At 49.8% G+C, this 130,494-nt stretch overlaps 2 protein-coding genes across 2 annotated transcripts; both read right to left on the bottom strand.

Moving 5' to 3' along the window:
* Positions 1 to 16,077: 16,077 nt before the first annotated feature.
* Positions 16,078 to 27,461, bottom strand: LOC139239041 (potassium channel subfamily K member 13-like). The gene is made up of 2 exons (XM_070867546.1): positions 26,900 to 27,461; positions 16,078 to 16,985 (listed from the first exon to the last, which is right to left on the bottom strand). Exons 1-2 carry the CDS (start codon positions 27,459 to 27,461, stop codon positions 16,078 to 16,080), a joined length of 1,470 nt encoding a protein of 489 aa, XP_070723647.1.
* Positions 27,462 to 70,155: 42,694 nt separating this feature from the next.
* Positions 70,156 to 129,226, bottom strand: clptm1 (CLPTM1 regulator of GABA type A receptor forward trafficking). The gene is made up of 14 exons (XM_070867824.1): positions 129,122 to 129,226; positions 117,776 to 117,900; positions 113,487 to 113,610; positions 109,180 to 109,338; positions 101,917 to 102,034; positions 100,671 to 100,756; positions 99,836 to 99,956; positions 91,339 to 91,583; positions 84,913 to 85,006; positions 82,902 to 83,092; positions 80,448 to 80,543; positions 75,797 to 75,932; positions 73,639 to 73,806; positions 70,156 to 70,677 (listed from the first exon to the last, which is right to left on the bottom strand). The coding sequence occupies exons 1-14, from the start codon at positions 129,161 to 129,163 to the stop codon at positions 70,511 to 70,513; spliced, it is 1,872 nt and encodes a 623-aa protein (XP_070723925.1). The 5' UTR covers positions 129,164 to 129,226; the 3' UTR covers positions 70,156 to 70,510.
* Positions 129,227 to 130,494: the final 1,268 nt, after the last annotated feature.

Raw genomic sequence — 130,494 nt, 5'->3', positions numbered from 1 at the left:
CTGCTCTGCTGCACGGACCGAGTGCGCGCCCATATCGCACAGTGTGGGCTGGGCCCGTGCTGCCCCTGGGCCCTCGGCTCTTCTGGGCCCCAAACTCTCATTCGCTGCACCTCCGCCACGATCTCTCGCCGCTCCTCTGCCACAAAAACACTCGCTGCACCTCCGCCACGATCTCCCTCCGCACCAAACATTCGCAGAACCTCCGTCACGATCGCCTACCGAATCTCAGCCACGATCCCTCATCGCTCCTCCGAAGTATTTCTTTGGTTGAAGTGTGGAGTTCCCACCACTTAAAACAGGTCCCTCATATCAGCCAAAAAGCAAAAGCCATTAACCATTTGCATTATCAATTTAGTTGTGTGTCAACAGAAAGCTATACCTGTGTGAGAACATCTCCGCAGGTCGGGGCTATAAATAGAGCTGGAGGGCCGGGCCCTTCACCAGGTGCATCCATCCAGGGTCTCGCACTCAGCACTCCAGCTTTGTGCAAGGTGTCAACACTGCCAGAGAGGTCTTCTACCCACAGGGGCCAGGAGGCCCTCCAGAAAGAGGGATGTGGGACCAGATCACCGAGGCTGTCACTGCCAGCAATGTCGCCCCACCACCACCTGGCTCCAGTGCCCAAAGGAGCTTCATGGCCTCAGACTGGTCAAGGTCAGTGAATGCACCTTCAAAAGCCGTCTCCTACCAACTGCACCTCTAGCCTCACACACTGCTCAATGTAAACTCCCCCCCCCACCCCCCCCCCCAAATCGCTCACCTACCAACAATCTGTACAAAACACAAAGCACCAACTTCCATTCCTAGCCCCAACATCCCCTCGGAGGAGACAATGTTGGCCGTTCTTGACAAAGGCATTGCAGAGCCCTTGGCCACGGGCGGGGCTGAAAGGGTCCAAGATGCTGGTATCCTCATGCGTTATCCTCCTTCTCGCATGCACCTCTTGCTTTCCCGCCCTCCCGTCACCATAACTCCACCTTTGTGCCTTCCTCATTTCACACACCCAAGAAATGCAGCCTGCCCGGCCAGTGTCTGACCAAGAAGAGGGAGAGGAGAGTGAAGAAGAACAAGAAACAGTGTCACTCTCAGCCACCAACTCCTCAGGGTCGACCAGCAAGATTATCTGCAGTGTCCCCCTCGAAAGTCAGCAGCCTTGCTGCAGCCACTGTGGGAGCACTGCATGACATCAGTAGGATAGGTAAAGGCACACACAAGACAGTCACTAAGGGAACGACTAAGGGTGATGACTGATGAGTTGATGTCATATTGGATGGATAGATGTATAAAGTTAGATCGGAAAGTTTGCTTTGTGATGGCTTTTATTTCAGCATCGTGGCCAAGAGGACGCTGTGATGGTCAGTTACAGAGGGAAGGTAAGGTGTGGGACAAATTGGTTGTTGTGGTCACTGGTACCGCAGACGGATAATTCCATCCCGGATATCCCGGCCAGAAAGGGGTTGCCTGGGTTGTATCCTTCCTTCTGCTTTCCCCTCTTCTGCGTCTTCCTCTTCCCTCTGCGAGCGGATGCTGGAAATCTGAAATAAAAACTGGAAATGCTGAAGCTGCATCTTGACCTGAGACGTTAACTCTGTTTCTCTCTCTATGCTGCAAATACTCAACAGGATGTTGCCTGACCTATTGAGTTATTGCAGCATTTTCTGTCTTCTCAGAGGTCTTCCTTTACCATCCGAGGCCTTGCAGGCGTCCAGCAGCACTCCCTTAAAAAAACACTTGCAACACGTATTTCAGCAAGCCACTACTTAAATAAAATTTTTAAAATCCTTAAAAAGCTTAAATGCAAACTTACCTGAAAGATTCGGATGTCTCTTTAAGAAGTGCTGACAGCGTCTCTGTCCGGCTGCTACACACTTGCTTTTCAAAGCGAGATTGGGATCCAGCGCTAAACTAAGTCCAAGTTTACAGAGCGTGATGTTAAGTCGGCGTGAGCGCTGACTGACGTCACACTCTCCACGTTTGCATCTCCAGGGGCTTGGCGCTGTGGCCGCCAAAGCCCGCGCCAGAGAAGGGCACGAGATTGGCGGCCGCCATTTTATGCTAGGGTTGTGGCGCTAACTCATGGCAGTAAGATAGGAAATTTCTGGGCAAAGATGTTTAACCAGTGGCTAGGGCTGAAGTAACCACCAGGTGTCAGGAGAGAGCCTGAAATCAACAGCTCCGTCACAAACTTCTAAAGGAGTTTGCCTGTGATGCCCCATGCAGCTGAATAGCCCGTCGACCCAGACGTTTGTAACAGCCGGGGCTCATTTGCATAAATCTCGCCAGACTCCCGCTAGTGTCAGCCGTGGCTCAGTGGGTAGCACCCTCGCCTCCGAGTTGGAAAGCCGTGGGTTCAAGTCCCACGCCAGGAACTTGAGCACAAACATCCAGGCCGACACCCCAGTGCAGTGCTGAGGGAGTGCCGCACTGTCGGAGGTGCTGTCTTTTGGAAGAGACGTTAAACCGAGGCCCCGTCTGCTCGCTCTCAGGTGGATGTAAAAGATTCCTTGGTGCTATTTCAAAGAAGAGCAGGGGAGTTATCCCCAGTGTCCTGGGCCAGTATTTATTCCTCAATCAACATAACAAATGAACAGATGATCTGGTCATTATCTCATTGCTGTTTGTGAGAGCTTGCAGTGTGCAAATTCGCTGCTGCATTTCCCACATTACAACAGTGACTACACTCTAGATGTTCTTCATTGGCTGCAAAGCGCTTTGAGACATCCGGTGGTCGTGAAAGGCGCTATATAAATGCAAGACTTTCTTTCTGCTGCAGGCTGGCCCTAAAAAACAGATGATCCGATTTAGGGCCATATCCTGTCCTCAGGATCTTCAAATATGCTTCAAACCCTATGAATTATTATTGAATTGTTCTCAGCAGTGGGGACCAAATTCAGTAAGTAAATTGTGCACAGCAAGATCACAAACATCACTGCGAGACGAGTGACGTACGACTGCTTCTGTCGCTGGTTTCGGGATGAGTGTTGGCGAGGACCCCAGGAGAACTCACTGCCCCTGGAAGTTTCACCTGAGTTGCTCGTGTGCAAGCTCCTCTTAAAGTGCCACCCCTGCCCCGTGAAAAGAAAGTAAGGCTTGCATTTCTATAGCACCTTTTTGTTATTAAGGGAGATGGGCTGAAGGCGGGTAGATGGAGTTACGTCGCAGATCAGCCATTGAATGGTGGAACAGGCTCGAGGGGCTGAATGGCCTCCTGTGGAATCGGTATGGGTGGAGCTACGGAATACCAAGGGGCAGAAAATGCTAGTGGGAGTTGTGTACAGACCTTCAAATAGTAGTAGTGATGTTGGGGAGGGCATCAAACAGGAAATTAGGGGTGCATGCAATAAAGGTGCAGCAGTTATCATGGGTGACTTTAATATGCATATAGATTGGGCGAACCAAACTGGAAACAATACGGTGGAGGAGGATTTCCTGAAGTGCATAAGGGATGGTTTTCTAGTCCAATATGTCGAGGAACCAACTAGGGGGGAGGCCATCTTAGACTGGATGTTGTGTAATGAGAGAGGATTAATTAGCAATCTCGTTGTGCGAGGCCCCTTGGGGAAGAGTGACCATAATATGGTGGAATTCTACATTAGGATGAAGAATGAAACAGTTAATTCAGAGACCATGGTCCAAAACTTAAAGAAGGGTAATTTTGAAGGTATGAGACATGAATTGGCTAGGATAGATTGGCGATACTTAAGGGGTTGACAGTGGATGGGCAATGGCAGACATTTAGAGACCGCATGGATGAACTACAACAATTGTACATCCCTGTACAATTGTAAAAATAAAAAAGGGAAGGTGGCTCAACCATGGCTATCAAGGGAAATCAGGGATAGTATTAAAGCCAAGGAAATGGCATACAAATTGGCCAGAAATAGCAGTGAACCCGGGGACTGGGACAAATTTAGAACTCAGCAGAGGAGGACAAAGGGTTTGATTAGGGCAGGAAAAATAGAGTACAAGAGAAAGCTTGCAGGGAACATTAAAATGGACTGCAAAAGCTTCTATAGCTATGTAAAGAGAAAAAGGTTAGTAAAGACAAACGTAGGTCCCCTGCAGTCAGAATCAGGGGAAGTCATAACTGGGAACAAAAAAATGGCAGACCAATTGAACAAGTACTTTGGTTCGGTATTCACTAAGGAGGACACAAACAAACTTCTGGATATAAAAGGGGTCAGAGGGTCTAGTAAGGAGGAGGAACTGAGGGAAATCCTTATTAGACGGGAAATTGTGTTGGGGAAATTGATGGGATTGAAGGCTGATAAATCCCCAGGGCCTGATGGTCTGCATCCCAGAGTACTTAAGGAGGTGGCCTTGGAAATAGCGAATGCATTGACAGTCATTTTCCAACATTCCATAGACTTTGGATCGGTTACTATGGAGTGGAGGGTAGCCAATGTAACTCCACTTTTTAAAAAAGGAGGGAGAGAGAAAACAGGGTATTATAGACCGGTCAGCCTGACATCGGTAGTGGGTAAAATAATGGAATCAATTATTAAGGATGTCATAGAGGCGCATTTGGAAAGAGGTGACATGATAGGTCCAAGTCAGCATGGATTTGTGAAAGGGAAATCATGCTTGACAAATCTTCTGGAATTCTTTGAGGATGTTTCCAGTAGAGTGGACAAGGGAGAACCAGTTGATATGGTGTATTTGGACTTTCAGAAGGCTTTCGACAAGGTCCCACACAAGAGATTAATGTGCAAAGTTAAAACACATGGGATTGGGGGTAGTGTGCTGACATGGATTGAGAACTAGTTGGCAGACAGGAAGCAAAGAGTAGGAGTAAATGGGCACTTTTCAGAATGGCAGGCAGTGACTAGTGGGGTACAGCAAGGTTCTGTGCTGGGGCCCCAGCTGTTTACATTGTACATTAATGATTTAGACAAGGGGATTAAATGTACTATCTCCAAATTTGCGGATAACACTAAGTTGGGTGGCAGTGTTAGCTGCGAGGAGGATGCTATGAGGCTGCAGAGTGACTTGGATAGGTTAGGTGAGTGGGCAAATGCATGACAGATGAAGTATAATGTGGATAAATGTGAGGTTATCCACTTTGGTGGTAAAAACAGAGAGATAGACTATTATCTGAATGGTGACAGATTAGGAAAAGGGGAGGTGCAACGAGACCTGGGTGTCATGGTACATCAGTCATTGAAGGTTGGCATGCAGGTACAGCAGGCGGTTAAGAAAGCAAACGGCATGTTGGCCTTCATAGCGAGGGGATTTGAGTACAGGGGCAGGGAGGTGTTACTACAGTTGTACAGGGCCTTGGTGAGGCCACACCTGGAGTATTGTGTACAGTTTTGGTCTCCTAACTTGAGGAAGGACATTCTTGCTATTGAGGGAGTGCAGCGAAGGTTCACCAGACTAATTCCCGGGATGGCAGGACTGACATATCAAGAAAGACTGGATCAACTGGGCTTGTATTCACTGGAGTTCTGAAGAATGAGAGGGGATCTCATAGAAACGTTTAAAATTCTGACGGGTTTAGACAGGTTAGATGCAGGAAGAATGTTCCCAATGTTGGGGAAGTCCAGAACCAGGGGTCACAATCTAAGGATAAGGGGTAAGCCATTTAGGACCGAGATGAGGAGAAACTTCTTCACCCAGAGAGTGGTGAACCTGTGGAATTCTCTACCACAGAAAGTTGTTGAGGCCAATTCACTAAATATATTCAAAAAGGAGTTAGATGTAGTCCTTACTACTCGGGGGATCAAGGGGTATGGTGAGAAAGCAGGAATGGGGTACTGAAGTTGCATGTTCAGCCATGAACTCATTGAATGGTGGTGCAGGCTCGAAGGCCGAATGGCCTACTCCTGCACCTATTTTCTATGTTTCGATGTTCCTATATTCCTAAACTTTAATGACCTCAGCACGCCCCAAAGCGCTTTACAACAACAACTTGTTTTGATATAGCGCCTTTAAAGTAATGAAACGTCCTAAGCAGCTTCACTGGAGTATTATGAAACAAAAAATTTGACACCGAGCCACATAAGGAGAAATTAGGACAGGTGACCAAAAGCTTCCTCAAAGAGGTAGGTTTTAAGGAACGTCTTAAAGGAGGAGAGAGAGGCGGAGAGGTTTCGGGAGGGAGTTCCAGAGCTTGGGGCCCAGGCAACAGAAGGCACGGCCACCAATGGTTGAGTGATTATAATCGTGTTTGCTCAATAGAGCAGAATTAGAGGAGCGCAGACACCTCGGGGGGGGGGGGGGGGTTGTGGGGCTGGAGGAGATTAATGAAGTATCTTTTGAAGTGTAGTCACTGTTGTAATGTAGGAAACAGAGCGGCCAATTTGTGCACAGCAAGCTCCCACAAACAGCAATGTGATAATGACCAGATAATATGTTTTTTTTAAAGAGATGTTGACCCCTGCTCTTCTCGAAGTAGTGCCGTGGGATCTTTTACGTCCACCTGAGAGAGCAGACGGGGCCTCGGTTTAAAGTCTCATCCGAAAGATGGCACCTCTGACAGTACAGCACTCCCTCAGCACTGCACTGGGAGTGCCAGCCGAGATTATCTGCTCAAGTCTCTGGAGAGTGGGACTCAAAATGAATGCTACCTGCTGAGCCAAGGATGACAGGCATAAGAACATAAGAAACAGGAGCAAGAGTCAGCCATTTGGCCCCTCGAGCCTGCTCCACCATTTAATAAGATCATGGCTGATCTGATCTTGGCCTCAACTCCACTTCCCTGCCCGCTCCTCATAACCCTTCACTCCCTTATCGTTTAAACATCTGTCTATCTCCACCTTAAATTTATTCAATGACCCAGCCTCCACAGCTCTTTGGGACAGAGTATTGCACAGATTTACAACCCTCTGAAAGAAGAAATTCCTCCTCATCTCTGTTCTAAATGGGCGACCCCTTATTCTGAAACTATGTCCCCTAGTTCTAGATTCCCCCACGAGGGGAAACATTCTCTCCGCATCTACCTTGTCAAGCCCCCTCAGAGTCTTATATGTTTCAATAAGATCACCTCTCAGTCTTCTAAACTCTAATGAGTACAGGCCCAACTTGCTCAACTTTTCTTCATATGACAAACCCCCCTCATCTCAGGAATCAACCGAGTGAACCTTCTCTGAACTGCCTCCAATGCAAGTATATCCCTCCTTAAATACGGAGACCAAAACTGCACGCAGTACTCCAGGTGTGGCCTCACCAACGCCCTGTTCATTTGTAGCTTTTATACTCCATCCCCCCTTGCAGCAAAATTCGCAAAAAGAAAGCGATTAAGACAAAAACTGAAGTTCCTGTCCCAAAGTGATCTGAATACATTGCACGCACCGGACTTCTGTCACTGAGCTGAAACCCGGGCAGCTGGGAGGAAGATCGAATAATCAAACCCATCACTTTCAAGCAGCAGTCCGTGCAAGAAACTCCTGATTGTAATAGCGACGGAAAAGCTTGAGATTTAATACAAGCAGCTGAGGCAGACAGAAGGCAATTATCATCGCTGGGCCTCTGACACTTGGAAGCCCCTTGTAGGGGGTGAGGGGAGAGGAGGATAATGCCACCGGCATTAAACCAGTCTGACAGGAGCCAGCTTTGATTACTCAAGACTTGGATGAGATACGAGGGATATAATTTGCGTAAGAATGCCTGAATAAATCACTATTGATTCACGATTAGCTTCCCAATCAGCTCCTCGCCTCGATTCACCCCCCTCGACTTTGTGCTCTTGTGCAGGAGCCCAGTGATTGCCGATCCCGGCCTACTGATTTCTGGTCTTGGGCCTGAGGTCAGTCCGCTCCGGGGTGGGTTTGGTCCAGAGACCGGTATGGAACCAACGCAATGTGACATCCTCTCTCAAACTCTGACCTCTTCAGTCACAATGTGGGGATTGTAATATATTTGCGCCATGGGTTGTTTGCTTAAGAATTCATAGCAACACATTAAGAACTAATTGGTTTATTAGCAAAAGGTTTAACAATCACACTACACATTACCAGTTCATCCACCAGGCTCACAACCGCCTGCCTCGTCGTGGATCCCCCGAACCCAACTGGCTGGGGTTTTATTGAGTCTTGTGAACATCATGTGACTGGTTTGAGCCACTCACAATGCAGCAGCTGGACAACAGTTTTGTGTAAAACAATAAATTAAGTGCCCCCTACTAGAGGGGCACTAAAACTGACAAATTGAACAAATTCACTTTTACATTAGTGGTTCAAATTAAAATTTGGTTGCCGGGGGTGATGATGCACTCCAGTCCCTCTGGCGCTCACCTCTCGCGGAAGGCCGCGAGCGTACAAACCTGTGAGCATACTCACGGGTGTGTACATTACACTCGGAGACCGGTATTATTGTGTATGTAGGCACTTTGTTAATGATCCCACCAGGCAGGGGTATGGTACTTAAACTGAACAGACTCTAGTCCTTTATTGCAGCTCCTAGAGTGAGGACACCAAGAGGTGAGCTCCCTTTTATACTGGGTTACTTGCAGTGTACAGGTGACCCTTAGGTCTCTAGCAGCAGCACCCTCTGGTGTACAGGTAAGGGTACATTCAGTGTCACAGAACATCATAACAAGCATGCATACATAACAGGTATGGAGTCAAAGCAATGTGAGATCTCTCAAATGCTGACCTCTTCAGTCACACTGGAGGGATTTTAACCGCGCCCCCAGGGCGGAAGAGCATTGGCAGGGTGGGGTGAGTTAACATAGAAACATAGAAATTAGGTGCAGGAGTAGGCCATTCGACCCTTTGAGCCTGCACCACCATTCAATAAGATCATGGCTGATCACTCAACCTCAGTACCCCTTTCCTGCTTTCTCTCCATACCCCTTGATCCCTTTGGCCGTAAGGGCCATATCTAACTCCTTTTTGAATATATCTAACGAACTGGCCTCAACAACTTTCTGCGGTAGAGAATTCCACAGGTTAACGACTCTCTGAGTGAAGAAGTTTCTCCTCATCTCGGTCCTAAATAGCTTACCCCTTATTCTTAGACTGTGACCCCTGGTTCTGCAACTCCCCAGCAACGGGAACATTCTTCCTGCCTCCAACCTGTCCAATCCCGTCAGAATGTTGTATGTTTCTATGAGATCCCCTCTCATTCTTCTAAACTCCAGTGGATACAAGCCCAGTCTCTCCTCATATGTCAGTCCTGCCATCTCTGGAATCAGTCTGGTGAACCTTCGCTGTACTCCCTCAATAGCAAGAATGTCCTTCCTCAGATTAGGAGACCAAAACGGAACACAATATTCCAGGTGTGGCCTCACCAAGGCCCTATACAACTGTAGTAAGACCTCCCTGCTCCTATACTCAGATCCCCTAGCTACGAAGGCCAACATGCCATTTGCCTTCTTCACTGCCTGCTGTACCTGCATGCCAAACTTCAACTTAAATTGGTAAATATGTGAAATCGCTGGTGGGTTTGGGGGTGACCCAGTAAAAATATAATAGTTAAATGAGGCCACGTATTTTGGGAGCCATTTGAATTTAACGGATGCGAGACGGATTTCCCGCAGCTCGGGAAACTTGGAAAGGCGACCAGGACCCGCCGAATTCAGCAACTACATTTCCCTCACTGCTGGTGGGCCCTGGGGGAGCAGGAGTTCTTCCCACCCCGGTCTCTCAAACAAACCTACTGTTGTGATCCTGATCTCCCCTTCCCCCCGATGGTCCATGGCTGAGGCCTTCTACTGCAGGCTTTCCCACCCAGCGGATGCCTGCCTTCAATCTGACCGGCTACTGGGCAGGAAACAGAGAAATAATATTCCATCGAGGTCGGGCTGTTAAACCCCAGTACTCCCGGGCTTCCTATCCGCAGACACTCCGCCCAGTAAATATCGGGCCCATGTTTCTCTTCTTGAGTCAAAGGTTGTGGGTTCAAGTCCCACTCCAGAAACTTTGACACCAAATGCAAGCCGACATAAGAACATAGAAATTTATAGCGCAGAAGGAACCATTCCGGCACATCGTGTCCGCGCCGGCCGACAAAGAGCCGCACGACCCTCAGTCAGCAGCCATGAAGGTTACATATAAACCTATGAACAATGAACAATGGCGGAAAGGCAAAGAGCACCCAGCCCCAACCAGTCCGCCCCACACAACTGTGACACCCCTTACACTGAAACAGTCTACACTCCGCTCCAACCGGAGCCATGAGAGGCAAAAACCAGATAAAAACCCATTTAGGGAGAAAAAAATCTGGGAAATTCCTCTCCGACCCAGCCAGGCATAAGAAATAGGAGCAGGAGTAGGCCATACAGCCCCTTGAGCCTGCTCCGCCATTCAATAAGATCATGGCAGATTCGATCATGGACTCAGCTCCACTTCCCCGCCCGCTCCTCATAACCCTTTACTCCCTTGTCGCTCAAAACTCTATCTCCCAGTGCAGTGCTGAGGGAGTACTGGACTGTCGGAGGTGCCACCTGTCGGATGAGACGTTTAACCCAGGCTCCCCCCCCACCCCCCGTCTTCTCCCTCAGGTGGGCGTAAAAGATCCCATGGCCACTATTCGAAGAGGAGCAGGGGAAGTTCTCCCCGGTGTCCTGAGGCCAATATTTATCCCTCAACCAACATCACTAAAACAGATTATCGGGGTCATTATCATATTGCTGTTTGTGGGAGCTTGCTGTGCACAAATTGGCTGGCGCGTTGCTTACATTACAACAGTCAAGAAAGTACTTCAGTGGCTGCAAAGCACTTTGGGACGTACTGAGATCGTGAAAGGCGCTATATAAATGCAAGGTTTATCTTCTTTGAACTGTAGAAGAGATTAAATGGGATATTGTTTATTCCAGTGGGATTCTGTATGGCAAGAGTTATGGGAAGTGGGGGGGGCGGTGTTTAATTAAGTAAGATGTCAAACAATGGAAACGACGAGATAGTCTCGTCAATGGGAACTGGAGAGATTAGAAAGCGTTCGGATGTCGCGGGTGACATATTTCTTTGTAATGGCCTGTATTTTCAGAATGCTGTCTGTCACGCTCAAATATAAATATTTATTAGTATTTTCGGGTGATTATGTTTTTTGCAATGTTTTTAAATTTCCTCTCTGATTGAGACTCTGGGGAGGAAAATGGTGCTTTCAGCTTCGGGTAGCGTTGTTTTAACATTTCAAATATGAAAAATGAGAACGCTTGAGAGGCAATTGCTCCTGTTGACAAGGTGACTGCAAGTGTCCTCGACAAATCACTGCTCACTTCTGACGCCCAGACTATAATCACAGTGACCTGTCACCACTCAAGACATCTTCATCCAGAGGACTCCAGCCCAGTCGGCAAATTGCTTTCCTGATGAAAAAAAAAATGCGTTTGTAAATAATCTCCAGGTATAATCTCCGCACGGTGCAGGCGAGCCTTGGCTGCGAAGCATTTAATAGGTTGGGCGGAGAGGTGGCTATTTAACCGTGTAAGGGACCTCTGCACTTGTCATCAAAATCGGACAGCGCTGAAGGAGTCCCTCTTTGAAAAGAGTTATCCCATTCCCCCACACCCCCACCCTCCTCTCCTCTTTCCCCACAGCCCTGAACTATTTTGTCCCTTTCCTGGCGAAATATCTCATTTCCTTTTGCCAGAGTGATCTCTCCTGGGCTAGTTTCCAGCACCTAGATGGGACGGAGAGGAATTTCACAGATTTCTTTCCCCAAATTGGCCAGAGTTTTTTTAAATCTGCTTTTTTTTTGCCTCTCCCAGGAGCTCACTTGGTTTCGGATGGGGTGGAGTGCAAGATGTACACAAGGTATCGCAATTGTGTGGGACCAGCTGGTCTTTACCTGTCCGCCATAGTTCGTATGTTCTGATGAAAGTTACTACTGAATGTGCTCATCTCCCATGCCCTCTAGATTCGACTATTCCATCGCTCTCCATTGGCTGGTCTCCCACCTTGACCCGAACGAAACTTGAGCTCATCCAAAACTCTGCTGCCCCGTGTCCTAACTCGCAGCAAGTCCCGTTCACCCCATCACCCATCCTGAGCTCGCTGACCTACATTGGCTACCGGTCTGGCAACGCCGCAAATTTAAAATCCTCGTCCTGGTTTTCAAACCCCTCCGTGGCCTCGCTCCCTTCCTACCTCTGTAACCGCCTCCAGACCCACAATTATTTTTGTAGACACAATAATCAAGTGCCCCCTGATTCAAGGGGGTGGGGGGCTCACACTCCAAAAACCTTTCAAGTGCCCCTTTCTTTTGAGGGCACCAAAAACACTAATTATACAAGTGCCCCCTGGCTAAAATGGGGGGGGGGGGGGGGGGGGGCACAAACTTAGACAAATTAAACTTTAGACATGTGGTTCAAATTAAAATTTGGTTGCCGGGAGTGATGATGCACTCCATTCCCTCCGGCGCTCACCTCTCGTGGAAGGCTGCGAGCATCCTCCAGCCCCCGAGATCTCTGTGCTCTTCCAATTCTGGCCTGATTTTCATCGTTCCACCATTGGCAGCCGTGCCTTCAGCTGTCTGGGCCCCAAACTCTAGCACTCCCTCCCTAAACCTCTCCGCCTCTCTACCTCTGTCTCCTCCTTTCAGACGCTCCTGAAAACCAACCTCTTTGACCAAGCTTTTGGTCACCTGTCCTAATATCTCCTTATTGTGCTACCACCACCCTTTCAGGCTGCGCATTCCATTAGTTTGGGCTCCAGGCAGGATGTAATATTTGCTGCACACACATGCACATTTATTTAATACGGTGCAACCTGTAGCCTGGTTCAATATTAGGATGTACAGCAGTGTGTTGGGTCAGAGTTTAGATTTGCAATTTCAGTTCCAACTCCATCATAAAGAAAAACTTACATTTATATAGTGCTTATCACAACCACCAGATGTCTCAAAGCGCTTTACAGCCAATGAAGTACTTTTGAAGTGTAGTCATTGTTGTAGGAAACGCGGCAGCCAATTTGCGAGCAAGCTCCCACAAACAGCAATAATGACTAGATAATCAGTTTTTGTTGTGTTGATTGAGGGATAAACATTGTTCCCAGGACACCGGGGAGAACTCCCCTGCTCTTCTTCGAAATAGTGCCGTGGGATCTTTTACGTGCACCTGAGAGAGCAGACGGGGCCTCGGTTTAAACGTCGCATCTGAAAAACAGCCCCCTCGACAGTGCAGCACTCCCTCAGCACTGCAGCGGGAGCGTCAGCCTAGATTTTTTTGTGCTCAAATCCCTGGAGTGGGATTTGAACAGCCTTCTGACTCAGAGGCGAGAGTGCTTCCCACTGAGCCACAGCTAACACTGCAGTAGGCAAAATCTACTCATTTCCTTTCATCAGGTACAGCAAATAATCAAAACATCTAACAGAATGCTGGCCTTTATATCTTGAGGACTAGAATACAAGGGGGTAGAAGTTATGCTGCAGCTGTACAAAGCCCTGGTTAGACCCCACCTGGAGCACTGTGAGCCATTCTGGGCACCACATCTGAGGGAGGGTATATTGGCCTTGGAGGGAGTGCAGTGTGGGTTTACCAGAATGATACCCGGACTCCAGGGTTAAGTTACGAGGAGAGATTACACAAACTAGGGTTGTATTCCCTGGAATTTAGAAGGTTAAGGGGATGATTTGATCGAAGTTTTCAGGATATTAAGGGGAACAGAGAGGGTAGATAGTTTCTCTCGATGTCCGCTGGTTGGGGATTGTAGGACGAGGGGGTAGAGTTGAGAAATTAGAGCCAGACCTTTCAGGAGTGAAATTAGGAAACACTTCTACACACAAAGGGTGGAAGAAGTTTGGAACTTTCTTCTGCAAACGGCAATTGATGCTCAATTGTTAATTTTAAATCAGAGATTGATAGCTTTTTGTTAATCAAAGGTATTAAGGGTTATGGGCCCCAAGGCGGGTAGATGGAGTTAGATCACAGATCAGCCATGATCTCTTTGAATGGCGGAACAGGCTCGAGGGGCTGAATGGCCTCCTACTGTTCCTATTTTCCTATATCAGGGTAGGGTCTCCTACATTAGGGGAGCACCTTCACCACTAGGACTGCAGCGGTTCAAGAAGAGGACCAACCACTCCTCGGTGACCTGGTCAATATTTATCCCTCAACCAACACCGAAAACAGACAATCTGGTCATTAATTTCATTGCTGTTTGTGGGAGCTTGCTGTGCACAAATTGGCTTCCGGGCTTCCCTACATTACAACAGTGACTGCACCTCATTGGCTTGAAAGCATTTTGGAACGTCCTGAGGTCGTGAAAGGCACTATATAAATGCGATCCTTCTTTCTATTATCTTAACGTTATGCCTTGATATTTGCAGTATGAGAACCCTATTGTATATTCTTACAAGCGTCACATTATTTCACAAGAAAATATTTCCCTTGATAATAAAAGCTGACATTTCAATTGCTAAATATATACAATATTAATGCCGTGTTTTTGAAGATATGTTTTATTTACAGTAGTAAAAACATTTACAGATACCTTCTTCAATTTTGTAATAGATTTTACACGACCTTATAGATTGGGCAAGACTTGTACAAGCCATCTCCCAGTGTAATTCAAGTGGTTCCCAGAATACACAACAAGCTCCACATAATACTGTCTGTATCAAGTACATTATCTCCGCACTCCTCCAATTCTGGCTACTTGAGCATCCCCCAATTTCCATCGTTCCACCATCGGCGGCCGTGCCTTCAGCTGCTGAGGCCCCAAGCTCTGGAACTCCCTCCCTAAACCTCCCCACCTCCTTTAAGAAGCTCCTTTAAACCTACCTCTTCGACCAAGTTTTTGGTCATCTGCCCTAATAAATTCTCATCCTGGTTTACAAATCCTTCCATGGCCCTCGCCCCTCCCTATCGCTGTAATCTCCTCCAGCCCCACAACCCCCCCCCCCACACCGAGATGTCTGCGCTCCTCTAATTCTGCCCTCTTGAGCATCGCTGATTATAACCGCTCCACCATTGGTGGCCGTGCCTTCTGTTGCCTGGGCCCCAAGCTCTGGCACTCCCTCGCTAAACCTCCCCGGCGTTCTCTCCTCCTTTGTGAAGCTCCTTAAAACCAATCTCTGTGACCCTGCCCGTCCCAATTTCTCCTCCATGTGGCACGCCGTTTGATTTGGCTTCCTGCGAAAGCGCCTTGGGATGTTTTAATATATTAAAGGCGCTATGTCACTGCGAGTTGTTGTTGTTGGGGAGAAAGCCCAGTTATCCCCCCCCTCCTTTCCTGAAGGTGCCGATGGCCCACCGAGCCATTTCGACTGGCCGGCCGATGCTGTCGAGTGCGAGCTCTGGCGGTGCCCGATTGGTGTGGAGGCCATCTCCGGAGAGACTGACAACGAAATCCACGGCCGTACTGAACAGCGGATCGGAGGCGCGGGGATTCAACCCGCAGCTGGGGCTCTTGGCACAATTGTCCAGTCCTTGGGCCCGTTCGCGAAGCACCTCCCTCCCACTCCACCCACCGATACCGCCCCGGTTTGAGATCAACCACCTCAGCGCCAAAGCGGGCAACCAAATCTTGGACCGTCCTGGCAGCACCCTGCGCCGGTCGGCACTGGTGAGGAGCAGAGACCAAGAGTCGATCAGCTGCGCCGTCAAGCTAGCCCTGCCCCCCCCCCCCCACCATTTCCTTCGACAACCGACATCATCATCATCATAGGCAGTCCCTCGGAATCGAGGAAGACTTGCTTCCACTCCTGAAGTGAGTTCTTTGGTGGCTGAACAGTCCAATACGAGAACCACAGACCCTGTCACAGGTGGGACAGATAGCCGTTGAGGGAAGGGGAGGGTGGGACTGGTTTGCCGCACGCTCTATTTCTACACGCTCCCGGCGACGAGACTCGAGGTGCTCAGTGCCCTCCCGGATGCTCTTCCTCCACTTAGGGCGGACTTTGGCCAGGGACTCCCAGGTGGGGATGTTGCATTTTATCAGGGAGGCTTTGAGGGTGTCCTCGTAACTTTTCCTCCGCCCACCTTGGGCTCATTTACCGTGAAGGAGTTCCGAGTAGAGCGCTTGCTTTGGGAGTCTCGTGTCTGGCATGCGGACAATGTGGCCCGCCCAGCGGAGCTGGTCGAGTGTGGTCAGTGCTTCGATGCTGGGGATGTTGGGATGCGACCTTCCCCCCCACCCCCAACCAGACACGGGACAACCGGCTCCCCCTATCCCACAGGGTGGGGGGGGGGGTCTACCTATCCACACTGGTCTCCGCCAACCGGTTGTTCATGATGGCCAAGGCCCCCACGCCGCCGGAGAAGCCGCTGCACCGGGGGTGGCTCTGCCGGGGACCCCCGTTGGCCGTCTCGGACAGCTGCTTCTGCATGATGGCCAGCGAGACCTTGTTGGAGGCCAGGAAGTCTTTGACGGAGATCATCTCGCCCGACAGCCGGCGCCCGCCCGCCACAGCCGCCTCGCTGTCGCACACCGTCTCCACGGAGACGTTGGGCCGGCCGGCCTGGCTGCCCGCCGGGTGCACGGCGTTCCAGGGCGTCCTGGCCGCCCGCCGGCCCCGGCACAGCCGGCCCCGGCACGGCCACCTGCGGCACTCGGCCCGGCGCAGGACCCAGTTGAGCAGCTGCTTGATGACGATGGACGAGACGTTGAAGAGGGAGTAGAGGCAGCACACGCCCGACAGGAGCAGCAGGAAGTTGGCGGCCCGGTACAGGCCCTGGTGCGGGTAGACCTCCCGCTGGCTGCTGACCAGGTCGCCGAAGCCAATGGTGCTGAAGGCCACGAAGCAGAAGTAGAGCGACTCGCCGAAGGCCCAGCCCTCCGCCGCCGCGTACAGGGCCGAGGCGGCGCACGAGACGGCTGCGGAGGCTGCGCCCAGGATCAGCATCACGTAGTAGACCGACGGCTTCCAGCTAGCCAGGCTGTCGGCCCCCCGGCTGGAGCGCCGGCCGGAGACCCAGGGCTCCTGCCTGCCCCGCCGCCGCTCCTCCCGCTCGTGCAGCCAGCGCAGGACGTAGGCCAGCAGCGTGATGGCCCGCTCCAGGAACAGGTTGAAGAACAAGATGGTGGCCGCGCAGCCCACCAGGCCGTAGAAGACGAGGAAGATCCGGCCGCCGGGGGTCGCGGGCGTGGTCATCCCAAACCCTGCAGGGGTGGGGGAAAAACAGACGTTAAAGAGGGACTTGCATTTCTATAGCGCCTTTCACGGCCACCGCACGTCTCACAGCACTTGCACGGTCAATGAAGTACTTTGGAGTGTCGTCACCGTTATAATCTCTGTTGTAATGCAGGGAGCAGCGTGCGGTGGCCCGGCCCGGAAATCGGCGCGATCCCGGCCAGCAAGACCATCAGCAGGCCGGGGCCATCGGAGGGAGCAGTGTACAGCGGCATACCACTGCAGGGAGCAGCGCGTGCTACTGCAGGAGGGTGACGGCTACGAAGCCAGGTCGCTGATTGCAGTGCGGGCAGGCACAGCAGGAGGGGCGAAGGAGCGGCGAGAGTTTGTAGAGGGAAGTGACCGGGGCCCAGGGGCAGCACGGGCCCAGCCCACACTGTGCGATATGTGCGCGCACTAGGTCCGTGCAGTAGAGCTGGTCCCCAGTCGTCCTGGTTAACCCTTGCCACTGGACCAAGACCTAGCTCTGTCAAGCCCCGTGTGGTGGCTGGTGTGCAACGGCCACCCCACGTTAAAAAAATCCACGCACAGGTATCTTCCACCCTTCAACATGTAGTTCAGGATCTGGAGCATTGAAACACCTGTGAACTCATCCCTTATTGGCACGGAAGCAAGTCATCCTCGTTTCGAGGGACTGCCTATGATGATGATGAATCTCCTACAGCCCCGCAATTCCCCCCCCCCCAGAGATGTCTGCGCTCCCATTAAACCTCTCTGCCTCTCTCTCCTCCTTTTAAGACCCTCCTTAAAACCTGCCTCTTTGACCAAGGCAATTTGCACACAGCAAGCTCCCACAAACAGCAATGTGATCATGAACCAGATCATCTAGTTTCTTTTTGTTATGTTGATTAAGGGGTACGAGCCCCAAGGTGGGCAGAGGAAACATTTCAGGGACACCCTCAAAGATAAAGTGCAACATCCCACCGACACCTGGGAGTCCCTGGCCAAAGATCGTCCTAATTGGAGGAAGTGCATCCGGGAGAACATAAGAACATAAGAATTAGGAACAGTAGGAGGCCATCTAGCCCCTCGAGCCTGCTCCGTCACTCAACAAGATCATGGCTGATCTGGCCGTGGACTCAGCTCCACTTACCTGCCCGCTCCCCATAACCCTTAATTCCCTTATTGGTTAAAAATCTATCTGTGATTTGAATACATTCACTGAGCTAGCCTCAACTGCTTCCCTGGGCAGAGAATTCCACAGATTCACAACCCTCTGGGAGAAGAAATTCCTTCTCAACTCGGTTTTAAATTCGCTCCCCCGTATTTTGAGGTTGTGCCCTCTAGTTCTAGTCTCCCCGACCAGTGGAAACAACCTCTCTGCCTCTATCTTGTCTATCCCTTTCATTATTTTAAATGTTTCTATAAGATCACCCCTCATCCTTCTGAACTCCAACGAGTAAAGACCCAGTCTACTCAATCTATCAACATAAGGTAACCCTCTCATCTCCGGAATCAGCCTAGTGAATGGTCTCTGTACCCCCTCCAAAGCTAGTATATCCTTCCTTAAGTAAGGTGACCAAAACTGCACGCAGTACTCCAGGTGCGGCCTCACCAATACCCTGTACAGTTGCAGCAGGACCTCCCTGCTTTTGTACTCCATCCCTCTCGCAATGAAGGCCAACATTCCATTCGCCTTCCTGATTACCTGCTGCACATGCAAACTAACTTTTTGGGATTCATGCACAAGGACCCCCAGGTCCCTCTGCACCGCAGCAGGTTGTAATTTCTCCCCATTCAAATAATATTCCCTTTTACTGTTTTTTTTCCCCAAGGTGGATGACCTCACATTTTCCGACATTGGATTCCATCTGCCAAACCTTTGCCCATTCGCTTAACCTATCTAAATCTCTTTGCAGCCTCTCTGTGTCCTCTACACAACCCGCTTTCCCACTAATCTTTGTGTCACCTGCAAATTTTGTTACACTACACTCTGTCCCTTCTTCCAGGTCATCTATGTATATTGTAAACAGTTGTGGTCCCAGCACCGATCCCTGTGGCACACTACTAACCACCGATTTCCAACCCGAAAAGGACCCATTTATCCCGACTCTCTGCTTTCTGTTAGCCAGCCAATTCTCGATCCATCTTAATACATTTCCTCTGACTCCGCGTACCTTTATCTTCTGCAGTAACCTTTTGTGTGGTACCTTATCGAATGCCTTTTGGAAATCTAAATACACCTCTATCCACCATGCTCGTTATATCCTCAAAGAATTCCAGTAAATTAGTTAAACATGATTTCCCCTTCGTGAATCCATGTTGCGTCTGCTTGATTGCACTATTCCTATCTAGATGTCCCGCTATTTCTTCCTTAATGATAGCTTCAAGCATTTTCCCCACTACAGATGTTAAACTAACCAGCCTATAGTTACCTGCCTTTTGTCTGCCCCCTTTTTTAAACAGAGGCGTTACATTAGCTGCTTTCCAATCCGATGGTACCTCCCCAGAGTCCAGAGAATTTTGGTAGATTATAACGAATGCATCTGCTATAACTTCCGCCATCTCTTTTAATACCCTGGGATGCATTTCATCAGGACCAGGGGACTTGTCTACCTTGAGATCCATTAGCCTGTCCAGCACTACCCCCCTAGTGATAGTGATTGTCTCAAGGTCCTCCCTTCCCACATTCCCGTGACCAGCAATTTTTGCCATGGTTTTTGTGTCTTCCACTGTGAAGACCGAAGGGAGGGCACTGAGCTCCTGGAGTCTCGTCGCTGAGAGCATGCAGAAATCAAACGCAGGCAGCGGAAGGAGCGTGCGGCAAACCAGTCCCACCCTCCCCTTCCCTCAACGACTATCTGTCCCACGTGTGACAGAGACTGTGGCTCTCGTATTGGACTGTTCAGTCACCTAAGAACTCATTTTTGGAGTGGAAGCAAGTCTTCCTCGATTCCGAGGAACTGCCTATGATGATGAACTATTGGCCCCAGGACACTGCCGTGGACACCTGCAGAATGTCAACATACATAAAGGGCTTTTTTTGGTGAGCAGTCGACTGCACATTGAACCATCAGTGGCTCAGGAAAAGAGTGATCGAACACTGGAAGGAGAAAACCCAGGGAACGCTTGCTGTAGAGTGCAGCAACCACAACTTGCATTTATATAGCGCCTTTAACATAGTAAAACACCCCAAAGCATGTCACCGGAGCGATTATCAAACAAATTTTGACTCCGAGCCACATAAGGAGATATTAGGACAGGCTTGGTCACAGAGGCAGGTTTTAAGGAGGGTCTTAAAAAGGAGGAGAGGGAGGCGGAGGGAATTCCCGAGCTTTGGGGCCCAGGCAGCAATTAAAGTCAAGAGGCCAGAATTTGAGGAGCGCAGACATCTCGGGGGGTTGTGGGGCTCGAGGAGGTTGCAGAGATAGGGAGGAGCGAGGGCCATGGAAGGGATTTGAAAACAAGGATGAGAGTTTTCAATTTGAGGCGTTGCCGGACCGGGAGCCAATTTCGGTCAGCGAGCACAGTGGTGATGGGTGAGCGGGACTCGGTGCGAGTTAGGACACGGGGCAGCCGAGTTTTGGATGAGCTGAAGTTTATGGAGGGTGGGAGGTGGGAGGCCGGCCAGGAGAGTGTGGGAATGGTCGAGTGTGTAGGTGACAAAAGGCACGGATGAGGGTTTCTGCAGTGGATTAGCTGAGGCAGGGGCGAAGAGGTTTGTGGTCACAGATTGAACAAGGGTGTATTTTCCAAAGTGCCCCGACAGTTGTGTAAGTATTCACACCGCATATTCTCATATTAATCAGCATTAAGAGCTGGGTCTCCATTTGCAGAAACTATTATGTCGAAATGCTAATTAATGACGTTCGATATAACCTTTCGCTTTATGGCACCAGCTGTCAATTTGTTTGAATTCCGCGCACCATGGCACTTGGATATCACTAATGGACCGTATTCTAATCCTGCCCTGCTATTAATGCAACATTTGATGATATTGTGGAATATATGAGTGCTGCAGAAACGGTAGATTGCCAGAACTGGAGTTAATTATTCACTTCCATTACCGACCCAAGGTTCTGATAAGTAACAGAAAATATCAAACGGCATGTTTCCTGCCCACACCTCCTCGAGATGTTGCAGTTTAAATAAATACATATTCTGGCCCAGTGGGAAGGGCCTGCCCGGGGGTGTACTGCCCCCTCATGGCTGTATGGGTAACTGCACCACCCCGTGTGCTACTGAGGCACACAGTAACAGCAAGGAGCCAGGTTCAATCTCCGGTCTGCGTTAACTGTAAATGTCTTCAGAGCCCCTGGAATAGGGAGGGGGAAATCAGCCAGGACTGCATCCAATGACACCCCTGGAGGGGGGTGGAAGAAAGAGAGAGAGAGAGAGAGAGAGGGGGAGGGGGAGGAGGAGGAGAGAGAGAGAGAGAGAATCTGTGCATGTGTGTGCGTGTGCGTGCGTGTGCGTGCGTGTGCGTGCGTGTGCGTGCGTGTGCGTGCGTGTGCGTGCGTGTGTGTGCGTGTGTTGCGTGTGATGCGTGTGATGCGTGTGATGCGTGTGTGTATTGATAAAGTGCGACATCCCCACCGACACCTGGGAATCCCTGGCTCAAGACCGCCCTAAGTGCAGGAAGAGCATCCGGGAGGGCACTGAGCACCTCGAGTCTTGTCGCTGAGAGCATGCAGAAATCAAGCGCAGGCAGCGGAAGGAGCGTGCGGCGAACCAGTCCCACCCACCCTTTCCTTCAACCACTGTCTGTCCCACTTGTGACAGAGACTGTAATTCCCGTATTGGACTGTTCAGTCACCGGAGAACTCACTTTGAGAGAGGAAACAAGTCTTCCTCGATTTCGAGGGATTGGCTATGATGATGCTATCTGTGTGTGTGTGTGTCACTGTGTGTGTATCTATATTTGAAGACCAGGTCCTCAAAACTGTCACCAAGCTCATGGTCTACAGAGCCGTAGTAATATCCGCCCTCCTGTATGGCTCAGAGACGTGGACCATGTACAGTAGACACCTCAAGTCGCTGGAGAAATACCACCAGCGATGTCACCGCAAGATCCTGCAAATCCCCTGGGAGGACAGGCACACAAACATTAGTGTCCTCAACCAGGCCAACATCCCCAGCATTGAAGCACTGACCACACTTGATCAGCTCCGCTGGGCAGGCCACATTGTTCGCATGCCAGACACGAGACTCCCAAAGCAAGCGCTCTACTCGGAACTCGTCCACGGCAAACGAGCCAGAGGAAACGTTACAGGGACACCCTCAAAGCCTCCCTGATAAAGTGCGACATCCCCACCGACACCTGGGAGTCCCTGGCCAAAGACCGCCCTAAGTGGAGGAAGTGCATCCGGGAGGGCGCTGAGCACGAGTCTCATCGCCGAGAGCGTGCAGAAACCAAGCGCAGGCAGCGGAAGGAGCGTGCGGCAAACCAGTCCCACCCACCCCTTCCCTCAACCACTGTCTGTCCCACCTGTGACAGGGACTGTGGTTCTCGTATTGGACTGTACAGTCACCTAAGGACTCATTTCTAAGAGTGGAAGCAAGTCTTCCTCGATTCCGAGGGACTGCCTATGATGATGATGATGATGATCTGTATCTGTATGTATGTGTGTGTGTGTGTGTGTGTGTGTGTGTGTGTGTGTGTATGTGCGCGGGCGCACGCACGTGTGTGTCTCTGTCTGTGTCGAGAAGATGTTTCCACTTGTAGAGGAGACTAGAATTAGGGGCCATAAATATGATAGTCACTAATAGCCTCTCCTTCCTCCTACAATCTAGACTTTTAAAACTCAAGCTGAGCATCAGGACAGCCCAGATTTGTCGTGTCTGCACGCTATGTGCCAGTTGTGGCTCAGTGGGTAGCACGCTTGCCTTTGAGTCAGAAGGTTGTGGGTTCAAGTCCCACTCGAGACTTGTACACATAAATCCAGGCTGACACTCCAGGGCAGTGCTGAGGGAGTGCCGCAGTGTCAGAGGTGCCGTCTTTCAGATGAGATGTTAACCCGAGGCCCCGTCTGCTCTCTCAAGTGGACGTAGAAGATCCCATCGTCACTATTTCGAAGAACAGCAGGGGAGTTATCCCCGGTGTCCAATGTTCCTCTTAATCCGTGCAGCATGTGTTCAATGTTAAATAGATTGCCTACCCCTCAAAAATGGGGGATGGGGGATGGGGGAGGAAAGAAACATTGCTGATGTCCTGACCAACATTTATCCCTCAATCAACATCACTGAAACAGATTATCTGTTCATGTTCACATTGCTGTTTGTGGGAGCTTGCTGTGCGCAAATTGGCTGCCGTGTTTCCCACATTACAACAGTGACTACACTTCAAAAGTACTTCATTGGCTGTGAAGCACTTTGGGACGTCCGGAGGTTGTGAAAGGCGCTGTATAAATCCTCCGACATTCTGTGTATTTGCGGTATTGTTTCAAGTTGGAGATGCTGCAAAAACTCACACTCTGCTGTACCCCGAGTGCCACCCTGCATTGTGAGCAAGGTTTACCATTAAAACAAATAAGCTCACATAGTTAGGCTGAAATGTTTGCACACATTAATGGCCTCGCCACTCCCTATCTCTGTAATCTCTCCCCCCCCCCCCCCCCAAGATTTCTGCCCTCTTGAGCATCCCTGAGTCTCATCGGTTGCCATACCTTCTGTCGCCTGGGCCCCAAGTTCTGGAACTTCCTGCCTAAACCTCTCCTCCTTTAAATTCTACCTCTTTGAGCAAGCTTTTGGTCACCTGCCCTAATTCCTGCTCGTGTCAAATTTTGTTTTATAACGCTCCTGATCAGCCATGATCTTATTGAATGGTGGTGCAGGCTCGAGGGACCGAATGACCTACTCCTGCACCTATTTTCTATGTTTCTATGTTTCTATGTGAAGCGCCTTGGGGCACTATGTAACTGCAAGTGGTTGTTATTGTTGTTGTTCTTGAAAAGGTGGCAAAACCATTTTGTCCGAATGTAATCAGCCTTTGTCCACTAGTATCAGGGATTGCCATCTCACCCTGCCCGTGTGCCCCGCTTACCCTGGGCTGCCTTGGGATAGAGGGAAGGGAGGCAAAGAGTCAAGTTAGCAAGGTGGTAAGGGGAGTGGACTGGACAGAAGGGTCCCGGAGCAGAGCGTCAGCCGAGAAAAGGATGTGTGCGACGGAGAGGGGGAAGGCAAGGAGTACAGACCAAATAAAATGGCGTACATCCTTCAGTGAGGGTTCCACCTGGTCAGTCTATTGGCTATTAGTCCCTGATAGAAATAACGGCAAGTATTTTGAAAGCTGCAGTTTTCCCTCACTCGATGACTTGGTTGCTAAATGCACCGCCCGCCGTGGTCCAGGCCATGTTCGAGTGTCTGTTGGCTATTCAACCTGGGGAGGTGGTACCGGTGGTCCAATTGGTCTTTGTGTCCCTGGGAGAAATGGGGGTTGAGAGGGGGGGGCAGTGTGGGTCGAGGGGGGGAGAGTGGGGGTCCGGGGGGGGAGAGTGGGGGTCCGGGGGGGGGGAGTGGGGGTCCGAGGGGGGGAGTGGGGGTCGAGGGGGGGAGTGGGGGTCGAGGGGGGGAGTGGGGGTCGAGGGGGGGAGTGGGGGTCGAGGGGGGGGAGTGGGGGTCGAGGGGGGGGAGTGGGGGTCGAGGGGGGGGAGTGGGGGTCGAGGGGGGGGAGTGGGGGTCGAGGGGGGGGAGTGGGGGTCGAGGGGGGGAGTGGGGGTCGAGGGGGGGGAGTGGGGGTCGAGGGGGGGAGTGGGGGTCGAGGGGGGGGAGTGAGGGTCGAGGGGGGGTGTGGGGGTCGAGGTGGCGAGTGGGGGTCGGGGAGGGGCCTGGGGGTCGAGGGGGGGAGTGGGGGTTGAGGGGGGGGAGTGGGGGTCGAGGGGGGGGAGTGAGGGTCGAGGGGGGGTGTGGGGGTCGAGGTGGCGAGTGGGGGTCGGGGAGGGGCCTGGGGGTCAAGGGGGGGGCCTGGGGGTCGAGGAGTGGCGGGGGGAGTGGGGGTCGAGAGAAAATGGGGAGAAAATGGGTGGGTGAGGGAGAGAAATGGGGTGTGAAGGCGGTAAGTGAGGGGAGTGGGTGGATGGGGGAGGCTCTGTTCCTGCTCAGTATATAGTAACTCCCGGAAAAAAATTGTCAGAGCTATGAGGCAAGGGCAGGGGAGTGGGACTACTTACGTAGCTCGTTCAAAGAGCAGCCACAGGCGCGATGGGGCCAAATGGCCTCATTCTGTGCCGCATTGTTCGATGATTCTGACTCCGAGTGGAAGGTGGACACATGTGAATGTTGTGTGATGAGGCTGGGGCAGACTTTGGTGTGATGCCTCCCATTGTTGAACAGCTCCCCCCACCCACACACACACACACACACAATCTATGAATAATGCCCACTGGAGATTTCCAGAGAGCAGTGGGGTCTTGTTGAAACACAAACGTACACCCAACCCAAGCCAGTGACTTCAGGAGAGATGGAGAACAAGACTTATCGGAGGAATAGAAATGGAGGAGGAAAGGGTTAAAAAAAAAGTAGAGGGACAGCAAAACAAATCAGGAATGAAAATTCAGAATTGAGAGTGTTAATCTTCCTCGTGTTTGTGCTGTGAAGCAGTTCAGGAAATTGTAGGGTGACATAAGTTTGGAAAATTCAATTCAGAAATTGTCTCGCTTTCCCGTCAATTAAAAGGATCTTTGTTCCGGTGGAAACAACTGCCAATTCGATTTTCATTTGGAGAACATGCTGCCGGCCGGGGTTATTAAAATCAACACCAACCTTGTAAATCATTTCAGCTAAACATTCGTTCAGGGAAATAACCTGGGAATCAAATGTGTTTAGCACAGAACACAGTGTGTGCCCTTTATATGTTTCGATGGGCAGCACTCTCGCCTCCGAGTCAGAAGGTTGTGGGTTCGAGTCCCACTCCACAAACAAAAATTCAGGCCTACGCTCCCAGTGCAGTGCTGAGGGAGTGCCGCACTGTCAGAGGTGGCGTCTATCAGGGCAAGACGTTAAACCGAGGCCCTGTCTGCTCTCTCAGGTGGATGTAAAAGATCCCATAGCACTATTTCGAAGAGGAGCAGGGGAGTTATCCCCGGTGTCCTGGGGCCAATATTTATCCCTCAACCAACATCAAAACATAACAATATAAGAATTAGGAGCAGGAGTCGGCCATTCGGCCCCTCGAGCCTGCTCCACCATTCAATGAGATCATGGTTGATCTTCGACCTCAGCTCCACTTTCCTGCACTATCCCCATATCCCTCGATTCCCTTAATATCCAAAAATCTATCGATCTGAGTCTTGAATATAAATGACTGAGCCTCCACAGCCCTCTGGGGTAGAGAATTCCAAAGATTCACCACCCTCTGAGTGAAGAAATTTCTCCTCATCTCAGTCCGAAATAGCCGACCCCTCATTCTGAGACTGTGACCCCCTGGTTCTAGACTCCCCAGCCAGGGGGTGGGGTGTAACATCCTCCCTGTCCAACCGTGTAAGAATTTTGAATGATCTGGGTCATTATCACATTGCTGTGTGTGGGAGCTTGCTGTGCACAAATTGGCTGCCGCGTTTCCCCCATTACAACTCCAAAAGTACTTCGTTGGCTGTAAAGCACATTGAGACGTCCGGTGGTCGTGAAAGGCGCTATACAGATGCAAGTATTTATCACACTGGTGTTTGTGGGAGCTTGCTGTGCGCAGATTGGCGTGAAAGGCGCTATATAAATACAAGTCTATCACACTGCTGTTTGTGGGAGCTTGCTGTGCGCAAATTGGCGTGAAAGGCGCTATATAAATGAAAGTCTGTCTTTCTTTACATGACCACACTTGCAACTCCCCCCCGCCCCCCACAAAAAAAAAGTTTGGAAAGTGGTGTGGAAATTATTGGGAGTGTTTGGAGTCCAGTTGTGGCAGGGCTGAGAGAGAGAGAGAGACACAGAGACACAGACACAGACTGACCTATTGTCGACACCACAGTCCCCACAAAGTAAAAAGCTCCCGTGAAGTCCCAGCGGGGTCTCAGCGGCTCTGCCCGGATGCCGGCCGCGTTGGCTCGCTCGTAGTCCCGCAGGAAGGCGCCCAGCTCGCCGCGGCTCAGGTTGTGGCTGCGGCCGAAGGTGTGCAGCCGCCGGCTCCACGCCCGCTGCGCCCTCACCTCGCCCGGCCGCTCCACGGCCGAGAAAACGGCCGCCCCGCACACCAGGTACAGCAGGATGCACAGGGCGAGCAGCGCGAAGCGGGCGTTGTCCTCGTTGTAGCGGGGCACTGGGCAGCAGTAGCAATAGCAGCAGTCCCCTCCTCTATCTCCATCTCCAACCCTCCTCCCGGCCATGGCACAGGCTGCCTCCTCTCTACCCAACACATTGGCTTCTGGCCGCCGCTGCTGCTCCTCGCTTTCCACTGAGCTGAGCACCAGCACTTGATCACAGCATGCTCTCTTGTGCTTCCATATTTGGAGCAAAGGGATCTCCCCCCTCCCACCCACTTCGGCTGTCTTAAAGCTGGAAAGAGAGACTTGCATTTCTATAGCGCCTTTCAAGCCAATTTGCGCACAGCAAGCTCCCATAAACAGCCATATGATAAAGACTTGCATTTCGATAGCGCCCTTCACGACCACCAGACGTCCTCAAAAGCGCTTTACAGCCAATGAAGTACGTTTTCAAGCCTAGCTACTGTTATCATGTAGGAAACGCTAATTTGCGCACAGCAAAGTGATTAACTTGCGTTTATATAGCGCCTTTCACAACCACCGGATATCCTCAAAGCACTTTACAGCCAATGAAGTACTTTTGGAGTGTAGTCACTGTTGTAATGTGGGAAACGCGGCAGCCAATTTGTGCACAGCAAGCTCCCCCAAACAGCAATGTGATAATGACCCACATAATCTGTTTTTGTGATGTTGATTGAGGGATAAATATTGATCCCAGGACACCGGGAAGAACTCCCCTGCTCTTCTTTGAAATAGTGGCCATGGGATCTTTTACGTCCAACTGAGAGAGCAGATGGAGCCTCGGTTTAATGTCTCATCCGAAAGATGGCACCTCTGACAGTGCAGCACTCCCTCAGCACTGCACTGGGAGTGTCAGCCTGGATTTTTGTGCTCTAATCGCTGAAGTGGGACTTGAACCCACAACCTTCTGACTCAGAGGGCAAGGGTGCTGCCCACTGAGCCACAGCTGACACTAAAGCTGGAAAGAAAGACTTACATTTATATAGCGGCCTTCATGATCAGCGGACCTCTCAAAGCGCTTTACAGCCAATGAAGTACTTTTGGAGTGTAGTCACTGTTGTAATGTGGGAAATGCGGCAGCCAATTTTCGTACAGCAAGCTCCCACAAACAGCAATGTGATAAGAAATGATATTACATTTATATAGCGCCTTTCACAACCACCGGATCTCCCAAAGAGCTTTACAGCCAATGAAGTACATGATAATGACCAGATTACCTGTTTTTATTTTGTTATGTTCATTTGAGAGACAAATATTGGTCAGGACAAGTTCAGCTTGGCTGACAACCTGTTTGGCAGCAACTGCATCAGAAAGGATGAACCCACATTCAACAACAACAACAACTTGTATTTAGATAGCGCCTTTAACGTCCCAAGGGGCTTCTCAGGAGTGTTATGAGATAAAAATTTGACACCGAGCTGCATAAGAAGAAATTAGTGCAGGTGGTCAAAGAAATAAGTTTTAAGGAGTTTTAAGGAGCTTGAAGGAGGAAAGAGAGGTAGAGAGGTGGCGAGGTTTATGGAGGGAGTTCCAGAGCTTAGGACCCAGGCAGCAGAAGGCACGGCCACCGATGGTGGAGCGATTATAATCAGGGAGGTGCAAGAGGGCAGAATTAGAGGTGCGCAGACATCTTGCGGGGTTGCGGGGCTGGAGCAGATTACAGAGATAGGGAGGTGTGAGGCCATGAAGGGATTGACCTGCCCTGTACCTGCCCTATGAGTGTTTGATGGGACAGTGTAGAGGGAGCTTTACTCTGTATCTAACCCGTGCTGTACCTGCCCTGGGAGTGTTTGATGGGACAGTGTAGAGGGAGCTTTACTCTATATCTAACTCCGTGCTGTACCTGCCCTGGGAGTGTTTGATGGGACAGTGTAGAGGGAGCTTTACTCTGTGTCGAACCGCGTGTTGTACTTGCCCTGGGAGTGTTTGATGACACAGTGGAGAGGGAGCTTTACTCTGTATCTAACCCCGTGCTGTACCTGCCCCTGGGAGTGTTTGATGGGACAGTGTAGAGGGAGCTTTACTCTGTATCTAACCCCGTGCTGTACCTGCCCCTGGGAGTGTTTGATGGGACAGTGCAGAGGGAGCTTTACTCTGTGTCTAACCCTGTGCTGTACCTGCCATGGGAGTGTTTGATGGGACAGTGTAGAGGGAGTTTTACTCTGTATCTAACCCCATGCTGCATCTGCCATGGGAGTGTTTGATGGGACAGTCTAGAGGGAGCTTTACTCTGTATCTAACCCGTGCTGTACCTGCCCTGGGAGTGTTTGATGGGACAGTGTAGAGGGAGCTTTACTCTATATCTAACTCCGTGCTGTACCTGCCCTGGGAGTGTTTGATGGGACAGTGTAGAGGGAGCTTTACTCTGTGTCGAACCGCGTGTTGTACTTGCCCTGGGAGTGTTTGATGACACAGTGGAGAGGGAGCTTTACTCTGTATCTAACCCCGTGCTGTACCTGCCCCTGGGAGTGTTTGATGGGACAGTGTAGAGGGAGCTTTACTCTGTATCTAACCCCGTGCTGTACCTGCCCCTGGGAGTGTTTGATGGGACAGTGCAGAGGGAGCTTTACTCTGTGTCTAACCCTGTGCTGTACCTGCCATGGGAGTGTTTGATGGGACAGTGTAGAGGGAGTTTTACTCTGTATCTAACCCCATGCTGCATCTGCCATGGGAGTGTTTGATGGGACAGTCTAGAGGGAGCTTTACTCTGTATCTAACCTGTCCTGTACCTACCCTGGGAGTGTTTGATGGGGTAGTGTGGATGGACCTTTACTCTGTATCTAACCCCGTGCTGTACCTGCCCTGGGAGTGTTTGATGGGACAGTGTAGAGGGAGCTTTACTCTGTGTCGAACCGCGTGTTGTACTTGCCCTGGGAGTGTTTGATGGGACAGTGGAGAGGGAGTTTTACTCTGTATCTAACCCGTACTATAGCTACTGTGGGACTGTTTGATGGGACAGTGTAGAGGGAGCTTTACTCTGTATCTAACCGCCTGTACCTGCCCTGGGTGTGTTTGATGGGACAGTGTAGAGGGAGCTTTACTCTGTGTCGAACCGCGTGTTGTACTTGCCCTGGGAGTGTTTGATGGGACAGTGGAGAGGGAGCTTTACTCTGTATCTAACCCGTACTATAGCTACTGTGGGACTGTTTGATGGGACAGTGTAGAGGGAGCTTTACTCTGTATCTAACTCCCTGTACCTACCCTGGTAGTGTTTGATGGGACATTGTAGAAAGAGCTTTACTCTGTATCTAACCCATGTTGTACCTGCCTGGGACTGTTTGATGGGACAGTGTAGAGGGAGCTTTACTCTGTATCTAACCCCGTGCTGTATCTGCCCTTGGAGTGTTTGATGGAGACAGTATAGAGAGAGCTTTACTCTGTGTTTAACCATGTGCTGTACTTGCTCTGGGAATGTTTGATGGAGACAGTGTAGAGAGAACTTTATGTCATGTATTCAACCAGCATTGTAACCCATGTATAAACTGACCTAAGTTGTACACTGTGAGAACAATGACCACTAGGTGGTGAACTTGTGGGAGACACACCTAACCTGGACTTTCAGGTATAAAAGGGGAAGCTCCACCCATATTCTCCACTTCAGTGCTGGCTAATAAAGGTTACTGGTCACAGAGTGACCTTCTCTCTAGTATGGGCCTTGTGTGCATTTGTACTGTCTAGTAAGGACATATTATTGGCGACGAGAAACTGGGATTTAAACCACGCGAGCATGGCCACTAGCAGCACAGTCGAGAGGTACTGTGTTGGTGATGATTGGGATGATTTTATTGAGAGACTACAGCAAAGTTTCATCACCAAGGAATGGTTGGGACAGGAGTCGGCCGACAAACGCAGGGCTCATCTCCTGACAGTTTGTGGATCCAGGACGTACTCCCTAATGAAGGACCTTCTAGCGCCAGAGAAGCCGGCGGACAAGACGTTTGAAGAGCTCAGTAAGTTGATCGGGGAACACTTTAAACCGGCGAGCAGCATGCACATGGCGAGACACCGGTTTTACACACACCGGCGGCGAGAAGGGCAAAGCGTTCCAGACTTCGTGGCAGACCTCCAGCGACTGGCGAGCCTATGTAAGTTCCCAGATGCATGCAGAGCGGACATGCTGCGAAACTTTTTTATTGAGGGCATCGGGCACGCTGGGGATTTCAGGAAACTGATTGAGACCAAAGACTTGACCCTGGAAACGGTGGCCTTGATGGCCCAGACTTTTATCAGACGGGAGGAAGATACCAGAATGATGTTTGACAAAAATCTGGGCTCAAATGCAGCAAATGGACAGGGAGTCAACATTGTTAACGAGGCACACAGTTCGCTAGGCAGACAATGGCAATCGGACATGCCCCAGCATGTAGTCAAACCCAGAGGGGGAATTCAACAGAGACAATGGCTAGCTGAACGGCGATTCACGCCATCGCAAGGGATCAATGAGGCCAGTAATGGGCCCATCAACACCTGTTAAATGTGCACTTAAGGACAGTCACAGAGACAGTCAGAGACGATCGACTGGTAATGGACCTTTTGTTTCCAACAACGGCTAATGTTGGAGATGTGGAGGCACACACACAGCCAGAGTTTGCAGGTATCAGCAATATACCTGCAGAAACTGCAACCGTCAGCGGTCACTTGGCGCGTGTGTGCAGGAAGCCTGCAGCCAGGCTGATGTACGAGGAGGACGGGCCCGATGTAAGCCCTACGAGGCCAAATGAACACTGGGGGAAATCGCTGGAAGCTGAAGTTCAGCGAGTTCATGTGGAGCACATATACAGTTCATATACCAGAACGCCACCGATAATGATGAAAGTGCTCCTCAATGGCATCCCAGTATCAATGGAGCTAGACACAGGGGCCAGCCAGTTCCTGATGAGTATCAAACAGTTAAAAAGTTTTGGGTGTCCAAGGCCAGGAGGCTAAAATTATTGCCGATTGACACACAGCTACGGACATACACAAAGGGGATCATTCCGGTGCTAGGCAGCGCCACGGTAGTCTTGACCCACAAAGATTAGGAGAACAGGTTGCCACTCTGGATTGTCCCAGGGGACGGTCCCGCACTACTGGGGAGGAGTTGGCTTGCTGTCATGAACTGGAAATGGGGCGATGTCAATGCAATTTCCTCTGTGGAGCGAGTATCATGCTCACAGATCCTGGACAAATTTGACTCACTATTTCAACCCGGCATTGGCACTTTCATGGGGGCGAAGGTAGTGATTCACATAAACCCGGACGCCAGGCCAGTACACCACAAGGCCAGAGTGGTGCTGTACGTGATACGGGAAAAGATAGAAGGCAAATTGGACCGCCTGCTGAGGGAAGGCATCATCTCGCCAGTCGAATTCAGTGACTGGGCGAGCCCGATTGTGCCGGTGTTCAAGGCGGATGGGTCGGTCAGGATATGTGGTGATTACAAGGCCACCATCAATCGGGTGTCACTCCAAGACCAGTACCCGCTACCGAGAGCGGAGGACCTCTTTGCAACGCTATCTGGTGGTAAACCTTTTTCAAAATTTGACCTGACCTCAGCCAGGAGCTGGCGAGTGAGTCGAAGAAGCTGACCACCATCACGACACACAAGGGGTTGTTTGAGTATAACAGATGTCCGTTCGGGATTCGCTCGGCCGCCGCGATCTTTCAAGGAAATATGGAAAGCCTCCTCAAGTCGATTCCAGGGACGGTGGTTTTTTAAGATGACATCCTCATCACGGGTCGCGATACTGAAGAACACCTCCACAACCTGGAGGAGGTGCTACGCAGACTGGACCGGGTAGGGCTGCGACTGAAAAAGGAGAAGTGTGTCTTCCTAGCTCCAGAGGTAGAATTCCTGGGGATGAGGGTAGCAGCAGACGCGATCAGACCTACTGTGTCCAAGACAGAAGCGATCCAGAGAGCACCCAGACCCCGTAACACGACGGAACTGCATTCGTTCTGGGGCTCCTGAACTATTTTGGTAACTTTCTTCCCAAATTGAGCACGCTGTTAGAGCCGCTACACGTGCTCCTACGCAAAGGTCACGAATGGGTCTGGGGGGGACAGCCAGGAAAGGGCTTTTGATAGAGCACGCAATTTGTTATGCTCCAACAATCTGTTAATGCTATATGACTCATGTAAGAAACTTGTGTTAACGTGTGATGCGTCGTCCTATGGTGTTGGGTGTGTGTTGCAGCATGTTAATGCCAAGGGTCAGTTACAGCTGGTAGATTATGCCTCCAGAAGTCTGTCCCAGGCAGAAAGGGGCTACGGGATGGTAGAAAAGGAGGCGCTCGCATGTGTATATGCAGTAAAAAAAATGCACCAGTACCTGTTTGGCAGGAAATTTGAGCTGGAGACAGATCACAAACCCCTAACATCCCTTTTGGCGGACAACAAGGCCATAAATGCAAACGCATCGGCCCACATACAGAGGTGGGCACTCACGTTAGCCGCCTATGACTTTACAATTCGGCACAGACCGGGCACCGATGCACTCAGCAGGCTCCCACTAGGCACCACTGAAGGGGCTACCGAGCATGCTGCTGAGATGGTCATGGCTCTTGAAGTTTTCAAAAGCGAAGGCTCACCCGTGACAGCCCGTCAGATTAAAGTCTGGACAAATAGAGACCCGCTATTGTCTCTAGTCAAGAAATGTGTCCTGAATGGGGACTGGGCAGCCACGTACAGGGCATGCCCTGAGGAATTTAAACCATTTCACAGACGCAGGGATGAACTCTCGATTCTGGCCGATTGTCTACTGTGGGGAAACTGTGTAGTCATGCCCCAGATGGGCAGAGAGGTGTTCATCAGAGAACTCCACAATGAGCACCCGGGCATTGTCGTGATGAAGGCAGTTGCCAGGTCACACGTTTAGTGGCCAGGGATAGACGCAGATCTGGAACTTTGTGTTCGCAAGTGCAACACGTGACATTTTAAATTCAAGCACACCCTCTGCCACGGTAGAAAGTCTACAAGCAATGTTCGCCGCCCATGGTCTACCGGACGTCTTGGTCAGCGACAATGGCCCGTGCTTCACAAGCACTGAATTCCAGGACTTCATGGCAGGCAATGGAATTAACCATGTCAGAACGGCACCGTTCAAGCCAGCCTCAAACGGCCAGGCGGAACGAGCAGTGCAGATAATCAAATAAGGGATGCTCAGAACCCAAGGGAGTTCCCTACAAAGCCGCTTATCACGTCTCCTGTTGGCCTACAGATCCCGACCACACTCGCTCACAGGGGTTCCACCCGCAGAGCTGATAATGAAAAGGACGCTCAAAACCAGGTTATCCCTTATACACCCCACCATGAAAGAAATTGTCGAGAGCAGGCATCAGTCACAATATCACTACCATGACAGGAATGCGAGGGCGCGAGTTATCGATGTCAATGACCCTGTCTTTGTCCTCAACTACGCTGCAGGGCCCAAATGGCTCGCAGGCACTGTGATTGCCAAAAAGGGGAATAGGATTCTGGTAGTTAAACTTACCAGTGGACAAATCTGCCGCAAATATGTGGATCAAACAAAAAGGAGGTTCAGCAACCCCATAGAAGAAGCAGAGGAAGAACACGATATAGAGTTCACTCCACCACAGGTGACCGAACACCGGAACCCAGTGGAGGAGAGCCCAGTCACTGTGGGCAGTCCGGACAGGCCTGAGGCACCGCAAACAGCAGACACTCAGGCCAGCGCCCAACAACCGGAGCCCCAACTCAGGCGCTCTACAAGGGAGCGTAAACCACCAGAGAGACTTAACCTGTGATCCCAATAAGACTTTGAGGGGGAGGTGATGTCATGTATTCAACCATCATCGTAACCCATTGTAGAATTTACCAATATCTCGCAAAGATTCCAGGTACCTTTCCCCTGCAAAGGAGAAGAATCCCTTTCTGGGCTTTTAAAATGAGTTTAAAGGGGCAGACGAAGCCTGCGGGGGATAAAAGGGGATGCATTCAAGGAGCCCCCCCCCCAGTGTTTGGACTCATAGGAAAGGGAATTCAAAATGGACCTAAATTACAGAAGCTTGAGATCCCCTAAACATCTATGGGAAGGAGCATATCAATTTTAAGATTCTACAACATTTTGGCTGCGAAAAAGAGTTACCAAATACAGGAGGTGGGGCCAACCTCTGAAGCAAATTCGTGTATTAAAGACCCCAGACCATTCACCCCCTAAGAGATAATCGAATTACCCAATCAAGCACAATGGAAATCATGGTCAGGAAATTGGACAATCCTAAAACAATGCAAAACCAGTGATAGCACATTCTCACACCCTAATCGAGTTACTGCTGACAAAGGAGACATTTAAAAATCAATGGACAGAACAGTTTAAACAGAGCCCAAGAGATTTGATGGGAGATAACGGAGCCTTTTTTGGGATATATCTATCCCCCAGTTTTACAAGAAAAGACTAGCAGAACACAGAAACTAGCAGAAGACAGGAGTGAAGCAGAGCACAGACTGGAACACTGACACAGACACAAGCAGCCTGCTTGCTCTACAGTGAAGAAATGGAATAGTGAAGGAAACTACCAGAACTGATCAGGAACTGACCGAGCACGAGGCCCACGAAACGGAAGGTTGTCAGCAACCAAATTGACAACCGCTCTACAATCTACTTCTGAACGGCCAACGGGTGAGAAATTGCATAAAAGGACTAACTAAAACCAAAGAAAGTGGGTACTTACCCCATACATCTGAAACACAACTTACCTCATCAACGGACGCACCCCAACCGAAGACTACGCAGTCCGAAGTCCTCTCCTCCGTCCGGGGTGCGGCTCGCTTAGAAGGCCAAGTGCAGCGCACCCCGAAACCGTGATTCACCGGCAACTGTCTAAAGGGATTGGTGAGCATAGCCCCTGAACCCTCAGAGCTATAACTTAGTTAGTCAGGGGAATTGGGAGGGGGAGGCTGGGATAACTTGTGTAAATGTATCTGCATTCTTCTCTTTACCCCATTTAGAGTTTAAGCTGTATTCTTTTCTCCACAGGCTGTAATTTGACACTTTATTCAATGTGTTGTACACCTCAGTATGTATTGTTCTGTGTGTGTTATTAAAGATGTGCCTTTTACTTCTTTTTAAACACAATAAAGCCATACCTGCTTCCTACCTTGAAACCGATTGTCTGTCCAAGTCTGTCACAGTCCCTTCATAATTCCAGTGTCTAGAACCAAGGGTGTGGGAGCGATTCGGAACCGCTCATATAAGGTCAGAAGGGAAAGCTGACCCTCTGCAAACCACCCCTTACACCATGTGTAAACTGATCTAAGTTGTACACTGTGAGAACAATGACCACTAGGTGGTGAACTTGTGGGAGACACTCCTAACCTGGACTTTCAGGTATAAAAGGGGAAGCTCCACCCACCTTCATCCCTTGAGTGCTGGCTAATAAAGGTTAGAGTCACACAGTGACCTTCTCTCAAGCATGGGTCTCGTGTGCATTTATACTGTATAGTAAGGACATATCACTTTAACCCGTGCTGTACCTACCCTGGGAGTGTGTGTTGGGGCAGTGTAGAGGGAGCTTTACTCTGTATCTAACCCATGCTGTACCTGCCCTGGGAGTGTTACATGGAGACAGTGTAGAGGGAGCTTTACTCTGTATCTAACCCATGCTGTAGCTACCCAGAGAGTGTTACATGGAGACAGTATAGAGGGGGCTTTACTCTGTATCTAACCCCGTTCTGTACCTGCCCTGAGAGTGTTTGATGGAACAGTGTAGAGGGAGCTTTACTCTGTATCTAACCCGTGCTGTACCTGCCCTGGGAGTGTTTGATGGCACAGTGTAGAGGGAGCTTTACTCTGTATCTAACCCCGTGCTGTACCTGCCCTGGGAGTGTTTGATGGGACATAGAAGAAGCTTTACTCTGTATCTTACCCGGGCCTCACCTTTAAAACTCTGAATAGAAAAGTAGAATCAAGTGTATTTATGATGCAAATGAGGAATAACTCATAGTTAATTATTTTAATATCTCCCATAATTAATGAGAAATGATTTGGATCCAGACTTGTTACTATATTACTTCCAGTATTGAACTGTAAGAGCATGATCACAGGTTGAAAAGTCTGATCCAGAATGTTAACGTGGATTTAAAGACTTGCATTTATATAGCACCTCAGTACGTCCCAAATCAGGTTACAGCCAATGCAGTACATCTTGGAGTGTAATTGCTGTTGTAATTTAGAGAATGCGGCAGCCAATTTGTGCACAGCAAGCTCCCACAAACAGTAATTAGATAATGACCGCATAATCATTTTTTAAATGATTTAAGTTTATATATGGGATAAATATTGGGCAAAACATGAAGAAGAACTCCCCTGCTCTTCTTTGAAATAATGCCGCGATCTTTCACACGAGAGGTCAGATGGTGTCCTTAGTTCAACATCTCAGCCAAAAGACGGCACCTCCGACAGTGCAGTGCTCCTTCAGTACTGCCCCTCCGACAGTGCAGCGCTCCCTCAGTACTGCATCTCTGACAGTGCAGCGTTCCTTCAGTACTGTCTCTCTGACAGTGCAGCACTCCCTCAGTACTGCCTCTCAGACAGTGGGGTGCTCCCTCAGCACTGTCTCTCTGACAGTACAGCTCTCCCTCAGGCCTGCCCCTCCGACAGTACAGCTCTCCCTCAGGCCTGCCCCTCCGACAGTGCAGCACTCTCTCAGTACTGCCCCTCCGACAGTGCAGCACTCTCTCAGTACTGCCCCTCCGACAGTGCAGCACTCTCTCAGTACTGCCCCTCCAACAGTGCGGCTCTCCCTCAGCACTGTCTCTCTGACAGTACAGCTCTCCCTCAGGCCTGCCCCTCCAACAGTACAGCTCTCCCTCAGGTCTGCCCCTCCGACAGTGCAGCACTCTCTCAGTACTGCCCCTCCGACAGTGCAGCGCTCCTTCAGTACTGTCTCTCTGACAGTACAGCTCTCCCTCAGGCCTGCCCCTCCGACAGTACAGCTCTCCCACAGGCCTGCCCCTCCGACAGTGCAGCACTCTCTCAGTACTGCCCCTCCGACAGTGCAGCACTCTCTCAGTACTGCCCCTCCAACAGTGCGGCTCTCCCTCATTACTGCCCCTCCGACAGTGCAGCGCTCCCTCACTACTGCCCCTCCTATAGTGCAGCACTCCCTGAGCACTGCCCCTCCGACAGTGCAGCGCTCCCTCAAAACTGCCCCTCCGACAGTGCAGCACTCCCTCGGCATTGCACTGGGAGTGTCGGCCTAGATTTTGTGCTCAAGTCTCTGGAGTGGGACTTGAACTCATGACCTTCTGACTCAGAGTTGAGAGTGCAACCAATTTAGCCACGGTTGACACTAAGGCAGTTTTAGCGACAGAGGAGATGGGGTGAGGGGCGGCATTGAACTTGAGATCAGAAAAGATAGGCCAAGAATCTTCATCGGGTACAAAAGCAAGGAAGCTATGCTAAACCTTTATAAAACACTGGTTAGGCCTCAGCTAGAGTGTTGTGACCCATTCTGGGCACCATACTTTAAGAAGGATGTCAAGGCCTTGGAGAGGATGCGGAGAGTATTTATTAGAATGGTTCCAGGGACGAGGTATGTGGCTGTTATGTCTTTAGATGCTCTGATAATAACTCCATGAGACAATGTATTGCACTTGAACTGTAGTGACCTTCGTCCATTTAATGTAACTCCAGAGTGAGGATCACACATGGTGGCCTGTCTTTTATACTAGGCCTGGCCCACCTGTACAGGTAACCTACAAGTCTCCCACTGCAGTGACCTCTGGTGGCACACCTTAGTAACCATACAGCTGGTGTACAAGTTTTCCATAGTAGCGCCCTCTGGTGGCACATCATATGTAATAGTACAAGCAGTAAACATGTCTGGATACATGACATCACTCTCCCCCAAGTCCTTAGTGCAAATCGCCTTCATGCATTGACTGTGCTCTGGGCTTAGCTCGATCTGGTTGACCCTTGGAGGGTCGTTTCCATCTTGGGTGAGTAGGTGGTGTTTCGTTGGCAGTAGAGGTGCTGGTGGTTTCTGTTTGTGAGTTCATGACCACTCCATTCTCATCCCCCCCCCGCACATATAGATTGTGCCGGTGGCTCATTACGTTCAAGTCCAGAAAAAAAATTTGCATTTACATCATTACATTTGTGGTACAGTTGTGAGGCAAGTACATTTGACTGGTGAGGTACATTCTTGATACATATTTGAATTCAGTGCTGGTGTTAGCACCGGTGCGTGAGGACAAACTAGTTCCAGAACTGCTGGATGGTGTCCAGGTAGTCTGGTGGCAGCGCGGTGCCCGGTGCTGGCAGTGGGAACCCGGTTGGCTCAAGTTGCCTGCTCTTGGGGCCTTTGCCGTTGCTCCTAGCGTCGGGCAGGTTCACAGATGCCTGTGACCTCCCTGTCCTCTCCTTGTGCCCTAGGTCGCTGCTGCTCCCTGAGGGGCAGTCGTCTGGCAGTGCGCAGGGAACTGCTAACTCGCTTGCCTGGGCGTTATTTGGTTTGGGATCCTGGCTGGACCCGGTCCCATTTGGGAGAACCGTTGCGGGTGACCCTTCGTCCCCGGGTGTGGCCTTGGTGGCGATGGGGTCTGGGGGCTGCGCCTTAGCGCGCGGTTTGCTCTTTCAGGCTCATGGCGGTTGGTGCCATCGGGTGCCTGAGAGGTGGAGCCGATCAGGGGCAGGGTATCGATACCGGTGCCAATGCCCTCCTGAGATCGTTTGCTCTGCAGCTCATGTGTATTGGCTGCTTGTGGCCACACTCCATGGTGCATAACACTGGTCCCAGGGACGCAGGCTACAGCATTGGGTAGCCCGCTGGACCTGTGTGCTCCCGATGGGTGTTTGTCCACTACATTAACTGAATGCAGTTGAAATCCTACATTGTACAACGTTACATTACTCATTGTAGATAAACTGTAGCTCTGATTGCAATCGCACGTCTTTTCTTTGCTTATTACATGTATAAAACTCTGATCATCAATTACAAGCTTTATATTTAGCTCACAGTCGCTATTACATTGATTGAGAACGTGGAATTGTCCCTTTAAGTGTGGTGGGTTGCTGGACTCTTTTAAGAGAGCCTTGCTATCTTTACCCCAACCATCTTCTTCGCTTGGTATCACGTGTTGCTCCATCAGCGCTGCACCTCGTGGTCTGGCCGCCGCCATCTTTTTCTTCAGCGCTTCACCTCGTGGTTTGGGCGCCATCTTTCCTCCATCCACGATGTCGGCTGCGGTGATCCTCTTCTCCCCGGGTTCTGACACCGAAGCTGGAAAGTCGCCTTTGGATCCGGTTTTCTTCCTCCGGAGTCCTGCCACTGGAGCCTGGAAGGTGCGTTCTGGCCGTCTCAGCTGGATCATCTCCGCGCAGTCGTGCTGAGCGGTCTGTGCCTCGGGCGCTGTGCTGGTCTGCTCTCTGGTGCCGGATCCAACCTCAGGTGAGGGCTTGCTTTGCCTCTGAGCGCGGGGGACGTCGCTCGCTGGAGGGATGAAATCTTCCCAGCTCCATCCACCGAGTAGAGTTGGTCGATCACCTGCAACAATCCACAGGGGTAACTCACGCCATCATGGAGTACCTTTACATCCACACTACCAACGACTGGGATAAGTTCATTGGTGTAGGTGCGCAGCTTTGCCAACTTGGGTCGTTCAGCTTGATTGTCCCATAGCCTCTCAAAGGCTTCTTGATTCATTACTGAATGAATAGCCCCCGTGTCCACTTCCATAAAGACTGGAATGCCGTTTATCTCGACTTCCATCCTCAACAGGGAACATTCTGTGGTGCAGGTACACATGCCGTACACCTCATCGTGGGGCTGAGCTGCCTCTCTGACTATCGCTTGATAATCCGCGCTGGATTCCTGGCCATCTGCAGACTCTTCATCAACACAGTGAGTCATGTTTCTTTTACACATTCGCTGAAGGTGGCCCTTTGTGCTGCAGCCTTTCCACACATAGTCACTGGTGAGCCCTCCACAACGCCAGCATGGAGCTACTCGATTAGCCCCCCTCAGCGGACTCGGGGGTCTGTTCTCTCTCCCCTGAGGAGATTCACGTTCTCTAAAAGGCACCAGTCTGCGTACGGTACTTGCCGGGTTTGAGTCCTGAAGGATGAGTCATCCGCCTAGAACCGCAGGTCGAGGTCATGAATGCCTGGCTCATGCTGATGGCCTTCTGCAGTGTGACTGTGGTATCCGCCGATAGTAGCCTGTGAAGAAGGCCCTCGTGGCCGATTCCGATGACAAAGATATCCTGCAGCACTTCGGTGAGGTGTTCGCTGAAATCACACGGTGCCTCCAGCCTCCTGAGGTCTGCAGCATATTTCGTGATTTCCTGGCCTTCGGGCCGTCGGTGGGTATAAAACCGATGGCTGGCTGTGAGGACACTCTCTTTGGGCTTGAGTTGTTCTTGGATCAGCAGTACAAGCTCCTCGTACGTCTTGGCCGTTGTCTTCGCTGGTGCCAGCAAGTCCCTGACGAGGCCATAGACGGTGGGCCCACAATTGGTTAGCAGGATAGCTCTGCGCTTATCAGCCAATGTGGCCGGATTATCGCCTGCCAGGTCGTTTGTTGTGAAGAAATGTTCGAGCCTCTCCAATCATCACCATCGGCGAACTGCTGCAACGTACCAAGGTTAGCCATTTTCGTGTGAAAGTCCGTAATCTCGTCGCCAATTGTTATGTCTTTGGATGCTCTGATAATGACTCCACGAGGCAATGTATTGCACTTGAACTGTAGTGACCTTAGTCCATTTAATATAACTCCAGAGTGAGGATCACACATGGTGGCCTGCCTTTTATACTAGGCCTGGCCCACCTGTACAGGTAACCTATGAGTCTCCCACTGCAGTGCCCTCTGGTGGCACATCATAGGTAATAGTACCAGCGGTAAACATGTCTGGATACATGACAGTGGCGAGACTGGAGAAGCTGGGATTGTTCTGCTTAGAGCAGAGTATATTAAAGGGGCGATTTAATCGAGGTGTTGATAGAGTAGATCAGGATAAACTATTCCCTCTGGCAAAGGGCCTTTACCAGAGGCCACAGATTGAAGATAATTGGCAAAAGGCACGATGGGCCGAATGGCCTCTTTCTGTGCTGTAAGATTCTATGGGGCGGACTTTCGGGTTTTCTGCGCTACGTTTTTCGCCCCAGAGCGGCGGCAATGGCGGCGGTGAGGTGTTCTGGGCGGGCGGTCACCCTCCAGCGCCCCGCGGCGATCCTCGGGGTGCGGTTTTGCGGGGGCGCGGAGCAGCACCGCCCGGGAGAGCTGCGCCCGGTGTGCGACGCCCCCTAGTCGCGACACCGGCGCGAGTTGTGACTTCGCCCCGAGACATCCGGCGTGCCCCGCAGCGCCCGCCTGGGAAATCGGGCAGTCCAACGATACCGACAGCGGAGAGATAAGTAATGCCGTCCTCAGGTAAGCGCGATTGTTTTTTCTTTTAATTTTTTTTTGGCAATTTACGTTGTGGTGGCGTGGGCTATTGGAAATGTTTCTGTCGGGTTTTTTTTGTTGTTTTTTTCTCCCCAGCTGTCTCTCGGAGTGCTCCTGGCCCAGCTCTTTAGCTTGGGATCTTCCCATGCGCGCGCCCTAAGAGAGGTGTACAACGCTTCCCCAACGCTGCACCCCACGTTCAGGGCCCCAGAGGCCCAATTTTGCTGACTGAGGCGCTAACTGTTCCCGGGCGCTAACTTTACTGCCCTGCCGCCATTACCGCCCTATGGTAAACCCAGCCCTCTGATTCTAAGTTGCGGAAGGACTAAGAGTGCGGGCATCAAATTAGTAGGGGACTCTACAACCAGCCTCAGGGTCACCTGGGTCAGGGAGGGGTTATAAATCAGTTAGAATTCCCATTCCTCGCCTCTGTGCCGTTGCCTGTGCGGGAACGTTTGACCGAAGGTGCCTTCCATGTTAAAATAGTCAGCCAACACTTTTGGCCCGAGTTTAACTCCGGGCGGATTTCCCCGCTCAGGCCTGAGTTAAACTTGCAGTCGGGTCTGAATGATGTCATCAGGCCGCGACACGCATGTGTAAAGAAGGACCCCGTTGGCTCCGGCCGCCTGACTTTGCTGCCTGCTCAGGACAGAGGGTTAAAATTGCAGATATTACGAACATGGCGGCTTTTGGACAAGGAAGAGCCAGGGTGATTGTAACCGCCTGCCCGTCAGGTTTCTGCTGAGCGAGCAGGGTTAAAACCGCCCCCAGTGTACGCTTACACATGAAAAATGACCACTTGGTCAAGTTTTTAAAATTCATTTCCGGGATGTGGGCATCGCTGGCAGGGCCGGCATTTATTGCCCGTCCCTAATTGCCCCTTGAGAAGGTGGTGGTGAGACGCCTTCTTGAACCGCTGCAGTCCGTGTGGTGAAGGTGCTCCCACAGTGCTGTGAGCGAGGGAGTTCCAGGATTGTGACCCAGCGACGATGAAGGAACGGCCGATATATTTCCAAGTCAGGATGGTGTGTGACTGGGAGGGGAGCGTGGAGGTGGTGGTGTTCCCATGCGCCTGCTGCCCTTGTCCTTCTAGGGGGTAGAGGTCGTGGGTTTGGGAGGTGCTGCCGAAGAAGCCTTGGCGAGTTGCTGCAGTGCATCTTGTAGATGGGGCACACTGCAGCCACGGTGCGCCGGTGGTGGAGGGAGTGAATGTTGAAGGTGGTGGGTAGCGTGCCGATCAAGCAGCTGCTTTGTGCTGGATGGTGTCGAGCTTCTTGGAGTGTTCCAAGGCTGCCAACGTCACAGCAAGAAGAGGAGGATACTGTAAAGTCCTTACTCTACAGCATGAAACCACACGAGGCACATTCCAGGGACTAGGCCACTCTGTGACCTTCACTCTTTATTACAGGACTCCAGAAGTGATGACCCTGCGTGGGACCTCCCTTTATATACCTGAGTGATCAGGTAAAGAGTGTCTCCCACAAGTTCACCCCCTGTGGTCAAGGTGCGCATCTAAGTTGAGTGTATACAGTAATACAGTGGTGTTACATTGTAGTTACAAACATGACATCACCTTCCCCACCCCCCCCCCCACCCCCAAAGTCTTATTGGGATCATAGGTTTAGTCTTTCAGGTGGTCTACGCTCCCTCGTGGAGCACCGCAGTTGGGGCTCTGGTTGTTGGACACTGATGTGAGTGTCTGTCCCCTGTGGTGATTCCGGCCTGTCCGGACTGACCTCAGGGACTGTGCATCCCTCTGATTGCTCTTGTTGCTCGTTCACTGGCGGTAGTGTGAGCTCCATCTCATGGTCTTCTTCAGGTTCCTCCGTGTCCATGCTGAACCTTTTTTTTACTTGGTCCAGATGCTTATGGCATATCTGGCCATTGTTGAGTTTTACCACGATGACCCTATTCCCCTCTTTGTCAATTACAGTATCCTCAAGCCATTTGGGCCCCATGGCGTGATTGAGGACGAACACAGGATCATTTATTTCTATACATCTCCCCCTTGAATTACGGTCATGGTACTCGTTTTGTGACTTGCGCTTGCCATCAACTTGTGTAATGAGAGAGGATAATTAGCAATCTCATTGTGTGAGGCCCCTTGGGGAAGAGTGACCATAATATGGTGGAATTCTACATTAGGATGGAGAATGAAACAGTTAATTCAGAGACCACGGTCCAGAACTTAAAGAAGGGTAACTTTGAAGGTATGAGGCGTGAATTGGCTAGGATAGATTGGCGAATGATACTTAAGGGGTTGACTGTGGATGGGCAATGGCAGACATTTAGTGACCGCATGGATGAACTACAACATTTGTACATCCCTGTCTGGCGTAAAAATAAAAAAGGGAAGGTGGCTCAACCGTGGCCATCAAGGGAAATCAGGGATAGTATTAAAGCCAAGGAAGTGGCATAAAAATTGACCAGAAATAGCAGCGAACCCAGGGACTGGAAGAAATTTAGAACTCAGCAGAGGAGGACAAAGGGCTTGATTAGGGCAGGGAAAATAGAGTACGAGAGGAAGCTTTTAGGGACCATTAAAACGGACTGCAAAAGCTTCTATAGATATGTAAAGAGAAAAAGGTTAGTAAAGACAAATGTAGGTCTCCTGCAGTCAGAATCAGGGGAAGTCATAAATGGGAACAAAGAAATGGCAGACCAATTGAACAAGTACTTTGGTTCAGTATTCACGAAGGAGGACACAAACAACCTTCCGGATATAAAAGGGGTCAGAGGGTCGAGTAAGAAGGAGGAACTGAGGGAAATCCTTATTAGTCAGGAAATTATGTTGGGGACATTCATGGGATTTAAGGCTGATAAATCCCCAGGGCCTGATGGTCTGCATCCCAGAGTACTTAAGGAGGTGGCCTTGGAAATAGCGGATGCATTGACAGTCATTTTCCAACATTCCATAGACTCTGGATCAGTTCCTATCGAGTGGAGGGTAGCCAATGTAACCCCACTTTTTAAAAAAGGAGGGAGAGAGAAAACAGGGAATTATAGACCGGTCAGCCTGACATCGGTAGTGGATAAAATGATGGAATCAATTATTAAGGATGTCATAGCAGCGCATTTGGAAAGAGGTGACATGATAGGTCCAAGTCAGCATGGATTTGTGAAAGGGAAATCATGCTTGACAAATCTTCTGGAATTTTTTGAGGATGTTTCCAGTAGAGTGGACAAGGGAGAACCAGTTGATGTGGTGTATTTGGACTTTCAGAAGGCTTTCGACAAGGTCCCACACAAGAGATTAATGTGCAAAGTTAAAGCACATGGGATTGGGGGTAGTGTGCTGACGTGGATTGAGAACTGGTTGGCAGACAAGAAGCAAAGAGTAGGAGTAAATGGGTACTTTGCAGAATGGCAGGCAGTGACTAGTGGGGTACCGCAAGGTTCTGTGCTGGGGCCCCAGCTGTTTACATTGTACATTAATGATTTAGATGAGGGGATTAAATGTAGTATCTCCAAATTTGCGGATGACACTAAGTTGGGTGGCAGTGTGAGCTGCGAGGAGGATGCTATGAGGCTGCAGAGTGACTTGGATAGGTTAGGTGAGTGGGCAAATGCATGGCAGATGAAGTACAATGTGGATAAATGTGAGGTTATCCACTTTGGTGGTAAAAACAGAGAGACAGACTATTATCTGAATGGTGACAGATTAGGAAAAGGGGAAGTGCAACGAGACCTGGGTGTTGAATGTTGGCATGCAGGTACAGCGGGCGGTGAAGAAAGCAAATGGCATGTTGGCCCTCAAAGCGAGGGGATTTGAGTACAGGGGCAGGGAGGTGTTACTACAGTTATACAGGGCCTTGGTGAGGCCACAGCTGGAGTATTGTGTACAGTTTTGGTCTCCTAACTTGAGGAAGGACATTCTTGCTATCGAGGGAGTGCAGCGAAGGTTCACCAGACTGATTCCCGGGATGGCGGGACTGACATATCAAGAAAGACTGGATCAACTGGGCTTGTATTCACTGGAGTTCAGAAGAATGAGAGGGGATCTCATAGAAACATTTAAAATTCTGACGGGTTTAGACAGGTTAGATGCAGGAAGAATGTTCCCAATGTTGGGGAAGTCCAGAACCAGGGGTCACAGTCTAAGGATAAGGGGTAAGCCATTTAGGACCGAGATGAGGAGAAACTTCTTCACCCAGAGAGTGGTGAACCTGTGGAATTCTCTACCACAGAAAGTTGTTGAGGCCAATTCACTAAATATATTCAAAAAGGAGTTAGATGTAGTCCTTACTACTCGGGGAATCAAGAGGTATGGCGAGAAAGCAGGAATGGAGTATTGAAGTTGCATGTTTAGCCATGAACTCATTCAATGGCGGTGCAGGCTCGAAGGGCCGAATGGCCTACTCCTGCACCTATTTTCTATGTCTATGTCTATGTCTATGTCGGTCAGGACTGGGTGGATGAGGGCCAACCGAGTTTTGAATGTCCGTTTCATGAGTAGCTCTGCGGGCGGGACCCCCGTGAACGAGTGCGGGCGGGATCTGTAGGCCAGCAGGAGGCGTGATAGGCGGCATTGTAGAGAGGGTACTTGAATCCTGAGCATACCTTGCTTAATGATTTGGACTGCACATTCCGCCTGGCCATTGGAGGCCGGCTTGAACGGTGCAGTCCTGACATGGTTGATGCCATTGCCGGACATAAACTGGCGAAATTCATAGTTCGTGAAACACGGGTCATTATCACTAACCAGGATGTCCGGCAAGCCATGGGTTACGAAGATCGCACAGAGGCTTTCCACGATGGTGGATGACGTACATGAATTCAGGATGATGCACTCGATCCATTTCGAGTACGCATCTACTACAATGAGGAACATCTTTCCCATGAACGGGCCCGCGTAGTCAACGTGAATGCGTGACCATGGCTTGGTGGGCCAAGGCCACGGGCTGAGCAGGGCCTCCCTGGGGGCATTACCCAGCTGGGCACAGGTCGTGCACCTGCGAACACAGGTCTGAATCAATTCCAGGCCACCAAACGTGTGACCGGGCAATGTCTTCATCATCACAATACCTGGGTGCTCGCTGTGGAGTTCCCTGATGAATGCCTCCCTGCCCTTCTGGGGCATGACTAGCCGGCTGCCCAATAATAGGCAGTCGGCTTGGATGGAGAGCTCATCCAGCCGCCTGTGGAACGGTCTGACCTCCTCAGGGCATGCTCCATGTGCGGGCGCCCAATCCCCAGTCAGGACACATTTCTTAATCAAGGATAGGAGGGGATCTCTGTTTGTCCAGAGTTTGATCTGGCGGGCTGTGATGGGGGAGCCTGCACCGTCAAAGGCATCGCCGGCCATGACCATCTCAGCGCTTTGCTCAGCTGCCCCCTCGGTGGTGGCCAGTGGGAGCCTGCTGAGCGCGTCAGCGCAGTTTTCAGTGCCGGGTCGGTGCCGGATGGAGTAGTCATAAGCAGCTAGCGTGAGAGCCCACCGCTGTATGCGAGCTGATGCGTTGGCATTGACAGCCTTGCTGTCTGACAACAGGGATGTTAATGGCTTGTGGTCAGTCTCTAATTCAAACTTCCTACCGAAGAGGTACTGATGCATTTTTTTTACACCATAGACATATGCAAGCGCTTCCTTCTCGACCATCCCATATCCCTGTTCTGCTTGAGAGAGCGACCTGGAGGCATAAGCCACAGGTTGAAGTTGACCCTCAGCATTGCCCTGCTGCAACACGCACCCAACCCTATAGGACGATGCATCACATGTCAGAACTAAACGTTTACAGGGGTCGTACAGGGTCAACAACCTGTTTGAACAAAGTAGGTTTCGTGCCCGATCAAAAGCCCGTTCCTGACTGAGCCCCCAAAACCAATCGCAACCCTTACACAGGAGCACGTGTAGTGGCTCCAACAACGTGCTCAAGTTTGGCAGAAAGTTCCCGAAATAGTTCAACAGTCACAGGAATGAACGCAGCTCCGATGTGTTGCAGGGCCTGGCTGCTCATCGAATCGCCTCTGTTTTGGATTCGGTGGGCCGAATCCCATCTGCAGCAACCCTCCTGCCCAGAAACTCAACCTCAGGAGCTAAGAACACACATTTAGACTTCTTGAGTCGCAGGCCTACCTGGTCCAGTCAGCGTAGCACCTCCTCCAGGTTGTGGAGGTGTTCCTCGGTGTCTCGACCCGTGATGAGGATGTCGTCCTGGAATACGATCGTTCCCGGAATGGATTTAAGCAGGCTTTCCATGTTTCTTTGAAAAATCGCGGCCGCTGATCGAATGCCAAATGGGCACCTGTTATAAACGAACAGTCCCTTGTGTGTGGTGATGGTGGTCAGTAGTTTGGATTCGTCGGCCAGTTCCTGGGTCATATAGGCTGAAGTGAGGTCCAACTTGGTGAACAGCTTGCCGCCTGCCAGCGTGGCGAAGAGGTCCTCCACTCTCGGGAGCGGGTATTGATCTTGTAGAGACACCCGATTGATGGTGGTCTTGTAGCCGCCACAGATCCTGACAGAGCCATCCACTTTTAGGACGGGAACGATGGGGCTCGCCCAGTCACTGAATTCAACAGGCGAGATGATGCCCTCTCTCAACAGCCAGTCCAATTCGCTCTCGATCTTTTCCCGCATCACATACGGCACCGCTCTGGCTTTGTGGTTCACTGGCCTGGCGTCCAGGGTGATGTGTATCACTACTTTAGTGCCTTTGAAAGTTCTGACACCCGGTTGGAATAGTGAATCGAATTGTTGTAGGACTTGTGAGCACGAACTTCGCTCCACCAAGGACATTGCGTGAACATTCCCCCATTTCCAGTCCATCTCGGCTAACCAGCTCCTCCCCAACAGTGCGGGACCATTGCCCGGGACAATCCAGAGTGGCAGCTGGTTCACTAACCCATTGTGTGTGACAGCCATCATTGCACTGCCTAGCACCGGAATGATTTATTTGGTGTAAGTCCGTAATTGTGTCTCAATACGTTCTAATTTGGGTCTACTGGCTTTGAGTGGCCATAGCTTCTCAAATTGCTGAACGCCCATGAGTGACTGGCTGGCCCCAGTATCCAGCTCCATTCGTACTGGGATACCGTTTAATAAAACCCTCATCATCATTGGTGGAGTTTTGGTGTATGAACTGTGAGTATTCGCCACATGGACCCACTGAACCTCGGCGTCCATCGATTTGCCCCAAAGGTCATCCTGCCTCACAGAACCCTGTTCTGGTCCATGTGCCTCATATATTAGTCTGATTGCAGGTTTTCTGCACATTCGAGCTAAATGGCCACTGAGATTGCAGTTTCTGCAGACAAACTGTTGGAATCTGCAAGATCTGGCCGAGTGTTTTCCCCCACACCTCCAGCATGAGTTAAAGTTTCCATTGTTGGGAACAAAGGGACTATGGCCAGGAATTCCGCGCTGACTGTCCCTTTGACTGCTCTTAAGTACCCTATTAGTGGGTGTCAATGGCCCCATCCCGGGCCGCATTGTCCACTGTGATGGCGTGAACGTCCGTTCAGCCTGCCATTGTCTCTGTTGAGGTCCTGCTCTGGGGTCTATTGCTGCCTGGTAAATGTCGGACTGCCCCTGCCTGCCTGCGGGGCTCTGAGTAGCATTGATGATGTTGACTCCCTGATCCATCGCCGCGTTAGAGGCAGAATTGCGCGCGTAAATCATTTTAGTCTCTTCCTCCCCCGCCATGAAAGCTTGAGCTATCAACGCCACCGCTTCCAAGGTCAAGTCCTTGGTGTCAATTAACTTGCAAAAAATTCCCACATGACCGATACCCTCGATAAAGAAGTCCCTTAGCATCTCCCCCCTGCAGGCGTCTGTGAACTTACAGAGGCTGGCCAAATGCCAGAGGTCCGTTACAAAGTCCGGTATGCTCTGTCCTTCACAACGTTGGTGGGCGTAGAATCTGTGTCAAGCCATGTGTATGCTGCTCGCCGGTTTGAGGTGCTCCCCGATTAATTTGCTAAGCTCTTCAAAGGTTTTGTCCGCCGGCTTTTCGGGTGCTGGTAAGTCCTTGATGAGCGCGTAAGTCTTTGGTCCACAGCTGGTTAAAAGATGAGCCCTTCGCTTGTCGGCCGCTGCATCCCCCAGCCATTCTTTCGTAACGAAGCTTTGCTGAAGCCTCTCGACAAAATCGTCCCAGTCTTCCCCAACACAGTACCGTTCCTCTGTGCTACCGGTGGCCATTCTCGTGGGTGGTGAATTCCCGTTTCTCATCGCCAATGTAAAGTCCTTACTCTACAGTATGAAACCACACGAGGCACATTCCAGGGACAAGGCCACTCTGTGACCTTCACTCTTTATTACAGGACTCCAGAAGTGATGACCTTGCGTGGGACCTCCCTTTTTATACCTGTGTGATCAGGTAAGGAGTGTCTCCCACAAGTTCACTCCCTTGTGGTCAAGGTGTGCATCTGTGTTGAGTGTATACAGTAATACAGTGGTGTTACATTGTAGTTACAAACACGACAGATAATGTCCAAAACGGAAACATCTATCACACTGAAAGACACCCTTCTCTCAACCCTTCTGGTAAACAACTTGACGCAGAGACCAATCATGACTGTCTCACCGCAGTTACAAGCACGCACTCGTTATAACATGAATACACCGATTGAGGATGTCCTGTACTGTATCGCTGAACAAGTGTCCCTGTGAAAATAAATAGTGTGAATGATAGAGAACGGGACAATATGTAATCATTACTGGTAACCTTGGCCAGCAGAATAGAAGGTCAGTGAGGATGATTCCGCGAGCTCGCAATTGTTAGTCTCCGATATAATGGACATTGTTGGTGGCTTGCTCACAAACAGAGACACCACTCAATCTGCCATCGGTACAGCAAGCTGCTCTCCATGACATGCACGGGATGGGAATCAATCTTAACTGTTGGCATCTCAGCATCCAGATCGACAACAGCGCCAGTCTGGATTCGTGCAGCTTTTTCAACAGGGAGGTATGCTGAGAAACGGACACCGCCCCAGAGAGAGATGTTAGGAGGAGTTTGCAAAGGCTTTGGCAAAAGAGCCGTTTTTTTAAGGAGGAAGGGGTACGGGGTTTGGGCGGGGTGTTCCAGAGTCTATAGCCCAGGCAATAGCCACCAAAGGAGTGGTGGGGGGGCGGGGTGAGGGGCTAGGAATGCACAAAAAAAGACTTGCATTTATATAGCGCCTTTCACGACTTCATGGACCTATCAAATACTTTTGGAGTGCAGTCACTGTTGTAATGTAGGAAACAGTCAATTTGCGCACATCAAGCTCCCACAAACAGCAATGTGATAATGACCAGATCATCTGGTTTAGTGATGATGATTGAGGGATAAATATTGTCCCCAGGACACTGGGGAGAACTCCCCTGCTCTTCTTCAAAATAGCGGCCACCTGAGAGAGCAGTTTACCGTATAACGTCTCATCCAAAAGATAGCACCTCCGACAGTGCGGCGCTCCCTCAGCACTGCATTGGGAGTGTCAGCCTGGATTTTTGTGTTCCTGTCTCTGGAGTGGGATTTGAACCCACAACCTTCTGACTCAGAGTTACCCACTGAGCCACAGTTGACTAGAGGCTGTTTTTGTAGAATCATAGAATGGTTACAGCACGGAAGGCGGCCATTCAGCCCATCGAACCCGTGTTAACTCTCAGCCAGTCCCACTCCCCCCCGCCCTTTCCCCGTAGCCCAGCAAATTTTTTTCCTTCAGGTACTTATCCAACTCCCTTTTAAAAGCCGCGATTGAGTCTGCCTCCACCACCCTCTCAGGCAGCGCATTCCAGATCCTAACCACTCGCTGCGTAAAAACGTTTTGCCTCGTGTCGCCTTTGGTTCTTTTGCCAATCGCCTTAAATCTGTGTCCTCCGGTTCTCGAGGAACCAGAGAAATGTAGAGCTTGGAAGGGTGCATTTGGGCAGGAGGAGGTCACAAACTACCGAGTTGGCCATGGAGGAACTAGGCCAAAGTCAAGAATGATAGATTTGAGATGTTGGTGGATTGGGAATCAGTGAAACACCGATGACTGCGGGAACGGTAGCGTAGTGGTTGTGTTACTGGATTCGGAATAATGATCCGGTAGCCCGAGTTCAAATCCCACCACGGCAGCTGGGGAATTAAAAAAATTAAATTAATTAAATAAATCTGGAATAAAAAATTAGTATCAGTAATGGATTGTTGTAAAAACACATCTGGTTCACTAATGTCCTTTATGGAAGGAAATCTGCCGTCCTTACCCGGTCTGGCCTATCATCATTGTAGGCAGTCCCTTGAAATCGAGGAAGACTTGCTTCCACTCGAAAAGTGAGTTCTCAGGTGTATATGGGAACCACAGTCTCTGTCACAGGTGGGACAGATAGTTGTTGAAGGAAAGGGTGGGGAGTCTGGTTTGCCGCACGCTCTTTCCGCTGCCTGCGCTTGCTTTCTGCATGCTCTCGGTGACGAGACTCGAGGTGCTCAGCGCCCTCCCGGATGCACTTCCTCCACTTAGGGCGGTCTTTGGCCAGGGACTCCCAGGTGTCGGTGGGGATGTTGTACTTTATCAGGGAGGCTTTGAGGGTGTCCTTGAAACGTTTCCTCTGCCCACCTTTGGCTCGCTTGCCGTGTAGGAATTCCGAGTAGAGCGCTTGCTTTGGGAGTCTCGTGTCTGACATGCGGACTATGTGGCCTGCCCAGTGGAGCTGATCGAGTGTGGTCAGTGCTTCGATGCTGGGGATGTTGGCCTGAATGAAGACGTTAATGTTGGTGCGTCTGTCCTCCCAGGGGATTTGTAGGATCTTGCAGAGACATCGTTGGTGATATTTTTCCAGCAACTTGAGGTGACTACTGTACACGGTCCATGTCTTTGAGCCATACAGGAGGGCGGGTATCACTACAGCCCTGTAGACCATGAGCTTGGCGGCAGTTACCATACGGACTGCAGTGGTTGAAGGAGACAGCTCACCACCACCATCACCTTCTTAACGGCAATTGGGGATGGGCAATAAATGCTGGCCTTTCCATCGATGACCGCATCCTAAAGAACAAAACAAAAATGTGCAATAAATGCATTTCCTGGAATGGAATCAAGGCACATCAGGGGATGAGGGAAGTGGCTTATTTACGTACACGCAGTGGTTCAGGGAAGTATGATCTGGAATTTGCTTGAGTGCCTCCGGGAGTTGGGGAAGAAAGGCTACTGCATCAATTATGGAGCCCGGTGTTACCGTTAGAGAGAGAAAACACTCTTGCATTTACATAGCGCCTTTCATGACCTCAGGGCATCCCAAAGCGCCCCACATCCAATGAAGTACTTTTGAAGAGTAGTCACTCTTGTAATGTAGGGAAATACGGATATCAATTTGCGCACAGCAAGCTCCCACAAACAGCAACGTGATAAATGATCGGATAATCAGTTTTGTTGATATTGGTTGAGGGATAAATGCTGGCCAGGACTCTCAGTGTGAGGGGTGTAATGTGTGCCCCGGTGTGCTCACAGGCTTGTGGAGCTGTTGAGTTGTGAGTGGCTTAGCCAGTCACGTGATGTTCACAGGACTCAATAAAACCCCGGCCAGTTGGGTTCGGGGGATCCACGATGGGACAGGTGGTTGTGAGCCTGGTAATGTGTAGTGTGATTGTTAAACCTTTGTTAATAAACCAACTCGTTCTCAACAGCAATGTGTTGCTATAAATTCTTAAGCAAAGAACCCATGAAGCAAATACATTACAGAGGGTTATTGGCTTCATTACCCACAGAGACCGGAGCTGTCTTTCTGTTACTGTTTGTTTCCTTATTCTGGCCCAAACTCTCGAGCCGTTGAACGCTTTGAACAACCAACGTGGTTAAAATTTCCATGGAGGGAAGGGTTTGCAGGTGGGGGTTGGAGGGGGGGGAGGTGGCTGGAGCAGGGGGAAGGGGGTTTGGAGCTAGGGGGGGAGGGTTTGGAGTGCTGCGGTGGGGTGAAGCTGGTGGGGAGGGGGTTGGAGCAGGGGGGTGTTGGGGTGGTAGGGGGGGGTTGGAGCGGGGGGGTGTTGGGGCGGGGGGGGTGGGTTTGGAGTGGGGGGTTGGAACGGGGGGGGGGTTTGGAGTGGGGGTGGAGGGTTGGAGCGGGGGGAAGGGGAGGGGTAGATTGGAACGGGGGAGGGGTTTGGAGTGGGGGTGGGGGGTTGAAGCAGGGGGAAGGGGAGGGGGAGGTTGGAACCGGGGTGAGGGAGGTTGGAACGGGGGAGGGGTTTGGAGTGGGGGTGGGGGATTGGAGCGGGGGGAAGGGGAGTGGGGGTGGGGGGTTGGAGCGGGGGGAAGGGGAGGGGGAGGTTGGAACCGGGGTGAGGGAGGTTGGAACGGGGGAGGGGTTTGGAGCAAGGGGGGGGGGGGTTGGAGCGGGGGGGGGGTTTTGGAGTGGGGGTGGGGGATTGGAGCGGGGGGAAGGGGAGTGGGGGTGGGAGATTGGAGCGGGGGATGGGGTTTGGAGCGGGGGGGGGTGTTGGAGTGAGGAGGGGTGGTTTGGAGTGGGGGTGGGGGATTGGAGCGGGGGGGGGGGTTGGAGCGGGGGAGAGGGGGAAGTTGGAACGGGGGAGGGGTTTGGAGTGGGGGTGGGGGGTTGGAGCGGGGGGAAGGGGAGGGGGAGGTTGGAACCGGGGTGAGGGAGGTTGGAACGGGGGAGGGGTTTGGAGTGGGGGTGGGGGATTGGAGCGGGGGGAAGGGGAGTGGGGGTGGGGGATTGGAGTGGGGGGAAGGGGAGTGGGGGTGGGGGGTTGGAGCGGGGGGAAGAGGAGTGGGGGTGGGGGATTGGAGTGGGGGGAAGGGGAGTGGGGGTGGGGGGTTGGAGCGGGGGTGGGGGGGGAGGTTGGAACGGGGGGCTCGTTACTACGAGGATCACAATAGGATCAAGTAGCCTTAAAAAAAACGCCGAGTTTCTTTTCTTCCAGTTGGCATAGCAACGCTTTCACAGCCCGAAGGCTTGTCAGCAGCTTTTGCAGGAGTTCAATAATTCCACGAACAGCGAAGCGTTCTCCTGTGAAACGAGCGATTGGGGTTCGGCGGGGTTCAGCTGGTCGCGCACGCCCTCTACTCGGGATAAAAGCCGGAGAGACTCCGGGGTAAAAAGAACCAACCAACACAGGTGAAAACATAAGAACATGAGAAATAGGAGCAGGAGTCGGCCATTCGGCCCCTCGAGCCTGCTCCGCCATTCAATACGATCATGGCTGATCATCGACCTCAACTCCACTTTCCCGCCCCATCCCCATATCCCTCGATCCCCCTCGAGTCCAAAAATCTATCGATCTCAGCCTTGAATATATTCAGAGACTCAGCATCTACAGCCCTCTGGGACAGAGATTCCCAAAGATTCACCACCCTCTGAGTGAAGAAATTCCTCCTCATCGCGGCCTTAAATGGCCGACCCCTTATCCTGAGACTGTGACCCCAGGTTCTAGACTCTCCAGCCCGGGGGGGGATACACCCTCTCAGCATCTACCCTGTCAATCCCCCTCAGAATCTTGTATATTTCAATCAGATCACCTCTCATTCTTCTAAACTCCAGAGAGTATCGGCCCATTCTACACACTCTCTCATCATAGGACAACCCTCTCATTCCGGGAATCAATCTTGTGAACCTTCGTGACATCGTCTCCAAGGCAAGTATATCCTTCCTCAGATAAGGAGACCGACACTGTGCGCAGTACTCCAGGTGTGGTCTCACCAGGGCCCTGTACAATTGTAGCAAGACTTCCTTACTCTTAGGGGAAAAGGGGAAACTCCAGCCGACTAGGACCCCGACAACATGTTGGGGGGGGGGCGGGGTGCGGGGGAGGTTTAACGGGAACCCCAGCAACTAGGGGATGAAGAGACAATTCCAAAGACGGGGTAAAAGGGGCAAAACCCCAGCGACACACAGTAAATTCCCCCGATGATGATGATGTTATTTATTTTTAACTCGTGCATGGGATGTGGGCATCGTTGGTAAGACCAGCATTTATTGCCCATCCCTAATCGCCCCGGAGAAGGTGGTGGCGAGCCACCTTCTTGGCAACTGAGTGTCTCGCTGGGCCACTTCCGAGGGCAGGTAAAAATCAACCACATTGCTGTGGGTCTGGAGTCACATATAGGCCCAGACCTGGGTAAGGACGGCAGATTTCCTTCCCTCAAGGACATTTGTGAACCAATTGCATTTCTTATGACAACCCAGTAGTTTTATGGTCACCATTACTGATACCAGCTTTTTATTCTAGACTTATTTAATTAACTGAATTTAAATTCCCCAGCTGCCTTGGTGGGATTTGAACTCGGGCCTACTGGATCATTAGGCCTCTGGATTACTAGTTCGGTAACGCAACCACGATGCCACCATCCCCAAATTAAAGGGCGGTGGGAGCAGATTTAATGCTAACTTTCAAAAGGGAATTGGACAACTACTTAAAGGAGGAAAAAAAAATGCAGGGCTGTGGGGAAAGAGCGGCGGGAGTGGGATTGATCCGAGAGCTCTTTCAAAGAGCCGGTACAGGCACGATGGGCCGAATGGCCCCCTCCTCTGCTGTATCGTTCTCTGTTTGTATCATGCCACGAACTTCTAGTTAGCAAAATGATTGGAAAAGAAGTCACGGTGTCTGGTCAAATTCTTCTTTCCAACAGTTGAGGGGCAGAGTGAGCAGTGCCGACAATGCCTGAGTCACTCTCAATGATCATGATTCAGTTTGACCGCAGTCTTGTTTCGAATTCACTCAAGCAAATCACACAACCTAAATTACTAACGCAAAGTTTTAAAGTCCAACTTTTCCGTTCAAATGGGAGGTTGATGTCTTCTCCATCACCACGGCTGCCTTTGGGAAGCCTGCTTTCTTCTCCTATGTCAAACATTTCACCACCCAATGAAGTACTTTTTGGAGTGTGGTCACTGTTGTAATGTGGGAAACGCGGCAGCCACTTTGCGCACAGCAAGCTCCCACACACAGCAATGTGACAATGACCCAGATAATCTGTTTCTGTTCTGTTGGATTGAGGGATAAATATTGGCCTCAGGACACCGGGGAGAACTCTTCTTCGAAATAGTGGCCGTGGGATCTTTTACGTCCACCTGAGAGGGCAGACGGGGCCTCGGTTTAACGTCTCATCCGAAAGACGGCTCCTCCGACAGTGCGGCGCTCCCTCGGTCTTGGGAGTGTCAACCTAGATTTTTGTGCTCAAGTCCCTGGAGTGGGTCTTGAACCCACAACCTACCCACTGAGCCATAGAATTTTACAGAGTAAAGAACACATAATTTTCTTTTAATGCTGTGTTGATATTGTTCTCCCGGGGTGCTGCTCACAGCAGTATATGCTCACACGCAGGCAGAATATTATCTGAATGGCGGCAGATTAGGAAAAGGGGAGGTGCAACGAGACCTGGGTGCCATGGTACATCAGTCATTGAAAGTTGGCATGCAGGTACAGCAGGCGGTGAAGAAGGCAAATGGTATGTTTGCCTTCATAGCTAGGGGATCTGAGTATAGGAGCAGGGAGGTCTTACTGCAGTTGTACAGGGCCTTGGTGAGGCCACACCTGGAATATTGTGTTCAGTTTTGGTCTCCTAATCTGAGGAAGGATGTTCTTGCTATTGAGGGAGTGCAGCGAAGGTTCACCAGACTGAGTCCTGGGATGGCAGGACTGACACATGAGGAGAGACTGGATCGACTAGGCCTGTATTCACTGGAGTTTAGAAGGATGAGAGGGGATCTCATAGAAACATATAAAATTCTGACGGGACTGGACAGGTTAGATGCAGGAAGAATGTTTCCGATGTTGGGGAAGTCCAGAACCAGGGGACACAGTCTACGGATAAGGGGTAAGCCATTTAGGACTGAGATGAGGAGAAACTTCTTCACTCGGAGAGTTGTTAACCTGTGGAATTCCCTACCGCAGAGAGATGTTGATGCCAGTTCATTGTATATTTTCAAGAGGGAGTTAGATATGGCTCTTACGGCTAAAGGGATCAAGGGGTATGGAGAGAAAGCAGGAAAGGGGTACTGAGGGAATGATCAGCCATGATCTTATTGAATGGTGGTGCAGGCTCGAAGGGCCGAATGGCCTATTCCTGACCTATTTTCTATGTTTCTATGCAGGAGATTAATCTTTCATTCCTGGGGACTCCAGGGGAGTCCTAGATGGTTGGCCACCCTGCCTATCTCTGGGGAGGTTCTTCCCAGAACTCTTTCTCGCACTGAGGGACTTCAGTGACGGGGATAGACTGGAGAAGCTGGGGTTGTTCTCTTTAGAGCAGAGAAGGTTGAGAGGAGATTTGATCGAGGGGGTGTTCAAAATCATGAGGGGGTCTGGACAGAGTAGAGAGAGAGAACCTGTTCCCATTGGTGGAAGGGTGGAGAACCAGAGGACACAGATTTAAGGCGATTGGCAGAAGAAACAAAGGCGACACGAGGAAAAACGTTTCTCACACAGCGAGTGGTTAGGATCTGGAGCGATGCGAGTTCGGGCACGGGGCAGCCGAGTTTTGTATCACCTCTAGTTTACGTAGGGTGGTAGGTGGGAGGCCAGCCAGGAGTGCGTTGGAATGGTCAAGTCTCGAGGTAACACAGGCAGGGTTGAGGGCTTCAGATGTTGGGGAGCGGGATGGAGGCAGTGACTGATGTAACCTGGCGCACCGCCCTCCCCCACCGCCGATAACACCAACACTCGCGCGGCGCGGGAATAAAGGGAGGAAACGACCCCGCGGCCAATGTCAGGAAAACCTCTGGCGACTTGAAAGTCCGAAGCTGAGGGGTGGCCTGATAGAGGTCTTTGAAAACGATGTAGGGGTTCGATAGGGTAGACGTGGAGAAGATATTTCCACTTGTGGGGCGAGACCATAACCGGGGGCCATAAATATAAGATGGTCACTCATAAACCCAATGGGGAATTCAGGAGAAACATCTTTCCCCAGAGAGTGGTGGGAATGTGGAACTCGCTGCCACAGGGAGTGGTTGAGGCAAAGAGTATAGATGCAAAGGGAAACTAGATAAACACACGTGGAAGAAAGGAATGGAAGGATATGGTGATAGGATGAGATGAAATAGAGCGAGAGGCGGCTCGAGTGGAGCATAAACACCGGCACGGACCAGTTGGGCCGAAATGGCCTGTTTCTAGGCTGTATATACTATGTAAATTCCTCCTGGACTTCCTAAGCAAGGTCTCCATTGGGGAGACCAAGCGTAGATTGGGGTGACCGCTTGGCGGAACACCTCCGTTCAGTCCGTAAGCGTGACCCCGAGCTTCCGGTGGCCTGTCACTTTAATTCCCTGTCCCACTCGCACTCTGACCTCTCCACCCTCGGCCTCCTGCACTGTTCCAACGAAGCTCATCGCAAGCTCGAGGGACAGCACCTCATCTTTCGTTTAGGTACTTTACAGCCTTCTGGACTCAACATGGAGTTCAACAATTTCAGACCTGAATCTCTGCCCATATTTTATTCCCTCCTTTCCTCCTTTTTTTTACAACCCTGCCCCATTTTTATTTGTATTTTTTTCTGTTTCCCGTGGCAGCGGGTAATTATCCCGCCATTCACATCCTATCTAGACTCATCTTTTGTTTCCTAACTTGTCCCATTACCATCTCAATTCGGCCCATCATCCCCCTTTGTCTCTCAAATCTCTCCTGCCTTCCACCCTATCACAGACCTTCCCTTTTGTTCTTTCCTCCCCTCCCCCTCTTGCCCTGCCCCCTGCACTTCCTCAAGAATCTGTGACATCTCGCACTATTGCCAGTTCTGACGACACGAAGCGCTAACTCTGTTTCTCTCTCCACAGACGCTGCCCGACCCGCTCAGTATTGCCAGCATTTATTTCAGAGGGTCGCTGTTCCCCCTTGGCGTAGAGACGGGGAAGAATTCGTAGGACGACAGAGCAAGCAAGGGAAGTGATCTGTTGGGCGAGACTCCCACCCAATGTGGGGGGCTGCTGGTGGTGGGTGGGTGGGGAGACTTTCCTTTAGTTCCACTACTTTAATATGCAACTACTGGCCAGGTTCACTGGGCTGCAGCTCTGGGTTGACAAGAAGCGGTTGCTCAGACACTCGACTGAACGAGGATCTCAAGTGGGAAAGAAATCTTGCTTCTAATCCACTTCAGTCACCTTCTCTGTAAATAGGACGCTGATCAAAGTTTGCTCCGTGACACAGATGTACTCCCACCTGCGGCCGTGTGCGCACACAAACATATTAAAGAGGCCCCCCTCCCTGCAACGGTTGCTTTGAAGCCCGCGCGAGACCCAGGAACACTCCAATGTTCCTTTCTCCGAGCCAGGCCTGTCGGAGCTCTGATCTAAAATTCAAGGTGTCTTTGAGTGGTGCTACAGGGCTCCGGGTAAAGCTTTCATATCCTGTCATTTCCACATCACACGATCGACAGCTTGGAAATCCTCTTCACAATCAGCCTTTGCCCCACACACGGCGGCGCTGGGAGAGGAGACGGGGCCTCGAGTCACACAACGGTCACAGCGCGGAAGGAGGCCATTCGGCCCGTCGTGTCCGCACCGGCCGACAAAGAGCCGCCCAGCCGAATCCCACTTTCCAGCTCTCGGTCCGTAGCCCTGCGGGTTACGGCACTTCAAGCGCACATCCAAGTACTTTTTAAATGTGGTGAGGGTTTCTGCCTCTACCCCCCTTTCAGGCAGCGAGTTCCCCCCCCAGACCCCCACCACCCTCTGGTCAACTCGCCTCTAAACCTACCAATTACTTTCAAGCTATGCCCCCTGATTGTTGGCCTCTCTGCTAAGGGGGTGTGGTGAGTGTGTGCGGGGGCAGATACAGAGGCAGTTGGAGCAACTCTGGAACTCGCTAAGTTATTCGTGCATTTTACACTGGTCAAGGCAATGGATGTCAGTGCAGCACTCTCCGCTTTCAGGCGCCCCAGACCCCGAATTGAATTTAATGCCTCCCCCCCCCCACCGCCAACTCAACACCCCGCCTGGTGAAAACCATGCGTTGGCCGTGTTCCCAGAGGTGTCATCACACGACCTCCCGCCATGGGTCGCCCGACACGACCATCCTCGCTGTGCCCCGCCCCCGCACTCCCACCATTGGTCACCGACACATCCATCCTCGTTGTGCCCCACCCCCACACTCCCGCCATGGGTCGCCCGACACGACCATCCTCGCTGTGCCCCGCCCCCAAGCTCCGGCCATTGGTCACCGACACATCCATCCTCGCTGTGCCCCACCCCCGCACTCCCACCATTGGACGCCCCCTCCCCTCAGACAATCGGAAAGCGAGCATACACTCCGTTACCCGATTGGATGATTCGTGACTGTCAGTCAAACAGCCATTTTTTCCCCCCCGAATGTCCAATATTTTAATGGCCGCCCACAGCAAGCTCACACAAACAGCAATATGATAGCGACCAGATAATCTGTTTTTTTGATGTTGATTGAGGGATGAACATTGGCCCCGGGACACCTCCCCTGCTCTTCTTTGAAATAGTGACCGTGGGATCTTTTACGTCCACCCGAGAGCGCAGACGGGGCCTCGGTTTAACGTCTCATCTGAAAGACGGCATCTCCGACAGTGCGGCACTCCCCCAGCACTGCACTGGGAGTGTCAGCCTGGATTTATGTGCTAAGTCTCTGGAGTGGGGCTTGAAGCCACAACCTTCTGACTCAAAGGCGAGAGTGCTGCCCACTGAGCCACAGCTGACAGCGCGATGCAAAGATGTGATTAGGACTTGGTCTGCTATTTTAACTGGAGGCGGGAATGTGGTGGGGCGGGGGGAATGTGGTGGGGCGGGGGGAATGTGGTGGGGCGGGGGGAATGTGGTGGGGCGGGGGGAATGTGGTGGGGCGGGGGGAATATGGTGGGGTGGGGGAGGGGGTGTTGGGGAGCACTGACGGTGTCCCTGACAGGAAAAACTTGCCGGGATGGGGGATTGTGGGCCAGAGGAGGCTGAGGCAGTGGATCAGGCCAAGTTGGGGGGCTTCCTCGTCCTTGGTGCTCGTGGGCACCGTAACTCCCCCCCCCTCCCCCCCACCACACCTTGTAAAATCGGGACCCTAGTGTCAACATCAATCACTCGCAAGTCAGGCACTTCATCCTTAGTGAGAGCACCTTCACCACACGGACTGTAGCGGTTCAAGAAGGCGGCTCACCACCATCTTCTCGAGGGGCAATTAGGGATGGGCAATAAATGCTGGCCTTGTCAGTCCACAACCCGAGAACGAATTAAATAAAAGGTAAAGCTCCCTCTACACTGTCCCATCAAACACTCCCAGGGTGGGTACTCTACATGTCTGTGAATTTGGCTTGACGCCCATTTTTGTCCAGTTCTGCCTTAGGATGTTTTCCCATGTTTTAGGCGCTGTATAAATGCAAGTTGTTGGTGCAAAATGGGGGAGGGGGCGAGACGATTGAGGAATGTGCGACGGAGGGTGGGGTGGGGGAGGGGGGAGGGGGGAGGGGGGAGGGGGGAGGGGGGAGTAGAGGTGCAGTCGACCAGAGTCAGAGATGCAGAGTGGGGGGCACAGGGCTCGAGGGGGTCCCAATGGCAGGGAGAGGCGCGGCCTTGAAAGGGTTTGACGACAAGGGGGGTCAAAATTGGTTACGGCCAATTTTTGAGGCGGTGTCACTGCCTGAGTGATGATTTTACCGGCAGGCGTGGGCCTGGGCTCAAATTGCCAAATTGAGTTTTTACGGCCAAAGATGGGAGAACAGCACTACAAGTGGCATTGCACACTCAACCCCGGCTCCCAAACGGGGCGGGAGCTCGGGAGGCCCACTCAATTTCACAACGGGAGGCTGGAAAATAGGAAGGAAAAAAAACAAACTTCTCCGACCCCCACACACACACGCTTCCCCACTGAGACAACTAGTAAATAAATATTGAAATAAATAAAGAGAAAAACTTACCTTATCTCTGGGCGATTCCGCTCAGGGCAAAGGGCAGTCCTATGAGGACAGATTGAGTGAGAAAGAAAGTCTTGCATTTATATAGCGCCTTTCACGACCACCGGACGTCTCAATTTTACAGCCAATGAAGTACTTTTGGAGTGTAGTCACTGTTGTAATGTAGGAAACACTCCCAGGGCAGGTACAGCACGGGGTTAGATACAGAGTAAAGCTCCCTCTACACTGTCCCATCACACACTCCCAGGGCAGGTACAGCACGGGGTTAGATACAGAGTAAAGCTTCCTCTACATTGTCCCATCAAAAACTCCCAGGGCAGGTACAGCACGGGGTTAGATACAGAGTAAAGCTCCCTCTACACTGTCCCATCAAACACTCCCAGGGCAGGTACAGCACGGGGTTAGATACAGAGTAAAGCTCCCTCTACACTGTCCAATCAAATACTCCCAGGGCAGGTACAGCACGGGTTAGATACAGAGCAGGTAACGTTAGATATAGAATACACCTATATTCTCAGGAGTTTAGAAGAAAGGTGATCACATTGAAATGTATAAAATGCTTAGCGGGCTTAACAGGATAGATGCTGAGAGGTTGTTTCCCTGGGCTGGAGAGTCTAGAACCAGGGGTCACAGTCTCAGGACAAGGGGTTGCCATTTAGGACTGAGATGAGGAGGATTTTCTTGGATACTTTGTAATTCTCTACTGTGGGTGCAAAATCTCTGAGTATATTCAAGGCCGAGATCGACAGATTTTTGGACTCGAGGGGAATCGAGGGATTTGGGGATAGTGCAGGAGAGTGGAGTTGAGGTCGAAGATCTGCCATGATCTTACTGAATGGCAGAGCAGGCTCGAGGGGCCGAATGGCTTACTCCTGCTTCTCATGTTCTTAGAGTGAGATAACGGGAGGGGATGGGGAACAGAACAGTGATGGCCAGCGCTTGGCCATAGTTGCTCCTCTCAGTCTTTACTCCTGTATCAGTAGCAGGCCCCAGTACCACGACAGTCAGAGAACCAGAGATGGAATCTGCAGGCTTGGTCGTCCTGAGTAAAATAGTGGTGCCGTGCTCCATCTACTGTTCACGGTGGGTACTACGGGCGCTGGCGGAAATGCTCAGGCCTCGGTCCCGAGCCTGAATGGACAGGCCCGAAGCGTGGAATGGTGTGAATTGTCACGTGGAGGCAAAAAGTTGTTAGTTTGTCAGAGTATTTGGGTTAGTAAAGGTCTACAGTATTGATAAGACTAAGATAAGTTGCTGGCACAGACACGATGGGCCAAATAGCCTCCATCTGTGTTGTACAATTCTACATTGAGCTCAGAAGTGCAATTCTTTTGAATTTACAGCCATTGGGCCCAACTGCCAGTGTTTATGCTCCACACAAGCCCCCTCCCACCCCTCTTCATCTCACCCCATCAACATATCCTTCTATTCCTTTCTCCCTCATGTGTTTATCTAGTTCCTTTATTTCATTAACTGAATTTAAATTCCCCAGCTGCCATGGTGGGATGTGAACTCATCCTCATAGGATCATTAGTCCAGGCCTCTGGATTACTGTTCCAGTGACATAACCGCTATGCTACCATTCTCGTGCAGGTATAATGCTTTGAAAGCGCCCCAAGGGTTAAGTAAATGTCTCCCTGCCAATTCATGACAAAACTACAACATGCACACACTGAAAAAAGGGTCCTATTAAGTATAGAAACTCACTGGGTTCCAGATTGCCTTAATGAGGAAATTCTGGTCGCCATATTACCAAAAGGATATGGAGGCACTGGGGAGGGTGCAGAGAAGATTTACAAGGATGACACCAGAAATGCGAGGGTAAACAGATCAGGAAATGTGAAGGCTGAGGGTGACCTAATAGAGGACTTTAAAATGATGAAAGGTTTTGATGGATACAGAGAGAATGTTTCCACTTGTGGGGAAGAGCATAACTAGAGGCCATCAATATAAGATAGTCACCAAGAAATCCAACGGGGAATTCAGGAGAAACTTCTTTACCCAGAGAGCGGTGAGAATGTGGAACTTGCTGCCACAGGGAGTGGTTGAAGCGAATAGTATCGATGCATTTAAGGGGAGGCTGGACAGGCATATGGGGGAGAAGGGAATAGAGGGTTATGCTGTTGGATTTAGATGAGGAAAGACGGGAGGAGGCTCGATTGGAGCATAAACGCCAGCATGGACTGGTTGGACCGAATGGCCTGTTTCTGTGCCCTCCCACCCCCCCTCACACTCACCCTCACCACCCCCACCCTCCCACTCACCCCCCACCCCCCTCCCCACTCACCCCCCATCCCCCCACTCACCCCCCATCCACCTCCACTCACCCTCATTCACTCCCCACACCCTCTCCCACTCACCCTCCCACCCGCTCACACTCACCCCCCCACTCATCCTCATCCTCCCACTCACCCCCCACACCTCTGCCACTCACCCTCATTCACCCCCCACACTCACCCCGCCACTCACCCTCATCCTTCCACTCACCCTCCCAACCCCCCTCAACCTCACCACCCCCACCCTCCCACTCCCCCTCCCACTCTCCCCCACACCCCCTCCCACTCACCCCCACACTCAGCTCCAGAACTCATTACAGCCTTGAACCAAATGTAGACTAAAGAGCTGAATTCGAGGGGAGGTGAGAGTGACTGCCTGAGACATCAAGGCAGCATTTGACCGAGTGTGGCATCAAGGAGCCCTGGTAAAACTGAAGTCAATGGGAATCAAGGGGAAACTCTCCACAGGCTGGAGTCATACCCAGCACAAAGGAAGATGGTTGTGCTGGTTGGAGGTCAATTATCTCAGCCCCAGGACATCGCTGTAGAAGTTCCTCAGGGCAGTGTCCTAGGCCCAACCATCTTCAGCTGTTTCATTAATGACTTTCCCTCCATCCTAAGGTCAGAAGTGGGGATGTTCGCTGATGACTGCATAGTGTTCAGTTCCATTCACAACTCCTCAGATAATGGAGCAGTCCGTGTCCACCTGTAGCAAGACCTGGACAACATTCAGGCTTGGGCTGATAAGTGGCAAGTGACATTCGCACCAAGTGACAGCCAAGAGAGAGTCTAACCACTGCCCCTTGACATCCAACAGCCATTACCATCGCTGAATCCCCCACCATCAACATCCTGGGGGGGTCATCATTGACCAGAAACTTAACTGGACCAGCCACGTAAATACAAGAGCTGGGTATTCTGTGGTGAGTGTCTCACCTCCCGATTCCCCAAAGCCTTTCCACCACCTACAAGGCACAAGTCAGGAGTGCGATGGAACACTCTCCACTTGCCTGGATGAATTGCAGCTCCAATAACACTCAAGAAGCTCGACACCATCCAGGACAAAGCAGTCCGTTTGATCGGCACGCTACCCACCACCTTCAACATTCACTCCCTCCACCACCGGCGCACCGTGGCTGCAGTGTGCCCCATCTACAAGATGCACTGCAGCAACTCGCCAAGTCTTCTTCGGCAGCACCTCCCAAACCCGCGACCTCTACCCCCTGGAAGGTCAAGGGCAGCAGGCGCATGGGAACACCACCACCTCCACGTTCCCCTCCGAGTCACACACCATCCCGACTTGGAAATATATCGGCCGTTCCTTCGTCGTCGCTGGGTCACAATCCTGGAACTCCCTCCCTAACAGCACTGTGGGAGCACCTTCACCACACGGACTGCAGCGGTTCAAGAAGGCGGCTCACCACCACCTTCTCAAGGGGCAATTAGGGATGGGCAATAAATGCCAGTCTTGCCAGCGACGCCCACATCCCAGGAATGAATTAACATGTTAAGGATCAGTAGGTAGAAGCATGTAGGCATTTAGGTAGGCACTGACAGCGGGTAAGGATTAACTTAGATTATAATCACGCACAGACACACAAAGATACTGGACCAAGTCGTTAGTAGGAGGGCTGGGGATGGAATGTTAATTGCTGGACTGGTGCCAGAACATCTGCTGAACAGCAGGAGTGAGGATGAAGAATAGACCGCTCTGCAGTAAACATTGAGAGAAATAAAGGAGTTAAGATTCTACAGGATTACCGTGGCCATTCATGTGTGGGGAATGGCTGGAGAATAAACATGAGCACGTGCGAGGGGGGGGCGGGGGGTGGGGGGCAGCGATCTGTGCGATCAATAACGTGAGTATTAACCTGGAGTACTCGCGCATTCACTGCACATCAGGAATGTGCTGACATAGACATCATGCTGACCGTATGTAATTAACCATAAAAACTCCTGCACTTTAGGAACTCCCGAGTAGTTTTGACAGGACGACTGCAAGAAGGCGATTCCGATGCCTGGCGAGTTCTTGGTTCGTGAGCAGATTTGACCTCGATCTCAAACACTGCATGTCGTGGCTTGTGTTGGTTGGTTTATCAATAAAGATGTTTCTGCCTCGAGTCCACAAGGCTGTATTGAAGGTGAAGGATAAAGATAATCCACAACCCAGCATACAGAATGGGATGTTCGAACACCCCCAGGGACAGGATGGGGGTGGTCCTGCACTCAGCCGGGGGAGGGGGGGCAGAAGAGGAGGAGGGTGGGGGCAATGGTCCCATGCTTTGGGGGGGGGGGGGGTGTTAAACAGGTGGTGGCCCCTCACTCAGGTAAGGGGGGGGTAGAAAGTGAGTGATAGTCCCTCGCTCAGGGTGGGTGGGGAGCCCCGTCTGTGCTCAGGGTGGGGCGAGTTCCCAAGCATAGGTTTGAGGGACGGGGGTCCCTCACTCCGAGGGGGAACAAAGAGAAAAATGAGGGGCCTGATCGCATGCGGCTCCAAAGCGCATCTCAAATAAAACATAGAACATAAGAAATAGGAGCAGGAGTCGGCCATTCAGTAAGATCATGGCTGATCTGATCATGGACTCAACTCCACTTCCCCGCCCGCTCCCCATAACCCTTCACTCCCTTATCGCTCAAAAACCGGTCTCTCTCCACCTTGAATACATTCAATGACCCAGCCTCCACAGCTCTCGGAGGTAGAGCATGCCACAGATTCACAACCCTGAGAGAAGAAATTCATAGTTTTAAATGGGCGACCCCTTATTCTGAAACTATGCCCCCTAGTTCTAGATTCCCCCACGAGGGGAAACATCCTCTCTCTGCATCTACCTTGTCGAGTCCCCCTCGTAATCTTATACGTTTCAATAAGATCACCTCTCCGTCTTCTAAACTTCAATGTGTATAGGCCCAACCTATCTTCATAAGGTTGATGCCGGGGATGAGGGGGTTGACATGAGGAAAGGTTGAGCAGGTTGGGCCTATACTTATTGGTGTTCAGAAGAATGAGAGAGGTGATCTTATCGAAATATATAAGATGAGGGGGCTTGACAAGGTGGATGCAGAGAGGATGTTTCCACTCATCGGGGAAACTAAAATTAGAGGGCATTGTCTCAGAATGAGGGGCCACCCATTTAAAACTGAGATGAACAGGAATTTCTTTGAGGGTTGTAAATCTGTGGAATTCACTGCCCCAGAGAGCTGTGTCATTGAACATATTTAAGATGGACAGATTTTTGAGCGTTAGGGGAATAAGGGATTAAGGGGAGCGGGCAGGGAAGTGGAGCTGAGTCCATGATCAGATCAGGCATGATTTTATTAAATGGCAGAGCAGGCTCGAAGGGCCAAATGGCCTACTCCTGCTCCTATTTCTTATGTAACCCCTTCATCTCAGGAATCTACCTAGTGAACCTTCTCTGAACAGCCTCCAATGCAAGTATAACCTTCCTTAAATTAGAGCAAAACTGTACGCAGTACTCCAGGTGTGGTCTTACCAACGCCCTATACAGTTGTACCAGGACTTCTGCTTTTATACTCCATCCCCTTTGCAATAAAGGCCAACATTGCATTTGCTTTCCGTATTACTTGCTGTACCTGCATACTAACTTTGTATTTCATGTACAATGACCCCCAGATCCCTCTGTACTGCAGCATTTAAATAATAATTTGCTTTTTTAATTTTTCCTACCAAAATGGATAACCTCACATTTTCCAACATTATACTCCATCTGCCAAATTTTTGCCCACTCACTTCGCCTGTCTATATCCCTTTGTAGATTCTTTGCATCCTCCTCACAACTTGCTTTCCCACACATCTTTGTATCATCAGCAAATTTGGCTACATTACACTCGGTCCCTTCATCCAAGTCATTAATATAGATTGCAAATAGTTGAGGCCCCAGCGCTGATCCCTGTGGCACTCCACTCGTTACAGTTTGCCAACCGGAAAATGACCCATTTATCCCGATACACTGCTTTCTGTTAGTTGGTCAATCCGCTATCCACACTAATATATTACCCCCACCAAGTGAGCTCTTATCTTGTGCAGTAACCTTATCGAATGCATCTGGAAATGCAAATACATGACACCTACTGGTTCCCCCTTTATCCACCCTGCTCGTCACATCCTCAAAGAACGCGAGCACATTTGTCAAACAAAAAAGCAGCAAGAGGCGGGAAATGTTTTTAAATCAACTAACCTCTACGTTTATTATGGTGCTGCAATTTGGGCACAAGTAAATATCGAAGGGTGAGTATTGGCCGAGTAGCTTTTCACAAACATGTTTTTTTTTTAATGGATTCTAGTATTAGAAATAAACACTATATTCACAGCGGGGCTCTCTGCACAGAGAGGCCCTCCCGTCAGCAGGAGCAACAGCTGCTACTTGGCCTTTGATGAAACACTTTGCCGAAAAACTTTTGTTAAATGCAATTGGATGAAACCATCAACAAATATTCACCGGCGAGTCTAACACATATCCTGCTTCAAAATTAGTTGCACAGCTAATAAATTAACGCACGCGTGTTTATTGAAACAGGAATCGGAAGTTTGGATGAATGGAATAGAATCTTTATTTCTAGAATCTGTTAAGCTTTCCCCCCCCCTAAGTGAACGGAACTGCCTTTCGACAAATGGCTGCAATTTAAACGTTATTAGCGGTTTCATGTACCAAATATTCCACAATGGAATACAATGATTACAAAGTTATTACACTTAAATACAGATATGTTTCAGAACAAATACAGTACAGCACGTTAACCTGGACTCCAAATTCACTTATCTTCAACAGGATTATATCAATACAAAAATCAGGAAGTTGATTATTACAGTCCATGGTCTCACTTCTGTCTCGTCAGTGAAACATTAAAATGATGATAATACAAAGATATTTTTTTTTTTCGTTTAATCATTTTTTTTCTCTTCTTCTGGTTTCTCCATGAGCGCCTTCGGGGAACTATTCTCGTTTGACACCTTCGCAGATCCTTCGCCGCTTGTCCCAAATTCATTCATTCTGGTGGGATCCACTCGATAGATCCAGCGCTGGTACAAGTAGATAAAGAACACCACGTCTAATTTCAAAGGGAAAAGGGGAAATGCGTGTATTATTTCGGACGCTCGTGAACTCACAAAAAGCCATCGTGGGACGTTCTGACTAAGGGTCACAGACCTGAAACGTTAACTCGGTTTCTCTCACCGCAGATGCTGCCTGACCCGCTGAGATTTCCAGCATTTTTTGTTTTTATTCTGGGATTTGATCCGTTTTCGGATGAGACGTTAAACCGAGGCCCCTCACGGGTGGGCATAAAAGATCCCACTGCACAATTCATGGATTTGAATTTTTTTTTTTTTAAATATAGCGCTTTTCACAACCACCGGACATCCCAAAGCCCTTTACAGCCAATGAAGTACTTTTGGAGTGTAGTCACTGTTGTAATGTGGGAAACGCAGCAACCAATTTGCACACAGCAAGCTCCCACACACAGCAGCAGTGTGATAATGACCAGATCATCTTGTTTTTGTTATGTTGGTGGAGGGATAAATATTGGCCCCAGGACACCAGGAGTAACTCCCCTGCTCTTCTTCAAAATAGTGGCCGTGGGATCTTTTACATCCACCTGAGAGGGATGATGAGGCCTCGGTTTAACGTCTCGTCCAAAAGACGGCATCTCCGACAGTGCGGTGCTCCCTCAGCACTCATCATCATCATAATCATAGGCAGTCCCTCGAAGCGAGGATGACTTGCTTCCACGCCAGAAAGGGATGAGTTCACAGGTGTTTTAATGAAGGACCTAATACTCCCGATCCCGAACTCCATCCTGAAGGGTGGAAGATGCCTGTGGGTGGATTTTTTTAACGTTGCACACCAGCCACCACGCGGGGCTTGACAGAGCTAGGCCTCGGTCCAGTGGCAAGGGTTAACCAGGACGACTGGAGACCAGCTCTGCTGCACAGACCGAGCACACCACGCACACATATCGCACAGTGTGGGCTGGGCCCGTGCTGCCCCTGGGAGCACTGCACTGGGTGCGTCAGCCTGGATTTTTGTGCGAGTCCCTGGAGTGGGACTTGAACCCACGACCTTCTGACTGAGAGGCGAGGGTGCTGCCCACTGAGCCACGGGCTGACTAACAGTTGAAAGACTGGAGTGCAGGAAGGAGAAGAGGTCAACAGAAACTATTCCGTGACTTCCTCACTCTGGGATTGGAGGCAGGTGGAGGGCTGGGGTCAAAACGGGGTTCGAGGAAGCGGGGTTCATCATGGAGACAAGTCTAGTGTTGCCCTTCCGCTCCAGGATAATTTTGGAGCAGTAGGTGGTTTAAGCAGAAAGATATGTGGCACAGTTTATAAAGCTTGATTTGATCGATCGGATCTCGGGATCAATATGGCGAGTTATACACCAGCTATGCTTCAGTTTGCTCCCTTCGGATTGAAGGGAGTCGAGATACTGGATGTACCGAGGGGAGCAATGGGAGATGGGGAGTGTTCTGCAGGTGAAGGGTAAGCGAATGGTTCAACTAGGTCAACAGCAACAGAGGGGTCATGGCGGGTGGAGGGTCAAACGAGAGGGAGTTGGAAGTTCGAGAGAAGTCTGAAAGATCATCTTGACAATCGGGCTGGACAGTGTTATTTTCAGAATGAACGGCACAGTTCACTTGCGCTGTCGTGTGATCTGCTCCTGTATCTTTTGACGTGCTTTTAAAATGGTTCAAAATTTATGTTACGCGTCATTCTGAGCCACATTTTGAATTCCCCCATCTTAAAATTACTGTCAGAAGTAGTAGGAGCAGGAGTCGGCCATTCGGCCCCTCGAGCCTGCTCCACCATTCAATGAGATCACGGCTGACCTTCGACCTCAACTCCACTTTCCCGCACTATCCCCATATCCCTCGATTCCCGTAGAGTTGCAATATCTATCGATCTCAGCCTTGAATATACTCAACGACTGAGCCTCCACAGCCCTCTGGGGCAGAGAATTCCAAAGATTCACCACCCTCAGTGAAGAAATTCCTCCTCATCTCAGTCGACAATGGCCGACCCCTTATCCTGGGACTGTGTGACCCCTGGTTCTAGACTCTCCAGCCCGGGGGAAACATCCTCTCCACATCTACCCTGTCAATCCCCCTCAGAATGTTATATATTTCAATGAGATCAGCTCTCATTCTTCTAAACTCCAGAGAGTTATAGGCCTAGTCTACTCAATCTCTCCTCATAGGACAACCCTCGAATCCCAGGAATCAATCTAGTGACCCCCCTTTAAATACTTGGCACCCAGACCCATGCATTAGTACAGTAAGGCTCTAAAGTCTGAACTCTCCAGAGCAGAAATGCATCCTTGTTCTCACTCAGCAAACCTGCACAAGCTCGAGTCACCAACATTTTAAAGGACACTGTACATCACATCACTGATATACCTCGCTCCTCCAGTATTCGAACATCAAACAGTAGATCAGCAGCAGCCTGTACATTTCCTCAACTCAACTGCTCCAAGTCACAGAGCGGGGGTCCCAATCCCACCTTCTGATAAACCACAAGGAACGTTTGACTTCACATTGAAAATAGGGACTGACTATTTGTACTGCCCTCTTTCTGCGCCTGTGTGCTCTCAAGTCTCCGCCCCCGATGCTTTCTGCCCGAAACCGGAAGAGGGGCCCCGAACACGTTCATTCTGAAGACTCCCGCTGGGCCGCAGCGGTGGTTATGGCGCTGCGGGGGGGAAGGGGGGGGGGGGGGGGTAGAGGAGAGAGCCTGGGGGTGGGGGGGGAACTTCAGGGTGTGGCTTATCCTCCAATTGGGTCAATCAGCAATAGGTCAAGTGATATTGGAGAGCCAATCAGAGACAAGGCGGCTATTTTGGCAGTACAAATAGATGCATCCTGAAAATAATGCCACACAAGTGACACTTGCATGAATGTCCACTAGTTGGGGCAGCACGGGCCTTTCTCTGTATGTGTGCGTGCGTGTGGGGGAGGGGGTGTAAGAGGGTCGGCCACTCAATAAATTCATTTGCAGATTTTAATTCAACCACTTACCATCTCTCAAGCATCCTATTCTGTACATCATTGGCATTTTGATAACAAATGCAAAGAGATCATCGATAAAGGTATTTAGTGCTTTGTATGTGAGCATCCGCCACGGGAGATGGGCGACTGACTTCAGCTTATAATTAATAAATAGCTGTGGTGTCATCGTTATGAACCCTGGTGGAAGGAAACACAAAATAGATACTTATGACCGTTAGAATCGCAGATACACCATGGAAGGAGGCCATTCGGCCCATCGTGTCCGTGCCGGCCGACAAAGAGCTATCCAGCCATTTTCGAGCTCTTGGTCCGTAGCCCTGTAGGTTACGGCACTTTGAGTGCACATCCGAAATGTGGGGAGGGTTTCTGCCTCTACCACCCTTTCAGGCAGTGAGTTCCAGACCCCCACCACCCTCTGGGCGAAAAGAATTCTCAACTCCCCTCTAATCCTTCAGCCAATTACTTTAACCCTGTGCCCCCTGGTTGCTCGCCCCTCTGCTAAGGGAAATAGGTCCGTCCTATCCACTCTATCCAGGCCCCTCAATTTTATACACCTCAATAAGGTCTCCCCTCAGCCTCCTTTGTTTCAAAGAAAACAACCGCAGCCTATCCAATCTTTCCTCATAGCTAAAATTCTCCAGTCCAGGGCAACGCCACTGCACTCCAGGAATTTGCCATCAACATACCCAAACTCAAGCTGGGCTCAGATTGTGAATGAACAAACTGGACACATTGAACAAGCCTTTTGACGGCCGTGAATACAAAGAACCTCTTTAGTGACAGTCTGTAAAATGCTCCAGCATTTCATTCAGGGTTCCGTGATCTTTCCCTCCATCCATATCTCTCTCTCTCTCTCTCTATGCTTAAATGCCCCTTGTAGCCTTTGAAAATGGCTGGATACATTAATGGTTGAAAGTATTTGGAATCTGATGCCCAGGTTCTGCGACCCACAGCAGGGTGCTGTTTAAATCGTCCAGACTAGGTGTCCCCGACATAAATTATCATATTAAAGTTGAATAGAAGGTGAAAATAAATGCCACACACTGCTCTTAGACCGGGCCCAGCCTCAGCTCTACATTTACACAGAGGGCAAGGAATACATATTTGAACACACAGCTATTGCCGCTGGTCTGCTTCATACAAGTAACATTCACGCTACACAAGTGCCAGGCAATGACTTTCTCCAACAAGTCTAACCACCGCCCCTTGACATTCAACGGCATTACCATCGCTGAATCCCCACCATCAACATCCTGGGGGTCACCATTGACCAGAAACTTAACTGGACCAGCCACATAAATACTGTGGCTACAAAAGCGGGTCAGAGGCTGGGTATTCTGCGGCGAGTGTCTCACCTGACTCCCCAAAGCCTTTCCACCATCTACAACCCACAAGTCAGGAGTGCGATGGAATACTCTCCACTTGCCTGGATGAGCGCAGCTCCAACAACACTCGATTCCAGCACCTGGGCAACACAAGACTCTACTGAAACTAATTGAAATAAGCGGCTTCTCTCCATATATTGTGTGTAATTATGAGTTCTTTCTCTGCCCACCCCTCAATCCTCCCCTAGACGCACCATTAAACACTTTAAAGTGGTTTATAAATGATAACCCTTATGTGGGATTCAGCACTAGATGTCAGTCACAGAATTAACTCACCAATTATGATTGGATGATAGAATGGAGTCGAAATCAGTAATTCAGGTTAACTTGTTTTAAATGATCATAAGAAATAGGAGCAGGAGTCAGTCATTCGGCCCCTCGAGCCTGCTCCGCCATTCAATAAGATCATGGCTGATCTTTGATCTTAACTCCACTTTCCCGCCCGATCCCCATATCCCTCGGGTTCCCTAGAGTCCAGAAATCTATCGATCCCAGCCTTGGATATATGCAGCGACTGAGCCTCCACAGTCCACTGGGGCAGAGAATTCCAAAGATTCACCACCCTCGGAGTGAAGAAATTTCTCCTCATCTCAGTCCCAAATGGCCGACCCCTTATCCTGAGACTGTGACCCCTGGTTCTAGACCCTCCAGCCCAGGGGAAACATCCTCTCAGCATCTACCCTGTTAATCCCCCTCAGAATCCAATATATTTCAATGAGATCAGAGATTTCCGACAGTCTATTACAGCTACGAGAAAGTTTTTGCAAGTCATGTATACTCACCAAACGTCAGTAAGAACCCATAGAGCATACTCAATACCCAGGAATACCAGCTTTTGTGCTCCATATACAATAGGCTATAGACAGCATAGCAGCCCAACAGTGGGAATAGGATCCAGGACAAATATTTAAATGCCATCTGAAAAGAACATTAAAGTATCCACTGTTAATTGGGTAGGGCAGTTTTGCAAGCTATCAGTGGCACAACAACTTGTATTTATATAGCACCTTTAACGTAGTGAAACGTCCCAAGGTGCTTCACAGGAGTGTTCCAAGTTCAAACAAATTTGACACCGAGCCACATAAGAAATTAGGGCAGGTGACCAAAAGCTGGGTCAAAGAGGTCAGTTTTAAGGAGCATCTTAAAGGAGGAGAGAGAGATGGAGAGGTTTAGGCAGGGAGTTCCAGAGCTTGGGGCCCAGGCAACAGAAGGCACGGCCACCGATGGTTGAGCATTAGCAGAGTGTAGACATCTCTGGGGGGGGGGGGAGGAGAGAGATGGAAGAGATTACAGAGATAGGGAGGGATTTGAAAACTAGGATGAGAATTTGTGAAATCGAGGCGTTGCTTAACCGGGAACCAATGTCGGTCAGCGAGCACAGGGGGTGATGGGTGAGCGGGACTTGGTGCGAGTTAGCCGAGTTTTGGATCACCTCTAATTTACGTAAGGTAGCATGTGGGAGGCCGGCCAGGAGTGCGTTGGAATAGTCAAGTCTAGAGGTAACAAAGGCTTGGATGAGGGCTTCAGCAGCGGATGAGCTGAGGCAAGGGGCGGAGACGGGCGACGGGTGGAAATAGGCGGACTTAGTTATGCTGCAGATATGTGGTTGGAAGCTCACTTCAGGGTCAAATATGATGCCAAGGTTGTGAACAGTGTGGTTCAGCCTCAGACAGAAGTTGGGGAGAGGGATGGAGTCGGGGGCTGGGGAACGGAGTTTGTGGCGGGGACCGAAAACAATGGCAAGTTGAAAGTGATGCATTATCTGGACCAGGTGTGCCCTTCAGGAAAGAGACAGGGTGCTCTGCAGCATCCTGTGGTTCTCTCATGTTCCCCGATGGCGAGAGAGGGGTCAGGTTGCAATCCTATTTGAAGCAGTGACATTTTGTCCCAACGCCTCAAACGGCTGATTTGAAGCTCTGACAGTTGTGGCTATTTCTGCCTCGACGACTTCAGAAGTGGCTTTCACCAGTTTGTGCCAAACGAGATCCGGCAAACTCCGTTTCCAGGGCTCTGTTCAATCCTCCCGCTCTACCTCACCAATAAATCCAATAGGGAATTGAGAAAAAGCTTTCTTATTCAGAGTGGTTAGAATTGCAGGGAGTGGTTCAACCGAATAGAACAGATGCATTTAAAGAAAAGAAAGACTTGCATTTATATAGCGTCTTTCACGATCACCGGACGTCTCAAAGCGCTTTGCAGCCAATGAAGTACTTTTGGAGTGTAGTCACTGTTAGGTGGGAAACATGGCAGCCAATTTGCGCACAGCAAGCTCCCACAAACAGCAATGGGATAATGAGCAGATAATCTGTTTTTTATGTTATGTTGATTGAGGGATAAATATTGGCCCCAGGACACCAGCGGTAACGCCCCTGCTCTTCTTCAAAATAGTGGCATGGGATCTTTTACGTCCACCTGAGGGGGCAGACGGGGCCTTGGTTTAACATCTCATCCGAAAGATGGCACCTCCGACAGTGCGGCGCTCGCTCAGCACTGCACTAGAGTATCAGCCGAGATTTTTGTGCTCAAGTCCCTGGAGCGGGACTGGAACCCACAACCTTCTGACTCAGAGGCGAGAGTGCTGCCCACTGAGCCACTGTGGAGAAGCTAGATCAGGAACAACAATAATAATAACTTTTATTTATATGGCGCCTTTAACGTAGTAAAAGGTCCCAAGGCATTTCACAACGGTGTTACAGACAAACAGATAAATTTGACACCGAGCCACAGAAGGAATTAAGGCAGGTGACCAAAAGCTTGGTCAAAGAGGTCGGTTTTAAGGAGCGTCTTAAAGGAGGAGAGAGCGCTAGAGAGGCGGAGAGGTTTAGGGAGGGAGTTCCAGAGCTTGGGGCCCAGGCAGCTGAAGGCACGGCCACCGATAGTTGAGCGATTATAATCAGGGGTGTTCAAGAGGTCAGAATTTGAGGAGGGCAGACATCTTGTGGGATTGTGAGGCTGTAAAAGATTACAGGGATAGGGAGGGGCGAGGCCATGGAGTGATTTGTAAACAAGGATGAGAATTTTGAAATCGAGGCGTTGTTTGACTGGGAGCCAATGTAGGTCAGCGAGCACAGTACATAAGGATATGTTGATAGGGTGCGGTGAAGTAAATCAAGTATAAACACCGTTATGGCCTGTGTCTGTGCTGTACGTTCTATGTGCCCCTGCCCACCCAGTTAGTGTTGTAAATGGAACTTGCGAGAATGTAGATCTTTCATTTCCACGAGATGACTTGATAAGGTGAAGAGAAATTTATTGTGAACAAGCAGCATACATTTTTGAACCATGCCATGGATTTTTAGTGATTTTCCACGCCAAGAGGAAGCTTGGCAAATTTTCTATTCGTATCTCCTTTTTATATTAAAAAACATCCAGAAGTCTGGAGAGAGAGATTTCTATCATTTAAAAGAGACTTTTTTTGTGCCCGTTTGGGATTTATAGAATCATTGAATAGTACAGCGCAGGAGGCCATTTGGCCCATCGAGACACCGGCTCTTTCGAAGGGCAATCCAGTCAGTCCTTTCCCTATATCCTGCAATATTTTCTCTTTCAAGTATTTATCCATTTCCTTTTTGAAGGCTGCTATCAAGTCAGTATCCACCGCCCTATCAGGCAGCTCCGCTGGGCAGGCCACATTGTTCGCATGCCAGACACGAGACTCCCAAAGCAAGCGCTGTACTCGGAACCCCTTCACAGCAAACGAGCCAAAGGTGGGCAGAGGAAACGTTACAAGGACACCTTCAAAGTCTCCCTGATAAAGTGCAACATTCCCCACTGACACCTGGGAGTCCCTGGCCAAAGATCAGTCCGCCCTAAGTGGAGGAAGTGCATCCGGGAGGGCGCTGAGCACCTCGAGTCTCGTCGCCGAGAGCATGCAGAAACCAAGCACAGGCAGCGGAAGGAGCGTGCGGCAAACCAGTCCCACCCTTCCTTTCCCTCAACAACTATTTGTCCCACCTGCGAGAGACTGTGGATCTCGTATTGGACTGTTCAGCCACCTGGGAACTCATGTTAAGAGTGGAAGCAAGTCTTCCTCGATTCAGGCAGTGCATTCCAAATCCTAACCACTCGTTGCATAAAAAGGTATTTCCTTGTGTTGCTTCCAGTTCTTTTGCCAATCACCTTCAATCTGCACCCTCTCGTTATCGACCCATTGGAAACAATTTATTTTTATTTACACTTGGCTAAATCCTTCACGATTTTCAATACCTCTATCAAATCTCCTCTTCGCCTTCGAAGATTCAACACAGATCCACAATTCTTTAAAGTTACACCAGTTATTGTCACCAATTATAATTGGTTATAATTATAATTTCAAAATTCTCATCCTGGTTTACAAATCCCTCCATGGTCTCGCCCCTCCCTATCTCTGTAATCTCCTCCAGCCCCACAACCACCCCCACTCCCCCGAGATGTCTGCGCTCCTCTAATTCTGCCCTCTTGAGCATCCTTGATTATAATTACTCCACCATCGATGGCCGTGCCTTCTGTTGCCTGGGCCCCAAGCTCTGGAACTCTCTCCCTAAACCTCCCAGCCTCTCTTTCTTCCTTCAAGACGCTCCTTAAAACCTACCTCTTTGACCAAGCTTTTGGTCACCTGCCCTAATTTTTACTCATGCGGATCAGTGTCAAATTTTAAATCTCATAACACTCCTGTGAAGCGCCGTGGGACATTTCACTATGTTAAAGGTGCTATATAAATACAAGTTGTTGTTGCCTAGATGAGGTGCGATATATATTTTGACATTGACATTCCCGGTTACTGTGACTTCCACTTCCCAGGCCACATGGCACCAAGATTCAGCAGGAGAAGGTTGTTTGGGCCTGGGGGGATCTCCACATTCCCCTTCCCCCAACTCCGGCAGTTTATCGGCAAAGCAAACGTGTTTAGCAATTTCAACAAGCAACAGTCATCAGACCAAACTAATGCTCTCCACTTAATTCTCGATCTGACCCAGAGCTCTTGCTTCTGCAAACTGGACTTATAAGAACTAGGAGCACACAGCCCCTCGAGCCTGCTCCGCCATTCAATAAGATCTTGGCTGATCTTCGACCTCAACTCTGCATATCCCTCGATTCCCCGAGAGTCCAGAAATCTATCGATCTCAGCCTTGACTATACTCCACAGCTCTTTAGGGTAGAGAATACCAAAGATTCACATCCCTCTGAGTGAAGAAATTCCTCATCCCAGTCTTAAATGCCCCGTGTATCCGGAGAATGTGACCCCCTAATTCTAGACTCTCCAGCCGGGGGGAGCATCGACCAAGCATCCCCAAGAATCCGCACTTCCTTCCAAGATGACTCTCAGGCTTTTAAAACAAGCTAGCGGGGAGAGAGTTGGGAACAGATTGCCAAGGAAAGAATGTAAATGGCCTTACTTCACTCTGTATATTGCTAAATGACATTCAACAGCTTCAAGCCCTGCTTCATGCTTACATCGTCGTAGTTCTTAGTCGAGGACTGTACATACGTCGATTTATCCTTTAATGTCAAGCGTGGGAAGATTCCTGCGATTTTATTTTCTCGGTCAAGCTGTAAAAAGAAAAGTTGGATCACATTACCGACAATAACTTCAAAAGGTTACAAGAGCCTTAAAGAGGAGAAAGAAAGCTAGGGCTAGGCATGGTTATGTTCTCACCAATCCTCGTGTTCAGACTTCTAGGACCGCGTAGAACTACAACCTGCTTCTACAGGCGCGAGAAAGAACCAGCAACCGTTTGACCCACTGCTCTGAATAGGAGCACCAGTTGACCCCCGAGCGCGCGCTCGCTCTCTCTCTCTCACACAACTGGGGAACACGAGGGAGCCAGAACACCGGGCCCACTCCGGGATGTCACAGAGCACTCGTTTCACTCATTTGCTGGCACTTTCACCGCCTCGTAATACTCCTGTGAAACACCTTGGGACGTTAAAGGTGTTACATAAATACAAGTTGTTGTTGCCTTGGAGAGTTAATTAGATGGGGGGATGGTGTCAGTTCATTGCAATATCTGTACCGCGTCTGAGGATAAGGGCAGGGGAGTGGGGACGAGCTGAGAGTCAGCACGGGCTCAACGAGCCAATGGCCTCCTTCCGTGCTGTGACCATTCTATGATTGATGCTTCACATGATGGCCTGCCAACAGCTTAATTTCTTACGATTAAATAATCTCACGATAGTTTGCGGCTTATTATAAAATACAAAAATATTAAAACACACACACACGCTGGATTAAACGTGCTGCAATATAATTCAACATTCCCATGGGTGTTCAAAGAAAAACAGGGATTGCTAGACGCCCACGGTCCAGCTAGCTCGCCTTCTGTTAGTCCCATGATACAACGATAATGGAGTGGTTGATAAATCATGGCAATCAATCTAACATAAGAAATAGGAGTCGGCCATTCGGCCCTCGAGCCTGCTCCGCCATTCAATAAGATCATGGCTGATCTGGTCTTGGCCTCAACTCTACTTCCGTGCCCGCTCCCCATAACCCTCGACTCCCCTGTAGTTCAAAAATCTGTCCATCCCTGCCTTGAATATATTCAATGAAGTCCTTACTACTCGGGGGATCAAGGGTTATGGCGAGAAAGCAGGAAGGGGGTACTGAAGTTTCATGTTCAGCCATGAACTCATTGAATGGCGGTGCAGGCTAGAAGGGCTGAATGGCCTGCTCCTGCACCTATTTTCTATGTTTCTATGTTTCTATGACCCAGCCTCCACAGTTCTCTGAGGTAGAGAATTCCAAAGATTCATGACCCTCTGAGTGAAGACATTCCTCCTCATCTCCGTCTTAAATGGGCGTCCCCTTAATCGGAAACTATGCCCCCTAGTTCTACATTCCCCCATGACGGGAAACATCCTTTCAGCCTCTACCTTGTCGAGCCCCCTCAGACTCTTACATGTTTCAATAAGATCCCCTCTCATTCTTCTAAACTCCAATGAGTACAGGCCCAACCTTCATCTCAGGAATCATCCTAGTGGACCTTCTCTGAACTGCCTCCAATGCAAGTACATCTCATCATCGGCAGTCCCTTGAACGAGGATGATGAGTTCACAGATGTTTCAGTGAAGGACCCGATGTTCCAGTCCTGAATTCCAGTTGAGGGGGTGGAAGATGCCTGTGCGTGGATTTTTTTTGACAGAGCTCAGCCTTTATCCAGTGGCAAGGGTTAACCAGGACGACTGGAGACCAGCTCTGCTGCACGGACCTAGTGCGCACACGTATCGCACAGTGTGGGCTGGGCCTTTGCTGCCCCTGGGCCCTCGGCTCTTCTGGGCCCCGTACCCTCATCTGTCGCACCTCCGCCTCGATCTCTCGCCGTTCCTCCGCCATAAACATTCACCGCATCCCACCACACTCGCCGCTCAACCGCCCCGACCTCCTCACTCCTCTGTACCTGGGCCCTGCCGATGTTCCTGCCCACGCTCTAAAACGGCGAGCTGGGTTTTGACGACATCACCCAGCTGCCCATCGCAAAACTTGAAGCAGCTCGCGCTGGAAGTTGAAGCGGTAGGCTGCTCCAGCTCTTTTATAGCCCGACCTGCGGAGCTGTTCTCTCGCAGGTCGGGGACGGGGGGGGGGGGGGGGCACGATGCCCCAGGCCCGCCACTCCAGATCTTATACTTGCCGACCTGAGGACATCTACCAATTAGTCTCCAACAGACCCAGATGATGCTAGAAAGACTCCGGTCGCCTGTTCCTTCCAAGTCTGCCACACTTACCCGGTCATGTCTCAAGTTACGCATTTACTGCATCCCAAAATATTATGTTCGGAAAGAAATCTATTTAATTTGCATTTTAATGAATCAGTACTATCTGCTTCCACCATCTCCCTCGGAAGCCTGCTCCATAGATTGACCATTCGCTCAAGGAAATATTGTCCCTGGAGTGGAAGCGAATATTCTTACCTTCACATCCATGACTTTTGTGATCTTCCACAGGTCGATCAAGAGGCCGATGAATACGCTGACCTGAACCACGAAGTTGGTCTCATTGTCCAGGATGTAAAGCAGGACAACGGCAGACTGGAAGACACCAAAGATCACCGAGCGCACAGAGAGCCCCTCCAGGGACTGGCGGCTGTTCCAGAACTGGATGTCTGAAAAATAAATCCGTCGCATCGGTCAATTTACATACACAGAAACAGGCTATTCGGCCCAACGGGTCTATGCTCCACACGAGCCTCCTCCCACCCTCCCTTTCTCCCTCGTGTGTTTATCTAGCCTCCCCTTAAATGCATCAGTGCTATTCACCTCAACTACTCCTTGTGGAGTTCCACATTCTCACCACTCTCTGGGTAAAGCAGTTCCTCCTGAATTCCCTATTGGATTTATTAGTGACTATTTATATTATACTAGCAGATACCTGCAAACACATTTGCGGTCAAATTAGTATCTTTATTGGAACAGTACTTGTTTAGACTGTTATATTCTTCTTCTATAGAATCAATGCTGATGTTCTCTCCCTCCTCCCCATCTCCCCTCCTCCCTCCCTTCTCCTCTTCTCCTTCCCTCCCTCCCTCTTTCCCCTCCCTCTTCTCCTATTTCTCGCTCACCCGCCTCGCGCTCCTCAGCAACGCCCAGGGAGGCCCCGCCTCATCCACTGCCACCTCCTCATCGGAGCAGACCCAGTATTGAGCCATCGCTCCCCTGCCCTGACTGGTTGCGAGGCCTGGTGGGCCCCGTTCGATTGGTTGATGCAACAGTCACTGATTCCGGACCACGTGCTCCCAGTACCCGGCCCGGCCCCACCCCAGGGACAGACGAAAACGGACTGCTATTATTACAGATTTTATATTTATGGCCCCTAGTACTGGACTTCCCACAACTGGAAACATCATCTCCACGTCCACTCTATCAAACCACTTCATAATTTTGAAGACCTCTAATTAGATCGAAAGAGGAGCCTCAGCTGGTTCAGTCTTTCCTGACAGTTGTAGCCTCTCAGTTCTGATGTCATTTGTGTCAATTTAAGAGTCTGCAGACAATGAGCTTTTAATACAATGAAGCAGCGTGGGGCAGAAAAAGACAAGTTTATCGGGAGTGTGCAACTTTTATTGCCGAGCTACTCCAAAGATTAAGCGATTCTATCTAATGATTAGCTGAACTTTACATTCTCGGAAGGTCACAGCTTTGATCTCTGGTGTGAATTAACTGCTGTCTGCTGGAGTGGAGGTAAAAGCGCAATGTTTCACTGTGTATCTATAGTAATCAGAGTAATCAGGCCAACATCCCCAGCATCGAAGCATTGACCACACTCGATCAGCTCCGACAGATGGGCCACATCGTCTGCATTCCCGAAACTAGCGCTCCACTCCGAGCTCAGTCATGGCAAGCGAGTCCGAGGAGGGCAGAGAAAACACTTCAAGGGCACCCTCAAAGCATCCTTGAAAGAAAAAAATGCAACATCCCCACCAACTCTTGGGAATCCCTGGCCCGAGACCGCTCAAAGTGGAGAAGCAGTCGGGAAGGCGCCGAACGCCTCGAGCCTCTTCGCCGGGAGCACGCGGAAGCCAAGTACAAACAGCGGAAGGGGCTCCCGACAAACCAAGCCCCCCCCCCCCCCACCCACCCATCCCTCCAACCACCGTCTGCCCCACCTGCGACAGGGTCTGTGGACTCATTAGTCAGCGTGTGGAAGCAAGTCATCCTCGACTCTGGGGCACTGCCTAAGATAGTGATCGGAATACAACCATGCTGTCCAAACAGTGGAAAGGCAAGCCAACAACGGACTGCAGACAGATGTAATGGAGTGCTGCAAAAGCAGAGCTCACAGACGGGCAACAGTTAACGGCTGGCACTTCAGGTCATTGTTGGGTGACCAAAGGGGGACATGGTTGTCTGGATATTGTACAAATGGACAAAGCAGGTTATACTGCAATAGTGAAAAAAGCATAAAGAAATTACAGTTATGTCTCACCGTTTTTGAAGGCCAGGAATTCAAACACACTGTGCACAATTGACACGATAATAGTTAGTACGAGGAGATACGGGTTGGTTTCCAACAAGGCAACCTGTCAGAAGAGAATAGGGAGGGGGGGGGAAATCAAATAAGTTAGAAATTAAATACAAAACTGTCCCAACAATACAAGTCAATGTGTTATTTTGTAATTAACATGTTTACCCCATGATTCAAAGACACATACTATTAGAAATAATTAAGCCCAAATTACAACCGCGTTAATCCCTCAATCAAGAGAAAGAACATAGAAAACTAGGTGCAGGAGTAGGCCATTCAGCCCTTCGATCCTGCACCACCATTCAATAATATCATGGCTGATCATTCCCTCAGTACCCCTTTTCTGCTTTCTCTCCATACCCCTTGATCCCTTTAGCCGTAAGGGCCATATCTAACTCCCTCTTGAATATATCCAATGAACTGGCATCAACAACTCTCTGTAGCAGAGAATTCCACAGGTTAACAACTCTGAGTGAAGAAGTTTCTCCTCATCTCGGTCCTAAATGGCTTACCCCTTATCCTTAGACTATGTCCCCTGGTTCTGGACTTCCCCAACATCGGGAACATTCTTCCTGCATCTAACCTGTCCAGTCCCGTCAGAATTTTATACGTTTCTATGAGATCCCCTCTCATTCTTCTAAATTCCAGTGAATACAAGCCCAATCGATCCAGTCTCTCCTCGTATGTCAGTCCAGCCATCCCGGGAATCAGGCTGGTGAACCTTCGCTGCACTCCCTCAATAGCAAGAACGTCCTTCCTCAGATTAGGTGACCAAAACTGAACAAAATACTCCAGGTGAGGCCTCACCAAGCCCCTGTACAACATGCATTTCTATAGCGTCTCTCAACCTCAGGATGTCCCAAAGCTCGTTAGTCAATTAATTATGTGTAGTGACTGTTGGAGTGGGACTTGAACCCACACCTTCCGACTCAGACGTGAGCACCACCCACTAAGCCACGGCATGACACCTAGCAATTACACACATCATCGAAAATAATGGAAAGTGGTAAACATAGAAAATAGGTGCAGGAGTAGGCCATTCGGCCCTTCGAGCCTGCACCGCCATTCAATAAGATCATGGCTGATCATTCCCTCAGTACCCCTTTCCTGCTTTCTCTCCATACCCCTTGATCCCTTTAACTGTAAGGGCCATATCTAACTCCCTCTTAAATATAGAAACATAGAAAATGGGTGCAGGAGTAGGCCATCCCTAGATGTGAAGGGAATCAAATCCTGACTATATACATTTATGGAGGGGATATTCACACGTGGATATAGTTATGTTACATAGAATTTACAACACAGAAACAGGCCACAGAGCTCCACTGGTCTATGCTCTGCACGAGCCTTCTCCCAACCTTCATCATCTCACCCTCTTAATATATCCTTCTATTCCTTTCTCCCGCATGTGTTTATCTAGCTTTTCCTTAAATGCATTTGTGCTATTCGCCACTCCTTATGGAAGCGAGTTCCACACTCTCACCACTCTCTGGGTAACAACGTTTCTCCAGAATTCCCTATTGGATTTATTCGTGACAATCTTATATTTATGGCCCCTAGATTTTTTCACCCCCACAAGTGGAAACATCTTAACGCTACCCATTTCCCTATTGGATTTGTCAGTAAAACGGGCGATATTGGTATCAGCCACATTGTTACTCCTGACTGAAGTCGATGGAAATGAAAGTCAGGAGAGGTGTCAAATGGGCAAATGGTCCAATATTGCCTGTTTTACGCTATCGCCCAAAGTCGAAATTACCCCCGGTATTTTTCACATCTTAGTGTGTCAGCTTGGCTCAGTGGGTGGCACTCTCGCCTCAGAGTCAGAAGGTTGTGGGTTCAAGTCCAGGAACTTGAGCCCATAAATCTAAACTGATACTCCAGTGCAGCGCTGAGGGAGTGCTGCACCGTCTTTTGGATGAGACGTTAAACCGAGGCCCCGTCTGCTCTCTCAGGTGGACGTAAAAGATTCCGCGGCACTACTTCGAAGAGCAGCAGGGGGCGTTCTCCCCGGTGTCCTGGGGTCAATATTTATCCCTCAATCAACATAACAAAAAACAGACTATCTGATCATTATCACATCGCTGTTTGTGGGAGCTTGCTGTGCACAAATTGGCTGCCGCGTTTCCCACATTACAACAGTGACTACACTCCAAAAGTACTTCATTGGCTGTAAAGCGCCTTGAGACGTCGGGTGGTGGTGTAATGTGCTATATAAATGCAAGGCTTTCTACTTCATTGCTTTTCTGCTGTTGACTAATGCCAAAGAGCAATGTAGGGATCGGAAAGGGACATTACCCATTACCAAGTACTTTTTGAAATGTGGTGAGGGTTTCTGTCGCGACCACCCTTTCAGGCAGTGAGTTCCAGACCCCCCCCACACCACCCTCTGGGTGAAAAAGGTTCTCAACGCCCCTGTAATCCTTCTACTTTAAATCTATGCCCCAATCTTTCTACCAATTACTTTAAATCTATGCCAATAAACATGTTCCAAGTTATCTAACAGCAAACATAACTATAGCAAAGATACCAAAACATAAACTAGGGAAGTCCCATCTATTCCGATACTGAGGCAACACCGTGTCCAATCAATTCATGGTTTCTTTTGGAAAGGAATTGGAACGCAAATCATTTAACGATAATCTTGCCACCCCCTTTTCCATTTAAAATGGAGCTTGCTGGGGGGAACCATCTCATTTGCATTCAGTGCTGGTGAGGTGCTGCTGCCGGCTTAGCTGGCACTGGAGCTCAGAGGCGCCGCGATTAGCAATCAGGCCGAGAAAAGCTGTCGATGTACAAAATCCTGAATGGAGCCCACAGGCATGGCTGCAAGAGCGGAGTTGCTCCCTGCTGTGGGCACCAGTCCAAAATGATACGTCTCCACAGACAGGGACAGGGTTTAAAATGACAACGATCTCTCAGGAGGAAGATGCGTTTACGGCCGCTTCTTGAAATGATCTAGATTTTGGGGGTGTGGCGAATGGGCCAGGAAAAGGGTTTGCTCCCCTCCTTTTCTCCACACCCCTACTCTGAAAGCACCGACTCTCACCGTGGTACGGGTACAGAGGTAATGGAGGACCGCCCCCCCCAGACCTCCGTGCTCCACCTATTCTGGCCTTTTGAACATTCCCGATTTGAAACGCTCCACCATTTACAGCCGTGCCTTCAGCCGAGGTCCCAAGCTCCCCACCATTCTTCCTTTCAGATGCTCCTTAAAACCTCTCTCTTCGACCAAGCTTTGGGTCATTTGTTCCAACATCTCCGGATATGGCTCGGTGACCAATTTTTAAAATTATGCAACTCTCCTGTGAAGTGCCCTGGGACATTTTATTATGTTAAAGGCGCTATTTATAAACATAAGTTGTGGTTGTGGCCATTCTTCATGCACAAGACTATACAGTGAGGGTCATTAGGTCATTCATGAGGAGTGAGAAGGGGGGAGAGCTAATCCTGACCCATTCTTCACCCAATAACTATACAAGAAAGGTCCCATTCGCAGGCCGCTCCATTCTACCCTATGTAAACTAGAGGTGACCCAAAACACGGCAGCCCGTGTCCTAACTGGCACCAAGTCCTGCTCATCCATCACCCCCTGTGCTCGCTAACCTACATTGGCTCCCGGTTCAGCAACACCTCGATTTCAAAATGCTCATCCTTATTTTCGAATCCCTCCAAGGCCCTCGCCCCCTCCCTATTTCTGTAATCTCCTCCGGCCCCACAGTCGTCGTCCTCCCTCCTCCCTCCTCCCTCCTCCCTCCTCCCTCCTCCCTCCTCCCTCCTCCCTCCTCCCTCCTCCCTCCTCCCTCCTCACCACCCCACCCCACCCCACCGAGATGTCTGCGCTCCTCTAATTCTGCCCTCGAGCATCGCTGATTATAATCACTCCACCATCGGTGGCCGTGCCTTCTGTTGCCTGGGCCCCAAGCTCTGGAACTCCCTCCCTAAACCGCTCCACCTCTCTTTCCTCCTTCAAGACTCTCCTTAAAATATATCACTTTGACCAAGCTTTTGGTCACCTGCGTTCATTTCTACTTATGCAGCTTGGTGTCAAATTTTTAGCTGATAATGCTCCTGTGAAGCGTCTTGGGATGGTTCACTATGTTAAAGGGCGCTATATAAATTCAAGTTGTTGTTGTAAATACCGTGCACGCGCAGAAGTTTAAAGAGGCCGCCCACTAAAAGAAACAGACCTTCAGAACAAAGCACAGCTTACAGGAACATCGCACACTAGTGCATTTTTTTTTTTTTTTTAAAGCATGCTCATAGGCTAGTGACTGCAAGCGAGAATCCTGGGTAATCTTTTGTTGCTCCTCAGTAGCTCAGGAACGATCTGGCCAATTGATCTGGGAGGAGTTCTGTCCAGACTAGGGATCGGATCTCTGACTTCCCTGCTCACCACGGTATTACAACAAACGCTGTATTCCCCGAAGTCATGAGGGTCTGTCATGTCTAGTTTCAAGATAATATATCGACAGTAGCAACCAAAGCTGGCAATTGGTTGGGAGGAAGGAGAGTCGGGACAAAGGGAACATTCTCGGATTGGTGGGATGCGGCAAGTGAAGTTCCTTGGGGATCTGCACTAGAGCTTCGGCTTTTCAGCATATTAATAACCTGGCTAAAGGAAGAGAGAGCTGAGTTTGCAGGTGACACGAAGTAAGGCGGCACAGGAGGTTGTGCAGACGGGAACAGAAAACGGCAACAGATTTAATGAGTAGCAGTACTGTGGCAGATGGAGCTCAAGGTGGAGAAACGCGAGGCCATTCACTTTGGATCAGAGACACACAAGAATTTGGTCTTGATAGCGAGAGGCAAGGAACAATGGAGGAGCAACGGAGGTTAGGTGACCATGTCCACAAATCGCAAAAATCGGCACAGGTTCACCAGAATGGTCATCGAATAGGAATCATAGAAATTTACAGCACGGAAGGAGGCCATTTCGGCCCATCGTGTCCGCGCCGGCCGACAAAGAGCCATCCAGCCTAATCCCACTTTCCAGCTCTCGGTCCGAAGCCCTGTGGGTTACGGCACTTCAAGTGCACATCCAAGTACTTTTTAAATGTGGTGAGGGTTTCTGCCTCTACCACCCTTTCAGGCAGTGAGTTCCACCCCAGACCCCCACCGCCCTCTGGGTGAAAACATTTCCCCTCAAATCCTTCGACCAATTACTTTAAATCTATGCCCCCTGGTTGTTGACCCCTCTGCTGAAGGAAATAGGTCCTTCCTGATAGGGGAGACTAGAACTAGAGGGCATAATCTTAGAATAAGGGGCCGTCCATTTAAAACTGAGATGAGAAGGAATTTCTTCTCTCAGAGGGTTGTAAATCTGTGGTATTCGTTGCCTCAGAGAGCTGTGGAAGCAGGGACATTGAATATATTTAAGACAGAAATAGACAGTTTCTTAACCGATAAGAGATTAAGGGGTTATGGGGAGCGGGCAGGGAAGTGGAGCTGAGTCCATGATCGGATCATGGCGGATTATGATTAAATGGCGGAGCAGGCTCGAGGGGCCACACGGCCTACTCCTGCTCCTATTTCTTATGTTCTTATTCACTCTATCTAGGCCCCTCATAATTTTATTTAAAAATGATACTGGGGTTTCAAGGGTTAAATTATGAGGACAGGTCGCATGAACTGGGAATGTATTTCCTTGAGTTTAGAAGGTTGAGGGATGATCTAATTGAGGTGTTTAAAATGATATGGGGATTTGATAGGGCAGATACCGAGAAACTATTTCCTCGGGGTGCGGGGAGGGGAGGATTCAAGAACAAGAGGGCACAATCTTAAATCAGAGCTAGGCTAGTTAGCAGTGAAATCAGGAAACACATTTTCCCACACAAAATGTAGTGAAAATCTGGAACGCTCCTCTCCAAAAGGCTGTGGGTCAATTGAAATTTTCAAGACCGAGATCGCTAGATTTCTGTTACTTGAGGGTATCAAGGAGGAAAGGCGGGTGAATGGTAGTTAAAGTACAGATCGGCCAAAATCTAATGGAACGCCGAAAACAGACTCGAGGAGCTGAATGGCCCATTCGAGCTCTGACGTTCCTACGCAGCTACCCGGACTAGATATCTCAATACTCGACATACCCCTCCAAGTCACACACCATCCTGACTTGGAAGTATATCGGCCGTTCCTTCATCGTCGCTGGGTCACAATCCTGGAACTCCCTCCCTAACAGCACTGTGGGAGCACCTTCACCACACGGACTGCAGCGGTTCAAGAAGGCGGCTCACCACCACCTTCTCGAGGGGCAATGAGGGATGGGGCAATAAATGCTGGCCTTGCCAGCGACACCCACATCCCGGGAACAAAAAAATAATCAGGCCGACAAACAGAATTGAGATCAACATTGCTTATGAGGATTATTATTATGAGGAGAAATAAAACCTTCACGGAATCCTGCTCCTCGTCTGGTTGTTCATACAGATCCTCTCCCAAGAAGTTCCAAGGAGACTTGGTGCTCTGCGCGGCGTACAGCTGCCATTTCCACAGCGACAGAGGGCAGTAGGTCATACGCAAAGGGAGCTTCTCCAGCGTGTCGTTGATGGGAAAGTAGTCCTTCTGCAGGTTCCAGTAATCATTGAAATAAATAATTGGGTAATAGTCACCGCTGACGGGGTCAAACTTCACGTCTGTGGGGAGAAACAAAATCAAAACAGGTCCCAAATGAAATGTCACTCCACAAGACAGACTCCAGGCATTCCTGGATTCACTGCACTAACACTCATGCACTAACATAAGAAATAGGAGCAGGACATACGGCCCCTCAAGCCTGCTCCGCCATTCAATATCATGGCTGATCTGATCTTATCTTTTCAAGTCCACTTTCCTGCCTGTTCCCCATAACCCGTGACGCCCCTGTCGCTCAAGAAACTGTCGATCTCTGCCTTGAATATATTCAATGACCCAGCTTCCACAGCTCTCTGGGGCAAAGAATTCCAAAGATTCACGACCATCAGAGAAGAAATTCCTCCCCATGAGCGACCCCTTATTCTGAAGCAATGCCCCCTAGTTCTAGATTCCCCCACGAGGGGAAACATCCTCTCTGCATCTACCCTGTCGAGCCCCCTCAGAATCTTGTACGTTTCAATAAGATCACCTCTCATTCTTCTAAACTCCAATGAGTATAGGCCCAACCTGTTCAACCTTTCTTCATAAGACAACTCTTTCATCTAATCATTATATGAAAAAGCTTTACCATCAGGGGTACGGTAGTATAGTGGTTGTGTTACTGGACTCGTAATCCAGAGTCCTGGACTAATGATCCAGAGTTGAGAGTTCAAATCCCACCACGGCAGCTAGTGAATTTAAATTCAATTCATGGAATAAATCTGGAATAATAAGCTAGTGAAACGATCAGATCATGAATGTCCTTTAGGGAAAAATAATCTGCCGTCCTGGCCGACACGTGACACAGCAATGTGGGTGACTCTTAACTGCCCTCTGAAAGGACCGCTCAGTTGTATTACCACCACCTTCTCAAGGGCAATAAGAGACGGCCAATAAATGCCAGCCTTGCCAGCGACGCCCACATCCCACGAACGAATAAAAAAATGACTAGGCATCTTATCACTTCTAAAATGCTATCGCAGCTATTGATTCCATTCAAACACACGAACAGGAGAAATAGGAATAAGCTGGAAGAGGCAACAGATAGAATTACTGCATTTGGATTCCTTTCAAGTTGTGGCACATACAGAAACACGTGATATTACTGCTTCCCAATCAGTTGGAACAATTCAGGCTTAACGCACAGTACTTTGGAACTTGTGACAGGGACAGGTAATGAGCCGTAGTGTCACCTTGGCTCAGCTGGTAAAACTCTTGCCCTTTAGTCAGAAGGGAGTGGGACTTGCTCCAAATTCCAGGTTTGAATACACAATTTAGGCTGGCAAGATGGCGATTTCGGATGAGAAATTAAACCAAGGCTCGGCTGCCTGTTCAGCCAGATATAAAAGATCCTATTGGCCAATGTTCTCACAAAGCCATCTGCAAGGACCCACCCTAGCCGTTCACTCACTTTTCCATTATAGATAGCGCCCTTGCGGAAAAATTTGAATGGGCCGCGCTTTGTGTGGGGGGGGGGGGGGGGTAGTCCGCGCACGAGACAGTTCCGGGGGACATTGCCTACAGCACTATGTCGTCGAGCTACAGTACGCGGACGACGCCTGCGTCTGCGCACATACAGAGGCTGCACTCCTGGACATAGTCGACATTTTTACTGAAGCGTACAAACATGGGCCTCACGCTAAACATCCGTAAGACAAAGGTCCTCCACCAGCCTGTCCTCACCGCACAGCACTGCCCCCCAGTCATCGATCCACGGCGCGGCCCTGGACACCGTGGACCACTTCCCCGATCTCGGGAGCCTCCCATCAACAAGAGCAGGCATCGACGACGAGATCCAACATCGCCTCCAGTGCGCCAGTGCAGCCTTCGGTCGCCTGAGGAAAAGAGTGTTTGAGGACCAGGCCCTCAAAACTGCCACTAAGCTCATGGTCTACAGGGCTGTAGTAATACCCGCCCTTCTGTATGGCTCAGAGACATGGACCATGTAGACACCTCAAGTTGCTGGAGAAATATCACCAATGATGTCTTTGCAAGATCCTACAAATCCCCTGGGAGGACAGGCGCACCAACATCAGCGTCCTCATTCAGGCCAACATCCCCAGCATTGAAGCACTGACCACACTCGATCAGCTCCGCTGGGCAGGCCACATAGTCCGCATGTCAGACACGAGACTCACAAAGCAAGTGCTCTACTTGGAATTCCCTCACGGCAAACGAGCCAAAGGTGGGCAGAGGAAACACTACAAGGACACCCTCAAAGCCTCCCTGACAAAGCACGACATCCCCACTGACACCTGGGAGTCCCTGGCCCAAGACCGCCCTAAGTGGAGGAAGTGCATCCGGGTGGGCGCTGAGCACCTTGAGTCTCATCACAGAGAGCATGCAGAAATCAAGCGCAGGCAGCGGAAAGAGCGTGCGGCAAACCAGTCCCACCCATCCTTTCCCTCAACCACTGTCTGTCCCACCTGTGACAGAGTCTGTGGCTCTCGTATTGGGCTGTTCAGCCACCAAAGAACTCACTTCAGGAGTGGAAGCAAGTCTTCCTCGATTCCGAGGGACTGCCTATGATGATGTAAAGAGCAGCATTTCTCCTGGTATCCCACTCAACATTTCCTCCTCAACCATCACATTAAACTGGTTTCACGTGCTATTTGTGAGACTTGGCTATGCGCCCAACAACAGTGCCTACACTTCAAAGATAATTCATTGGCTGTGCAGCACTTCGGGACACCCCAAGGATGTGAGAAGGCGCTACGTAAATGCAAGTTTGTTTGCAAATATACCACAATATTTTTTTGCCTGTGCAGGACAGCCAAGTGGATTCACAGACTACAGATTAGCATCCTGCATTTCCTGTGTGGGAGTATATACAAAGGGCCAACTGTGACATTACAAGGGAAAAATGAGCTGTTCAATAGCACAAGCTGCATCATTCTCCAGCGACGTTCCAAATCGGTCAGTGACAGGTACTCAATTTCACATATAGAATGATACGGCACAGAGGAGACTATTCGGCTCATCGAGCCTGTGCTGGCTCTTTGAAAGAGCTCTCCAATTAGTCCCACTCCCCCGCCTGCAAAATGTTCCCCTTCAAATATTAATCCAATTCCCTTTTGAAAGTTATTATTGGATGTGCTTCCACCGCCCTTTCAGGCCGTGCGCTCCAGATTATCATAACTTGCTCTGTGAATATCTCTCATCTCTGGCTCTTTCGCCAATTCCCTTAAATCCATGTCCTCTGGTTACTGACCCTCTGCGAATGGAAACAGTTTCTCCTTAATTACTCGATCAAAAGCCCTCATGATTTTCAACACCTCTATTAAATCTCCCCTTAACCTTCGCAGTTCTAATGAAGAATATATCATCATCATAGGCAGTCCCTCGAATCGAGGATGACTTGCTTCCGTGTCAAAAAGTTCACAGGTGTTTCAATGAAGGACCTAATATTCCAGGTCCCGAACTAAATCCTGAAGGGTGCAAGATGCCTGTGCGTGGATTTTTTAACGTGGGGTGACCGTTGCACACCAGCCACCACACGGGCTTGACAAAGCTAGGTCTTGGTCCAGTGGCAAGGGTTAACCAGGACGACTGGAGACCTGCTCTGCTGCACGGACCTAGTGCGTACACATATCGCACAGTGTGGGCTGTGCTGCCCCCTGGGCCCGGATCACGTCCCTCTACAATCTCTCGCCGCTCCTTCGCCCCGACCTCGCCGCTCCTGCTGTACCTGCCCACGCTCCAATCACCGACCTGGACCTTGATGACGTCCCTTTTCACTGCCGTTGCTCTCCTGCTTCAGCACGGGCTGCTCCCTGGAGTGGTATGCCGCCACACTGCTCCCCGGCCTGCTCCCATGGTGCTCACAGGCCGGGGGCCGCACAGACTGCACTTGTAACATCATGAGAACACCTCCCTCAATTTAAGACATGCTTTTTAAATTCGGGAGTCGGGGACTTTTCCATTTGATGGTTTCGGTGCTGTGGGCTACCAGAGCTGTATTTGAATATATTTTTCACCAATGCGTGGATTGCCTCGTTGTCTGAACGCTACTCTCTACCCAGAGTCCATAAGTCAGGTCAGTCATGCAGAGAAAAATCAATGTTTCTTTAAAAGCAGTACTGTAGCTAACATTATTAGAAGTAGTTCTGTAGCCCGAGTAGGAATGACCAATTTTGACTTAACATAGCTTTCCTGTGATAATGTGCGCATTTTTTCTCATTCGTTCCTGGGATGTGGCCATCGCTGGCAAGGCCGGCATTTATTGCCCATCCCTAATTGCCCCTTGAGAAGGTGGTGGCGAGCCTCCTTCTTGAACCGCTGCAGTCCGTGTGGTGAAGGTGCTCCCACAGTGCTGTTGGGGAAGCAGGTCCAGGATTTTAACCCAGTGACGATGAAAGAATGGCCGATATATTTCCAAGTCGGGATGGTCAGTGGCTTGGAGGAGAATGTGAAGGTGGTGGTGTTCCCATGCGCCTGCTGTCCTTGTCTTTCTAGGTGGTAGAGGTCGCGGGTTTGGGAGGTGCTGCCGAAGAAGCCTTGGCGAGTTGCTGCAGTGCATCTTGTAGACGGTGCACACTGCAGCCAGGGGGCGCCGGTGGTGGAGGGAGTGAGTGTTGAAGGTGGTGGATGGGGGGAGGGGGGCAGCTTTGTCCTGGATGGTGTCGAGCTTCTTGAGTGTTGTTAGAGCTGCAACTCATCCAGGCAAGTGGAGAGTGTTCCATCACACTCCTGACTGGTGCCTTGTAGATGGTGGAAAGGCTTTGGAGAGTCAGGAGGTAAGACACTCGCCGCATGCTGTACAAACACCAACAAACAAACTTTACTCTGACTGTAATGTGCAGCAACTACTCAAAATAAACACTCCACAACTCTAGCCTCCTGCGTACCATTCTCTAGGGTTCGGAGAACACATGCTTGACAAATCTTCTAGAATTTTGAGAGGATGTAACTAGTAGAGTGGACAAGGGAGAACCAGTGAATGTGGTGTATTTGGACTTTCAAAAGGCTTTTGACAAGGTCCCACACAAGAGATTGGTGTGCAAAATTAAAGCACATGGTATTGGGGGTAATGTATTGACGTGGATAGAGAACTGGTTGGCAGACAGGAAGCAGAGAGTCGGGACAAACGAGTCCTTTTCAGAATGGCAGGCAGTGACTAGTGGAGTACCGCAGGGCTCAGTGCTGGGACCCCAGCTATTTACAATACACATTAATGATTTAGACGAAGGAATTGAATGTAATATCTTCAAGTTTGCAGGTGACACTAAGCTGGGTGGCAGTGTGAGCTGTGAGGGAGGATGCCAAGAGGCTGCAGGTTGACTTGGACAGGTTAGGTGAGTGGACAAATGCATGGCAGATGCAGTATAATGTGGATAAATGTGAGGTTATCCACTTTAGTGGCAAAAACAGGAAGGCATATTATCTGAATGGTGACAGATTCGGAAAAGGGGAGGTGCAACGAGACCTGGGTGTCATGGTACATCAGTCATTGAAAGTTGGCATGCAGGTATAGCAGGCGGTGAAGAAGGCAAATGGCATGTTTGCCTTCCTAGCGAGAGGATTTGAGTATAGGAGCAGGGAGGTCTTACTGCAGTTGTACAGGGCCTTGGTGAGGCCCCACCTTGAATATTGTGTACAGTTTTGGCCTCCTAATCTGAGGAAGGACATTCTTGCTATTGAGGTAGTGCAGCGAAGGTTCACCAGACTGATTCCCGGGATGGCAGGACTGACATATTAAGAAAAATTGGATCAACTGGGCTTATATTCACTGGAATTTAGAAGAATGGGAGGGGATCTCATAGAAACATATAAAATTCTGATGGAATTGGACAGGTTTGATGCAGGAAGAATGTTCCCGATGTTGGGGAAGTCCAGAACCAGGGGTCACAGTCTAAGGGTAAGGGGTAAGCCATTTAGGACCGAGATGAGGAGAAACTTCTTCACTCAGAGTTGTGAACCTGTGGAATTCTCTACCACAGAAAGTTGTTGAGGCCAGTTCGTTGGATGTATTCAAAAGGGAGTTAGTTGTGGCCCTTACGGCTAAAGGGATCAAGGGGTATGGAGGGAAAGCAGGAATGGGGTACTGAGGTTGCAAAAATGATCAGCCATGATCATATTGAATGGTGGTGCAGGCTCGAAGGGCCGAATGGTCTACTCCTGCACCTATTTTCTATGTTTCTATGTAACACCGCCCCTCCCTGCTCTCCTGAAGGCACTGACTTACCCAAGGGGACATTTACATGTGCGCTTTGATAGCAAGCATCAGCAAAACTTTCATCCGAGCCCATCACTGCTCGGGATTCTGTGGCCACTTTTTTCACGGAAAGGACTTCAACGGGAGAGATGTTTAGATGCAGTTTTTAAAAAATATACAAAGTTAAATCTTACCGAAAGACGGTTTGCTTCCCAAAATAGCCCCGTGCTAGGTTGTGTGCCCCTAGGCAAACAACTGGGGAATAAAATGTGAGATGGGACGTCGTCCCTCCCACAGCCCTAAACAATGAGCCAGGTCTTGTTACAAGACCATAAGAATTAGGAGCAGGAGTCGGCCATTCGGCCCCTCGAGCCCGCTCCGCCATTCAATGAGATCACGTCTGATCTTCGACCTCAACTCCACTTTCCCGCCCGATCCCCATATCCCTTGATTCCCTTAATATCCAAAAATCTATCAATCTCCGTCTTGAATATACTCAAAGACTGAGCCTCCACAGCCCTCTGGGATAGAGAATTCCAAAGATTCACCACCCTCTGAGTGAAGAAGTTTCTCCTCATCTCTGTCCTAAATGGCCAACCCCTTATTCTGAGACTGTGCCCCTGGTTCTAGACTCCCCAGCCCGGGGGAAACATCCTCCCTGCATCTGTCAAAATTTTGTATGTTTCAATGCAGAGAAACACTTTGCACCTTAGCAGGGGTGATAAGTACAAAAAAAACAATACTAAACCTATGGGAATCATTTGCTAGACCACAGGTAGAATACCGTGTCCAGTGTTGCGTGCCCGAATACTAGGAAGGGTGTCAAGGCCACGAAGGTGGTGCAGAAGGAATGCACGGAGATGATTTCCGGGACGCGAGGCTTTGCTTATAAAAGATTAGCGAGACAGTGGCACTTTGCATTAGGGCAGCGAAGGTCATCAGGACATCGGAGAGGGGTGATCAATATTATGAAGGGTTTTGATGCGGTAAATAGAGAAAAACCATTTCCATCGGTCAGCAAGTTGGGAGCTCGAGGGCACAATTTTAAGATCATCAGCAGAAAGAAAGGAAGGAAGGAGAGGTTAAGAGGTTTTTTTTTTGTTCATATAAGTGAACAAATTGGACATCCCATCGGAAGCAGAATCTGTAATAGCATTTAAACGGAATTAGATAACTAAAAAAAAAAATAAAAGGTGAAGGACTGAGACACGCCACAGGGGCAAGGGGCAGACGAACAGACACGCACACGCCGTTTTGGATGGGCAACAATTTGCTCCAACTAAGTATTGGGGAGACTGAAGCCATTCTGTTCATCACCACCCTCACAACCACCACACACCCTCACAACCACCACACACCCTCACAACCACCACACGCTCTGCACCCTTGCCACCGACTCCATCCAGCTCCCCAGCCACTATCACAAGCTGAACCGAACTCAACCGTGGCATCCTATTCGACCCCGAACCGACCGGCTTGACTGCATAGCCTCCCTATCACACAGCCCCGCCTACTTCCCTATCTGTAATATCACCTGCCTCCACTCCTACCTCTGTATTTAATTCCTCAGCATCGCGAATATTAAACTTTGTTGTCACACTTAAAAAAAAAAAGTACAAGCTACAGATAGCACCGGCGCCTGAGTCAGAAGGTTGTGGGTTCAAGTCCCACTCCAGGAACTTGAGCACAAAATTCTAGACTGACGCTCCCAGTGCAGTGCCAAGGGAGTGCCGCACTATCAGAGGTGCTATCTTTCGGATGAGATGCTAAACCGAGGCCCCGTCTGCCCTCAGATGGGCGGTATAAGATCCCGTGGCACTATTTCAAAGAAGAGCAGGGGAGTTATCCCCGCTGTCCTGGGCCAATATTTATTCCCTCAATCAACAGAACCATAACCAGATTACCTGATCAGTTATCACATTGCTGTTTGTGGGAGCTTGCTGTGCGCAAATAGGCTGCCGCTTTTCCCTACATTATGACAGCGATGTTTCAAAAAGTACTTCATTGGCTGTAAAGCGTTTTGCGACGTCCGGTGGCTGTGAAAGGCGCTATATAAATGCGAGTCTTTCTTTTCGTAGAACAAACCACGGAAAAGTTGCGGGGCGAAGATTATTCACTTACACTGGTCAAGGGGAGGTGGTACCGCACCCATTGTCCACGCTGTGTGGTCATCCACGATATGGACAGTGAGGTTTGGGTGCCAGTGGGAAATGATCTCAACGGGCCCATAGTCTTCGGCTCGCTGCAAAAAGAGAACACGCGCGGACAACGACATTAAACATCAGCGAATCAGAGAAGTCTACAGCACGGAAGGAGGCCATTTCGGCCCATTGTGTCCGTGCCGGCCGACAAAGAGCTACCCAGCCTAATCCCACTTTCCAGCTCTCGGTCCGTAGCCCTGCAGGTCACGGCACTTCAGGTGCACATCCAAGTACTTTTTAAATGTGGTGAGGGTTTCTGCCTCTACCACCCTTTCAGGCAGTGAGTTCCAGACCCCCACCACCCTCTGGGTGAAGACATTTCCCCTCAAATCCCCTCTAAACTCCTACCAATTACTTTAAATCTATGCCCCCTGGCTGTTGACCCCTCGGCTAAGGGAAACAGGTCGTTCCTATCCACTCTATCCAGGCCCCCGCTCATAATTTTATACACCCCAATAAGGTCACCCCTCAGGCGCCTCTACTCCAAAGAAAACAAGCCCAACCTATCCAATCTTTCCTCATAGCTAAAGTTTCCCAGTCCTGGCAATATCCTCATAAATCTCCTCTGTACCCTCTCCAGTGCAATCACATCGTTCCTGTAATGTGGTGACCAGAACTGCATGCAGTACTCCAGCTGTGGCCTAACTAGTGTTTCATACAGTTCAAGCATAATCTCCCTGCTCTTGTATTCTATGGAATGTTTGTCATGTTCAAGAAAGAGCATTAAATCGACCCAAAGACCTTTTCAGAAGTACCTTAATTATTTCAGGATCAGCCTCTGTCTGCCCGGTCAGAAGGTTTTTTGTCTTTTGAAACTTCCTCCTCTTGTATTTGTTCAGCACTATTGTGAAACGTAGACACACTTAACTCAGGAACAACGGTTACAAGTGCGATGCATAGCACTAGCTTGTGAACAGTACAGTGTTTTGCAAGATTTCCTACTTAACAACTTGTATTTATATAGCGCCTTTAACGTGGTGAAATACCCCAAGGTGCTTCTCAGGAGCGTAATGCGATTAAATTTGACACCAAGCCGCATTAAGTTGAAATTAGCGACGGTCAAAGAGGTCGGTTTTAAGGAGCGTCTTGAAGGAGGAAAGAGAGGTAGAGAGGCAGAGAGGTTCAGGCAGGGAGTTCCAGAGCTTGGGGCCCAGGCAACAGAAGGCACGGCCACCGATGGTCAAGTGATTACAATCAGGGATGCGCAGGAGGGCAGAATTAGAGGAGCGCCGACATCTTGGGTGGGGTGGGGGGTTGTGGGGCTGGAGGAGATTACACAGAGATAGGGAGGGGGCGAGGGCCATGGAGGGATTTCAAAATCGAGGCGTAGCTTAACCGGAAGCCAATGTAGGTCAGCGAGCACAGGGGTGATGGGTGAGTGGGACTCGGTGAGAGTTAGGACACGGGACGAGTTTGGGATGATCTCAAGTTTACGTAGAGTTGAATGTGGGAGACTAGACAGGAGTAGTCAAGTCTAGCGTTAACAAAAGGGATGAGGGTTTCAGAAGAGCTGAGGCTGGGGCGGAGGCGGGCAATGTTACGGAGGTGGAAATAGACGGTTTGAGTTATGCCGCCAGGTATGTGGCCGCAAGCTCATTTCAGGGTCAAATATGACGCCAAGGTTGCAAACAGTCTGGTTTAGCCTCAGACAGATGGTAAGGAGAGGGATGGAGTCGGTGGCTCGGGAACGCAGTTTGTGGCGGGGACAAAAGACAATGGCTTCGGTCTTCCCAATATTTAATTGGGAGAAACTTTCTGCTCATCCAGTATTGGATGTCGGACAAGCAGTCTGACAATTTAGACACCACGGATGGGTCGGGAGAAGTGGTGGAGAGGTAGAGCGAGGTCGCCAGCGTACATGTGGAAACTGCGGGCAACAAACCTAGCGAAATCTGGGATCAGACTGCATTCAATGATTCCGGGAACGAACCATAAGTTAGTGACATCAGGGCAACAGCACTAGCAAAAGAAAATATGATTGAATGCGGTACTTTTGCTTACTCCGTGTGGTTGACACGGTGGCCAGCCGCCTGTACTGTGCCTTCCTCATGGAATCTGGATGAAACCCACTCTTCGTGAAGAATATGTGAATGTACATGGAACCATTGGATTTTACATTCTGTAAAAAAAAAAGAGTAAATGTTATTTAAAAACAGCTGCACATTCACCAGCGTTAAGTGTATTAGAGGATAGATTATGAATAGAGGCAGAGAGAGGTGGTTTCCACTGGTCGGGGAGACTAGAACTAGGGGGCACAGCCTCAAAATACGGGGGAGCCAATTTAAAACTGAGTTGAGATGGAATTTCTTCTCCCAGAGGGTTGTGAATCTGTGGAATTCTCTGCCCAAGGAAGCAGTTGAGGCTAGCTCATTGAATGTATTCAAATCACAGATAGATAGATTTTTAACCAATAAGGGAATTAAGGGTTATAGAAACATAGAAACATAGAAAATAGGTGCAGGAGTAGGCCATTCGGCCCTTCTAGCCTGCACCGCCATTCAATGAGTTCATGGCTGAACATTCAACTTCAGTACCCCATTCCTGCTTTCTCGCCATACCCCTTGATCCCCCTAGCAGTAAGGACCTCATCTAACTCCTTTTTGAATATATTTAGTGAATTGGCCTCAACAACTTTCTGTGGTAGAGAATTCCACAGGTTCACCACTCTCTGGGTGAAGAGGTTCCTCCGCATCTCGGTCCTAAATGGCTTACCCCTTATCCTTAAGACTGTGACCCCTGGTTCTGGACTTCCCCAACATTGGGAACATTCTTCCTGCATCTAATCTGTCTAACCCCGTCAGAATTTTATATGTTTCTATGAGATCCCCTCTCATTCTTCTGAACTCCAGTGAATACAAGCCCAGTTGATCCAGTCTTTCTTGATAGGTCAGTCCCGCCATCCCGGGAATCAGTCTGGTGAACCTTCGCTGCACTCCCTCAATAGCAAGAATGTCCTTCCTCAGGTTAGGAGACCAAAACTGTACACAATACTCCAGGTGTGGCCTCACCAATGCCCTGTACAACTGTAGCAACACCTCCCTGCCCCTGTACTCAAATCCCCTTGCTATGAAGGCCAACATGCCATTTGCTTTCTTAACCGCCTGCTGCACCTGCATGCCAACCTTCAATGACTGATGTACCATGACACCCAGGTCTCTTTGCACCTCCCCTTTTCCTAATCTGTCACCATTCAGATAATAGTCTGTCTCTCTGTTTTTACCACCAAAGTGGATAACCTCACATTTATCCACATTATACTTCATCTGCCATGCATTTGCCCACTCACCTAACCTATCCAAGTCGCTCTGCAGCCTCACAGCATCCTCCTCGCAGCTCACACTGCCACCCAACTTAGTGTCATCCGCAAATTTGGAGATACTACATTTAATCCCCTCATCTAAATCATTAATGTACAGTGTAAACAGCTGGGGCTCCAGCACAGAACCTTGCGGTACCCCACTAGTCACTGCCTGCCATTCTGAAAAGTACCCATTTACTCCTACTCTTTGCTTCCTGTCTGACAACCAGTTCTCAATCCATGTCAGTACACTACCCCCAATCCCATGTGCTCTAACTTTGCACATTAATCTCTTGTGTGGGACCTTGTCGAACGCCTTCTGAAAGTCCAAATATACCACATCAACTGGTTCTCCCTTATCCACTCTACTGGAAACATCCTCAAAAAATTCCAGAAGATTTGTCAAGCATGATTTCCCTTTCACAAATCCATGCTGACTTGGACCTATCATGTCACCTCTTTCCAAATGCACTGCTATGACATCCTTAATAATTGATTCCATCATTTTACCCACTACCGATGTCAGGCTGACCGGTCTATAATTCCCTGTTTTCTCTCTCCCTCCTTTTTTAAAAAGTGGGGTTACATTGGCTACCCTCCACTCCATAGGAACTGATCCAGAGTCAATGGAATGTTGGAAAATGACTGTCAACGCATCCACTATTTCCAAGGCCACCTCCTTAAGTACTTTGGGATGCAGTCCATCAGGCCCTGGGGATTTATCGGCCTTCAATCCCATCAATTTCCCCAACACAATTTCCCGGCTAATAAGGATTTCCCTCAGTTCCTCCTCCTTACTAGACCCCCCGACCCCTTTTATAACCGGAAGGTTGTTCGTGTCCTCCTTCGTGAATACCGAACCAAAGTACTTGTTCAATTGGTCCGCCATTTCTTTGTTCCCCGTTATGACTTCCCCTGATTCTGACTGCAGGGGACCAACGTTTGTCTTTACTAACCTTTTTCTCTTTACATATCTATAGAAACTTTTGCAATCCGTCTTAATGTTCCCTGCAAGCTTCTTCTCATACTCCATTTTCCCTGCCCTAATCAAATCCTTTGTCCTCCTCTGCTGAGTTCTAAATTTCTCCCAGTCCCCAGGTTCGCTGCTATTTCTGGCCAATTTGTATGCCACTTCCTTGGCTTTAATACTATCCCTGATTTCCCTTGATAGCCACGGTTGAGCCACCGGTTAAGTGGAGCTGAGTCCACGGCCGGATCAGCCATGATCTTTTTGAATGGCGGAGCAGGCTCGAGGGGCTAGATGGCCTACTCCTGTTCCATGTTCTCATGAATCCTGTCGGTTGGCTGAAGTTGATGACTAATTTATACTCAACAGCCAATACGCTGATAATCTATTGTTTATTTGTTTTAAAAGCAACAATGTCAAATGGTTTTATCAAGTTGGCTGTCGACTGTGGCTCAGTTGGTAACATCCTCGCCTTGGTTGTGCGTCCGAGTCCCACTCCAGGGACTGGAGCACAAAAATCTAGGCTGACACTCCCAGTGCAGTGTTGAGGTAGCGCCGCACTGTCCGAGTTGCCGTCTTTCGGATGAGACGTTAAACCGAGGCCCCCTCTGGTCTCAGGTGAATGTAAAAGATCCCGTGGCACTATTTTGAAGAAGAGCAGGGGAGTTCTTCTCAGTGTCCTGGCCAATCATCATCATCGGCGGTCCCTCGAACGAGGCTGACTTGCTTCCACACACGTTCACAGATGTTTCAATGAAGGGCCCGACGTTCCAGTCCTGAACGCCAATTGAGGGGATGGAAGATGCCTGTGGGTGGATTTTTTTAACGCGGGGTGACCGTTGCACACCAGCCACCACACAGGCTTGACAGAGCTAGGTCTTGGTCCAGTGGCAAGGGTTAACCAGGACGACCGGAGACCTGCTCTGCTGCACGGACCTCGTGCGCACACATATCGCAGTGTGGGCTGGCCCGTGCTGCCCCTGGGCCCTCGCCTCTTCTGGGCCCGTACCCTCATTCACCGCACCTCTGCCACCCGGCCAATATTCATCCCTCAAATCAACATCACAAAACAACCCAGATTATCTGGTCGTCATCATCACATTGCTGTCTGTGGGAGCTTGCTGGGTGCAAATAGGCTGCCACGTTTCCCACATTACAACAGTGACTACACTTCAAAAATTATTTAATTGGCTGCAAGGGACTTTGGGACATCCGGTGGTCACGAATGGCGCTATAGAAATGCAAGTGTTTCTTTTACATTCTCCATCATTTGGAAATATATTTGGACTTAGATTAAAAGTATCAACCCATCTTAACTAGAACAATTAATCCTCAACCTGCTGACAGTCTCAAAGAATGCTGCAGATTCCTGACGGAAGGCTTTTAACTGGGTTCACAATAACTTGCATTACCGTAACAGATTGCTACACAATAAGGAATTAGTACATCATCTTCAAATCCTTTACAAGGGCAGGTTGCAAAACTTGGCTTATATTCCCTCAAGTATTGGAAATTGAAGGCTGAGCTGACTGGGGTGTTACAATGTTGAAAGGATTCGATAGGCAATATATAAACACTTTCCTCTGGTGGGGTAAAATCAAAAATAAGGGACATAATCTTAAAATTAGAGATAGCCAATTAGCAGCGAAATCAGGAAGTATTTTTTTTTTTAAATACAAAAGGGGAATAGAAATTTGGAACTCTTCCCTCAACAGCGAAGGATGCCAGGACATTTTGAACTCTCGAGATCAAGATCAATAGATTTTTTTATTAGGTAAGGGTATCAAGGGATACAAGAATATAAAAAATAGAAGCAGGAGTCGGCCATTTGGCCCCTCGAGCCTGCTCTGCCATTTAATAAGATCATGGCTGATCTGATCCTGGACTCAGCTCCACTTCCCTGTCCACTCCCCATAACCCTTTACTCCCTTATCATTCAAGAATCTGTCTAGCTCCACCTTCAATGACCCAGCCTCCACAGCTCTCTGGGGCAGAGAATTGCACAGATTCACAACCCTCAGAGAAGAAATTTCTCCTCATCTCCGTTTTAAATGGGTGGCTCCTTATTCTGAGACTACGTCCCCTAGTTTTAGTTTCCCCTACGAGTGGAAATATCCTCTCTGCATCCACCTTGTCGAGCCCCCTCATTATCTTATATGTTTTGATAAAATCACCTCTCATTCTTCTTCTTGTGTATCTGTAAAGCATGTTCCGCCACCAGGGAGCTCATCCCCTGAAGTCCCAAGGGATCCCAGCATCCCTTGGGAGCACTGTATATTAGCCGGCCCCTAAGGCCTGTTCCTCACTCTGGAGTGTCTTATTAAAGACTGAGGTCACTGTTACTTTAACCTCCCTGTGTGCAGCCTGATCTGTGTTAGAAACACAATACTTCTGAACTCCAATGTGTATAGGCTCAACCTATCTTCATAAGTCAATCCCCTCATCTCCGGAATCAACCTATTGAACCGTCTCTGAACAGCCTCCAATGCAAGTACATCCTTCCTTAAATACCAAAACTGTACGCAGCACTCTAGGTATGGCCGTACCAATACCCTGTACAGTTGTAGCAGGACTTCTTTGCTTTTATACTCGATCCCCTTTGCAATAAAGGCCAACATTCCATTTGCCTTCCTGCTTACTTGGTGTACCTGCAGACTTACTTTTTGTGTTTCATGCACAAGGACCCCCAGGTCCCGCTGTACTGCAGCAGGATATGGATCGTTGGTGGGAAAATGGGAATTTTAGCTGCAGATCTGCCGTGATCTAATTGAACGGCGGAACAGGCTCGAAGGGCCGAATGGCCTACTCCTGTTCCTATGCACGCAGAATAGGAAGTTTTCAGCAGTACAGCAGCAATTGTTAACCCCAGATTCAAGGTTGTATCGCTCTTGCCTGCTGGCTGTACACATCTCCTCCAAATCTGTTCAACCTCTCACTCCCTCTCAGAAATTGTACACAAGGGTGCCTAGATGGAAGAACACTGATGTATCTAGGTAGTAACAGGAACAAGTAAAACTAAACACAGCCCAGACACAAAAAGGAAGAGACCAAGACAAAATAAAAACCCACACTTGGGAAGGAAAGCTCTCGCCAATATTTTAGTGAAGGCTTTAGCTCAGTTAAAATCTTGTTTTAAGGCAAGACATGGTACTGTCACGTGAATGTATTAAACATGAATCTGCAGATATTGCCAATATTAATTTCATAGAATAGTACAGCACAGTAGAAGGCCATTCGGCCCATCGAATCTGCGCCAGCTCTTTTGAAGGGCAATCCAGTTAGTCCCAGTCCCCGCTCTTTCCCCATATCCCTGCAATTTTTTCTCCTTGAAGTATTTATCAGTTGCCCTTTTGAAGGCTACTGTTAAATCTCTAACCACCACCCTATCAGGCAGTGCATTCCAGATCCCAATCACTCGTTGCGTAAAAAAGTTTCTCCTCTGTTCTTTTGCCAATCACCTTCAATCTGCGCCCTCTAGTTATCGACCCTTCAGCCACTGGAAACAGTCTTGCTTTATTTACTCTTATCCAAACCCTTCATGATTTTAAACACCGCTGTCAAATCTCCTCGGCCTTTGGTGCTCCAAGGAGACCGACCCAGCTTCTTTAGTCTATTCATCCCGGGAACCATTCTAGTAAATCTCCTCTGTACTCTCTCCAAAGCCTTCATGACCTTCCTGGGCACGGTGCCCAGAATTGGACACAACACTCCAGCTGGGGCCGAACTAGTGTTTTATGCAGGTTTAGCATCACACTTCCTGGAGGTGGTACTCTTTGCCTCTATTTATAAAGCCCAGAATCACAAGCGCTTTATCCATTTTATGCTTAAATGTTATTAATTCCTCTGCTTAAATTTAATTAGAAGTAATTCTGTGTGTCTATTGTATTTTGAATCTGGTCCGGCTGATGCATGTCAGTATAGGAATGAGGATGGTATATCTGCAGCTTGCTGCAAACAAAACAAAGGCTGGTCTTAAATATGGTCATGCCATTAAATTACAAATCCTTTCCCGATTCTGTCAAAAAGCATCTCTAACTGTAACGGTGTAAATTTCATGCAGGAATATTTATGTTCCATAAGCTACAGTAAATCTGTTCTGTCTTGGAAACCATTTAATTATGGTTAGTTTGTCGGTAAATTGGTAGTTTATAGGCTAATAGAACACTGCTTTCCAAACTCATGGGGGAAATTACATCTGGGCACATGCGATATCCAGTCAACTGAATGAAAGGGCACATAGGTTTCTTATTGGCCCCTGTCCCCACTATATTGACCCATATCAGGCACATTCTGGTTCATGGAGTGAGAGCTTGCTCATTGGAGTGCTGCTGAGCATGAGGAAATTCTTGGCTAAAAACCTTACAACAGCAACTTATATTTATATAGCGCCTTAAATGTAGTAAAACTTCGCAAGGTGCTTCACAGGAGTGTAATAAAACAGAATTTTATACCGAGCAGCACAAGGAGAAATTAGGGCAGGTGGCCAAAAGCTCGGCTGAAGAGGTAGGTTTTAGGGAACGTCGTAAAGTAGGAAAGAGAGGCGGAGAGGTTCAGGGAGGGAATTCCAGAGCTTGGGGCCCAGGCAGCTGAAGGCACGGCCACCGATGGTTGACCGATTGAAATCTGGGATGCTCAGGAGGTCAGAATTAGAGGAGCACAGATATCTTTGTGGGGAGGGGGGGCAGTTCTAGGGCTGGAGGAGGGGCGAGGCCATGGAGGGATTTGAAATCAAGGATGAGAATTTTAAAATCAAGGCATTGCTTAACCAGGAGCCAATATTGGTCAGCGAGCACAGGGGCGATGGTTGAGCGGGACATGGGCAGCAGAGTTTTGGATGACCTCAAGTTTACAAGGCATTCACTCACCAATATCATTGACAGTAAATTCTAGGCTCAAGTGTTAATAGCCCAAGAACAGAGGCAATTCGGTAGTTGCTGGGGCTTTCAATTTTACTTTGAAATAGATTGCCACAAAATATCCAAACGCAGAGTTTTCATACCTCCGTTGTTTCTATTTCTCCGTAATGCTCGTAACATCCAGTCCCAGACTCTCCACTTGTCCAGTCTCCATACACCAGGTCGAGGTGCTCCCAGAAAAGTGGAACAGTGTTGTTAAATTCTGTGAAGTGTTCATTCTCCGTGATATAAACACGCAGGTCCTGCAAGGATCAAAAAGGCGACATGTTGGATTAATGTAAAGTACAAGGAATGATAAAATCAGTTCACTCTGATCCGTGAAACAAAATCTGAACATTTGGGATTACATCTAAACTGCCGGTCACTACAGAACCGTTAATAGTTAGACATCCTGGAGAGATGCATGTTGGACATCTTGGGGACTTCTTTGTGTCTTGAATTAACGGGCTTTCTGATATAACTTTCCACTGTGTCAGCCGTGGCTCAGTGGGCAGCACTCTCGTCTCAGAGTCAGAAGGTTGCGGGTTCAAGTCCCACTCCAGGAACTCGAGCACAAAAAAAACATCTAGGCCGACATTCCAGTGCAGTACTGAGGGAGTGCTGCACTGTCGGAGGTGCCGTCTTTCGGATGAGATGTTAAACCGAGGCCCCATGTGCCCTCTCAAGTGGACGTAAAAGATCCCACGGCACCATCTCAAAGAGCAGGGGAATTATCCCCAGTGTCCTGGGGCCAATATTTATCCCTCAACCAACATAACAAAAACAGATCATCTGGTCATTATCACATTGCTGTTTGTGGGAGCTTGCTGTGCGCAAATTGGCTGTAGCTTTTCCTCTATTACAACAGTGACTACAGTCAAAACAAGTACCTGATTGGCTGTAAAACACTTTGAGACGTTCGGTGGTCGTGAAAGGTGTTATATAAATGTAAGTCTTTCTTTTATAAACAGGATGTCTTTGAAGTGTCATAAAAAGAACGCATTGCTTGTTTTCGATATGTAAAGTGTTTGTGAAAGGGAATAAGTGAGTAATGACCTCACCCAGGACTGGCTGATGTTTAATTTTGAGGTAACAAAATGTAACTTTAATTTTAGGGCAACAAACAGGGGTAGAAGGAATCCATTAGCTACAGATAGCAGTTGAAGCTTTTACGTCGAAGATGTTCATTCCTGTTATGTCAGGAAGTCTCGTGTAGGGTGGAGTGGTTCTGAAGTAAACAGCAAACTGTTCATATGAACAGCCTGCTTTCAAAGGGTTTGGGAATAGATAAGTCATGCAGTCTTAGCTATGACATTTTCCTTTGATGTACTCAAAATAGGATGTATAAAAGATCATGACTTTCAAGTTTGTCAGGGTGCTCAAAAGATACAGAAACCGGAAAAGGCCAATCTCTGTATCTTTACTGTGTATCAATAAAGTCTGTTCCATATACGCCACCATGAAGTCTCGTGCTTATTCCAAAAGCGTTGCTGTGAACCAGAGGAAGCAGGAGGTTGACTGCTAACATTAATCAATCGCAAACTAATGTAAAAAATAGACTGAAGTGGGGAAAAGACCAACCCATTGGCCTGGAAAGGTATCTAGAATGGTTCGGAAGAGGTTGCATGGGAGTTTATGGGGCATCACGGACAACATAAAGATCAAGGGCTGGATCTTCCGGTCCTCTGTGCCCCGGGTTTCGCCCCGGGAGCAGCGTGCGAGGCGGCGGGGAGATCTCCCGCGCCCTGCCGGTCTGGTTTTGCCGGGGAGAGCGGCGCCGGGTGTGCATCGCCTCCGGTCGCGACACCGGCAGGAGTTTAGACTTTTGCCCGACCCGTCCGCCCGGAAGCGCGCCCGCAATGACCCGAGAAATCAGTGCAGTCCGGCGTAGCCAGCGGCGGAGAGGACGGCAAAGTACTCCGAAGGCAAGCGTGAGTGTTGGTTTCCGTTCACTTTTTTTGCGCGATGTGTGTTGTGGTGACCTGGGCAATGTTTTGGGAATGTTTGTGTGGTTTATTTTAAGGTTTCCCCCGCCCCCAGGCCTCTCTCGGAGTGCACAAGGCCCTGCACTTTAGTTCACCAATTTTCCAATCTTGCACCACAAAAAAAAGTGTACAACGCCTCCTTTCGTGCTGTGCCCCCTGACGCAGGGCCCAGATGCTCAAACTTCCTTATCAAAGCGCAGAGTATTCGCGACCGGTAATTTTCCTCCATTTCGCCCCGAATATAGAAAAGCTTAAAAGGTCCAGCCCACAGACTGTGTAATTTTCCCCCACTGTAAACTTGGGCTTGGTATGCACACGATACTGGGATGAAGAATGTCAGCGAGCTGTCTCAGCTTTCTGTTTCCACTCCTTTGTTTAATTGTAGCTTTAATTTTTGCTTGCCAAACAGTGGCAAAAGGCAGGTCTGATGAAGGGCCACCGACCTGAAACGTTAACTCGGTTTCTCTTTCCACAGATGCTGCCTGACCTGCTGAGCGTTTTCTCTTTGTGTATTATCGGCTTTTACTTCCAGATTATGCGCATGGTATACAATCTGCAATAGAAAATGTTCTCCTCCCGTGTCAGTTTCACTCAGTTGGTAGCACTCTTCCCTTGGAATCACGCCCTATTGTGGGACGTCAGTACATCAACTAGACTGACACACCAGTGCAGTTCTGATGTGCAAGCAAAATGGGGATATTGCCGAGTCGAGTCGAGTCTGCGAGAGCATGCAGAAATCAAACACAGGCAGCAGAAGGAGCGTGTGGGTAACCAGACTCCCCGCCCACTCTTTCCTTCAACCACTGCCTGTCCCACCTGTGACAGAGATTGTGGTTCTCGTATTACAGCTACCTAAGGACTCATGCTAAGAGTGGAAGCAAGTCTTCCTCGATTCCGAGGGGCTGCCTATGATGATGATGACTGATATGCAATGACACACGAGACTTTAAACCAAGAATTCCTTCCGCGCGCCCCCCCCCCCACCCCACAGCTGGTTTGAATTGAGTTTATCTATGCTGTATCCTTTCCACAGCTGGAATACAACGCATTATTCAGAACTGCAGTACTCCAACTGTGGTCCAATCAATCAGAGAAATTTACAGCACGGAAGGAGGCCATTTCGGCCCATCGTGTCCGCGCCAGCCGACAAAGAGCTAGCCAGCCGAATCCCACTTTCCAGCTCTCGGTCCGTAGCCCTGTAGGTTACAGCACTTCAAGTGTACATACAAGTACTTTTTAAATGCGTTGAGGGACTCTGCCTCTACCACCCTTTCAGGCAGTGAGTTCCAGACCCCCACCACCCTCTGGGTGAAAAAGGTTCTAAACCTCCCTCTAATCCTTCTACCAAGTACCAATGCCTTGTACAAATTTAACATGACATCTGTTGTGGGTAAAGGTTTAGAAGGGGAAAAAAAGTATTGAGACACCGAGATAGGCACGGTCTAGTAAACGGGAGTCAGCATGCAAGGAGAGCTAACGGGATTGCTCATTTATTTTTGGTGTCTGGTAAATTTATCACGTGTGGATTAGAATCAACAGGGTCACCACTGTCCCTCTGCAGAGAACACACATCAATATGTGTGTACGGCAAAGTGACAAACAGCAAGGCCCAATGTCAACCGTAGCTCATCTCGGTAGCATTTGCACCCGAGTCAGAAGGTTGTGGGTTCAAGTCTCCCTCCAAAGACTTGAGCACAAACACCCAGGCTGACACTCCAGTGCAGCACTGAGGGAGTACTGCATTGTTGGAGGTGCCTTCTTTGGGATGAGATGTTAAACCGAGCTCTCTCAGTGGACGTCAAAGATCTCACGGCCACTATTTCGAAGAAGAGCAGGGGAGTTATCCCCGTCGCCGAGAGCATGCAGAAAACAAGCGCAGGCAGCGGAAGGAGCGTGCGGCAAACCAGTCCCACCCTCCCTTTCCTTCAACCACTGTCTGACCCACCTGTGACAGAGACTGTAATTCCCGAATTGGACTGTTCAGTCACCTGAGAACTCACTTTTAGAGTGGAAGCAAGTCTTCCTCGATTTCGAGGGACTGCCTATGATGATGATCTGGCCAACATTTGTCCGTCAACAAAAACAAAACCAGGTGATCTGGTCATTATCAAATTGCTACGTGAGGGAGCTTGCTGTGCACAGATTGGCTGCTGCGTTTCCTACATGGCAACACTGCTTCGTTGGCGATAAAGCGCTTTGGATCCTGGGGGGGGTCGTGAAAGGCGCTATATAAACGCAGCTCTTTGAGATCAGAAAACGGTGGCAATAAACACCCGGTGTGTCAGAAGATAGGGTCAAGATTTCAAGTGGAGCCCTTCAGCAGAAAGAACACACCTTTCTTTCAGAGGCGGGCACCAGCACTTTCTGCATAAGGTTATTTTCCTTTTTGTGGAGTAAAAACAATTCAGAAAATAACTACTGCTTACCATAAGCGTGTCTTTGGGGAAAAGATTGCGACTGGGAAGACGCACTGTTCCGGTCGGATCGCTCTGTTCCGGAGGCGCACTTCCACGTCGGAACCAACTGCTGATCAGCCAGATGATGAAAATTCTGAAATACAATTTTAAAAAAATATATATGAAATCGCTATTCAGTAAAATAAGGGATAAAAGTGGAATTCCAACATACCACTCCTACAGTAACCTTGCATTTCTACAACCAATCACATTACTGGGGAGCAAAGTTCCCTCTGATTTTTGGGGGGGGGGGGGGCGGTTTGCACGGCCCGTTCAAAAATTTGCACGCGTATGGATTTAGCGGGAGCTCCAGACAGATGCGCAGCTGCACAGATTAAAGGGAACATGGCTGGGAAGTATATTATGGGCCGCCGAATAGTGGAAAGGAATTTGGGCATTCAATTTGTGATGAAGAGTGCATTTAAAAAAACATAATTGAAGGGAATTTTAATTATCCAAAAATAGGCTAGACAGGGAGATGGGTTAGCATCATAGAAATTTACAGCACACGAGATCTCTATTCAGCCCGTTTTGCCAGTGCCAGCTCTGAAAGAGCTATACACTTCGGTCCATTCTCCTGCCCTTTCAACAACTTACATTTATACAACATCTTTAATGTAGGGAAACATCCCAAGGCGCTTCACAGGAGTGTAAGACGACAAAACAAAAATCTGACAGTCACATAAGGAGAAATTAGGTCAGATGACCAAAAGCCTGGTCAGAGAGGTAGGTTTTAAGGAGCGTCTCAAAGGAGGAAAGGGAGGCAGAGGGGTTTAGGCAGGGAGTTCCACAGCTTATGGCCCAGGAAACAGAAGGCACGGCCACCGACGGTTGAGTGATTATAATCAGAGATGCACAAGGCGGCAGAATTAGAGGAGCGCAGACATCTCGGGGGTGTTGTGGGGCTGGAGGGGATTACAGAGATAGGGAGGGGGCGAGGCCCTGGAGGGATTTGTAAACAGGGATGAGAATTTTGAAATCGAGTTGCTTAACCGGGAGCCAATGTAGGTCAGCGAGCACAGGGGGTGATGGGTGAGCGGGACTCGGTGCGAGTTAGGACACGGGGCAGCGAACCACAGGGGGTGATGGGTGAGCGGGACTCGGTGCGAGTTAGGACACGGGGCAGCGAGCACAGGGGGTGATGGGTGAGCGGGACTTGGTGCGAGTTAGGACACGGGGCAGCGAACACAGGGGGTGATGGGTGAGCGGGACTGGGTGCTAATTAGGACACGGGGCAGCGAACACAGGGGGTGATGGGTGAGCGGGACTCGGTGCAAGTTAGGACACAGGCTGCCGAGTTTTAGATGACCTCAAGTTTACGTAGGGTAGAACCTGTTCAGTTTAACCCGTTTACCTACTTCCCTTTTAAAAGCTATTAAGGACTCTGTTTCCACCGCTGTTTTAGGCAGGGCTTCATACTCTTTCCGTGTGTCCTTTAGTCATCCTTCTCAACTGCTATCCAATTCCCTTTCAAATTATACAGCCACGAGTAGTAAAGTCTTCCCTGCTCCAATGACCTCTGTGCAAAATATCCTTTAACTTCCTGCATCCTCGTTCTGCTGGTGAGTCCATGATCCCTTGCTACCAACTCACCAAAAATTAGTTCACTACTTACCCTCACAAAACCTATTACATAAGAACCAGGAGGTGGCCATTCACGGATATAGTAGCACAGTGGTTATGCGACTGGGTGACGTCATCAAGACCCTGGTTGCCGTTTTGGAGCGTGGGCAGGAACATCGGCAGGGCTCAGGTACAGAGGAGGAGCAGGAAGGTCGGGGCGGAGGAGCGGCGAGAGATTGTGGCGGAGGTGCGGCAAATGAGGGCACGGGGTCCAGAAGAGCCGGAGGCCCAGGGGAAGCACGGGCCAACTCACGCTGCGATATGTGCGCGCACTAGGTCTGTGCAGCAGAGCTGGTCTCCAGTCGTCCTGGTTAACCCTTGCCACTGGACCAAGACCTCGCTCTGTCAAGCCCGTGTGGTGGCTGGTGTGCAACGGCCACCACACGTTTAAAAAAAGTCCACGCACAGGCATCTTCCACCCTTCAATTGGAGTTCAGGATCTGGAATATTAGGTCCTTCATCGAAACACCTGTGAACTCGTGGAAGCAAGTCATCCTCGTTCGAGGGAGCGCCTGTGATGATGATGAGGTTATCGTACTGGACCAGTAATCCAGAGCCTGGACTAATGATCCGGAGACGTGGGTTCAAATCCCACCACGGCAGCTGGGGAACTTAAATTCAGTTAATTAAATAAATCTGGAATTTAAAAAGCTAGTTTCAGTAATAGTGACAATGAAACTACCAGATTGTCGTAAAATTCCATCTGGTTCACTCATCCTCATCGTAGGCAGTCCCTCGAAATCGAGGAAGACCTGCTTCCACTCCAAAAGTGAGTTCTCAGGTGACTGAACAGTCCAATAAGGGAATTACAGTCTCTGTCGCAGGTGGGACAGACAGACAGTGGTTGAGGGAATGGGAGGGTGGGACTGGTTTTCCGCACGCTCCTTCCGCTGCCTGCGCTTGGTTTCGGCATGCTCTCGGCGACGAGACTCGAGGTGCTCAGCGCCCTCCCGGATGCACTTCTTCCACTTAGGGCAGTCTTTGGCCAGGGACTCCCAGGTGTCGGCTGGTTCACTAATATCCACGCAACATGATCGGTTCTCAACAGCCCTCTGAAATGGCCTAGCAAATAGCAAGCCACTCAAAAGGTAATTAGAGGTGAGCAACAAACGCTGGAATTACCGGCGACACCCAAACCCTGTGAATGGATCAAAAAGCCGCCCTTGAGCCTGTTCTGCCATCTAATTAGATTGTGGCTGATCTGTATTGAACTCCATTCACCCGCCTTGGCTCCTTAATACCCTTTGCCCAATAAAAACCTAGCAATCTCAGTTTTGACCATTTTTAATTGACCCCCAGCCGCCAGAGTTTTTTTGGGCGAGAGTGTTCCAGATTTTCACGACCCTTTGTGTGAAGAATTTCTTTCTGAAACGACCCCTGAACGACCGGGCTCTAATGTTAAGGTTATACCTCCTTGTTCTGGACTGCCCCCACCACAGGAAATAGTTTTTCTCCATCTACCCTTAAAGGGGCAGCGCAGCACCAAAAACATTTCTCTATCTACACCACCGACTTTTAATTTCACGCCTATCTTCCCTAAGGAGGGATATACTTGCATTGGAGACAGTTCAGTGAAGGTTCACTCGGTTGATTCCTGGGATGAATAGGCTATCTTACGAGGAAAGGTTGAGCAGGTTGGGCCTGTGCTCATTGGGCCTGTGCTCATTGGAGTTTAGAAGAATGAGAGGTGATCTTGTTGAAGCATGCAAGATTCTGAGGGGGGCTCGACAGGGTAGATGCGGAGAGGATTTTTCCCCTCGCGGGGGAATCTAGAACTAGGGGGCAAAGTTTCAGAATAAGGGGTCGTCCATTTAGAACGGAGATGAGGGGAAATTTCTTCTTTCAGAGGATCGTGAATCTTTGGAATTCTCTGCCCCCGAGAGCTGTGGAGGCTGGGTCATTGTTTCAAGGGCACCCTCAAAGCCTCCTTGATAAAATGCAACATCCCCACCGACACCTGGGAGTCTTAAACGATATGGGGATAAGGGGTTATGGGGAGCGGGCGGGGAAGTGGAGCTGAGTCCATGATCGGATTGAATGGTGGAGCAGGCTCGAGGGGGCTTACGGCCTAATCCTGCTCCTATTTCTTATGTTGTTGTGTCCCTGGCCAAAGACCGCCCTAAGTGGAGGAAGAGCATCCGGGAGGGCGCTGAGCACCTCGAGTCTTGTCGCCGAGAGCATGCAGAAAGCAAGCGCAGGCAGCGGAAGGAGCGTGCGGCAAACCTGTCCCACCCTCCCCTTCCCTCAACCACTGTCTGTCCCACCTGTGACAGGGACTGTGGTTCTCGTGTTGGACTGTTCAGCCACCTGAGAACTCACTTTTAGAGTGGAAGCAAGGCTTCCTCCATTTCGAGGGACTGCCTATGATGATGATGATGAAGAATATATTCACGGCTGAGATAGACAAGATTCTTGAATTTTTGGGAAATCAAGGGTTATGGGGAACAGGCAGGAAAGTGGAGTTGAGGTCGAAGATCAGCCATGATCTTATTGAATGGCAGAGCAGGCTCGAGGGGCCGAATGGCCTGCTCCTAATTCTTATGTTCTATAAACCCTCATCCCTGGTGCTGTTCCAATAAATCTTCATGATATCCTTTCCGTGGCGCGACTATTTCGGAACATGATGTAGGCCTTACCTGAACAGAACACCTTTTATCACTTGCCAGGCATTGGGGGGTTGCTGCTGCTGTGGTGGCTGTGCTTCGACCTGATTGCCCTCCGACACCTGGACCTGTCCATCAGCGACCAACTCGCTGCTGACCTGCGGGATACAAATATCAACCGGTTATAGGAATGGGCGAACCTCCAACCGACAGCGAGAGCAAGACGCAAATCCACAGGACAGAGAGCACATGCTGTCAGCTGCGGCTCAGTGGGCAGCACTCGCGCCTCGGAGTCAGAAGGTTGTGGGCTCAAGTCCCGCTCCAGCGACTCGAGCCCAAAACTGCAGGCGGACACTCCAGCGGGAGGGAGCGCCGCACTGTCAGAGACGCCGTGTTTCGGATGAGACGTTAAACCGAGGCCCCGTTTTGCCCTCTCAGACGGACGTAAACGATCTCACAGCACTAATCGAAGAGCTGGGGCGTTCTCCCAGACGTCCCGGCCAGCATGTATCCTTCAACCAACACCTAAAGCAGATTATCTGATCATTTATTCCATTGCTGTGCACAAAGTGGCTGCCGTGTTTCCCACAGTCCAACAGTGACTGCACTCCAAAAGCAAAAGGCTTTGGGACATCCTGAGATCGTGAAAGCGCCGATGTAAACGCAAGTCTTTCTTTAAGCAGCATCTTTTAATTTAGTTACTGGATGGCGCTCATCTCACAACAGACACAAAATTCAACTGTAGCAATTTTTTATTCATGAGCCAAATATTTTTGCAAAAATGAATTTTATTTACACTGAAACATTAAAATGAATGGATCACAAAGTTACTAAATGCAAAAAACTAGAGTGGCATCACTTGCTATTTCTAACATGCAACAAACACGATAAATTTCGTGATCTCCAAATCATTGACATTCTACTGTGGAAGTCATAGAATCAGAATGATATGCCACAGGAGGCCATTTGGCCCATCGTGCCTGTGCCAGCTCTTTGAAAGAGCTGGCCAGTTAGTCCCATCCCCTGCCCTTTCCCCACAGCCCTGCAAATGTTCACCTTCAAGTATTTACTCAATTCCCGTTTGAAAGTAACTATTGAATCTGCTCCCACCGCCCTTTCAGGCAGCGCGTTCCCGATCGCAACAACTCGCTGCATTAAATAAAATCCCGGCTGCCTCCAGTTCTTTTGCCAGTTACCTTAAATCTCAACACAAGCTCGAGGAACAGCACTTCATCTTTCGATTCGGCCCTTTACAGCCTTCTGGACCCAACACGGAGTTCAACAATTTCTCATCATAACCTATTTTTCCCAGACGGCATCTCCCATCGCCATTTACACCTCTTCTCAACCCCATCTTTTGTTCCTTGACTTGTTCCGTTACTGCCCCCATTTGCTTTGTACAATCGGACCTCTCGTCTTTTAATCTCTCCCGTCCATCACAGACCTTCCCGTTTGTATTTCCTCCCGTCATTCCCTGCCTCGACACTTGCTAAAATCCGATTACATCTCGAACGTTTTCCAGTCCTGACGAAGGGTCACCGACCTGAAACGTTAACTCGGTTTCTCTCTCCACAGATGCTGCCTGACCCGCTGAGCGGTTCCAGCATTTTCTGTCTTTATTTCAGATTTCCAGCATCCACAGTATCTTGGATTTACTTTTTGTTTTAAATCTTAAATCTGTGTCCTCTGGTTACTGACCCTTTTGCCAGCGGAAACAATTTCTCATTATTTACTCTGTTAAAACCCATCATAATTTTGAATTCCTCAATTAAATTGCCTCTTAACTTCTCTGCTGTAAGGAGAAGAACCCTCCCTTCTCCACTTAACTGAAGTCCCGCATCCCTGGTACCAGTCTAATAAATCTCCTCTGCCTCCGCTCGAAGGCCTTACCATCATGACATCCTTTCTAACGTGTGGTGACCACAATCAATGCTCCCTCTATGCTGCACGGACACGCAGTAATCTGAAAAGTCCCGCACAGGACGCGCGCCAAGTTTAACATTGTGAATACTGCGCATGCGCAGACATTTAAAGGGACTGCGCATTTCAGAGAAAGTTCATGAGGTTGATTCCGGGGATGAGGGGGTTGACTTATGAGGAAAGGTTGAGTAGGTTGGGCCTCTACTCATAGGAATTCAGAAGAATGAGAGGTGATCTTATCGAAACGTACAAGATTATGAGGGGGCTTGACAAGGTGGATGCAGAGAGGATGTTTCCACTGATGGGGGGAGACTAGAAATAGAGGGCATGATCTTAGAATAAGGGGCCGCCCATTTAAAAGTGAGATGAGGAGGAATTTCTTCTCGGAGGGTTGTAAATCTGTGGAATTCGCTGCCTCAGAGAGCTGTGGAAGCCGGGACATTGAATAAATGTAAGACAGAGATAGACAGTTTCTTAACCGATAAGGGAATAAGGGGGCGGGCAGGGAAGTGGAGCTGAGTCCATGATCGGAACAGCCATGACCGTATTAAATGGCGGAGCAGGCTCAAGGGGGCGTATGGCCTACTCCTGATCCTATTTCTTATGTTCTTAAAGGAACATGTCGCACAGAACAAAGCGCAGCTCAAAGGGAACATTGGCCGCAATACTCCAGCTGGGACCGAAACAGCGATTTATAAAGATTTAACGTAACTTCCTTGCTATTATACTCTATGGCGCGGGTTATAAAGATTTTGTAACAGCCTTCGCGACTTATCCTGCCATCTTCAAACATGTGTGTATGTACGCCCCTAGGCCCCTCTAAAACTGTGAAATTGCACCCGCCATGCGTGGGCCCATTTCACCAGTCGTTACAAGCAAAGTGCACAGGCAAGAACATGCCACAATATCAACCAGGAAATAAGAGGGCAAAAGAGGAAATAAAAGTATCTGCAGGAACTCTCTCTGTACATCGCTATACAAAACAAATTGTAGAACCGAGAGGTAATACCCATCAGTGAAGATTGAACAGGCTCTGGAAAAGAGAAACCGAGGGGCGATCTAATATTGGTCTTTCTAGGGTCTGACAGGGTCGACGTAGACAAGATGTTTCCACTTGCGGGGCAAGTCAAAACTAGAGACCGTAAATATACGATTGTCGCTCACAAATCCAATGGGGAATTCAGGAGAAACTACTTTGCCCAGAGAGTGGTTAGAATGTGGAATGTGCGACCACAGGGAGTGGTTGAGGCGAATAGTATCAATGCATTTATGGGGAGGCTAGATAAGGACGAGGAAGAAGCAATAGAAGGATATTTAGGTAAGGTGAGATAAAGAAGGGTAGGAGGCTCATGTGGAGCATAAACATAAGAAATAGGAGCAGGAGTCGGCCATACGGCCCCTCGAGCCTGCTCCGCCATTCAATAAGATCATGGCTGATCCGATCATGGACTCAGCTCTACTTCCCTGCCTGCTCCCCATAACCCCTTATCGTTTAAGAAACTGTCTATTTCTGTCTTAAATTTATTCAATGTCCCAGCTTCCACAGTTCTCTGAGGCAGCGAATTCTACAGATTTACAACCCTCTGAGAAGAAATTTCTCCTCATCTCAGAATAAGGGACCGCCCATTTAAAACTAAGATTGTGCCCTCTAGTTCTAGTCTCCCCCATCAGTGGAAACATCCTCTCTGCATCCACCTTGTCAAGCCTCCTCATAATCTTATACGTTTCGATAAGATCACCTCTCATTGTTCTGAATTCCAATGAGTAGAGGCCCAACCTACTCAACCTTTCCTCATCAGTCAACCCCCTCATCCCCGGAATCAACCGAGTGAACCTTCTCTGAACAGTCTCCCAGGCAAGTATATCCTTTTGTAAATATGGAAACCAAAACTGCCCGCAGTATTCCAGGCAATGGCCTGTTTCTGAGCTGCAAGTACTTTGTAAAATCAGATACATGGGAGCAATTTCAAGGCTGTATTCTGGTCTTAAATTTTAACGCAAAATGTAACATCACCCACCGACTCTTGGGAATCCCTGGGCCAAAACCGCTCAGAGTGGAGGAGAAGCATTCGAGAAGGCACCGAACACCTCGAGCCTCTTCGTGGGGAGCACGCGGAAGCCAATCACAAACAGCGGAAGGAGCGCACGACAACCCAAGCCCCCCCACCCACCCGTCCCTTCAATCACCACCTGCGACAGAGTCTGTAGAACCCGCATCGGATTCATCAGCCACCATTGGTGTGGAAGCAAGTCATCCTCAACTCCGGGGGAACTGCCCAAGGAAGGAAGGATTGAATTAGGATGCAATGGGGACCTGCCCTGTAAGTAACCGGAGCGAGATGCAGCCTCCACCTCTGTAGGTCAGCAAGCACAGGGGGGTGATGGGTGAACGGAACGCGGTGCGAGTCAGGATATGGGCAGCAGAGTTATGGATGAGCTCAAGGTGGGAGGCTGGTCAGGAGAGCTTTGAAATAGTCGAGAGTAGAGGTAACCAAGGCATGGACGAGGATTTTAGCAACAATTATATTTATATAGTGGCTTTATCATAATAAAACATCCCAAGGCGCGTCACAGTAGTGTTATCACCAAAATAAATTGACACCAAGGCATAAAGGGAGATATTAGGGCAGGTGACCAAAAGCTTGGTCAAAGAGGTAGGTTTTAAGGAGCGGCTTAAAGGAGGAACGAGAAGTGGAGAGGCGGAGAGGTTTAGGGAGGGCTTGGGACCGAGACAGCTGAAGGCACGGCCACCAATGATGGAGCATTTAAAATCAGGGATGTTCAAAAGGCCAGAATAGGTGGAGCACAGAGGTCTAGGGGGGGATTATAGGGCTGGAGGTGATTACAGAGATAGAGAGGGGCGAGGGCCATGGAGGGATTTGAAAAGGATGAGAATTTTAAAATCGAGGCGCTGCTTAACCGGGAGCCAATGTAGGTCAGCGAGCACAGGGGGTGATGGGTGAGCGGGACTCGGTGCGAGTTAGCACACGTTTTGGATGGCCTCAAGTTTATGGAGGGTAGAGTTAGGGAGGCCGGCCAGGAGTGTACTGGAATAGTCAAGTCTAGAGGTGATAAGGGCATGGACGAGGGCTTCAGCAGCAGAAAAGTCGAGGGAAAGACAGAGGCGGGCTACATTATGAAGGTGGAAGTGGGCGGTTTGTGATAAAACGGATATTTGGCAGGAAGCTCAATTCGTGATCAACCACGACACCAAGGTTGCGAACAGACTTGGTCAGCCGATGATGTGGGGCAGGGGCGGAGACTGCCGACGTTAGAGCTGGGGGTAGGTTTGGTGATGGAGAGGAGAGGGTCGGAAGCTCAGCTCAGTGTCAAATGGGGCGGCAAGGGTACGAAGAGTCTGGTTCAGCCTCAGCCAGTGGCCTGGGAGTTGGCGAATGGGGAACAGAGTTTGTGGCAGGGACCGAAGACAATGGCATCGGCCCTCCCCAATATTTAACTGGAGGAAACTTCCCTTCATCCAATGCTGGATGCCGGACAATCAGAGGCAGTGGAGGGCTCGAGAGAGAGAGAGAGAGAGAGAGAGAGAGAGGTGGTGGTGGTGAGGGGGAGCAGCGTACATATGGAACCTGACGTTATGCTTTCGGTGGTGACAGTGTGCACCACAGCACTTCCAGTGTTTACCACAGCACTTCCAGTGTTTGGCTGTTTCTTCTGTGCATCAGTGACTGAAGCTGAACATCAAGGTGCAGCCTGAATGAAGAGACACACCGCTGTGTACACTCTACAGATTTTAGGCAAGCTTCACCCAATATTCTACTTGCTCTGCTGATTGCTGCTATGGATTAGGCTTTACAGGTGTTGAGTCGGCCATTCCCAGATTGTTCAGCCTCTCCCCGAGCTAATTCAACCCAATTCATTAAGTCTAACCCGCACTTAATTCCTCCACTTTGCAAGACCTTGTACTTGGTTGTATTGAATTTCAGCCGCCACAGCTCTGCCGACTTGCGAAAGCCATCCAGGTCCTTCTATAAGCTCCGTGGCTGCATTCCAAGGCTTAACCAGCTCCTCCCGCCCTCAGCAGTTTCACATCATCTGGGAATTTGACTAACTGGCATTGTTTCAGAAACCAGGTTGTCTGTGTGAACTAGAAACAGCGGGGGCTTTAACCTCAGTCCCAGGACACTCAACGCACGATATTTCCTCGGCCTAACATTAGTACCAATGGGTTTCCTTGCCATCAGCCGATTCCTAATCTACCTACCAGGCCTTCCCACGGTCTTGTTTGTGTGGCAGTCTTTCATGAAAAACCTTTCGGAAAAGATTACCAATACTACATCACGGCGCTTTCCAACATCCCCTTTGGATGCTGCTTTCTCAATGAAGTCAGGCAGGATTTCCCCTTCGGCGTTGGAGGGAGTGCCGCGCAGGTTTAACAGAATGATACCAGACGTCAAGGGATAAATTACAAAATTACACAAACTAGGGTTGTATTCCCTAGAATTTGGCTGGTTAAGAGGTGATCTGATATTGTGCTCCTTAGAAAAGAGACGGTGGAGATTTAATACAGATGGACAGATAGGGCAGATAAAACAGACTATCTCCGCTGGTTGGGGACTAGGGGCAGATTCTGAAAAAATTAGAGCCAGACCTTTCAGGAGTGAAATTAGGAAACACTTCTACACACAAAGGGTGGTAGAAGTTTAGAACTCTCTTCCGCAAACGGCAATTGATGCTCAATTGTTAATTTTAAATCGGAGATCGATAGCTTTTTGTTAACCAAAGGTAGGGGATATAGGGCAAAGACGGGTAGATGGAGTTAAGTCGCAGATCAGCCATGATCTCGTTGAATGGTAGAACAGCTCGAGGGGCCGAATGGCCTACTCCTGCTCCTATGTTCCTACTTCCATACAGAAAAAAATCAATTGCATTATCTTGCCGAGGACCGATTGCTCTGTAGTTACCTCACTTTGCTTTCTCACCTTATCTGAAATATTTACCACATCGGTTCATTTCCAATCTAGGAAATCCCTTTATTCCTTCACGACTGTCGGTGCTTCATAGATTTCATCTCCAATCACAGTTAGCACCTTCAGGTACAACCTGTCTGGATCTTGGGATCTGTTGGCTTTCAGCCTGTACAGGACCCCTTGCACTGATATCCAGTCAGTTAGCTCTGCGTTTGAATCGCGCAGCAGACCGACTCCTCTGTGAAAGGACTATCTGCTTGGCCCCACTCTCCCTGTTATCACAGCCTTGCAAATCGTTTCTTTTCAAGCATGTATCTAATTCCCTTTTGAAAGTGACTATTGAATCTGCTTCCACCGCCCTTTCAGGCAGTGAATTCCAAATCACAACTTGTTGCATTAAAAAAAAAATTTCTCATCTCCTCTGTGGTTCTTTTGCCAGTTATCTTAAATCTGTGTCCCTCTGGTTACTGACCCTCCTGCCACTGGAAACAGATTCTCCCTACTTGGTCTATTAAAACCCTTCATGATTGCGTCCTCCTCTTAATTCTCCACCTTCTCTGATCCAAGGAGCACAATCCCAGCTTTGCTAAACTCTCCACAGAACTGAAGTCCCTCATCCCTGGTAACATTCTGGTAAATCTCTGCACCCGCTCAAAGGCCTTGACATCCCTTCCCAAGTGTGGTGCCCAGAATTGGACACAGTACACTAGCTGAGGCCCAATATATAGAGATATATTAGGTAGAAAGGTGTAGCATAAGACCGTTCCTTTTCTACTATATGCCTCTTCGACCACCGGACGTCCCAAAGCGTGTGAAGTACTTTTTGAAGTGTAGTCACTGTGGGAAATGTAGCACAGCAAGCTCCCCCAAACTGCAATGTGACGATGAGCAGATGTGTTTTTAGTGATGTTGATTGAGGGATAAATATTGGCCCCAGGACACCGGGGAGAACTCCCCTGCTCTTCTTCGAAATAGTGGCCATGGGATCTTTTACGTCCACCTGAGGGGGCAGACGGGGCCTCGGTTTAACATCTTATCTGAAAGACAGCACCTCTGACAGTGCAGCGCTCCCTCAGCACTGCACTGGGCGTGTCAGCCTGGATTTATGTGCTCAAGTCCCTGGAGTGGGACTTGAACCCGCGACCTTTTGACTCAGAGGCGAGGGTGCTGCCCACTGAGCCACAGCTGACACCCATCTTGATGAACGATTTTATCTTGTTGCTTTCAAAACGAATAGATTATCAGCGCGTTGGGATGTTATTTGCATGCCATGGCTGTGGTTGAGTATAAGTTGGTCATTGTCAGCCAACGGACAGGATTCACCATCTATCCTCCAATACATTTAGAGCTGGTGACACAACATTTGCTCTTTTTTTATATAAACAGAATGTAAAATCCAGTGATTCCGTGTACATTCACATATTTTTCACGGGACGCTGTTGATTCTCCCTCCCTTTAATGTCCACCCGAGAGAGCAGACGGGGGCCTCGGTTTAACGTCTCATCCGAAAGTCGGCACCTCTGACAGTGCGACGCTCCCTCAGCGCTGGAGTGGGACTTGAACCCACAACCTTCGGACTCAGGGGTGCCACACACTGAGCCGCGGCTGACACCAAAGCTACTCGGGTACCGGAACTACCAACTCATTGAGGGCCTCCCACCTCGGCAGACCGAGCAGTTCGACTGCTGCGGCATCACCTCGGTCGCCTTTGCACGACAACAAATTGGATTTTACATGCAGTGCCTTTAAAGTCCCAAGACACTTCACAGGAGTGAGAGAAAACAAAATTTGATACTGAGCCACATAAGGAGAAATTAGGGCAGGGGAGGAAGGTTTTAAGGATCGTCTTTGAGGAAAGAGAGGGAGAGAGGCAGAGAGGTTTAATGGAGGGAATTCCAGAACTTAAGACAGCTAAATAGATTGGATAGGCTGGGTCTGTTTTCTTTGGAACAGAGGAGGCTGAGGGGAGACCTTAGAGTTTTCTAAAATTATGAAAGGCCTAGATAAAGTGGATAGGGCGGACCCATTTCCCTTAGCAGAGAGGTCAATAACCAGGGGGCAAAGATTTAAAGTAATTGGTAGGAGGTTTAGAGGGGATTTGAGGGGAAATTTCTTCACCCAGAGGATGGTGGGGGGTTGGAATTTGCTGCCTGAAAGAGGCAGAAACCCTCACATTTAAAAAGTACTTGGATGTGCACTTGAAGTGCCGTAACCTACAGGGCTACGGACCAAGAGCTGGAAAGTGGGATTAGGCTGGATAGCTCAGTCTGCCGGCGTGGACACGATGGGCCAAAATGGCCTCCTTCCATGCTGTAAATTTCCATGATTCTAAGATAAGGGCACGACCACCAATGGTTGAGCGATTATAATACAGCAAGTAATTATGAAGGCAAATGGAATGTTGGCCTTTATTGCAAGGTGGGGTGGAGTATTAAAGTAGGGAAGTCCTGCTACAACTGTGAGACTGCACCTTGTGTACTGCGCACAGTTTTTGTCGTCTCATTTAAGGAGGGATATACTTGCATTGGAGGAGTTCAGAGAAGGTTCACGAGGTTGATTCCTGAGATGACGGGGGTTGTCTTATGAAGAAAGGTTGAGCCTATACTCATTGGAGTTTAGAAGAATGAGAGGTGAACGTACAAAATTCTCAGGGGGCTTGACAGGGTAGATGCAGAGAGGATGTTTCCCCTCGTGGGGGAATCTAGAACTAGGGGGCATAATTTCAGAATAAGGGGTCGCCCATTTAAAATGGAGATGAGGAGGAATTTCTTCTCTGAGGGTCGTGAATCTTTGGAATTTTCTGCCCCAGAGAGCTGTGGAGGCTGGGTCATTGAATATATTTGAGGGGAAATAGACAGATTTTTGAACGGTAGTGGAGTCAAGGGTTATGGGGAGCGGGCAGGGAGTTGAGGCCAAGATCAGATCAGCCATGAGCTTATTGAATGGCGGAGCAGGCTTGAGGGGCCAAATGGCCGACTGCTATTTCTTCTGCGCTGCCCCCGGCCTGTGAGCACCATCGGAGCAGGCCGGGGAGCGGAAGGAGCAGTGTGGCGACACACCACTCCACGGAGCAGCGGTGCTGGAGCAGGAGAACAACGGCAGTGAAAAGGGAGGTCAGCAAGATCCAGGTCGGTGATTGGAGCGTGGGCAGGTACAGCAGGAGCGGCGAGGTCAGGGCGAAGGAGCGGCGAGAGAATGTAGAGACACGTGATCGGGGCCCAGGAGAGGCGTGAGTTCGGGGCCCAGAAGAGGCGAGGGCCCAGGGACAGCACGGGCCCAGCCCACACTGTGCGATATGTGTGCGCACTAGGTCCGTGCAGCAGAGCTGGTCTCCAGTCGTCCTGGTTAACCCTTGCCACTGGACCGAGACCTAGCTCTGTCAAGCCCCGTGTGGTGGCTGGTGTGCAATGGCCACCACACGTTACAAAAATCCACCCACAGGCATCTTCCACCCTTCAACATGTAGTTCAGGATCTGGAATATTAGGTCCTTCATTGAAACACCCATGAACTTTTTGACGTGGAAGCAAGTCATCCTCGATTCGAGGAACTGCCTATGATGATGATTCCTTATGTTATCATCGGTAGTCCCTCGTGTCGAGGATGACTTGCTTCCAAGCCAAAAAGGGATGAGTTCACAGGTGTTTCAATGAAGGACCCAATATTCCAGGTCGCGAACTACATGTTGAAGGGTGGAAGATACCTGTGCGTGGATTTTTTTTAACGTGTGGTGACCGTTGCACACCAGCCACCACACGGGCTTGACAGAGCGAGGTCTTGGTCCAATGGCAAGGGTTAACCAGGACGATTGGAGACCAGCTCTGCTGCACGGACCCAGTGCGCGCACATATCGCACAGTGTGGGCCCTGGACCCTCGGCTCTCCTGGGCCCCGATCACTTCGCTTTACAGTCTCTCGCCGCTCCTCTGCTGTACCTGCCCCAAAAATCCAGGTATGTTCTTACATATAATGAGGGATGGTGATATGGAGAGGAGCGCAGACATGTCAGGAGGTGGGGGGAGTTTGTGAGGCTGGAGGTTGCAGGGATAGGGAGGGAGAGCGAGGCCATGGAGGGATTTGAAGACAAGGAAGATGATTTTAACAATCGAGGCGTTGCTGGACCGGGAGCTAATGTGGGGCAGGGAGCACAGGGGGTGATGGGTGAGGGGGACTGGGGGGCGGGTTAGGACACGGGGGGGGGGGGGGGAAGAGAGGCGGACAGCTTGGACCCCAGAGAGACCGCCACCGGGCACGGAGCTGGCGGCCAGGCCGCGGTGCCCTGGGGCCCCGGCACGTTGAGCGGCAGCGGCAGCACTGACAGAGGCCGAGGCCGAGGCAGAGGCCTCCCCGCCGGGCCCTCGGTTACCAGAGGCCGGCCGGCTACCTGCCTCCTCCCCGCGGACAGGCCCCGGCTTCCATCTCTATCTCCTCCCCCGAGCGCGGCCTGTCCGCGGGAGAAGCCGGCCCCCACCCCCGGGCCGGCCCCCACCCCCGGGCCTTCCCCTCCCCTCCCCTCCCCTCCCCTCCCCTCACCTCGCCATTCGCCGCCGCCGCCTCGCTCTCCAGCGCAGCCATCTTCCCCGTCCCCGCTGACTAACTGCGGGATTTCGCTCTCCGCCGGCACGGGGTCAAACGGGATTTCGGCCCCGGGTCAAACGGGAACTCTCGTCACATGACCTCCAGGTGTGTGTGAGTGTGTCAAGTGGGGCCCCGCCATCTTTGATGCTGGCGGAAGCCGCCCACCCACTGCCCAGCCATTCATTCATAAAGACTTGCATTTCTATAGCGCCTTTCACGACCACCACACGTCTCAAGGCGCTTTACAGCCAATGAAGTACTTTTGAAGTGTAGTCACTGTTGTAATGTGGGAAACGCGGCAGCCAATTTGCGCACAGCAAGCTCCCACAAACGGCAACGTGATAATGACCCAGATAATCTGTTTTTGTTATGTTGATTGAGGGATAAATATTGGTCCTAGGACACCGGGGATAACTCCCCCGCTCTTCTTCGAAATAGTGCCGCGGGATCTTTTAAACCACCTGAGAGAGCAGACGGAGCCTCGGTTTAACGTCTCATCCGAAAGACGGCTCCTCCATCACTGCGGCACTCCCTCAGCACTGCACTGGAGTATCGGCCTGGATTTATGTGCTCAAGTCTCTGAAGTGGGACTTGAACCCACATCCTTCTGACTCAGAGGCAAGAGTGCTGTCCACTGAACCCAAGCTGATATTATCATAATATTCATTAATAGTCTATAGTAACTGATAGTCACACCCCGATATCCTAGCTGTAAACATAGAAACATAGAAAATAGGTGCAGGTGTAGGCCATTCGGCCCTTCGAGCCTGCACCACCATTCTATAAGATCATGGCTGATCATTCCCTCAGTACCCCTTTCTTGCTTTCTGATATTTACCCCTTGCATTTTTAAATTTTGTTGTCTCTACCTCAATAGCTGTCATGTATCTCACACTATTGTACATAACTGTATCTTACCATGCTATACATGACTGTAACTAGAGATGACCTGTAACCACAAGCTTATTTACCACCAGGGGTACACTTGCAGGAGACATTGGATACCTGTCCCAGACAGGTATATAAAGACAGGTCTCAGGCAAGTGTGGCATTCGAGAGCTGTGTAATAAAGGTGCAGGTCCTGAGTGACCTTGACTTCAGTATGTGCCTCGTGTGAATCTGTACTGCAGGGACAGGACTTTACAGTGGCAACGAGGATGGGATTATAGAATCCACAGAATGGCGACCAACGGCTCAGATGAAAAATACAATGCTGGAGATAATTGGGAGGACTTTATAGAAAGGCTCCAGCAAATCGTTGTAACCAAAGACTGGTTAGGCGACGATAAGGCAGACAAGAGAAGAGCCTATCTCTTGACCAGATGTGG

The sequence above is a fragment of the Pristiophorus japonicus genome, chromosome 26 (genome assembly GCF_044704955.1).
Source record: "Pristiophorus japonicus isolate sPriJap1 chromosome 26, sPriJap1.hap1, whole genome shotgun sequence".
Lineage (NCBI taxonomy): Eukaryota > Metazoa > Chordata > Chondrichthyes > Pristiophoridae > Pristiophorus > Pristiophorus japonicus.
The sequence above is the reverse complement of the archived record's forward strand: the minus strand, read 5'-3'. Positions and strand labels throughout refer to the sequence as shown.

Bases quoted from the DNA above. Each gene is read 5' to 3' on its own strand.
- LOC139239041 (XM_070867546.1), bottom strand. From the start codon at position 27,461: ATGCAAGTCTCTCTTTCCAGCTTTAAGACAGCCGAAGTGGGTGGGAGG. The intron at 16,986-26,899 runs GTCAGTCTGTGT...CCACCCCTGCAG, and splicing joins GACTGTGGTGTCGACAATAG to GGTTTGGGATGACCACGCCC.
- clptm1 (XM_070867824.1), bottom strand. From the start codon at position 129,163: ATGGCTGCGCTGGAGAGCGAGGCGGCGGCGGCGAATGGCGAG. The intron at 85,007-91,338 runs GTTTTATTTCTC...CTCTTCTGACAG, and splicing joins AGGAGCAGGATTCCGTGAAG to GTTGCCTTGTTGGAAACCAA. The intron at 80,544-82,901 runs GTAAGAATATTC...TTCTTTTTACAG, and splicing joins CAAAAGTCATGGATGTGAAG to CTTGACCGAGAAAATAAAAT.